This window comes from Xiphophorus maculatus, chromosome 14, assembly GCF_002775205.1.
Source record: "Xiphophorus maculatus strain JP 163 A chromosome 14, X_maculatus-5.0-male, whole genome shotgun sequence".
Taxonomy (NCBI): domain Eukaryota; kingdom Metazoa; phylum Chordata; class Actinopteri; order Cyprinodontiformes; family Poeciliidae; genus Xiphophorus; species Xiphophorus maculatus.
In genome coordinates, this window is record NC_036456.1 from 10,408,690 (window position 1) to 10,536,505 (window position 127,816).

Here is a 127,816-nt window from a genome sequence, read left to right on the forward strand (position 1 = left end):
TTGACTGACCTGAGCTTGATAAGCCTGTTTCCCTCTTTTGTGTATCTGCTCCGTCTTCTCAAACTGTGACAGATGGCCGCTCGCGCTGAGTCAGGTTCTGATTCTGCTGGAGGTTTCTTCCTGTTAAAGAGGAGCTTTTCCTCTCCGCTGTCGCTGCATGCATGCTCTGTATGAAAGACAGGAGTGAAGTCAGGAGGAGTGAATGCTGCAAATCGGTGACCGTGTGCAATCTGCTGGGTTTATATTTCTTTAGATTTGCTACATTAACAAGCTGACATTGAAATGAATTCAACTTTGATGGAGCCCAGAATCAGCTCCAGCCTCAACCAATCCACCCAAACAGCCTCCATGCTAACACCACCCTGGGCAACCACCCACTACCTCCTTCTAATGGACTACAAGAGAAAACTAAGTGACAGATTAATGTTGCCAATGCTGATTTTACTCAATTTCAATCTCAATTTTGCCCTCTGAATAAATGTAGTGGTTGACTTTTTCCTCTGCATCTGTAAATCAATGTAATCCCTGCCTTTTAATCTGCTCTGTGGATTTTATACTAAATCCCTAGAGTTGCTTCCGGAGTAAAATTGTGTTGTGGACAACAACCACGATGCTGCCGCTGAAAGCCTCTGTGCTGCCGGAGCGACCTTGACCGAAATAACAAAAAACCCTCCCTGCTCTGAATGCGCTGCAGTCCAGCTGCGCTCCAATAAATTCCCACCGCTTAACAAGGATTTGAGATGAAACATTAAGTTTAAAAAAAAATAAAGAATCTGAAGAATTATTTTTCAAAGGTACACACAAAACATTTGCGGTTGCTTTATTTTATTTAATTGAACCTTAAAAGATTTTTTTTTTTAAACTTGACTGAAGTCAGACAACATGCAAATGGATCTCAGTAATTAGAGTGTGATTGGAAATTTATTTTTTGTGATAACTTACTTCAAACTGAGAACAGACCAGGATCCAGATCCAGGACCTTCAAGGGACACCCTGCCCCACTTTGAGGCCCACGTTACAAGCATGTGTTTTATGTTACAAGCATGTATTTTATGTTACAAGCATGTATTTTATGTTACAAGCATGTATTTTATGTTACAAGCATGTGTTTTTAATTCTGGTGGCTAAGCCAATCAAAACCCAGTTGCTGAGATAATACAAAGCTGGCATGAGACAAAAAAAAGAAAGAAAAGAAAACATTTTAATTCAGAAATGCAATTTTAAGGCCATGCTGTTTGGTAAATAATGAATTACGCTAAAGAAGCTTGCTCTTTACAGAGTGCTGTATCTAAGCATATAGATGGAAAATTGAGTGGAAGGAAACAGTGTGGTGCTGAAAAAGGTATAATTGCAGATTTGAGCGAATCCAACCTGGACCTCAGAAAAACCTCTGCCTAATTCCGGCAGTTCATATTATTGTATTAAAGTATTTTTATATATATATCATTTTGTATAGTAACAATTTATTCATTTGAGAAACTCTACACCAAAATCGTCAAACCATATAGAGAAACACCTGAAATTTGTTTTGAGCAACTGTAATATTTTAAGATTTCACTTTCTAAATGTCAAATTCCTGAAATAAAATACATTTATGATTACACCGTGTTGAAATGGGTCTGCATTGACCTAGCACTGATCAGACTAATTGATATAATTATTCGATTTCAGGTAAACTTTGACCAGAGAACTACAGCAACAATTCACGACAGGGTGCAAACTTCCTGACACATTGCATCTTGTGCGAATAAAGCAGGGATGGAGTGAGTGAGCTGTCAGCGAACCACGCAGCACGGAAAGTGAGTCGTGACGTCTGTGTAGAATAAAATGGGGGGCTAAATTTAGAAGCAGCGTCCTGAATAATAACTGAGGCTCTGTGAGGCAAAACATGGGACAGAAGGTGAACTGAGACAGAGCGTAACTGCGCGGTGAGGAGCTGCTGCCTAGAAAATTGCTTTTATTTATTTTTGTGCGTGAACGTGTGTGTGTGTGTGTGTGTGTGTGTGTGTGTGTGCGTGTGTGTGTGTGTGTGCGTGTGTGCGTGCAGATCGGGTGAACAGCTGGTAGCTGGGGGAGGAAAAGAAAACTACAAAAAGGGAGGGTCCTGGAGAAGCTGAAAAAGAACAAAATAGACAGGAGGAGGCAGACATGGGGCGGCGCTATAATGTTTTTATATGAAGGGGAAGTATGGATGTGAGTCCAAACACAGGTCCTCCTGTCTAAACTCTGGAGGGCAGAAGAAGAAGAAAACCAGGCTGCTGCTGCTCAGGGGGTTTTAACCAGCTGCTGGTTTTCCTGCTGCACAGAAGAGACGATGGTTGTGCCTGTTCTCACATCTGGGACGAGGACGCTGCGAGAGCTTTAGAAAAAGATATATTCATTATCTTGAGAACAACTTTGAATCGCAGCCGAATCACAAATACGTTCAATAGTAATCGGCATGCTTCTCCTGCCGTTCTGCCGGTGCGTAATTACTCCAGCCAGGAAAATAAAAACATATTTCTAGGCTGTTTTGTGAAAACTTGCGGCTTATTTCCTACAATCCTTTAAAAAAAAAAAAAATACACATTTTATTTAGTTTTCAACTCCTCCTCAAAAGCTGCTGACATCGCAAAAAAAAAAAAAAAAAAAAAAAAAAAAACCGGCAATCCTTCCTCTTCAGATAAAGTGCGGCACGTTTCAGTGAACATTGTCCTGTGCGCAGGGGGGGACGTGCGCACAAGGCGATTCACGCGCAGTGGGGCAAGCATCAGGTGCCGGGCGGAGGGCAGAAACAAGACAACTTGGACAATAAATTAAAATAATAATAATTATATATATATATATATATAAGTGAATTAAAATGACGGACGGACCAAGACAACGGAGCAGCACGGCGGGCTCTGCCAAGGATGCGGCCGCTGAGAAGGAGTCTGGGGGAGTTGCGCTCAAGAAGGAGATCGGACTCGTGAGCGCATGTGGGATTATAGTTGGTGAGTGACTCCCTCTCTTTACTGCATCCTTGGTTTGTATACTGTGTTCACTGTTGAGTCGCGCTAATAAAAATGTAAAGCCTGTGGTCTAGGAGGGTGTCCATGCTGTTAGATTTACCTGAAACCTTCTCTTTTTAATCACTAAAACTTTTGTTATCTGCCTTTATTGAGAGTGCACTCACTCGCTCGCTCGCTCACTCGCTCACTCACTCACTCGCTCACTCACTCACTCACTCACTCACTCACCTCTGCTGCTCAGGATTTATCAACCCAAGGAAGTTTTTAGAGGCACATGACTGGGGGGCTTAAAAGTCTGTTTGCACAACTTGAGGCTGAATTTTTTGCCCATTTTTCTTTGCCAAACGTCAAACTGTATGGATCATATTTGTGTGGACATCAGCTTTAAGTTAGATCCCCCCCTTACCCCCCCCAGCATGGTACTGCCACCTCCCAGTTCAATCATTGAGATGGTACATTCAGGGTGATGTGCTTTGTTTGTTTTCCACCACTCATGTCCTCCTGTATGTAGATCGTCTTCTTCTGAATCTTTAATCTTTAGTCCTCTGTGTGTGGACGCAGAGGACTTCCTGTTGGCTTCTCTCAGCAGTTCAGCCCAGCTTCCAACTTTTCCACATTCGTAGACTTAAAGCTTTCCCCATCAACAGTCTCCCTTTGTGTGTCTGGAGTTGTGTGTGCGTGAGAAGCAGAAACACACACAACTTTCAGTTACTGTCCATCTCTCAATTTTCAGATGATTTCATCATCTGAAAATGGAGGATGCAGTCAAATGGAAAGCTCAGTTTGGGGATGTTCACAGCCTTGGACTTCCGTCTCGTTTCTAGAGCAAATATCTTAGCACACTTGAAATGAGACAAAACCAACTTACAAGTAACATTTCAGCAACATGTAGCACCTTGTTCCAAGTCAGTAATTTCTTCATATTTATAAAAAAGTACTAGTTCCACTTGCAGACGATTTTACTTATAGCTAGTACATAAAACAATCCCCTATTTCTTGCTTAAAAGTTACTTAGTTATTTTTGTCTTATTTCAAGTGTACTAAGATATTTGAACTAGAAACCAAAAATACTTGGTAAAAAAAAGTTTGTGTTTTTACAGTGTATAATAACTTAACCCTGTTAAATTTCTCCACCACACTCTCCATGATTTGTTTGCTGGCTTCGTTGAGGCCGCTTGTTCACTAAGATTCTCGAACAAACCTTTGAGACGTTCACAGCACAGCTGGATCGACGCTAAGGTTAAATTTCATGGATATGGACTCTACGTAATAATTAAACAGGACAAAATGTGGAAACATTCGACGTGTTTGGACATTCTTTGCAAGGCGCTGTAGGTCACAGAGAATCAGCTCAGTCTGGTCAATGGGTGTCAAATTGATCCGCATTGTTTCATTCAGCATTTTGATCTTTTTCCTGCAACCTTTTGCTACCAAAGTGCAATCAAAACGAGTTACCGGATGTCTCAGCACGCATTTTATAGTAAAATTCAAGAAATAAAGCAATCTCTGATACTTTATTGGCACCGTTAGCTTCGTCATTAAGCCTAACTTAGCACAGAGACGGTCTAATGACAGCGAGAGGGTGACGGGACTGAACTGAGGTCAGTCAGGCCGAAACAATCCAGAGGACAAACATGTAAAGATAACCCCATCAGTCTGATCAATACCGACTAGTGGGCCTAAACATGCTGCAGGATGTCCAGACGGAGCGAGGCTGATCGTCACTGGACGGGAGGGGAGGTGGGGGTGACTCATTTGTGTGTTTCCAAGGTAACGAGAGGAAAGCGAGAGAGAGAGGGGGGGGAGAGTCAAGGCGACGGCGAGAGTGCGAACGGCACAGTGTCCTCCCAGGAGGTTTGCTGACAGAGGAAGAGCGAGAGAAGTGGAGAACAGATAGAAAGATGTGGAAAGCAACAGTCGAGAGGTTTAAATCCAGTTGCTGCTTATTGAGTGAATCGTTAATGCATGGAGCAGCCTGCAAGACAAACCTAAAATCATCAGACGTCTTCTTTTCCTTTTGGTTTGACCAAATATACTGATTGTCAAACACAAATCCTCATCTCAGGATAATTTATCCCAAAATCCACCAGGCTTGTTTGCAAAGTTAGAAGAAAAATGTGATGTTCGAAGCATAGATGATACTTTCTTAAAAGTAATATTTCATGTAGTTGTGTTCTTACCACCACTCCTAAAAATGTTTTGTTTTTTTTAATCTCACTTTTTGGTTTCCTTTTCTTTTTATTCGGTTGTTTTTAATTAATTCAATCGCAACAATTTCACACGATCAAAATGTTCCTTCACAAGTTCACCTTTCAGACGGTGATCAACTCACCAATTAAATGGTTTAAAATGCCACATGGAGTAAGAACTTTAGATACACATCCAATTAAGGATCAGATATATGGATCTGACTAGAAAAATCACATTTTAGACAGGCATTAAAAATCAGACCTGGGTCATATTTAGACAAAAAACAGTCCGACTTTTTGCCACTTTTTCCTACAGTGAACCAGAAAAGGCGTAGATAAATATAGCAAGTCATGCAAGAAACTCTAAACACGTTTGGCAACGAAACTGGAGTGAGGCAAAACATAGATTAGTAGGTATAGCATAGTGGAGGACCTGTGATGCTGTGGGTCTCTTCTCTAACAACTTCACTGAAATGTCCCATTGATTCCACCAGTAACGCGAGAACGGATCATCTCTGGGTAAAAGCCAAATAAACTAAGAATATGTGTGCAACTCAGCAGAGAAATGGTTCAACAGACACAAAACGCCCTTCTCCCTTGGCTGTTGCAGTAATCAGAACTAAGACCTACAGAAAATAGGAAATTATTCAAAAAGGTTGTGCAGAGAGGAAGATATCATAAAATGTTTAGAGGATTATTTTATGCTGCTTTGACTTGGCTGATGAAATAACATTTAGGCACACAGCTGTTAACTTGAAGGTGTATTTCTGTGGCCCACAGAAATAGCTACGGTGGGCCGGATTTGGCCTGCGGGCCTCGAGTTTGGCACACGTGTCCTAAGCAGTCTCTTATTCAGATTTTATTATTACTATTATTATTTTTAGGTGTGAGAGATTATGCAACTACAATAAAAAAGGAATTTCTTTCAGGCTTCTTACGCGTCCAACCTGGAGGGACAATCAATGCGTCTGGCACAGCAGACACAGGAGAGTTTATGAGAGCAAATAGCTTACAAATCAGAGTCATTCAAAATGTGAACACAGTTCTTAACAAGAGATAACAGTGCATTATTGAAGCATCAGCTCCACCCGTTGCTAGTATCAGTGCTGCATCACTTTGTTTATCTCTCCCTGTTCATCTGAATGGTAATTCCAGCGCCGAGGATTTTACAGAGTCGCCACAGAAGGACAAATGACTTTGTCCTTCACCAAAGTAATTCATTCGCGCTCGCTCCGGTCAGGTCGCCACGTGCCAGAGAGATGCGAGCTCAGGTGACGTGGATAATGCCTGGAAAGGTGTTAAGTGCACAAGGACTTCAAACACTTTTTTATGGTCCGTTGTGTGCGTTTATCTAACGGGTAATCCAGCAACGCGCGGCGTCGTGACACGTAGATTGCAAGTGAACTTTTGGCCACTTCTGAGGACTCCGCCCTGATAATGCTGTTTTATTAACTTCTGTGGTTTACTGTGCCCCGCTGAACTACCAGCACATCTTTAGCGCTCATTACAAACACAAGATTTAAAAGCAGTTTAGTGGGATGAGGAAAAAACAACATTCTGTCGTCCAGTTTTAGCTCATCGCTGTTCATAAGCCTGAGGTTTCTGTGTCGTCTTACTGCTGAGGGGAGGCTAGCGAGAATGAATCTGAGTGTGTTTTAAAATTAGCTGATTATCAATCATAAAGCTGCACAAGTACACAGTGTTTGAGTTGGAAATGTTTTTGGCTGGGAGGTCAATGAAACAGGGAGGCCCTGACAAAAAGTTCACACTGAGTTTCATTTCTCTTAGGTGTCATAACGTCACCGAGGAATAAACAGTTTAATTAAACTGCTTAACACATCAACATGCAGATTCTTAATTTTAGCCAATTTTTACAGCAAACCTTTACTAAAATTCCTCATGAAGTTTCATAATCCCTACAAGATTTCTTCATAGCGATATAATAATTGCAATTTGTTTGTGTTTCTTCTCCTGACCTACAAGCCTTTATAGTTCATTTGTTTTAAATAAGGATAAAAAAAACCGCATAGCGCTATCATAATGTCCCTCTGAGGCTGAAGACTTGTTGCAGCCATAAAGAAAACCAAAGGTCACCAGAAGCAGATATGTGCTCTTCCCCTGTCAAACAGGAGTGCAGTAATAAAAAAATGGCTTTTTCTTTTCTTTGTGAAAAGAGGAACTCTCATATTTCTGAAAGCAAGTAATCTGACACCTCAGACGTTTTTCTTTGCTGATCTACTGCTTCTTAAAACTGACTTGAACTGTGTTCAGTTAAAGTCGAGACTCAGCCAGCTGGTTGGGAGCTGCTTTAACCCCCAGCCCCCAAAAAAAGACAAAAAAAAAGCACCTACAAATAGGTAGGTGCATTGAAATGAGAGAAGTTGAAATGAGAACAGGAAACGCCACGATTCCCTAACAGTCAGCAGTTTGGCTCACGTCTGTGCAGAGCCGCACATGACCGTTGGACGCACAGCATGCTTGACTCGATCACCTCTACCACACATCTTGCAGACTCAGTCCATTCAGGACAGGAGGGCTGGTAAACTTAACCAAAGTTTGTCTTTGGAAGAAGCAAATCAGAGACGGCAGAAGCCGCAAAATCGTGGGCTGAGTTAGCACTTTTTTTCCCTCAAAGGTCAAAGGTCATGCACTGTAGATCTGTCCTCTTATAAATATGTCAAGGTAATCAAGGGAACAGAGAGCTTCTTGTTCTTTTTACCTGCGAGTGAAGTTGCGTAATCAGGCAGGTGACCTCAGTGCTATCACCATCTTCAAACTTTACCGGTGGTAAAGCCTTACCTGTAAAGTTTCCAATAAAATCTTTAAATCGCTCATTTTATGTGTCTGGATACTTTGAATCAAGAGGATATAATTTTGCAGGGTTTAAAATAAACACTTGTTTTTCTCTGACACTAATAGGTTAAATAGCTTACTACACTTTATGGGCAGGAGTGACAGGAGCTCAACAATGTGACACTATCATCATAACTCTGACTTCTGAACTGCTGCAGCCGGTTCAGCCAATCATCCAGCTCGTTAGATTCAAAGCCGGCGATCTTTGACTTCTGGCTGCCTAACGCAGAGTGAAACCCCAGTAAATCCTGAATGTCCCCCACTGGACGCTGTGGCTGTATGGCAGGCCAATCAGCGCTCCCTCCAACTTTTTTTGCGAAAACGTCACTTTGACGCTCAGCGGTTCTGTCAGGATATTCTGCGTCCACCTTTAATCCCTCTTTGCACTCGTTCACCCCTGCTTTCTGTCGTTCACACATCTCTGCTCAGTCAGCATAACACATCCCCTGGTTTTTTTTGTTTTTTTTAACTCTCTTCCGTTTGAGTCTGCTAATCCACTGCCTGATTTTGAGTTTGCTTTTCTGCTTAGTTTGTCTGTAACCTTTAGTTGATGTCTTGCTAATGTGGCAAATAAGACGATGACGCCGTCCTTTACTAAAAAAAAAAAAAAAAATTGGACAAATGTGAAAGAAAGTGACGGTAAACGAGAAATTTGAGTTTTTTGGGGGGGGTTTAAGTGGCACTAGTTGAAAAAAGTCTATTCTTGTTAAACCTGCACTGAAACCTGGCTCCTCTCCCCCCCCCACCAGGTAACATCATCGGCTCGGGTATCTTCGTCAGTCCGAAGGGAGTGATGGAGAACGCCAGCTCTGTGGGCGTGGCCCTGGTCGTCTGGATCATCACGGGCGTCATCACCGCCATCGGAGCGCTGTGCTACGCCGAGCTGGGCGTCACCATTCCCAAATCAGGGGGCGACTACTCCTACGTGAAGGACATCTTCGGAGGCCTGGCTGGGTAACGGTGCACACCTCAGACACCCATACGTCACCATCCAGCGACATTTCCGTGTTGCAGTAAAAGGTAGAGGCGAAGACAGGTTCAAAGACGTTGGGACCAATATGCTCTCTCCATTTAACGGCGTACAAACTGCGTGCACCTTACATGTGAAAGTCAGGTTCTAAATAAATCAAAACACAAGGCCTGAAATACACACTACTTTTTAGCTGATCAGCTGTTTTATTTCATAGTTCTGTGCTGGTTTTGTACTGGAAGTCTGTTGCCGCACTGTGCTATGCCAGTGTTTTCCACTGGTTTGACCTGAGGTTGTGCCTTTGTGACAGACAGCTGTTAACGTGGCTAAAGATTTAAAGATTTGTACGTCAGCTTCCGTATGAAAATGGTCAGGCGCTGGAGTGAAAACGAGTCGAAAGCAATAACAAAAACCAAGCAAATCTTTTAAGGAACTTCGCGGAAGTCCTGCAGGTTTTAGACGTTTCGTCGCTTCAACATTTACTGGTTTTGGCTCGTAAAGGAGGTAAGGGGGCGCTATTCCCCCCCCCAAAAGAAAAGAAAAATAAAACAGAAAAGAAAAGAAAATGTTATGTCAGCTAAACCTTCAGCAAACTTTTATTTAAGGCATATTCAGGGCTAAATTAAAAGACTTTCACTTCTTTTCACTCGTTTATTGATGGAACTTGACTTAATGTCGTGTTTTGATTGTTGATTCTATGTTGTGTTTCCGTGTTTGATATGATGTAAAGCACTTTGAAATGCCTTGCTGCTGAAATGTGCTATACAAATAAAATTTGATTGATTGATTCTTTTTTAATTAAATCTGGAATCGATTTAACTATATCTTAATCCGCACTATAAAAAAATAAACTTGGCTAAAAAAAATGATCATGAACTGGGTCTTTTAGAGATTTTCTGAAACATAGATTTATGAAACCTCTAGTCTAGATTACTAGGAGGTCGAAGGTCAAAACAGAGCCACCTCTGATAACTGATAAGCATTTGTACATTTTAATAATCTGTGGAGGGGGTAGTTTAGTCAGAGAAACATCTTACCAAATGGGAGTACCAAATATAAATACAGGAAGCAGATGCTGTGTGCGTTTCTGGCCACTATTAAGAAAAATCAATGTGATAAATGAATTTGGAGAAAACATCTCGAAAGTCACGTAGGACCTTATGCTTTACGGAAAAGACGTACTGCTGGTTTTTTTGTTGTTGTTTTTTTGTTTTAGTTTGTTTACTCTACCGCATCCCACAATGCAAAGCAAACCTGGCTGCAGAATGCCGTTCCCCAAACCAAAGATTGTTTTAGACGCTCTGAACACTACAAAGTAAAATTCTGGGACTCTGCCTGAGGATCAGAGTTGGGGAAGGATGTACGATCCGACGTGAGTACACATGACTGAAGGTGATATCCAGGCCTCTTTATGTCCGTCCTGAAAGCCTGTAAAAGCTCAGGAATCGTGCGAAGCAGCACAAAACAACAACACAAAACAGTCCGGCTTGTTGGAGTGGATTTCACACGCCGCCTTCCTGGGACCAGACTGTAGACACGGATCCGAGCATTGTTTTTGCCTCCAACTATCCCAAGAACCCATAGTATCAGGGAGGAATTTGACCAGACATAACAGCCACAGATTATTTTCGTAGAGCGAGAATCAATACACATCAATGAGCTTTTGCCTCCAGAGCCTTTGTAGCGTGTGGTGTCAACAGCTCGGTTTGAAGTGTTTCCCTGTTTGACATAAATAAACCAAGTTCCAGTGGTGATTGTGTTCTGCTGCAGCTTTTGTCCCCATGTGTTCATGTGCAGGTGGGCCGGGTCGAAAGTATGCCTCCATGTTCGTGTGAGAAGGCTGAATAGGTTTACATCCTCCCGGTATCTGCAGCCGGGCCAAGCGTAGTTTTTGCAGTGGACAAATGCTCAGAAACAAAGAGACATTGTTATGTCACTGAGGCTTGTTTAACTTCAGGTGAGGCGTAGAAAGGGTGCATTTATATTCAGCTCCCTTCAATCCGAAGCCTCTAAATGGAAAAGAGAGAGAATCCACGGTAGCTCTGCAGAGTTTCAGCTTTCAGCAGGACAACAAACCTGAATATAAAGCCAGAAACACAGTGGAGGCATCTAGATTGAAGCAAATTCAGCAAAATAAAAAATATAAAACACATCTTTTTGGTTTCTGTTTGGTTAAAAGTGATCCATTATGCATCACTTTTTGTTGCTCTCATCTAAAATCTGTCTGAAATATTTTGAGTTTGTGAAAATGAGTGTGAATATTTCTGCAGTACTAAGAAATGGAGCCTGCATTAAAATACTTTAGCAAGTTAATTTGAATTATCTCAGATAACAGTCAATCTGTGACTTATTTTGGGCAGAAAATAAAACTAGTTTAATCTCATTTTAAATCATCTGAGACACTTTTCACATGACGCTTTTGTCTAAATATCTCAGGATTAGTAAAAAAAAAAAAAAAAATCTTATTTTCTACATTTTACGCTGCTGTCTTTTATTGGATAATAATATCACTCTATGAAATACCTATACCTTTACATTAAAATACATGTGGAAAAATACTTCACTTTTGAAGTACTTCATTTCTGAAAAGGTTTTTAATGACTGGGTTTTGTGTTACACTTATTTGTGTGTGAAAAACATTTATCATCCCCAGTTTCTGGAGGGTTTTTCTTGTTGTTGTTGTTTTTCTCAATATTTTTACTAAAGTCTAAATCAGATGCATGGCTAAGAGTGAATACAAATGTGTCCCAAAAGCTTTTTTCTGTAGCTGTTTGTCTAATTTCTGATATTTATATAATTATTTCCACTTTCTGAATTATTGCGAAGAATAATCCCTGGGTACTTTCCTGTTTACAGGATTAAAAAACATCGTAAAAACAAATAACATGGCTCAATTTATAATGTAATGTTACCGTGCTCTCAGGTAGAGAGCCATCTTTGCTTAATACAGTAAAATGTTTATTTCAGGAGGTATTTAGCTGCTATCAACAAACCCTCTTCATGAGCTTTGATTTATTCAGTGTAAAAACAGACCTGATCATGATCGTGTTTCTGAACAAAGAGCTGAGGCAAAGTTGCAAAACAGAACAAAATGTACATTAAAACAAACAGAACGGTCAATGTAAGTGTCAGCACTCGTGTCTTTTATCAGCGCTGGTTGCTGAGGACGTTCCAGTGGGCTGAAGTCTCATCAGTACAGTCAGGTGTAACGACCCCAGCTTGAGCTTTTAGGGAATTTCATGGAAGTACAACATTCCTGGTTTGTCCTGTTGAACTGTGATAAACGTTCTTCTTCTGTCCTTCACCTCAGCACTTTTAATCAGTCTGAGTGTCGCTGTTTGCTTCCTTTGCTTTGTTCCTCGGTTAGCTTGGCTCTTATTCTTATCTGAATCCATATTCTGCCTCAGAGGCAGCTGGTTTGCTGTTTGTCAGAGGACTAATGAATGTCTTCTTTCTGCTCTGGTTTCTATAAGTCGTTCATTAGTTTGTGGTGAGACTTTTACATGTGATAAAGTTTCTTGGCTCACAGTGAGAAGGAGTAGCGACCTGAGGTGACCTCGGAGCTGAACTGGCCGCTGTTTCACTTCAGCAGCCAGAATAAAAATGGGAGGAAGTCTTGCCTGACTACAATGAAGTTGTTCAGAACAACAAACATCTTAGTGTGTTACAACATGGGATTTCCCCGTTGCGTTTCTTCTCAGAGCTCTCATAACTACATCCGTATACAACGGTTTATTTATTTTATTTAAGGTTCCTTATCTTAATTGTCTTTGTTTTGTTCTATTAGTGAATAGGTGTACACTTACTGGCCTGGAGTCAAAACAAAGCATAAGAACACAATACCTTAAGTAACATCCTTGAGTTGCATGTGTGTCATTATTGATGCATGTCTTTGCTTTACAGGTTCCTCCGGTTGTGGATCGCCGTGCTGGTCATCTATCCCACCAACCAGGCTGTGATCGCCCTCACGTTCTCCAACTACGTCCTCCAGCCTCTGTTCCCCACCTGCTTCCCACCGGAGAACGGCCTGAGGCTGCTGGCTGCCGTCTGTCTCTGTGAGCAACACGTTTGATACACGACGAGTAAAATCTACTGTGACGAGAAAACCATTTGCTGTTTTCATACGGTATACTGGCAGACACCCAGGGCGGCATCAAAAAAGGGGTGGAAGCGGCTGCATAAGGAACATGTAAAACTAAAATCTAAAACTTATCCTGTGGCGACTTTTAGCCAGAAGATACTACTCCCCTTTAGTCATTCTCAAGCAATAAAGCCGCAGGAATGCAATTTTCAAAACCTGGGACTGCTTCTGTTGCAGTAGTGAGGGCGGGGAAGTGGTTGATACAATTTAGGCAGCAACCACCGTCGACAAAGAAAAAAATGGATTAAAAAAACCAAAACAAGATAACACGGTTTTACAGACATAAAGGAATATTTGAAATTCAAAGAGCTTTTAGCATGAAAATGAAGTAGATGGTCAACTAAAGGGTCAGACGTCGGTCGGGTCCGGTGTCAAGTCTTTTCTACTTCCTATTTCTTGAGCCCAGACTTTTTTTTAAATCTCCAGAGAGACGTTTTGCTCTACTTCAGCTAGTAAGCTGGATTTTGTGATTTGGTTCTAATGAGCCCTTAGTTTAGCCATTAGAAAGACCCAATCAGAACAACTTGTTTTGGACTCTGTCATATAGAACAAAGCAACAGATCATGAGGATTAACCATTTTATTTTCCTTTAGTTAAAAGAAAGCATAATTAGTTAAGATCTTTGGTCGAGATCTTGAACGTGAAGCTCCTTTTATCCTGTGAAACGACAACATGTGAGGAACACACAGCATAAGACGTCATGAATCAGATACAAATTGCTCCCGGTCAGTTCGGTTTTATAACCGTGTTGTTTCATTTTGTCCCAGCCTCCTCTCACCTGTAAACAAACCATTTCGGACCCATGCCCTTAACCACTGTGTGAGCGTATGTTTCTCAGTAGTTGCGTCTTTGAGAAACTACAGAGATAAATGTAGTTTGTAGTTCACTACTCTCTGAAGGCTTTGACATACTTCCTGCTTTCCATGTGCCAAATGGGCCTGGGATTTACATGAAGCTGTTAAACATGGCACCATCATTCATGTACTGATCTGGAGAGTACAAAACTATTCAAAGTCACTGGAATACACAAATATGTGCAGTTTGGCCTCGTTAAAAAATAGTATGTCTTTGTATTCATTGCCCATTGTATGTTCTTGAGATGTTATCTAACATCAGAGGAATGCAAACAAGGCTGAACAAATGATGGCGAGAGCAGAGCAAGCGGCTATTACATGAGGAGAAAGGCAGAAATGCGAAGGTGTTTGATTGAAAGTCCTCATCAGTTCACAGACATGAGTCAAATACTGCAGGCGGCCTACAGACACACACACAGAGAGAGAGAGACGGGCGCGAATGCTTCAAAGAGAGCCGATTGTTTTTATTGTTGCCTGATTTGTGACTGCGTATTGAAAATTCATGTTCATGGGGATCTTTCCATCCAAATGTAAATTATTGTTTGGGTTTTTCTTTTGTCTTTTTAATGTATTTGGCGTGGAGTGAAGTCTCGAAAGCAGATTTATGAAACGTCAGGTGAGACTCTGGTTCTTGCGTGTTGCTGTATCATTGACAGAAAAACGAGGCCGAGTGCAACTGGAAAAACTGGAGCTGTCGTTCTCATTTTCACGCAGCTCCGAAGTCTCTGCTTGCTTTCAAGCTGACGATTTCATCATGTGGGAGTTTTTGTTGTTTCCAATTTTTCCTACTGTAACGAATTAAGTGTTTTTTTCCTGGATGCATTAAAACTTTAGAACAGGCAGAAAAGTTAAGTATGCAGAGAAGCTTAATTCATGCCTCGTTTAGCTTTTTGTAGCTGTGGACCACAAGGTGAAATTTACCATTAGTGGCCTGTATGATGGAGCGTTGTCTGAGTGTGCAAACAAATTTACGGTAAAGGTTACAGAAGTGAAAGTGTTTATTAATACTGAGCAAACTTTGTGGTACATGTCTGGATAAAAGTTATTTTTATAACTAAATAGAGAACTATAAACAATTAATGAAAGCCTCAAGTATGAATATTGGCGGATATTATTGCCAAAGTACATCATCAAGAAATGATGTCCATTTGTATTTCAAATTAAAATGTTTCTACTTATTTTATTATTTTTATTCTTTACACTCTTTTTTTGTTGTTTTTGCTTTTTACAGATATGGCAATTGTTTTTCTTGAAGAAAATTTAAACAACAAAAAACTAATATATTCAGAACATGTTCAGTGGATAATTATCTAGTTAAACCACACAGCAGCAGGGTCTAATTTTAATAATGCTATTTATAGGATAAAAGTAATTATTTGGACGCTTGTTGCTGGATAGCTAATCTAATTGTTGTAATAAACGTATTAACATTTTTTTTTTAAAGTTTAAAAAATATTTTTAATCCACTTGTCCAAGTTTGTATAATTTTTATTTTAGGGGATTCTTTTATTTCTAATTTGTTATATAAAATGTTCACAAGAATAAAAGTCTTAAAGCTTGCTTTTGAAAGAAATGCTGATGAGAAAAGTGACTTTCGAAGGCAGGATAGGTTTCTCTCAAACAACGGTGATGGTCTACGATTAATACTTTTATTAAACCATAAAAATTTTCTCGGTCAAGCTTTTTGGTTAATTCTAAAAAAAAAAAAAAAAGTCACACAGAGGGAGGGGTCGTATCCAGTGGGGCTAATTAGAGATAAGAGAAAAACACCCACCTCAGCAGAATCTGCACCGTCTAAACACTTTGCACCGTTTTATACTCACGGCACATTGACCTACATTTAGTTGACTGCCTCGTCCCGTTTTTGAACTCCTTCATTAAAAAATGTGTCAAGTTGTGCAACAAATTACCCTGGAATATCTTGAAAGTCACATCTGTATTTTTTTACAGCTTCTCTCTGGGACAGATCTTGTAAAGCAGTTTTTTTTTTTAACAAGAAACAACAACTAAAAAAAAAAGACAAGTCTTGTTAATGATGTTTTCCCTTCTGTCTGTCTGCTCTTGTTGTTTAGAGCAAAAGTAGGTGAGAGGCTGGATGTTCTCAGTGAACTGTGATGTCACCGATGTTTACAAGATTCACGAGCTGCATCCGTTTACCTCGGCCTGTTTATGCATGTCTGGAGTTGCCCAAATTTAAACATCTGGAATGTTATTTATTTATCCTTCGTGATCCGTTCAGAGACATCCTATCAAATGTCGAGCGACAGTTAAATCAATTCAGAAATGTGTCATCATTTATTCATAGCAAAGGTTCTTAAGTTTCGCATAGCAGGACTTTATGAAATGCCACGTTTTAAACTTGTCAAAACCTTTTTAAAGCAGCACCACAACACTAGGTGGACTGTTGCCATCTGTTATGTGTGGTAGCAAAAAAAAGAGAGAAAGAGAGGAACAGACACGTTTTTATCCATTTATTGTGCATGTTTGAGTTAAAAATGTTTGGAGTTATTGTTCGATCCAGTTTCCAGAGTCAGAGGGTTGGTGCTTATTAAAATTGCCGCCTAAATTACTCCAATTTTTCAAAAGGATTGTTGGCACATTAATAGTCATTCCTTTTTACATTGAGCTCCTGAGGAAAATGTCAACACAAAAACTGTTTTACTCATTAGACAAAGAACACATTAGGAAACAAGTGTTCAAAATGAAGAAAAAGTTTAATGCTTTTGGCTGAAATGCGTTCAGGGAGAAGCTGCGACGTCAGTCAGAGTAAGGTTTGCTTTCAGCAGTCTCATGGCTGAAGTCGCACACCATCTGAATGAGACCAGTATCCGGGCTTTGATTAGGACACAGTCCACTGTGGTCTTAGTGGCACGTTGCTTCATTTTGTATCTCTCCTGTTGTTCACAGTTAACTTGCTCAACATGTTCGTCTTTTTAACTAAACCTACGCTCAGCTCCATGGTTAAACGTTTGTCTTCGCGTTTACGCAGCAGTCGGTAACAGAGAAGGTGGATGCCCGTTATATCCACTGTGGGAGCAACAAATCAACATCTGTGTTTACAAGTTGTGGATTAAAAGGTTTAGCCTGTACTTACTTTAATTAGGCCTGCTTGAGAATTACCAAGTTGTGCTTTTACTTCCCTTGTCTGTCAGCCATAGGCTGGCCTCACTGCCCTCGTTTGCACCCTCCCCCCCTTTTTCTTTAACCACAGCTGTAATTTTATTTGTAGAGGAAAATACCCTCACAGTTAAAGTCCCACGCTTGGAGCCTCACAGAGCGCGCTCTTGTGCGTCTGGATCGCCTATGTCTGCCTATGTGTCTTTGTTCCCTGCAGCGGCAGCTTCAGAGTTATTTAATGTGATGAACTTAATCCAAGCAGGCCGTCTTACTTAATGGCACCCTATTGGTTCAAACCCAATGGCCTGTTTAACTCAGCAGCATACAACAAATCCAGTTTTGTTCTGTGTAGAGAAATGCTGGACAAAAGTCTCAGAAAGGTGGGCAGCAAATGGTTCTTCACTGGATTACTGTGAACTTTTACAAAATAGAGCAACATAATTTTACTTTGTATAATTTAAACTCTAATTTAAAGTCAGTTAAAACATATTTCCAGAGTTCCATCCTGAACATAAGACAACCTCTAATAACAAAGCTCGTCTTCATCTCCCTCCGCATTTATTGACGCCTCTGAAAAAAAATCATTGAAAATAAATGTGACAGACAGTTTTCTCACTTACACATCGCTTTCATTAATTGATGAGAGGGATGGCAGGAGAAAGCCTTTTTCAACCTACCATCACAAACGTTAACAGGTGGAATCTGTAAAACTCTTCTGGGACTTTAACTGGAACTGTGTCCTCTGGTCTGATGAGGCTAAAATTTCCAGTTTCCAGTTGCTACCAGCTCTGAGCTTAGCTAAGTCGGTTCATCTGTGCTGCCTGGATTTCTGGACTTTTGGATTATTTCATCATTACACAACCATTATTCGCTACAACCTGGGTCCTCTTCATCTGCCTCACCACCTCTCTACCACACAAATCATGACAGTTTTCAAATTTCCTGTCAACTTTAAACATTTTTTAACTCAAAAACACGAGGGGCCGCTTAGCAGGTTTTCTGGGGGAAATCTTGGTATGAGTTGAATATGCATCAACGGGCATTTGTGATATACATAGGCCTCCTGTCTGACTGGAAGTTTGAGGTATAATGGTCTACAGGGGATTATACTACTGAAGCTAGGAGAAATTATGCTACAGCAATGAGATAATTATTTTAAGGCTTTATACAAGTCTGTTCAAGTCCCAAGAAATGTAAAGGGTAAATATCATGCATAAGAATGAGGATTTCATCCTAAACACTGCATTTTACTGCTTGTGGTAATTTTTGCTTTCCATTGTTTGTGTCTAGTGCTGCTGACCTGGGTGAACTGCTCCAGTGTGCGGTGGGCCACCAGAGTGCAGGACATCTTTACGGCCGGCAAGCTGCTGGCCCTCGCCTTAATCATCATCATGGGAATCGTTCAGATCTGCAAGGGTGAGCTTACCGCCTCCATCTGTGCTTCCCAGAGGACCTACAGTCACAGTGTGTTTGCATGAAATAACACCTGAAACCAGTCCGCACATGTCCGCGGTCAGAGGGATCATCCTGGGAGACTGCGGGCCGTATAGTGGATCAAACAGGGGTTGACGAGTTGCTCGGGTCCTTTAGGTTAAAACCCATACAGCTAAAGTCAGCACAAGTGTGGGGGTTTGTCCTGCAAACGTGGATCAGGGCCAGTAATTGTAAGGACAGTCTGAAATATCAGAGTGAGCTATTTCAGTGCCCGAAGTGTTGAAAGTTTGTAGAGTACATTGGGCAATTTGTTGTAAGATTGAACAACCTGAATGAGGGACGATATAGAGAAAAGATTCACACCTCTTTAACTTTCCATATTTTCATATGTTACCTGCATAAACGTCTGAATACGTTTTGGGATTCTATCTGTTTTCCTTATAATGAAGTAGAAAGAAAACAATCAATTGTTTTTAATGTTTTCCGGATAGAAATCCAAAAAGTTGGGAGCACATTAATGCCTCTAAATCAGGGCTGGCCGGCTGACGTCCTGCATGTTTTCAGTGGTCAAACACACCTGAATCGTATTAATGGTGGAACCTGGTCACATCTTCAAGAGCTTACTCCGTCTTTGTTCTGGTAGAACAAATTGCCTTTAAAGGTATTCAGCAAAAGCAGAGAATATGTTGATGGGACAATTAAGGAACTATGCACTCTGTATACTGTAGCCTGTGGAAATGAGAAGTCCTGTCTCCAGGTTTCCACAGTCCAAATTGACACAATGACTACGTGGAAGAACTTGTTCTACTCAGATAAAAAAATATTTGCAGTTTTTGCCCTGAATACAAAAAACTGCGAACATCACCCTGCATGCACATTCCCATCAAGAAACACGGTGGTGGCAGCATCATGCTGTTGCTTCATGGGGAGAAGAAAACTAGTCAGAGTCAGTTGTGAAGAAAACTTTACTTCCTGGTTCACATGATTTCCATATTTTGATGCAGGTTGTCGTCTCAAGGTTATACGTTTTGACCTTGCAGCTGGCATCTGCAGTTTCTGTGCCTTCACTCATGCTGAGAGTTTTTCTTTTTTTTCTTACTTATGTTTCAAGAAGGCCATGAACAGCACTGTGAGACGTTGCTGTAAGTTTCCCTGAAATTTCACCTCTGGTGAAACTGGAACCCAGTATGAGATGACGATGGCGAGATGATAAGTAATAAAGCACTTACTCGTTGATACTCTCCATCCTCTCTGACTGAGTTTGTGTCAGTTTGTAAAGAAGACTAAACAAAATTTTTACTTCCAGATGTGCATTGCAGGTAGAAACGGTTACCAAAAGAACAGTGGTTCTACAAAGTATTGACTTTTAGGAGTTTTATTTGTAATCAATGCATCGTGTTGCTTTCATTTCATAATTACGTTGTGGGTTGATCTATCCCATAAAATCCCACTGAGGCACTTTGAGGTTTGTGGCTGCATAAGTGGGCAAAAGGCCAGACATTTGAGACACGATGGGACGGATTTATTTTAATTCAATCAGGATCCCTCTTCATCTGTATTTCAGTACGAGAATATTTTAAGAATTGTCTCGCTTTTGCCTTTGTTTTAAGAGGAATACTTGATGAGGAATTGTTGTACAACACATTTTACACACACGCTGATCTTGTTAGGTGATGGTTTTCAGCTGGAGTTCCTCACAACAAGCCAGAACAGTAATAAAAAACAGCCTGTTTACCCCTCCAGCAAAACAAGTTTATATAACCAGACATAAATGATCTACGTACCCCACTACATGTGGTTCATTGTAATTTAATGCAGATATGGCAGCATATCACTAAATAATGTACCATAACTGCTGTTCTGAGGCCAAGATTGATTTAAGTTTCCTGACCTGCTCCACCTGTAGGAGACTACTACTGGCTGGAGCCGGCCAATGCCTTCGAGCCCTTCCAGGACTACGACGTGGGTTTGATAGCCTTGGCGTTCCTACAAGGCTCGTTCGCCTATGGAGGCTGGAATTTCCTCAACTACGTCACAGAGGAGCTGGTAGATCCCTATGTGTAAGCAGTTTTGCTTGTTATTTTCCAGCTAATCTTCACTATCGTGTTCAGATAGTTTCCTCAACTGGAAAAAGGCGGCTTGAAAAGCAGCTTGTTGCTGTTTTGGGTGATTAGGGTCACATTCCGACAGGGCTTCCCAGTTTAAGCCTTTTCCCCTTTAGTTGAAGCTGCCTGATGTTCATACAGTCTAGTCAGTCTGGTCGCAGATATTGAACAATACTCACCATCTTCTTTCCCTTTGACTCAGCTGTACCTCATGTTTCCTCCAGGAACCTTCCCCGTGCCATCTTCATCTCCATCCCCCTTGTGACCTTCGTTTACGTCTTTGCCAACATCGCCTACGTCACGGCCATGAGTCCCCAGGAGCTGCTCGCCTCAAACGCCGTTGCCGTGGTGAGTCCTGGGTCTCAAGCCAGCTTGTGCTTCTGCACTTGCTCATTTTAGTTGCTGTCGCCCTCTAGTGACGTTTGCTGGTTGCTGCACGTGTCAGATTGGTGGCTGTAAGCCTCTCCTTTCTGTTGCTCCCTCTCAGACGTTTGGTGAGAAGCTGCTGGGAGTCATGGCGTGGATCATGCCCATCTCTGTGGCTCTCTCCACCTTCGGAGGAGTCAACGGTTCCCTCTTCACGTCCTCACGGTCAGTCCACCTGATGTCACGTTACCTGTTTGTTTCCCCTCCAGGGCTCATGTTGTTAAAGTTTTGAGTGGTCCATCATTAAGGTCATCTTCTGCTACTTCTGAGGTGGTTCAAAAACATTGTTGTTTTGTCTGGCTTCTTTGTCTTTTCGTTCAGCTTATTTTAAGCAAACACTGCCAACGTCATGGTTAAGTTCATGAACAGAAATGAAAGAAAGATGCAGCCAGATACCAAAGAATAAGTCTGGAAAGTTCTCTTGATTAAAACCTTTTTAACGCCGACAAATTTAGGAAAAATACAAAGAGCTTAGTTCTGCATGGAGTCCATATTCTTCATGCCTCATATTTCTATTCATGAAGAATTCACACTCAAATGCATTTCTAAACACACTTTGCATAGTTTAATTAGACTTCGCAAAGTACAGTGCTGAGAACAAGACATCATGATCTACTGACGTTCCAGTCCAGACTAGAAAAGTCTTTGACATCTATCAGTCTGGGTTGAAAAGCTGTTTTTAAGCCTCCCAGTTGCAATTCAATTGAGCAAATCCAAGATTTAACAGTAAACAAAATGAAGATTTGGAGTGGCCTAGTCAAAGTGTGGAGTTAAATCCAGCTTAGAAGCTGAAATACGCAGTTCATGCTCAGAAACCCTTTAAAGGGGCAGAATTTCCCCTCAGTAATAAATATAAAGAATTACACTAGGGAGTACTAAATGAAATCATTTGAAATGTAATTTGGTATTGCAAAACTGATAAACTCTTGTTGTTATTTCCAAAACCTCTGAAGTCACATTTTCTTCCTGCAGAGGTCAGAGGTGAGTGTCTGATGTTTACCTCTGCTTTGTGGCAGGTTGTTCTTTGCTGGCGCCAGAGAGGGACACCTCCCGAGCCTTCTGGCCATGATCCACGTGAAACGCTGCACCCCCATCCCTGCTCTGCTCTTCACTGTGAGTACCGCTCTCGCCATCTTCATCACTGGTCCATTTCTGCATTTGTCTTAATAACACAGCCAGTCAAAAAAAAAAAAAAAAAAAAAACTAAACCAAGTACACTCATGTGTCTCCACTCTGTCAGTGCCTGTCCACTCTGCTTATGCTGTGCACCAGCGACATGTACACCCTCATCAACTATGTGGGCTTCATCAACTACCTCTTTTATGGAGTCACTGTCGCCGGGCAGATCGTCCTGCGAATTAAACAGCCCGACATGCACCGGCCGATCAAGGTGTGTTCACTTGTTCTGGGTTATTCTGTACTTCTACAAATCATCTTTTTTTATTCTTTAATAGCACATTAGCATTATAAATGGAATGTAACTTGTATACTATACCAGAGTCACAAATTTCTGGTTGTCTTCATTTAGTTTTAAATGTGCTTCTGTAGTTCCTTGAAAGTGAAAAATATTTTTTAAAAATGGATGATAAAATATTGTGTTCAAGTTCCCACATAGATGAAAAAGCAACAGCGGTCAAAAGGAAAAATACTATAAATAAAAAACAGGTCAGCTATAATTCAGACGACGGACAATTTAGTATGAAGCAGTGCCTTCGTCACATCTGCTCAATAGTCTGACACTTGGTCAGAATCAATAAATCAATCAATCAAATGTATTTGTGTAGCACATTTCAGCAACAACGCAGTTCAAAGTGCTTTATATGATAAAAACACACACACACAAAAATACAAAGTAGTAGAAGAACATACAGTAGAAGAACATACAGTGCAGTAGTAGAAGAACTATATGTTCTTCTACTACTGCACAGTTTTCAAGTGCAGTCGTTACATCTCATAATGTTGATTAATGTTTCATTTAAAATGTTTCAAAAGCAGCTCTAAGCAGGTGGGTTTTTAGTCTAGATTTAAAGGCACTCAGTGTTTCAGCTGTTTTACAATTTTCTGAAGTTTGTTCCAGATTTGTGGCGCATCGAAGCTGAAACTAAGCGAAATCTGTAGCCATAAATTCAGCGCTCAACGATTTCAAATGAGATGGATGTGTCTATAAAAATATATATATATTTATCCTTAGCTTAAAAATGTTTCGAAATTTTTTGACAGACTTCAAATAAAATAAAATATTTTCAAAAATAACTTAATAGAACATACTGTATAAAATCCATTTCTTGGAAAAAATAAATAATAGTTGAACACACCTGTTATATGAGGATGCAATAGTATTTAGTTTTCTATGTGAATTTTAAAAATGTCCACGTTTTCCTCCCTTTAGATCAGCCTGATATGGCCGGTCATTTACCTCGTCTTCTGGGCCTTCCTGCTCATCTTCTCCTTGTACTCGGAGCCCGTCGTGTGCGGCATCGGGCTCGCCATCATGCTCACTGGAGTTCCTGTCTACTTCCTGGGGGTCTACTGGGAGAACAAACCGCAGTGCTTTGATACCTTCGTTGGTAAGTGAGATCTTCACAAAGAAACTTTTAGATGGGACTAAACCCTCCTGTTTCAGATCGGTTTGAACCAACCAAATTATTTTTATTTGCTGAATGGCAGAATGAAAAAGAGTGGAAGCGTCTCGAGAATTTTTATTGCTTTCTTCAAATTCAATTTACAAAATTGCTGTTTCAGAAGCCTGCAGGTGCCACATTATTATTCTGGGTTTTTTTTTTAAATTATGGACAAATTTGAGAATGGTTCCCCAAAGTTGAATGGGGTTTGGTGTGAAATCAACCCGAGAATGACAATAAACAAAAGTAAAGATGCTGGTTGAAGCTGGGGGGGAAAAAAATCTCATTATTCACTTATACCAAGATGAGCTTCAAGGCCACTCATTAAGGAAGAAGCCATTACTTCCAAACAAGCTTCAAAATCCTTATTACAGTTTACTAATCCACTCAGAGACAAAGAGCGTCATTCTTGCAGTCGAGTGCTGTTGTCCGATGAAGCTAAAACATAGGTGTTTGGCCATAATCATAATTGTCACATTTGAAGGAAACGGGGAGAAGTCTCGTTTTAAACTCAGCATATTTCTGATGGTCTGACACCCTGAGGCTCATGTCCTAGCATAAACAAAGAGCTTCTTGCTAGTTTCATCCCTCTGTGAGGCCATTTACATCGACACAGGCATTGCTTTCACCTGCTCGCCTCTTCATCTTCTTCTTGCTCCTCTTCTTCCAGACAAAATGACGTACATGGGCCAGAAGATGTGCGTGGTTGTTTATCCGGCCGAGACCGGTGGCAGCAGCGGAGGCGACGAGGAGGGGGAGGAGATGAAGGAGGCGAAGTCTCCTCTCTCCGTGGAGGACGGAGACGACCACAAAGCACCGGAGTGTTGAATCTGAGTTGTTGTTTTTTTATTATTAGCTGGTCCCTTAAGAAAAAGAAAAGAGAAAGAAAAATGCAGACAGACACGCCAACATGGGTTCGCTCTACAAGTGCAGACACAATCCGATTGATTTCTCCAAGTGTCTTTTTAATCAGTAATGATCTGAACCAAATATCAACACTTCAGCCGGGTGAGGTCCATCAGAAGTGCAATAAAGACGGGTTAGCACCTTCCGGTTCCTCAGTCCTCACATCAACATCGACATTTTTAACCTTTTACATTTTTTTTTTTATTATTATTATTATTATTTCCAGAGACTCTTACTGAACTGTGATGGACGTTTGTCTTTTTGGTTTATCCTTTGTCACTTTTGTAAATTTCGCTTCGCGTCACATTCATCACAACAAAGCTGCATTCTTGATTTTCAACCACACAGAAGATCCAGTTCAGATCATTTCGTGTTGTTTGATTATCGATTTATGGTTTACTTTTAAAGTGACTCAATGATGCCTCTTTTTTTTCATATTTGTTAATATCGCTCTTAAAATTATTCTTATTGTCCAATCATCTTTGATATTTTCTACCATCTAAACTTAATTAAATTTTTTTGGTGTTCTGTTTCTCTAACATTCATCTCACCTAATTTTTATTCCTCCAACTGCAGATTTATCTTGATTGTAAAGTCGATGTGGAATTGGTTGTTGTGGTGGCAAAAAGTGCACAAATTTTATTACCTGCCTTAATCAGAATTACGGTATTGTGCGCTTTAGTGCAATTGTAGTTGTGTTTTGACAGATGTGGAAAGATTATCATAGCTTTTTTTCTCTCTCTTTCATCAAATTTTCTACATAAAAGTGACACTAAGCCAGGGGTGGGCAATCCTGGTCCTCGAGGGCCGGTGTCCTGCAACTCTTAGATGTCTCTCTGGTCCAACATGCTTGAATCCAACAGCTGAATCACCTCCTAAGTGCAGTCAGGTTCTCCAGAGTCCTGCTAATGACCTCATTATTTGACTCAGGTGTGATGAAGTAGAGATACATCTAAAAGTTGCAGGAGACCGGCCCTCAAGGCCTGGAGTTGCCCACCCCTGCGACTAAGCACATAAAGTATTTGTTTTTATGTACCTGCAGAGAGAAGAAAGAAGTCATAATAAGTGCAAATCACTCTGAAAGTGTTTTTTATCGTTTACATCTGTGTTTTAATTCCCTTAAATGCACAAGTGAGAGCTTTACACGTAATTATTGCTTTTCCAGCTCAGTTAGCTACAGGAATCTTTTTGTAGCTAAGACTCCAGCAAAACCCAAAGCATTCTCGCCATCAATGATCTCCCATAGGTTTCTCTGTTTATCCAGTATGCTGTATTTTAAAGGAAACTACACCGCTGCACACACGGAGACTAATTATTCTGTTTGATTTTTGTCTCAGGGCATCTCCACATACACTGCCAAAAGAAGAAAAAAAAAGTTCACCATGTCTGAATTTAATCCAGTTTAATTATGCTCTGAGCCTTTGCTTTTTATTTATTTTTTAAAGATTTTTTGATCCTACGAAGAGATGGAAAGTGCTAAAAGAAAATAAAAAATGAGATGATAGAATCAAAACGTTCGGTTAGTAGTGTATATGATTTGATCTTGTTAAACTGTAAGGGTTGCAGTGTTGCAGTCTTTTTACAACAGAGTGTATTTTCATTGTCCTGTACGGTTATTGTACATTTATAGTATATGAAGTTGTCACAGACTGTATCATGATGTCCCTTAGTAATAAAAACCACTGATTAATGTTTAGACTTGTAGTTGAAGCTCGCTTCTTTATACCTAGCCCACGTTGCTGTGGCAACCTTATTATTTGGTTTAAATATGTCACTTTGCTTCTTCGTTAAGTCATGCCTCTATTTTAACAGCTGCACATCAGCTTATTAATCTAAATTAATCTGTAGAAGGATGGAGACAAAGAGTCATACCTATTTTCAAATCTCATCGTTTAATTTCATTCATAATCACACTTCCTTCACATACTCTGCAAAAACACAAAATATTAACAGGCATTTTTGGTCTAGTTTCGAGTGCAAATACCTTGGTACATTTGAAACAAGACAAAACTAACTTACAAGTAACTTTCCAGCACAATATATGAGCTTTTTAAAAGTAATTTTAGTTTTTGCAGCGTCGTCTAAATACTCAAAAATACAGGGTATTTAGTACATACTCTTTATGTTTTAAGTCTGCTTGTGTTTTGTTAACAGATTTGACTCCACACATTATCTCATGCAGAAATGAGGCCTGAAAACATTCCTTGCTCAAAAAGTCAAATGCTGCAACTTTACTTGTCGAGACAATCTAAATGGTGCGAGCTGTAAACACAAAGATAAAACCTCGTTTCTCCTCACCTCTGAGTAATGTTGATCGTTGCTCCCTGATAAGCTGCAACCTTCATTTCTGTGGAACAACACAAAGTGTCAGCGTGGCGCAATAGCTACCAGCTTTTACAGACAGGCCGTTCTGTTGTTTCGAGTACATCCTATTACATAGCACTGTGACAACAATGTTATTGCTCCGTATGCAAAGTTCTCTAACTTTTGATGTCTCTTGTCATTTGCAGTCTGGCTTCCATGGTGAAAAATGTCTCTCAAATATTCCGTCTTATAATGTAAAATGTACATAACAGTGGTCAATGTTTGACAAGAATAAAAAATATACACAAGTGGCTCCAAGTTTTGACGTCTTTGTGTCCGATCGAGAGCGGTCTGCATGACGTGGCCGATTTCCAAGTTCTAGTTTGAGGCTTCCACATCAGTACAGATCACAAATTAAAGCTGACACGGTGAGCCAACATCAGAGTCTGACCTCACAGATGGATGCACTTCTGGTCAAACATTCCCGTAAACACACTCCTAAATCTAATGGAAAGCCTTTTCAGAACGACAACAGACTCAGCTGGAATTCCTCAAAAATGTGTTTTAGAAAAATATACAGGAATTGATTTTGATAATGCCATTTGTATATATATATATATATATATATATATACTGCTCAAAAAAATAAAGGGAACACTTTAAGTGTTAAATACCTGTTTAAGTGTTCCCTTTATTTTTTTGAGCAGTGTATATATATATATATATATATATATATATATATATATAAATCTAAGGTATAGTAAGCTATGCTTTTTTCAGTCTAGGTTTTGTGTTCTTGTTACTGACAGTAATTTAATTTTCATCTATTTCTGTACCAGTCTTGTTTATTTTCTTTGCCTTTGTTTGCTTTTTTTTTTTTGACACATGTATGGAAAGGTTAAAAAGTACCAAAGTAAACTAAACTGAAGTTGTTATAGCTGTGAAAAGCGAACAAACATCATACTAAACTCTATAGATGCAGAACAAAATGTGACCTAAGATTATTTGTGAAGGCAATTACCCTGTACTTTCAGCAATACAGCATATGTCACATGACAGAAAGTGGCTACCTTTTCAACAGCTTCTTACATCTCAGCTCCATCTGACTGGACCTGGCTGAGTCAGATCAACCGTTGCTTTCTCTGTAAATCCTCTAATGTTTTAACACAGGGCAGTGAAACACGAGGCCTTCACAGAATCTGTTTTATTTCACAAAGTCATACGTTTGAAAGGACACTGAACACAAGCACAGGGTAGTACAGGTGCTGACACAGCGATAAGAAAAGTAAACAAACTACTTCTTCATGAATCGGAGTAAGTTCAAATTATCCATGAACATGTTAAATCAATCTGTCACGCAGGTGGAAAAAAAAAAAAAAAGCCATGAGGTTCATGATAGTCGCGCCGACTCTTGACCATCATGGTAATGTTCTTTACTTGCCCTTTTCTCCATTATAAGAGAAAAATACGTGTTCTGCAGAGTATTTTTGTTCTGAAACAGAACTAGACAAAGCAAGAATAAGATTGTCTGAAGTGGATAAAGACAAAAAAAAAAAGTTGAACCAAACCCAACAATGGCTCCTGTGTAGCCTAGGGTTAGTCGTGTTATTAAAGCTAGTCTTCTCACACTTACTCTGCTACATCAATGCTTCATAAGAGCTCAGTCAAACCCTGTGCGATACTTTGTGACAATCTAACTCTACAAGGATTGACATCCCTTATCCAGCTTTAAATTACAGTCGTCTCATTAATTTCAGGCGTAGCAGACATCTTCTGCTCCATCACAAACATTACTTGCACAGAGTGACAAAAGGACGACTGAATAGTGTTTTTTTTTCTTAATAGCTAATCAGTCAAGTGTTAATCCAAAGCTAAAGAATTTATCATCTGCGCACACGGCTTTGGCAACAAAACACACGAAAGGCTGTGAGGAGCTAGAGATGGAAAGCAGAAACTGGTTCGACTTCAGTGTCACTAGGTGATTGTGCGACCGCTTCCAGTAGCGCTGTGATCTTTGAAGGCGTCGTGTCAGTTTGAGCTTGTTGTTGCACCAGAGGTTAAAACGTGGAGCAGAGCGGGCGGCCTCCTCTGAGGGCGAGCACCAGGTGAAGGACGGAGCCGCCCTGGATCTTGTAGTCTGCGGCCGTTTTCTCGTCGTTCCTGAGCATGAATAAAACAACAAAAAAACATTTTGTATAAGAAATTAAGACAGTAAAAATACTTTTATTAAACCAGTGGTGATAAATTTAAAATATTTCAAATGAATGTGTTCAGATTCTGTGGAGGAATGTCGCCAACTTTGTTTAATGTTTTCATTTTGAGAGTAAAACGCTGCAATATTCTTTCTCCCACAAGGTTTCCCCCAGAAAACCTGCTAAGCCCGGTGGTTGGGGCGGACGGTAGTCATTCATCCAGCGGCCCACCGGGTTTTTGAGTTAAAAAAATGTTTAAAGTTGACAGAGAATTTGAAAATATCACTTGAAAATTATGTGTTATTGGAAGATTAATATCTGAACGCCAACTATAAAGTCTTACAAAAACGCAAACATTAAAAAAACTTAAATAAATAAGCAATGCTAAGCCTGGCGGGGGCACAAGTAAAGCCTGGTGGCCCACCAGGCTTATAATACACTGTCCCAAAATCTACCCTCTCATTCTGATTATCGTGTTTTTATCCAATTCTGTCCTTCACTTAAAGGGGAGATGTCCTCAGAAGGGCTTTGTTTGTAGCAAAGCCGACTTCTTGTAGGTCCCCCAAAAGTTTATTTTAACCTGAAACGTTCATGCTAAATGAAATGTAAGGAAGCATACATTTTCACAAGTACGAAAATGTTATGTTTTACTATAGTTTTTTGCTTTTTAACCTCAATTAAAAATCCAATAGCTACATTACTGTAGAGGTGACTGAGAAGGAGGCATTCACCTGCCATCATGAAAAGAAAATTAATGAATTAAATGAAGGAGGTTTTCAAATCTAAATGTTAATGCTTGAAATAATAACATAAACAGCTGGTGCTGCTAATGTAATGTGTGTCTCATTTCTGGGCGCACAAATATGCTAAATTATTTTGTTATTGACAATGTTTTACATGATTTACGCACACACACACAAAAACAGCTCACTATTAACTAAAAAGATAATTACAACTCATTTTTCCCTTTAAATGACAATGTTGAGTTTGCAAAAATATGGCAGTAATTTACTGAAATTACTGCTCACTGAGAGAAAAACCAATCTTACATCTGTTTTCCACTGTAGATCAACCTCTGTTGCTGGGGAGGGATCCCCTCTTTCTCCTCCACTCTTTCTTTAATTCGCTCCACCTGCATTGGAAGATATTGCAGTCGGACAGATGAGTGCTTGAAAACACATACAATCAGTCGGTTTAGGTCTGTTCAAAGTCCAAATGAAGATGCAAAATGCCATCATATACCTTATCTGTGGGCTCTATGTCAATCTCTATCTCCTTGCCAGTGAGAGTCTGTGATAAAAACGCTTTAGAGTCAGATATAAGCGGATTATGATTCACTACGATAACAATTAGCCAAACATAGAAATCATTGTTTCATGTTTCTTACCTTCACTTTAATCAACATCTTTGTTGGATGATTTTTGGAATAAATATACACAGATGTAATAATTTAGCGAGCAGTCTGCTAACAGGATTTATTGTTTAACCTGCTATGGCTGTAAATAAAAAAATATTTTTCAGCTTCTGTATCGGAGAATAATTGTTCTAGAAATCCAGTGGTTGTTTCCTGTGTGTTTTTTTAATTAAATCCCCCGCCACCGCTTGTGAGAGCAACACTGTTCCGCTTCACTTACTATTCGTTTTATTTGTTTTATAATTAAAAAAAAATCAACACCGCTGCAAAGCGATGTACATATATGTCGCTGGCATTCACGCAAATACCCTACGAAGAAAAGCAAAAATTTGATTTGTTTTCTAACTGCCTTAAGACGCATTTACGACATCAGTGCGGCGGGACGTAAAGCGACTGTCGCGTTTGTAGTTCTTACCCGGATGTAACCTTCGAGAGGACGCCGTCTAAAAACTACAGCGCGGCAGAGCAGCCTGCGTCCGCCGCTGTAAAACCTCCCTGACAGCGGCGAGAGGAAGTGGGGAGGCGGTGCAGACGACTTTTATAACATCCTATCTGACTTTTCTAACGGTAAACGCTTTCTTCTACTAAATGTGTCGCATTTTGTTGTGTAATATCCACCCTGTTCTTATGCAACTGCTGTTTGTCCTAGTAAAGTAGCGGGAGTTGTGAGGGTGTACACTGATGTAACCTTGAATCTTGACAAGAGGTTGCCCTGTCTGCACGCTCTGACATGTGGAATCAGCTAGCATGCTTTAGTTACATGTTACAAAACTCTCTCTCTCTTCCCCCCCCCCAAAAGAAGCCATGCTTATCTGTAATATTTTTGAAGTCCTTAAAACGTAAATCGGCTTTTCCGACCTTCCTGTGAATATGTAAAAGTTGAATGATGCAGAAGATGTGTAGGAAATGAGAGAAAAAGAACACCAAAAAAAACCGCGGCTCCGTCTTGATAACTGATCTCTGTCTCTTTCAGTGTCTCCTGCTTTAATCTTTAGCCTACATCCCGTTTCTCCACCATGCCTCGCATTGAGAATGACATCAAGCTGGACTTCAAGGATGTTCTCCTCCGGCCCAAACGGAGCACGCTCAAGTCCAGGAGTGAGGTGGGTCAAGTCCAAATGTGGTCTCTGTTACACAGACCAAAACAAAGCAACTCGTTGTATGCGTTTTCATCTATTTGTACTCTGACACCCCTCAATGAAAGCCGGCAACTTTAAACGGCTTTCATGTTCCTGCAAAAAGACAAACTTCCCCACAGCATGATGCTGCCACCACCACCACGTTTTTACATATTGTTCAGAGTGATGTTCACTATTATTTTTCCACCACAAATTGATTTTTGTCTATACAAGCTCAATACTAGTCTCATCTGACCAAAATGGCTTCATCTACGGGTTTGGAGTAAACTGCACAGGGGGATTCATTTGACTAATTTTTACCAATCTCCCCTCTCTTCAGATTTGTGGAGAGTGTGGCTAATAGTTTTCATGCCAACAAATTCTCCCACTTCACTCAGTGCATTCCCTTCCCAGTCTGTTAGCTTAACCGAACCACCGTGTCTCAGTGAAATGTCCCGATCTTGAAATATTGTGGATAAGCGCAACTCTTCATCATGCTTTTTGTTCACTAGTTATTTAGGGGCATCTTAAGGAAGCTTCTATCAGCTCTTTGATAGCTTGCCAACAGGGTGGCGGTGCCAGTCCGGTAGATTCTGATCAAAGTTACGGGTTATTTACCTGATTACGCCAAAACTTGATTTCATCATTAAAAATGACATGATTTTTTTAATTAACTGTTTCTTTCCTTCCTTGACATTTTTTTTTTTTTTTTTAGCAGTGACGACTAAAATATTTCCTAATTCTTTCACCAATAATGTGTTCGCATGACATATTGATAAAGTTTTGTTGTGTTCTCCTCTCTAGGTGGACCTGTTGAGGAGCTTCACTTTCAGGAACTCCAAGGGCAGCTACAGAGGGATTCCCATCATCGCCGCCAACATGGACACCGTGGGGACCTTCGAGATGGCCCAGGCTCTGCACGAGGTTGATTAAAACCGTAAAATATTTGAACGCCATGTCGTATTTACCTTCTTCTGTGTTATTTGTTGGTACCAAATCAGGTGGTTGAGAAAGATTAATTGAAAATGTGTAGAAATAATTGCTTGTACTTCCCATTTTGAATAATGAATAATAGAAATAAGCTTCTGGGATGTATTTTTTCCCACTTTAAATAAGTAAATGTGAATTACATTTTTTTTTTCTTAATTGACTTTATTTTCATATTTATCTGTGTCCTCTAGTTCACTCTCTTCACTGCAATCCACAAACATTACTCTATAGATGATTGGTCAGAGTTTGCTGCGAAGCATCCTAAGTGCCTGGAGGTATTCAAGTTCTGCACTAAAACCCAACGTCAAATCCTAAGTGTGCATTTTTTTCTAATGTCTCAAATTGGATGCTCTGGGGTTTTTTTTGTTTTATTTATTTTGTCCCTAGAGTGTTGCCGTCAGCACGGGGACGGGAGAAGGAGACTTTGAGAAGATCTCGGCCATCGTGGAGGCCGTGCCGCAGCTCAAGTACATCTGTGTGGACGTGGCCAACGGCTACTCCGAACACTTCGTTCACTTCGTCAAAGACGTCCGGGAGAAGTTTCCCTCACACACCATAATGGTCAGTAAACGTTCAGGAAGAACGTTGGACTGTAAAAATTTCGTTTTGGCAGAAAATAAAGCTAAAGCCTTTTTTTTTATTTTTGATCAGGCAGGGAACGTAGTGACAGGAGAAATGGTGGAAGAACTGATTCTTGCTGGAGCCGACATCATTAAAGTAGGCATCGGACCAGGTGACCATCCTCCTGATTTTCGGTGTTTCCAGGCAACCTGAGTTAAATATTTCCAGAGTGTTAAGTTCGCTTGTCTCCCAGATCAGGAACTGCTTTAATCTCTGCTCTGACTTTAATACATCATCTAAATTTATGCCGTTTGCAGACGTTTCAGGCTCTCTGTGTGTTCGCCCTCAGGCTCTGTGTGTACCACCCGTAAGAAGACAGGGGTTGGCTACCCGCAGCTCAGCGCTGTGATTGAATGTGCAGATGCAGCCCACGGCCTGGGCGGCCACATTATATCTGTGAGTCTCTTGGAACAAACAGTCACTAAATTAAAACTTCTCTACACAATGATTCAACCCTATTAGGATTTTTTGCCCCCCCCCCCAAAAAACAAAATCATGTTATGTTCTTTAATTAGTTCTTCATATTGCCTAACAAGTGTCTTCACCTCTGTTAAACTGGCTGGGTGTTTTTTTGTGTTGTAAAACTGAGACCATAGAAAGTTATTTTGAAACTTTTGTCTGAAATATTCTGTTCAATTTAACTGGTATACAAACAAATATGTTGCAATAACCTTGTTGCATAAATAGGCACAATCTTAAGCTAATAATTTAATTAAAAACCTTTGAAATCAGCTTCAGCATTTATTCTCATCAATTATTAATAATCTGAAACCATAAAATAAGGTTCAGATGTTGTGGTGAAAGTGTCTCGATCTCTGATCATCTTTTAGTTTAAAGGCACCAAGTCAGGATAGATATGTATCGATCGCAAAACAGTCTGGGACAACTAGTGATGTTTAAAAAAAAATTGTATGTTTCTCCAAAATTGATGAACAGATTAGACTGAAACTAGACAGTTAGTTTGCCAAGAGGAATGCAAGACAGAAGCCTTTTGTTCCAAAGAAAACTTTCGAGAAGCAGCTGAAATCTCCCTAAACCTTGTGGGGAAAATGTGTCGTGGTCTCATGAAAGTCACGCTGAACTTTGTGGCTTCATTTACTAAAAGTTGGCCTTACACAAAACAAAGCTGGGCTGCTTTTCTTCAGTTTCAGCGTGGCCTAGCTAAAGTTCGGAATTAAATCTGGGAACAAATCTGCGGATTCATCTGGAGAACTTAAATGAAGAAAATGTAAAACAGGTTTTCCTCTTCAAGCTAAGTGCATCCTCTATCCAAAAGGTGAAAAATAAATATAAACATGATTATCAGTTTGTATCTCTAAGCATCTTTCTAAGCTCTGTTAGAAATTGATCTCAAGGCATTTTAAGCTATAATAAATCTTAACCACAGTTAAAGTTAGATGATGCATGTTGTTGCCCTTCTGTCCTGCAGGATGGAGGATGTACCTGCCCAGGAGATGTCTCTAAGGCTTTTGGTAAGTTTCACTGTTTTAAAATGAAAGTAGTAAATAGAAATTCAGTAAATTTTGTTTATAGAGCACCTCTATACCTCAGATAGAAAGATACAAAAAGCTATTTAAATGGTGCTGGTTGAAAACAAGTCTAAGATATTATTTATATCTGAAGGAATAAAATTGCTTCAGTAATGACGGCATAATCATGTCTACCATTTGTCTAGCTTTAATTTCTCCTAGGGGAGACCGATAAACATAACTTGATTTTGAGTCGGACCATTATTGTCTTCAACTGCTTTTAAAATGAATCAAGAGTCTCAAGACAAAGGGATCCCCATCGATTTGAAATCAGGAGTTTGACTTCTCCCTGCGGTTCTCTTCAGGCGCCGGAGCCGACTTTGTGATGCTGGGCGGGATGCTGGCTGGTCACTCCGAGAGCGGCGGCGAGACCATCGAGAAAAACGGCAAGAAATACAAGCTGTTTTATGGGATGAGCTCCGACACGGCGATGAAGAAGCACTCAGGAGGCGTAGCTGATTACAGGTGAGATTTTGTTTTAAAAAAAAACAGCAGCTTTATTGTTTTTGAATCTGATCTCTTTTTTTTTTTTTTGCGACGACGGAGTCATGCTTTGTGTTTTTTGCGCCTGCAGAGCGTCGGAGGGGAAGACGGTGGAAGTTCCCTACAAAGGGCCGGTGGATGAGACGATACGAGACGTCCTGGGAGGCGTGCGCTCCACCTGCACCTACGTCGGAGCCGCTAAGCTGAAGGAGCTGAGCCGCAGGACGACCTTCATCCGGGTCACCCAGCAGCTCAACACCGTCTTCGGGAACAGCTAAACGTCCACCTCCGCCTTCTGATTCTGATTCGCTCCCTGACATTCCAGATTCCAGTGTTTTGTGTATGTAGAAACGCAACTGAGCTGATAGAAAGCACTTATAAAATACTGTCCTTCTTTTGCTTGTTTTTAATCCAGGTTTTCATTTTTAGAAAAGCTTTCCACATGCATCGTTCTCTTTAGTCGTTTCAGGAGTCACGCTTCGCTAAAAAACTAGAGCTTTTATTCCTCAGCTTATCATTCCAAAGCAAAAATGCTTCACTGTAGTTTCTTAGATTTATGCAACATTTAGTATTTTCATGAACAATAAGCCTGTCATCTCTTCACTGTGTTCTGCTGCAAGCCTTTGTCCCCAACTTAAGATTTCAAAGCAAATGTCTTAATGCCTATTTTAAAAGATCTTATATTATATGCAAATATTTTAGCAAATTAGAAAAAAAACTATTTTTAGAAGCTCAATCATTCCCGTTTTGTATTGCACTTTAAAAAGGCTTTTTTGTATGTTGATTGTAATATTAGTGGACCAATAATGCAATATATTAAAAAAGTGTTAAATTAGGAGCAGAGGTACCAATTAATACAAATATATTTCCAGTTCATTTACCAACATTTTTATTTATTATAGGCTTCATAATAAGAGATCATTTTTAGGAATTTAGTTTTCAAAGACTTTCGACATCACCTTTACACAGTTCATGTAATTATGATTATTTTTAATCTGTTGTCATCTTTTTCTCTGTTATACATAACCATGGTGTTTTAAATTTGTTGCCAAGTCCTTAAACCCGCCTGGTATTTCGAGTCAATAAACCATTTCACGTTTCAGCATTTCTCTGGCTTTATTATTTACTGACGCAGTTACAGTATATTGTCTTTAATGTACATTGTTTACATTTGTTTACTACCACCAGATGGAAACAAATGTCACATTGAAAGAATAAAGAAATAATTTCTTTTTAAAATGTGGCTGCATACAAAGCCAACAGAAAACCAAATGAATATTGATTTATCAAGCTGAAGATAATAATATGACTACAGTGAAAAGTATAACAAAACTTTCTTGAATTTATCTTTGATTATGTTCCATAATATATTCACCAACAATTATCCATCACAAGTCACATTCATGCTCACTAAATGCTAATAAATATTATGATCATAATTTGGAAGCTTGTTGAATGAGTCTAACCTTCCAAACAGGAGATATTCATGTGCTGTTTTCAAGTCTTGAATCGTTCTCGTTAGTCTGCCACAGTAACACACAGTACTTTTAGCTTGGAGGGTGTTCTGACACTGAGTGGGTGGAGATTGGTATTTTTGTTTGCTGATTGGTTCCATTCATAGATTTTATGTTCACATAAAAACCTACAAAAGCTTTTATGTGAACATATTTGTGCAGTTTCCATGCATAGGTTTCATTTCTTACAAAAGTTTTTATGTGAACTTAAAAACACATAAAAACGTACAAAAGTTCAATTGTAGTCATTTCAGCAGTGACTGACTACAGTGTTGTATTAAAACACTGTGTGGCTGTTTTGTATGGAGAGCCATTTCAGCCAAAATTAAATAAATAAATGAGTAAAAACAATAATGGGTAAAATGAATCTGGGAATAAGTAAATGTATAAATGAATAAATATAAATGGGAATAAAGATGCCAATTACTCATTTATTTATTTATTTTACTCATTTATTTATTTATTTTCCCTATTTATTTATTTAATTTTGGCTGAAATGGCTCTGCATACTGGGAGTCGAGGCAAAATAAACAAAAGAGTGGGAGAAGTCACAAACCAGCCAGCAGCTGGCGATTCGGGCCACTGACCCTGTCTCAGCACTTCTCACCCCTTACAACCAAAGATCGGAAAACCCAGCTTAGCCTACGATTCCCAGACCAAATAATTGAACAGATGGGTGATTTAAGAACAGAAAGTGGCATTCATTAAAACAGGAGCGGGAGCGAGGCTCAGAGTGATGCGAACACGTAGGTGCTCTTCCAAACTCCCTCTCTCGCCTGGTGGGTGGGCCTTGTTCCTTTTGAACCCCTTCCAGCCAATAAACTGCAAGGAGAAAACACAACATTTAATCAGGTAATCATTCACAAAGGTGACACAGGGACACGTCATAGTGACATAGTCCATTTTTATTTACTCCCAAATTATTTTGGGTATGTTCAGTTTTTTCTATGCATTTTTTTAATCTGTTGTCTATCAGATTTCACCCATGTGTAGACAATAGCAATCCATTAAACTGCTAGCAGATGGCATTCTACAGAATCTATTAAAAAATATATTCATAGCTTTTGAACTCTTTAACATAGTTTCATGTCATAAGTAAAAACTTGACAGTATTGGCACTGTATGGGATAGACTAGAGCACTTAGCTCCCCTGAGTCAATACTTTGTAGATAGTCTGTCATGACTACTTCTGGTTGTCCAGTCAATTTTCCACCTTCCACCTAGAATAATATGTATGAAATTATATGTATGTATGTAGATTTCATGCATTCATTTGAATTGTTGCATCTATTGTAGAGATGCATATTTATAGATTTGAGAACTTGGTGGCCTGTGAATGCAGCAAGACGTTCTTATACGAACTTGGATGAATTTGGAACAATTTGTGATTATGTTATTAGAATAAAAGTTTTACATAAAATTAGTTGAGAATCGACTAATTTACACTTAGGGGAAATGTTCTTCTTCAGCCACTCTATTTTACTGATTGCTTGAGCTGCAGGTCTCAAACATTTATAGAAAATAGCCATAGATGTGAACTATAAATGACACCCATTCAAAACCCTGCATGAAAACAACAGACCCCATATTGTAATGACAAAAACTTGATAGAAATGCTACAAAATTAGGTATTTTATATTGGCTGACAGATAAATGTTGCTCTCCCTTAGATGAAGGCGTAGCGCATCCAACGACTGCATAGAAAACGTTTATAATAAATTTCTTTTATGGCTTAATTTACCAAATCACTCTAATTGCACAGTACAATGATCTGACTACTTGTCGTCTTTGACATTTCACCAAGCCAGCAACACCTCAGTGTCTTTAAAATAATCATTTTATTGTAACACTTTTAAAATATACGGTAACACTTTCATAGACATGAAGGAGTCTTTGTCAATGTCTATGACTGTTGTCCTGAAGTGTCATTTGGTAAATAATGACACTTTTAATGCAAAGTTGCTCTAAAAGTTGCATTGAAAGTTTATTAAAAATGCCAACTTTGCATTAAAGTGTCATTATTTTAAAAATAACTAAGAAGGCGTTAAGTAACTATGGAAAGAACCTCATATTTTTGTCTTAGACAACTTATGCCAGGAAGTACCATTTCTCCAAGATGGCGAGATCACTCTGCTTGTAGTCTTTTGTTTGCCTCGTTTGCCCAATATCTAAAATCTTGTCTTAAATCAACTGTGATTGACTTTATAATTGTAGTCTGTTTTACTAAGGCAGCCTATTTCTGCAACTGTAATGAAAAAGAATCTCTATACCATCATTTTAACCATGCTGTACCATTATTATGAGAAGTTGATATTACCATAACTTTTATTTAACTGTAGAAAAAGTTACAAAAAGAAAATGAAACAAACGGAAGAGAAATATAGTTGAGGACTTGATTTCATGAATTTTTTAAACCGTTCTCATCTTTTCGTTTCTGCTACACGTGTAAAAAAAATTCTGTACAAAGTGTCACGTTGTGTAAAAAAAAACTGCCAAATATTTCTTTCACACTGAGTCAATAAAACATTTCACGTATTAGAATTTTTCTCACTTTATTCTTTAAAAAGCAGTTACATTGTTTATAAAGTAAATTGCATACATGCCTTTAAAACCACTAGATGGAGACAAAGATTAATGTGATAGAATGGAGAATACATATTTATTTAATACATATTTATTTAATACATATTTATTTAATGTGGCTGCATGAAAAGCAAATCCCAAACCAAATTAGTGTTGATTTATTAAACTATTGATGATGAATCGACTACAGTGAAAAGTATAATAAAGATTCAAATTTTTCAAAATCATCCAGTAATTGTGCTCATTTATTATAAACAACCATCAATCACAGGACACACAATCTTCATTAGTTGGCAGTAAAAGTCATGATTATCAACCATTAGCAAAGCTCACAAACAATTTCTGTAATGAACTGGCCACTGAATATTTTTCCACAGTTGGAACAACTTGGCTGGCAAGACCTGTTAAATAAAGTTGTTAAAGAGCTGTTGTAGCCACAAGAGCATTTCCATTGCTGCTGGAAGGTGCTCTGGGTATTTTCCTTTCCCAACTTAACAAAAGGAACCAGCTGCCATTTGTTGGGTGTTGCTTCAATTATGACTATTTCCTCTCTCTGGTGCTGCCCAGTTCTGCTGAAAAAGGAGAGCCTGGAGTCTTTGACATCCCAAAACACTTCCACCATTTCAGGTCGGGGTATGTCCATCACTTCATTCTTCTTCTCAGATCTGAGGACTGGAGACGGTATCTTAGGTCGGATCCCCATTTTCTCCTTGACAGAGGTCACTGAACTGACTGACGTACCAGGATGTGCTTGATTCTTAATACAGCTCAGGTGGTTATCTTCACAGCTTAGACCATAGACCGGTCCATACTTCGGGTCATTTGCAGACTTTTTATCACACAAACCAATCATCCAATCACCCTCACTGGGAAGACTGAGGATCCATCTCTGATAGTTGGGAACTGACTGGGTGCTTTGGATTAGAAAAATACCAGAACATTGACCCAGCCAGCTGTTGTAGAAAACTGTCCTTTTGTCTTTGGACAGGGACATGCTGAAATTGGGAGTCTGGGGTTCAAAGATCAGGTCTGAAGAAGCATTAACATCCTGGTGGCTTTCAGGATCAACCAGGGTCAACAATGACTCTAAAAAGTTGGACGCTTGGTTCACCATCTTCTCCCCGTTCTGTCTTATCTCCAGAACCAGTTTGTCCCGATGGAGGCCTGGCTCCAAGCCTTTCCTCAGATCCACAGCCTTGGCTTTCTCCACATCCTGGTTCACCTGAGAGTACATCTGCAGGAATCTGAAGGTGTCCTTCTCATTCTGGGCTGCCTGCATGCTGCTCCTGCTGGTTCTGATGGACACCATTCGAGCAGAAACTGAACTTTGGACACTGGTCAGAGAAATGTCCCGTAGATTAGTCACAGCCTCGATGAGACGCACGCTGCTGCGAGCCAGCTTCTCTCTTTCACTCTTCTCCCACTTCTCCAGACTCATGTTGTCATCCTCAGTTTTCACCTGCAAGTCCTTCTGCTCAGCTTTCAGCTTCTCCAGGAGCTCTTTGTGGGCCGTGGAGAAGGTCTTCATGTTGTGAAGGCGGTGCTGGTCTTCAATGGCGCAGGAAACACACACACATGTTTTATCATCCAGGCAGTAGTATTCCAGGAGTTTCTCATGCTGGGGACATTTGGTGTTTCCATCTATAGCCATGGGTTCAGTCAGAGGATGAGTCTGCAGTAACACAGGTGTGGTGAGGTGGGCCTCCAGGTGCTGGACACACATGGAGATCTCACATTTCATGCAGGTCTTCCGTGCTGCTTTCCTGTCCTCCCCTGTACACATGTCGCACAGAATGCTGGACGAGTCCCTCTGAACGTTGTCAGACATTTTCACAGGAAGATCTGATTCCTAGGAGTTGTTCTTGCGTTTTTCTCCTCTCTTGATTTTCAAGATCCCGAAGCAAGTGTCCTCAAATAGGTTAATGTGTCTAACTCCTCTAAGTTAAGTCATCACCTCTTTTACTTCCTGGTTAATAATCCACCCACACTGATAAGAAAAACTTTATTGCTTAACAGCAGTGCAAAAGAACAACGGTGTCATTGAATGAGAAAATTATTTACAGTTCTTATCGATGTGGAATAGTCAACAAAATACTGTACATTTAACGTACATTTAGTTCAAATTAAAGCACTGTATATGTTTTTTTTATTTTATTTTTTACCAAAACCATTTTCAAAAGAATATAATATTAACATTCTGGAGAGCTATTCTTGCAAAGCTATTATTCATCTTCATATTTTTTCACATGTACAGCTACAAGCCTCATTGTGTCTGACTGGGATTTTATATAACAGTCCAACACAATGTAACCAGAACCTTCTTCCTACAGGTTTCTGTGGCCCGGCTTGTCGCAAACTGCAGATAGGACTTCTTATGGCTTTCTTTCAACAATGACTTTTCTCTTACCACTCTTCCATGAAAGACGTGGTTGTAGAGCAGGGGTGTCAAACTCCAGTCGTCAAGGGCCGGTGTCCTGCAAATTTTAGATGTGCCTCTGCTGCACCACACCTGAATAGAATAATTAGGTCATTAAGGCTCTGGAGAACTGATCTACACAAGGAGGAGGTAATTAAGCCATTTCATTCCAGTGTTTTGTGCCTGTGGCACATCTGAAAACTGCAGGACAGCGGCCCTCGAGGACTGGAGTTTGGCACTCGTTTTGTAGAACTAAAGTATCTAACTTCAGGAGGAAATATTTGTATTTTATTTTTTTAGATATCAGAGTATCTTTTCATTTGCAAAATGTTTGATGTTGTGTCCATCTGAGCTGTTACATAAAATAAAGTAAAAAGTACATCATAAAGTCACAAAATGGGGGGGAAAACATGAGGGGTTTGAATGTTTTTCCTGTAGATTGAAGAGTTTAATCAATTCAAACTTAATTTTTAGAAGACCAACTTCTACAGTGTTAAAGTCAGTACTTACTGTATATTTATAATGAAATTGTGACATTAACTGTTTGCTATTGCAGAGTCCTGACCGTAAGAATTTTACCTCCCTTGATTTTAAAAAATGATTCTTTTAAGCGAAAATCACAATGTGAGCAGCACTAGATCACTTGACTTTGCGTCTGGTGAGAAGACATCCCAGTTGCTGTTGATCGTGTGAATCTCTAAGGTGGTTTAAAAGATTAGCAGGAGCTAAAGGGCATATTTTCTCACTTTGGTTTGACCCGGTTGAAGGAAGTAGAAAATCCAGCCTAAAACAAATAGGTAAGGCCAACTTTTTGTGTTCTCACGGGTGGCTCTATAAAGGTGAGCAGGTAATAATGTGAGACTCAAATCTTAGCTGGAGAGCCGTTACTGGCTAAAGCTAACGAGGCTTCGGCTAGCTAAAATGATATTTGAAATACGCCCGCGCTCAAGCTAACAGGCTAACCAATTAGCTAAAAATATGCGATATTGTAAGTAGTTATGAATAATTAACACGATGTTGGTTCAGTTAACTTTGTTTTTAGGATAAACACAGCGGTCAAGAACAACAAAATTAATTATTGAAGCAAACTACTATTCCATTTCTTCTCTCTTTCTTCGCCATTGTGCTTATAATCCCAACGTATTTTGGTGGGTAGATATTAAACCCTTCTGCTTTTCGTCCTCAGATATACATATCAATATACAGGTTTTCTTGTAGTCTGGGAGTCTCAAATCTGATTTCGAAATTTTTCAGGCTTCCTTGTGTATGGAAATAGCATGTTATTTGTAATCGGCCATTCGTACTTCATCGATCTGTCTGTTCACCCATAAACCTGTCAAACCGTCCACTCATACATACATATATATAATCATACACTCATAAATATATATATTTATCCATTGATCACCTAGCTGTCCATCCATCTGCTTATTAATTTATGTTCCAGCTTCCATAAATAACTCAATCCATCCATTCATCCTTCCATAGTCAAACATACTATAAGTACTAAATAAAATGTCTGGACCACTTGAGTTTCTTAACTTTCAACAACTTAACTTTTCAGAACTCAAAGTCAAAATATGTCTATAAATTTATTCTTTTATTTTGACTTGTAGTACAGAAGAGTGTCAAAGAACACAAAAGTGAGCAAAAGCATTCAAAAAGATACTGAAACATCTCCATTGCTAAAGGTCATTACGCAGACTAGTCTGTGAACTGTGCAAAGGTTGGTCTGTCTCAAATAATTTGATCAATTCGGACAACTAGAGTCAGATTGATTTTGCCACTGATTCAGAAAATAGTCAACTTAAATTACTGTAGTTAACCTGCTGTATGTTTCTAACCTCTCTGTCCGTCTACTTTGCATAGAAGTTGACTACGATGAGGCAACTCGCTGACAGAACGAACATCAAACCCATACAGACCCCCAGTTCTCTGGAAGGCAGCCATTCGGCGTTGGGTATCACAGTGCCTCAGTGGAGCGCCCGCATATGTCTCCCCCTGCTCTCTGAGGATAAAAGGGTGTTGTGGGTTCATGCAAATGAGGTTAACGTGCAGACGGATAAAGTGGCGGAACTCGAAAATGCCTTTAGCAGGTCCCCCTATCTGACACGCAAACAGACTAATGCTTTAGCCCAGCGCTGCTCCCTGCATCCAGACCAGGTGAAGGTTTGGTTTATAGCGCAGAGGCTCCGCTACGGCATTAGCTGGGACTACAAAGACATCAGGGAAATTTGGAACAAGTTGAATTCCAATCGCAAAGATAAGGAAGGAAATGAGGAGTTCCAAGACAGGGTCAAGAACGACCAAGTAAAGAGCAAGAAGATGTCTTTGATGGAACGAAAAGTGAATTGGAATATGGAGCAGGAGAGACCAATGGAAAAAGAAACGGGTAGAAGAGTGATAGAGGACGAAGCCGCCACTCCAGATAAGCGGAGAACAATTGGGGTCGTGTCGAACAGGAGAAGGAAAAGAAAGAAACGAGACGTCAAGTGGATCACCGATCAAGCAGAAACACTAGGGGCGAAAATGGATACATCTGAGAATGAGGAGCAAACATCTAGCACATGGGAAGGAGCATATGTCTCCAAGAAAAAAAGAAGAGTACACACAAAACTGATCTCCAGCCCAGTTAAAAACGACTACGAGAATCTTCTTGCCGAGGCTGAAATCCCATTTGTTGACTTTTCTTCCATCGTTCTAGAGCCTCAAGCCCAAACCTCTATCGCCATTCCCATAACAGAGAGCCAGGCAGACTTGCAGGGCAGAAGGATGACTTCGCTGGAGAGCAGCTTGGAGGAGGACACTGACACACTGGCTTGTCTGGAGGAAGCTCTGTCTTCTGAACCAGCAAAGGAAAACAATGTCGTCTCCGAAGTGGACGAACTAAAGGAGCTCGTTAAGGCTGAAAACAACTTTCTTACTGCGAGCAGTCCGACTGCTGGGACCAGTCAGGAGGAAGTTCTCTTGGCAGAAGGGGCAATGCTGCGTCCCCGGAGCAGACTGAAGACTCAGTCTCAGCTGCTGATGCTAAGGAGGGCCTTCCTGGAGTTCCAGTATCCCGACGCTGAGCAGTACAGCATGCTGACCAGGCTGGTCGGCATACAGCGCCACCATCTGGTGCAGTGGTTCGGTGACCGGCGTTACTCGATGAAAAAATCAAAACCTCGCTGGATGACGGAGGAGCAGTACAAGGAGATACTGGCCAACATCAGGTACCGGCAATACAAAAACATCCTGCTAAAAGGACTGCTGAGAAAAACTGAATGATGGCGCGGCCTGGATTATTGCAGGCTGGGAAGGAAAGTGCAAATAAGCCTCTTCTGACACATGGACAGTTTGTCCTGTTGGGTTTTTATTAAACGACTTGAGAAAAAGATTTTCATCAGGTCCTTTAAATCTTTGTTTTGTTCTTATACTTTCAGTTTTTGTGACCAAGTTTGTTCGCGTTGAAATATTGCAGCTGAGGTGCAACTTTGTTAGTGACCTTGTTTGAACTGTACAAATATTTTGGTTTTTTTTATTATACTTATACTATTATAATTTAAGTAAAAGTCGCTTTGAATAAAAACCCCGAAATAGTGATTGTTTTTTTCCAACTCAAAATTATTTATGCATTCCCTTCTGAACACGGCAGAGCTAAACAAGTGTAGCAGAAATGTACGTATATTTCATTAAAAGACACATAACCTTCATGTTTCTTAATCCCTGATGTAAATCCAACTACATTTTTCCTGTTTTAGGTCAGTTAGGATAACAAAAAGACGTTCATATTATCTAAATGCCAGAATAAGAACAGAGTGAAAAATTATTTAGGGATTTGTTAAGATTTTAATTACATTAAATTAAAGATCTCATTCCAAATGTAAACATGCCCTCTTGGTTTACTGAAATAACATTTTGACTAAAATGAATTAAAGATTTGATCAGTTACTTGCATATAATTGCTACGCATATTTTTGATTCATTTATGTGAATGTTAACATTTTTTATTTGGTAAACTGACTTCAAGCATCACATTTCTAAAAAATATATTTGACAGATTGCTGGAATTGTGGCACTTTTGGCCATATATAACAAACATTTACAAAGAAAATCAACACATAAATAGGAAATTTCAAGAATATTACAAAAAATATATTACACAAAATAATTTCCAAAAAAAATCAAAAATAATACAGCATTTATTTTCTTACTAAGCTACATAGTGCTCCTCTAACTGTTGCTTTTGTTCCCTCCAACCTGTTTTTCATTTTTAGGCTTATGAAATACTGTCATGCCACAAATCACTGTAAATGATGTAATCAACATTCAGGCCTCAAAAGATCCCTGAGATCAAACTCGAAGGTCTTGATAAGTTTTTTTGGGTCGCTGCTTGGTCACACGTCTGATTGTGATAAGACCACGTTTCTTATAGTGACGTGGAAAGCAACACCTTCGAGATATTCTAAAAGAGTGAATACTCACTCATTAAAAATACAAAATTATGCATCCCTTGATATTGTGTGTTGTTTCTGATTGCCTTAAGGAGGAAATCATATTATATTTTTAGTACTGTTACCCAGTTAAATGTCTAATTGTAGGAGTAAAGTCAAAACATTTTCATTTTGGGGCTGGGTTTTAATGCCAGGTGGCTGCGTACTCGGCCCTCTGCGGTTGCCAGAGCTCAGTGCCTTCGATGACGCGGCGGATCATGGATGCAGAGGTGATAAGCAGGTGCCCAGCGGTCTGAAGGAGGGTGGAGGCGAAGCGCAGCACTTCTCTGAAAACACAATCAACGTTTTACACTAATCAGCTTTAAGATTGCTCACTAAGTACATGTAAGAATTGTAAAAGCGTGAGAAATTCTAACCCCAGATGTACCTTTTTGGCGTCAACAAAAATCTAATTTGAATGTCCCTAAATCTAGAAAACAAGCTCAATTTTGAAACTAATAATTCTCAGAAAAGTGTTGTGTATCAAAACAAAACAAAATATCCATGCATTTTTCAAGCATTTAATATGTTAGAAACATAATGATGAGCTTTTTTGTTAAACAGAAAAGGTGAAAAGTCTATTGCTCGTATGGAAAATGTCATAATTACTCTTAATGGTTCAACATCCGGGTTTAATCGGCTAATGTTGTTAAAAATAATACAAATATTATGTCTTGGCTTGGATTGATCTTCGTAACCTCTTGAGAGCTACTGAGTACTATTTTATGATCTAAAAAAAAAAAAGCACTACCAACACCAAGAAAGGTATTTTATGAGTTTGGAAAACTAAATAATTCGACTGTAATTTCTTTAAATAAATTATCCTAACACCCTTTATGGGTTTGGAAAGATTTACAGGTGAGGAGGTGCCAGTTCATAGCATCCGTGACCCACTTACCTGAGGACCTTCTTGGGCCCCAGACACTGAAAGTCGGCGCTCACAGAGTACAGGCCTTGGAACGTGGCCTTCACACTCAGCGAGCCAAACACATCCTTCGGGTTTATCTTGTAAAGGTCAAAGGTGACTCGTGCTATGTCTCTGCCGGTGCGAGGCTTGTCGTGGTTTCTTAGCACAACTGCACCCTGTGGAGACAGAAACGATGGATCAAACCACAAAGTGATGTTGCCGATGGAGGAAATGTTCAAGAGGGGGAAAAAAAATCTAGCATATAAAGAGACACTAGGAGCCTCTAGAATGGCGTCGGACTTACTGCTTGCGGTTTCCATGTCTGTCCTGGTTCTAGGACCATGAGCACGGTGTTGTCCGGTAAGGTCATGAGGAACTCATCAGAGTCCACCTCTGTACCGTCCTCCTCACAAACCAGGTACACAGATGCTGCAGAAATGGCCAGCAACAAAGCCTGGCACACCTAACAGACGGAATTATTACTCTCAGTTAGGAAGAACCTCAGCTTAGGCGTCACCAAAAAATCCTCAAAATATAAACTGTGAATACCAACTGGGATGCGCAATTGTTGCGGGTAAGCCAGTTCAGGGAAACTACATTCAAATCCACTGAAATATTTTAAAAACTGGCTCACAGCTGGCGCTGAGAGCGAGTAGACGTTGTGTGTTCAGCGTGTTACTCTAGTTTAAATGTAGACGTAATATATATTTGCATAAATATATTGTAAGAGCATATGTCCTAACCTTTTCGCAAAACTGTATGTCATAGTTGCAACAAATAATTCATTTTAGATTCATTTAAATCTAAGGCCTTTCTGTAACTCTTAATTTCATCATAATTTATGCTAGGCAACTGATGTTGGTCTCACCCTCTCTTTCAGCTCCTCCAGGGTTCCTGCAGTGACCCCTTTCTTGGTCTCCCTTCTGTTACAACAGATTCTGAAAGGTCGCTGGGGCGGGGACCAGACCCGCTTTGTCATAGACCTGACAAAAAAAATCAGAGAGGAAAGCAAAGAAATGTTAATGTTTTTGTTGTTTTTTTACCCACGGTTCTGACATTTTGACTTTATATAGCAAAAAAGCAAAGATCTTTTTTTAGTCACACGTAATGTCTGACTCTGATTTCCCAGTAAGTCAGACTAATACCTTAATCCTAACCCTTATAGGGCATCAACCAATAAGAAGCAAGTCAAAGCAGAGTTTTAACTTACTTGAAGAATGACGACGTTGTATCCATTCTCCTCACTTTCCTCCTCTCTCGTCTTGCTTGTCGGGTGTTTTGGTGTGACAGAATGTCTCTGTGTGACCCATGAGCTGGACTTTGCCTCAGACCTGTCGATAATGCAAGAGCAGAAGAGAGAAGGGCAAAGTTCATGCTGGCTGTGACTAAGTCAAGCAGATTATAATACCGCTGATAACTGATGTGGGAGGGCAAAGCTAATCAACTCTTACGATTTTTTGTTTCAATGAACATTTCATTGAATAATCTCTTTAACGTGGACAAACAGACTTCGGTTTTAGTTTGTTTTTCATCAAATTCAGCTGCCATGTAGTTTGCATTTGTTAACACGTCATATTTCAAAGTAATCTGATAAAAGCCTGCTTTTGCTTACACCTACATCAACGCCTAGTCGCCTACATATATTCTGTAATGTGACAGATGATATTTTGACTTAGGCAAATCACTTATGCACTGTTTGCTACGTCAAGAAATCAGCACATTATAGAGATTTTACGTGTAAAAGAAAGACTTATGTTGGTGTCCAACAATTTTGCAGTGTGGCCTTTGGGTTACTTGTTCTGCATATTTTAGGTGTTTTCAAAATTTATTCATTCAAAACTATCAAAACATGTACGGCAAGCAAAAGTGAGACTGGCAGTAATCTTTTATTTAATATATTTTAATGTTTTAATTTTTATTATAGCTGTCTGCATTGTGTCTAGCCTACTTATGAAATGTTTATGATTCACGTTGAGTACAGCCTTAGAAACACCTATCAATCAGCCCCAAGGTAGAAAACTGTGAAAAGAAACATCTAAATCTCAACACATTTGTACCTTTATTTCCTGCTAATGTATGCCCAATTATTCATAATGATCTAGTTGAATTGCCTCGTAATACTTTTATTTATTCCTTCTTTTACCTTCCAAACAAAGCAAACATCTACAGGTTAGTGAATAATAATAAAGAATAGACCCATTATGTCTTCTTCTTTTTTTTTATTCTTGAAATGTATTGGCAGTAGCAACAAAAAAAAAAGTTAGGTGAACATACAGCCACCAACCGGTAAACTTGTTACGTCTGTGGGCTGGTGTGAGTTATCAAGCTGGTCTGGCGGCGGTGTTACTACGTCACATCCTAAAAGTTGTTTTAGGTGTGCTCATTTACTAAATATTAGTTCCCACCCGAGCGGAGTTTGAAATTCAGCCCATGTTTCGCATAGAGACCCAGGAAGCACCGCCCGGTCGGCACATTCGATGAGATTATTCAAACTGATACCGACAACTACGTGAAGGCGGGAGGCAGAGAAGCGGAACTTTTAACAGAAACTTGTTCAGTTCGGCTGGTAACTGATTAACAACAAATAGCGCGGTTGTTGTTTCACTATAGGTGCTTTAACTCCAAGTGAGACGGTTAAATTTAGCTCAGTTGTGTTTGCTGACTGATTTCGCTAACCTTCGTTATAAGCTCTGCGTCAGTTTTCCTCAGTAACTTGACACTGCTAAGCTAACTTTTATTAACGTCAGATATATATATATATATATATATATATTTTAGCTAAACGGATTCTCTGGGATGGCTACAAAAAAACCGAAAGAAAATGGTAAGTGGAAAACTGAACATTTAGACTTGCTAAATGTTTATTACTCGCTAACGTTGATGAGCACTGTTGAAGTTTGTCAAAGTTAATGTTTTTGATAGTTTTGATAGACTGACTATCATACACTCTACTGCAACTAATTGTTCTGTAAAAACCTCAGGAGTTTGTTGGAAGGTATCAGTGTCATGGAAACCATGCAGAACAGCAGACATGCCAGAGATAAAGTTATGCGGACGTTTAAAGCAGATGGCATATTAGGTGCTCGAGTTTTACTAGCATACTTCTTCACACCTGAATCAAATCACTGGCTCATTAACAGGTTGACCCATTTCAAGTGTTGGAGAAGAGAGGTATGTGTGTGTGTGCATTTCTTCAGTCTCAAGAAAAACCTGGCTCGACAGAGTCGAATACAAATGAGTGGCACGCTTTTAAGAGGCAGAGGTTGAAAGAGGAGTGGCAAAAGCAAATGTTGTGGCTGAGCAGTCCTTTTTAAAAAGTGCAAGGAGGGTTGAATTTGTTAGGTAGTGTACATTATAAGGCCACTGTGGGTTTACAGTTTTTATGCTGTCAGGCTTTAGACAACCTGCTTTAGTTCGATTATTTGTATTTAACTCTTCTTGCCTCTACAGATCCCAGCATTCCCTTTGCTGCTCTCCAGCTGTTGGCCCCTCCCGTCCGCCTGGTGTCGGCGGCGCTCTGGAAGGTGCTAAAGCAGAGGGATGTGATGCAGTACGGGGTTGTGGAGGAGTTTGTGTCTTCGGCCTGCGATACCGTTCCTGGCCTGCTTACCCTGCGACACCAGGGCAAGCTGGTGCTGGGCCTGAGAGCACGGGTGACTATTTACTGAAGGATAAGTGGTAACTATAATTCTTCAGTTAAACACATTTCTTACTAATCCGTTTTCCTTCTTTCTTTTCAGTTAATATTAGAGTTGTGTCTCAAACAGCCAGACGTTGACGTGATTGCACCACATCTGGAGAGGATCCGTGTTCCTGCTCCTCTTTCGTCCGGATCAGCTGTGGTAAAATGGAGATGGAGTTCAAATCTACACCAAATTTATCTATTTTTTTTCTGCTAAGGGTTCAATTTCACCCAAAATTCGATTTCAATTTCACTTATGATTGAAACAAAGGTTAACTACAACCAAGTGTAATCCAGCTTGGATTGCATATTTGGTTTGAAATGGGCATTATTTATTGAATTGAGTGGATTGAGTTGTGCAGAGTAATAGAAGCAGATAAGTTGAACTGTTTTTGTAAAGGAGGGAAATAAAACGAGGCCAGCCTATTCTACCTATAAAAAAGCAGCTTAAGGGCAGAATGTACTTCAGCTACTCATTCAGAAAAGCACATATTCAGACTTAGTACATTTTAATAAAAAAAATTTATGTTAATGATGAAAGTAAGTCATTTTTAGAAACTGCAAGCATATTTTTGCTCATTTTACACTTCAACACTTGTCTTCAACACTTTTTTTGTTTGCTTGTAGAGAATTCTAATAAAAAAAAAAACAATAGTTTTAAAGTCCACCCTTCTAGTTTTTCAGGTTTTGTAGTTGTTTCTACTTCAATCGGTTGTCTTTTATGTAAAACATGCACTTTGTGTTCCTTTGTCTTCCAGAAGAAGGATGTGAAAATTCAGAAAACGGTGGAAAGTTTCCATGTTTTTGTTCAAACGCTGCTAACAAATGAAGCAGAGAGAGAACACTTCTTTAAAGTGAGTATCCATCCACCAGCGCCCCACTGAGTGTAAACACCTGAAACGGTGAGCAGGTGATTATCGTTGTTTTTCTCTAACAGGAACAGTTTCCCACTGATTATGGCCCAAAGTTTGACCAGGAGCTGGAGAAGCTGTTGTGGGAATTTCTGATTCGACTAGACCAGTTGCTCCCGGTTCCCAACCTAGCCCAGGTAGGCATCGACACACACATGTGACCTCTGGTGTTGCCGTGTGTTGTTGTGGAGTTAAAAATGTCAGTAAGACGATGTGATTACAGACGGTGTCATGGCTGTGTGACGCCCCTCCTGTCCTGGAGGAGTGTGCACAAGCAGCAACTCAGCCACAGCTTCTCAAGATCTTACTTCAACATCAGGCTTGTCTGGGTCACCTGGAGTCAGCAGGTAGGATCGGGAACATTTGGGTTTATTGTTTTTCCCCAACTGGAGTAGAATGGAGGAGAGAGCATTTTATTTTTCCAAACAAATTAACCGAATTGGTTCTTGTACTGTTAAATGCATATCTTCACACTTTTAAAGTCAGTCGTCATTCACTGCCAGACTTGATGCAAAAGAAGAAAAAAGTCTTATGAATTTAGTTTTTAAAAAACTAAGACAATTGAATGTCCCATTCAATAAAAACACAGAACAATGGTAAAATGGTTATTTCGATATTTTGGCTATTTTGTTTTTCCAACTTTCTGCTGGAGAGTTGTTTTTGTAACCAGTGACACGCCTGCGCCATGTAGAAGATTATGCAAAAATAAAGACAAGTTTTACATTGATGTCTCTGTTGAGAAATAATTATTGCTCTACACTGTAAGGTCAGCTTAATATTGTAGAAAGCTTTATAGGTGAATTTTTAAAACTGAACTGATTTCTGTAAATTGACATGAATTTGATGTCTCACTGTGTTCCTACAGCCTGGAAATGTATGAAATTTGTTCTGTGTAAGATTTGAATATTTGTGTAAAGAAGACAATACAAGACACATGTCTTATCACTGGTCTTTTTAACCATCCATCTCTATCCATCTATCTTTCCATCCACAGTAATAGTTTATAATCTGGTTCCAAGAGCTCATGAGATCTTATTATTCAAATGTGGGGAATTCTGACTGGACAAAATACGTAGAAACTCTAAATCCTAACAAGACTTTCTCTGTGTTGTTTCTGTTCGCAGCGTCTCTACCTCCAAACATGGGCGACTCCATCCTGGCTTCTCTCTCTCTGCCTCCATCTGGAAAAGTCCCATCGGATCAGTCGGCCGCTGAGCGGACAAACTGCTCAAGGCCGGGAGCGGCCACGCCGTTGGTCACACCCGTAATCGGACTCATTTCCAACGGCGAAAAAGCCTCGCAAGGTGGTGAGAAATCCAACTCAAAAGACGCAAGAGGTGATCAACGGGATCCAAATGCGAAATTCACCTTGGTCAAACAGAAACCCAAACCTGTTGGCGTGAGTTCCTTAAATGAAAGCAGAGGAAGGAAACGCAAGCAACCAGACACAGCTGAAAGTGACCCTGAGGAGGAAGTCATATCTGGAGAAAAAAGCATCAACAGGAACCAGAGAACCAAAGAAAAATCTCAAACTTTACAAAACAACAGCTACAATAGAGAACTCCTAAATCGACATATAAGTAAGCTGGGCATCAAAAAGCTGCACCTGCCTGAAGATCCGTCCATTTGCTCTGTGTTTGCTTCTTGCCTGAGCAGCAATCCCAGAGTTGTTATCAAAAAACTGTCGGTTTCTTCTGCTAGCGTTAGCTTGTCTGGAGGAGAAGGGAAGTCCTTCTCCAAGGAGCAGCAGCAGCAGAAGTCCTCAACATGGAAACAAACAAGTGTCTGTCAAACGCCTGAAAGTCCTGGCCTGGATGACAAAGAGTAAGGATGACAACAAGCTGCTAGTCGGCCTGCAGGAATAAAACTTTAATATCTGTTAAAATTACGTTTTCTATTCTGGGTTTTTTTCAACGCTGTTGATAATCTGTTATTGATCCATGTTGCTATCATTTGAATGTGATAATCACACTTTAACATAGCGATGCACCAAGTAATCGATTGGGTTCCTACTCTGTCCCAACGTCTGCAAATTTAAAACTTTACTTTTTCAGTTTTCCAAATCTGGATAAGTATGGAGAAAGGAAAACTGAGGATGGAAAACTATGCTAGTTTCCAAACTTCATTCAATACTCTGTAATCTGGAAGCTTACAGAAAAAGAGATCAATAAAATTACAAAAGTTAAAAAGTAAATTCTATAGTAGCTACTAAAATTGCATGTTTTATCTTTGAGGTACAACAAGCAGCACAAAGGTCAAAAGAAAATGTTAGTATTTAGTGTAAAATAATCCATTTAAGTTTGAAAGGTCACCATATATTTTGGAATAATGCTGATTTGAATTAATCCAGATGCCAAAAACACAGAAATAACTCAAATACTCTGTGAAATCTGAAGCCAACTTTGGCATTATGGGAATGTAAGATGAATGGAACATATGAAGCACACGGGTCTATTTTAAATGTTTTCTACTCCAGGGTGCAGAAACATATAAATAATCAACACTAAAACACAAAGGATCAAAACTGATTGATTAGGAACCAAAAACAATCATTAAATTTTTTTATTTATGTATTTTTTTTTAAAAGTCCATTAGTTTCTGAGCTATAAACAATTGTAAAGGAAAATGTTTTAATTCCTTTTAGTTTGGTTGCATTTATTCACACCTCCATCTCAAAAGGTTTTGATTTGACCGTTTCTGCACATTTCTAGTGACGCAAGTAAAGCTCCGTAGCTTTGGGGCCGTTTCTCAGGCAGTCTCAGCTTTATTTTTCTAGACACATTATTAATTATTAGAAACGTTTACAGCAGTTCAGCGGGACAATGTTCATGGTTCTGTTGTCTGAGATGTACAGCTCTGCCGAAAGAACACTTTACATCCAAACATTTGTGAGGAGTTGCTGATGTTTACAGTCCTGGACGTTGTAACGTTTAAGAGTGTAAATTCTAATGAAATTAATATGAAGAAAATAAAAATGTTTTTCTTACTAGTTTCTTTGAGCTCATCTTTCTGTTAAATGACATCAATTAGATGAGTTTAAGTGAGCTATTTTGATCTGAATAAAAAAGAAATAAAACTGGATCAGTTTTATTTATTTATTTTGACCAAACCTTTGTTTGTCTGACAGAAATCAGCCGGTTTTATCCAGTGGGAGCAGCTCTTCCTCCCAGCAGAGGACTCCTGCAGGTGATTTAACTAATTAAATAACTTCATTATATGGGTGAAAAAATAACCAATTCCAGTAAGTTTGGACCATCCATTGCACTATGTTATGTTCAACTCTGTATGTTTGTGTGTAGAAATCGTTTCTCTGTCAGGAGGCGACTACGTAGCAGATTCTGAAGATGAGGCGTCAAAGAACTTCAAAGGGAGGGTACGTATGCACCAAATAATAAAAATTAATGCGGAGAAAGTTCCTACTGTCTGAGAGTAAAGAAGCTGATTCATATATTTCCCAAATCTGGATAAGTACGATAAAATAAAATGAATAGAAAATATTTGTATTTTCAATTCCATATTGAAATATGTGTGAAGATGGTTTAAGTCTGACAAGTTTTTATATAAAGATGCCATAATGTAAAAAATTTTTTTCTTCCACCATCCACCTCAAAATTTTAGTTTATAATTTTAGACATTTTTCTTGTGCCTTTTAGCTCACAGAGACAGATATACTGTACATGTGCGCTGCAACGGCTATACTGGTTTCTCAGGTAGACGTTTCCTTGGTAACTGAAAGGAGGATTTATGAGGGGATAATTTGAGATGTTCAGTCTATTTTCACAATTTTCAGTCTACCAATCCCTGAATTCATCTTTTCACCCGTTTCATTGTTTCCATTTATCCGACAGTCTTTGAATGCACCTGCAACATGTGTTCAACACTTCCATTTATTCTTTCATTCATCCAGCAGTCTGTGCATCTTTCCATCCACTTTCATCTGATTTTATCCATCTGTTAATTTCCCAAATCTCTCTCTGTCCATCAAGCCGAGTTTATTTATCCATTTATCGTTCTGCTCTAGTAATTAATCATCTGTGCTGATTTATCTGTCCATGAAATGGTTCTTTATTTATAACCTGATCACCACTAAGCTTATTGATAACCTGAACCACAAACATAAAGGTTTTCACGAACATCTGGAAACTGCATTGTGAAATGATAAAAATGTGAAGGAACACTTTTTTTTTTACGCCGAGGACTATTTTCAAAATCAAAATCCTTCATGAAAATATTAAATCTTTGAATGTTCCTCTGTGTTTTTTTCTGCTATTTTATCAAATTGTCAATGTGCCAGTTCAAACACATAATTTCAAACTTTGAACAAAGTCCTCACTTCAGCGTGTATCCTGTGCTCTGCCTCCCCCAGCTGTTCATGAAGCGTTACTACAAGACCAAACGCGGCACATACGTTCCCACCCTGAGGGAGTTCTGGAAACCCGGGACGGCCCGACCAGACCTGCTGTCCGCTGGCAGCAAACAGAGGCGATAAGAGGCACATTCACTGTTTTACAGCCTGGAAACTAAAACGTTACATAATGTGTGGTGTTTGACTTTTATATTACCTTCTGCTAAATAAATAGAACCGTCTGAAATGCAGCTGTCACTGCAGTTTAGACAGATACCAGATAATAAAAGCTCATTTAGTGTGTTTATTTGACGTTTTCTGCATGTTAAATGAGATCAGAATGCAAAAAGTAGAAAAATATTGAAAGCATGCCTTAAACTAGAAAGATATGAATTTAAAATTTTAGAAAAACTGCATGTAATTATTAATCTTGATTTAACTTATTCAAATGACATAAGTTACAATTGCAGAATGCAGTGGCTCAAAAAGTGGGTATGCACTGTTTGCAACCCATAGGGGGCGCTGCACTAGAGAGGGCGCCAAAACTGGACATTATTTTTCTAGTAGGAATATTCTGTATTTAACAGTTGTTTGTGAATGTATACAATGATCAATAACAGGAACGTTACTGATTAGGGGCCCTCCGCTCCTTCACCTCCCCTCCCACACAGGCGGAAAAAGAAAAATCATAAATGGGTCTGAAGTCAGAGAGGGTTCAGAGTCGACAGCTCATCCCTCCCGTCACCGTGACGGTCTCTCCTGTGATGTAGGAAGCGTCATCAGAGCACAGAAAGGCGATCGTCCCTCCGATCTCTTCAGGTTCTCCAATCCTAAAGCCGCAGATAAATAAATACAATTATTCCACACATTCAGCAGCTCAAGTACAAGTTAAACTAAACGTCACCTCTTAATGCTGAGCTGCCTTTTCAACTCATCCATACTGTCTTCGTTTTCCCACAACTGGAACAAGAAAAAAAATAAACTCAAATCAAAATCACAATCCCATACGGTAATCAGGAACTCTACAGGCCTGAAGATCCATGAAGTGTTGGCGTCCTTACTACAGAACTGAAGCGGGTTTTGATGATTCCAGGGGCCACGCAGTTCACCCTGATGTTATTGTGAGCCAGCTCAGGAGCCAGCGCCCTGGTTAGACCCAGCAGGGCCGTCTTACTCACACAGTAGGGGCCCAGGCCCTGCAGAGAGACACAGCAGATCCGTTTTACTGGACCCAGAAGACACGGGGGTCTCAAGAGTGACTAGGAAAGCTAGACTGCTTGACTGTAATACATGTCAACCATCTCATTTACATATATATTTTTGTTCAGTCTTAAATTTAATTCATGGTGGCATTAAAAAGGTCTTCAAAAGTCTTAAATTTGACTTTCTGAAACCAGCGCCTGCCCTGTATTAAGTGAAGCTAGATGGAAAAAAATCACCAAGATGCCATCTGAATATTTAACACCAATGTTTATGAATATGTATCACTTCACCAGCATTGGTTGGTATCCACCCACTGAAGACACAAATATTATGTTTCCGCCTCTGAAAGAGAAATTCAGAACCATTGAAAACACAACTAAGAATTTCACTGTTGAAATTCTTCTTTTCCTCCCAGTGCCATCCTCACCCTCTCTTCTCCATATGAGGCACCACCATCTTCGTCAGGAGGAAGGCAGCTTTTATATTTACAGACAGAATCTAAAAAGAAACAAGAATGATACAAATATATGTAATTTTTCTTTTTACCTTTTTGGTAGAAAAAAGTGGGAAACAGAAGTTTTTGTTTATCTTGAAATTTGATATGTTGCAAAAGCATCCATACCACTCAACCTTTTTGACATCGGGCCACATTAGAAACACAAACGTTAAAGGCTTTCACTGGCATTTATGTTAAAGAGAACCTTCCTCCCAACAACCTTAAACATGCAGCCAGGGACTAAAAGGATAAATTCATGTGTTAGAGTGACCCAGTCAAAGTTCAGACCAAATACAAACTGAGAATCTGTGGCAAAACTTTAAAATCGCTGATCACAGAAGTACTCCGTCCAATCTGACTGAATTTGAGCTAATTTGCCTGGAGGAATAGACAAATATTTTATCATGTAATAATCCAAAGCGGCACAAACAGCAGCTGTAGATTCAGCAGAAGTTGATTCCACAATACATGGACTTGGGGTCACTTTGGGGTCAGAAATTTGTTGGTAAAGAATTTGAAAAGCACAAATTACCTTGAATTTCACAAATATGTACTGCTTTGCATTGGTCTAAACTATCATTCCCTATAAAATACAGTATAGTTGGTTAATATAATGGGACAGAATGTGAACAGACCCACTATTTCAGTTAAAAAACGATTCCTGAAGCTTCGTAGTCGTGGCGTTTACCTTGTCCCACACCTCCTCTGTGGAGTCCAAGATGTTTCCAACGAACGGGTTGACCGCTGCGTTGGACACCAGGATGTCAATGCCCCCATATTGTTCCATAGTCTAAGTGCAACACAAAGTGAGGAGTTAAGCTGCAGCGTAGCATACAATGCAAGGAGACACAGGCCTCAAATAATATGAAACACATTTAAAACCTTGGTGCAGTTCACACAAAAAGGAAACTCGAAAAGTCAATCTGCAGCTTTACACGAGTTTGGAAACTATTAAAGATTCATTTTAAAGGGATGAAACGATTATTTTGCAGACAGACTGTCCAACAGCACGACACATTAGACGCAGGCAGGAAACAAAGGACGCTCAAAACAGGAGCTAAGGAATTGGCTGTTTATGAGTCTACCATATGTACAATCATTTATAAAGGCTTGGTTTCCATGGAGGCACCTCACACAGCAGTCAGGTATCCTCCAAGTCAGGCATAGCTGCATGCTTGTGGTTTTCCAGGATGCACCTCAAAACTTATCTCTGCAGTGGAAAAGTTTGCGGGCTGTCGAGATTAAGATTGAAGTACTTAGGAAGATTGTTGGTCTCCAGGAATAATAAGAGCCTCAAATATGACGTGAAGTGAACTTGGGACAGCTGGAGAGCACTTATAACAACAACAAACTTCAGCGCAAACCATCTGAATGTCTTCAGACAGAGAAAATGTTCCCACCCCCAACACCCTCAGACAGACTGAGGCCCCTTGGAAACAACTTCACTAGAGTCGTCCAAATCGGACTCTGAAAGAAAGCTGAAGCTCGGTAAGGAGGAATGGGTTTCAAATCCCTCCTGAGCAGAACCTTCTACAGGTCTGTTGCTCCGCGGCAACAGGAAATGTCTGAGGTTTGCTTGGAAAAATAATGCAGTTATTACCCAAGAGTTCAGCCGGATTTTCCATTGACTGGGGGTAAACGTAAATAAAGAAGCTCCCTTAATACCTACGATTCTGTTTCTTTTAGCTAGTTTTCGCAGAAAGCCTGCATATTTCCACATATTTCACCACTGAAGATGCTAGAGCTCACCAGTTGGACCAGCTTCTCCCGGTCCTCTCCTTTGCCTACATTACATGTGGTTCCAATTACTCGGATGCTCTGGCTCTTCAGCAAAGCCACAGCCTTGTCCACGTTGGCCTGCCGCCGGCTGCTGACGACCACATGGGCCCCTCTCTTTCCCAGAGCCTGAGCTGCAGCCAGGCCGATTCTGAGGCGAAAGAAGAAAAAACGGAGCCTTATCATGAATGAACAAAGCCTTGCAAAACTTTCCAGACCCGTCTGATCTCAACAGCAACCGCAAACGTCAATGTGGTTTGCTGGGATTTTATGTATTATGCCAACAAAAAGTGGCATACAAGTAAAATGTACAAAAACGTACAATACGGATTTGTATTCAATCACACAATGTCAAAAAAAAACAACTATGTAATTTAACCTAAGTGTAAACACCACACTGCACCCGATTCCCTTTGGGAAGCATGGTGGAGGCAGCATCATGCAAGCTGGTTTAAGGCTATACAAGGTGGCAAACATGGTTTCTGCAAGTTTCAGTAACTTAAATTTAGTAAAGACCAAAGCAAATTCTCCAAAAATAACTTCAATAAATTGAAAATATTGTTAAATATGCACTTTGTCCATGAGCTGGTTGTAAATAATGATGTTTTGATGTAATTTTCCCAAAGGACCAACAATAAGCAGAAGAATAAATAAACTAATATACTAATTTAAGATCTAAATAAAGGTCATTTTAGAGGAGCAGGGTTGAGATCGCTCTGGAGACTTTGTAGGAGAATTTAGGCTCATCTATGACATTTTTAAAGCCTAGAATTGAAACGGTTACATGCTCAGCAAAGCATATTCACGTGCTAAAACGTCCTAGTCAAAGTCCAGAGCTAAATTAAATGGAGAATGTGTGGCAAGACTTGAAAACTAACACTTACAGGTTGGTCTATCACAACAAAGCAAAATCCCAATAAAGTGCATTTTAGATTTAATTGTGGAAACATGTCAAAAAAGTATAAGGGGTAGAAAAACATTTGCAAGGCACTGGAAGTCAACATGTATCACTTGAAACATCATCACTGAAACATTTATTTAAATAAAACCATATTGGCAACACATTGGAACTGAGACACTGCGTTTTCTTTTCTCTTTTTGTTTTCGAAACCCGTTCTCTTAGAAAAGCAGACCACAGTCACGTCCTCGGTTTCTGTTGAAGCTGTTCCAGACTAAAGAGCTCTACAAACAGCTCAGTCACTCTCACCCATCTGTGGAGGCTGTCACAATAGCTACTTTCCCGTCCAGACTGCTATGAGACATGCTTCTCTGGGCAGAAACCGGGTTGGTCCTCAGAAACCTGGATAAACCCCGAAACATCACCTGCAACACGGAGCAGGAAGGTTACTTCACGCACAGACTAAGTTCACGGGGGTAAAGGTCAGAGGCTCTGACTGGACTTGTTGTTAGGCGGGATTCAGAGGTATAAAAGGTGGGCGACAAAGACATGCAGTTGCACATTAACGCAAATTGAAACAGTCAAGATTCATAATAGATCAACAATGTAAATAATGAAATTTACATTGCTCGAAATTTTGCTCGAGGTTCAATCACAGCTTTACAGCCGGCGAAGGAGTACTGGCGTTTAAGCGCCGTAAGGAGGATTATCTCACCACGCAGGGAACGCGAACGGTAACGGACGAAGTCGCAAAGGTGGAAAGTTCGATGAAACACAAAACTCGGGCAAACTCTGGAGAAAGGACCTTTGACTCTTGCTACATCTACTGTCTTCCGGATACAGGTACCGCCGTCAAAATAAAAGCCTCAAACAAGCGCCTCGTTTTCATTTGACAACTTTTAAATGTGTGAGCTGTAATAATAGCATCAGTTAGTAGAGTAACTGTTTACTGTCAGGACCGTGACTCACTAATAACGTCACGTGTCTAAGTTTTGACTACTTGGGAAGATTAGTTCTCTGATGAACAGTTTAAATCGACGCCCCTGAACGCACCCACAAAACATCAGCCAATCACAGAAGAGATGCAGCTAACAGTGCGGACAGAAGCCAGATTTCAGTGAGAAAGGATTGGCTATATATATAATTTCACTGCACAGTAGAAAGTGAGCTCGTTCGTCATCTTGTGAGTGGCATGTGAACCTGGAGGATTATAGGATTATTACTATTAAAAGTGGTTTTCAACATAACAAAGGCACTAAAATGTATTATAAACTACTTTGAATATATATATATAGTTTTCATACACAATAATGTGAAATAATTTTTCATTGTAGATGAATTCACTTCTTAATATATGCGAAATAATTTAATGAAATGTAGTTTTAGCCTTTTTAACTAATTCACATTCAGTTTTTCCAGATTTGTTTAGCTCAAAAAGTACCACTTAAGCTATAAATTCAGATTAACTTTAGGTGTTAAGAATGTATTATTCTTATTTTTCTGCTAATTATTAAAATATTTATAAATAATGAATTACTTGGATTTTTAGGATAAAGGGATGACAAAAAGCAAAGTGTCTAACCATAAAGATCTTATTTAAGTGCCTAATTGTGTAGTTTTTCCTCAGTTGTAAATGATCTAGTATCTCAACACTGTCCAAGATATGAAGGTCTTATCTTAATCACATACTAAATGTCAAAACCATGTAAAGACCTGCAGACCTCGTTCCTGGATGAATGATAATGTTAGGGAAATGTTTTGTGAAGTCAACACTTTAAATCACAAGGGAAAACACATATTTTAAAAGTTAAGTGATTTATGTCAAGTGTCTGTTTCTGTCAGCGTTGAAGATTAATGCAGCTAATAGAAATCAAACCTCTGAATGAGTTCTGTTTCACAATCCTCTTAAGACTGTAGATTCCCCTTACACTTGTGCACCTTTTTCTTCCATATTTTTCAAGCATTCAACCTTCCATCAACATGCTTGGAAACGGCAGTCTTTAAACAACCAGTTTCATTCATCATTACATTTTTGTGTCACATATGGAGGGTGTCAGTGACCTTTGCTGGTTAGCTGTTAAGTCAGCAGTCTTTCTCTTGATTGTGCCATTGCATCTCTGCTTTAAACATTATTTTTTTATTCAGCTTGTGTAATATTCTGATTTTCTAAGAAACTACTTTTTTTTTCTTTTGCTTTCTGAAGTTGCAAACCGTTTCAATCAAAATGAACAGAAATGAGAGAAATGTGTAAATCAGCTTTATTTCCCAAATTTGCAAAAGCAAGAAATTCGACCATTTCATGTTAACCAGAAAGACAGCTTGGAGAAAAAAAACTGTTTTGTTTTTTGTAAATATCACTCTGCTGTACCTACCTGAAGAAAGAATCTTAAACAGTATGTGTCCAGAATGTGTGGGGTCTGCAAAGATTTTAGCTACCCATTTCCTAGGACCTTACCTCAACCTTTGCGTTGAGGTAAGGTCAACACTTATATTCCTATGTGCTGACCTTAATGCTTGAAATAGAATAGACAGAATAGAAAAATAGAAACTGCCTGTATTGCTCCTCAGTAAGGAAATTCAGATGAACCAGAGGCAAAGTGACAGATAAATCAAACTTTCATTCAGATTCACAAAAATACATCATTTTGTGCAATAAATCTATAAAGTAGTTTAGTCTTTTGAATTATATTCCTGAAATAAATTTAATTTATGAATACATCGAAATTATTATGATACAGATGTAACTTGAACAAAAACTCAGGTGACTAAACAGTCTGACAGCAGTTTGTTTGAGTCCAAAAAAAAAAAAAAAAATGCCACTCACAATATGGCGGCGACGTTGCCCTACGACTCTGACGCCCATGCGTCGTCTGCTCTCCGACGTTTGTGTGATCGAACCTCAATGGCCAAAGATTTTCACGCCTGGAAAGACGCGATTCCTCACATATCTCCCTGAAAGCCTTACGTCGATGGGAAGTTTATCCACGATAAGACGGAAGCCAGGTATTTGTTTTTATTTTAAACCGACGGCTTTGTGCTCTAGCGCCGATAAGACTGGTAACAGCTGGGATTTCATGCTACGCTCCAGGACTATTGTTTTGAATTGAGCCTCAGCAGCAAGGGGCGATATGGACAACCAGCGTTAGAGAGTGTTATCCCGTCGGTTAGTGTTTACAGCTAGGCCTCGGCACGGTTAACTGCCGTCTTATCAGCTCATAATTACACGAATTAACAATTATTTTTCATGTCACACACACACATTCCAGCTATCAACGTGCTAGATTACCATTTCAACGTGCACCATTTGCTTTTAAATGCAATCTGTTAGGGTGGCATTACCGTAACGTAACGACAATCGCTCGTCACACGTTGTATTGCATATGGATGATGCACGACTTTAGGCGGCTGGACCGGTTTGGCGTTCAGTTGTTGTGTCTCATCAAAGCGTGTACGTCGTCTCCACATGGATTACAGGATCCGCAGGAGGACGGGGGGCTTCGAGGCAGCCACGCCACTGAGATGAGTCCTGTCCAGAGCCAGCTGTGCCTCGGCAGCCAGTCTCTCTGCTGCTGCTGCCCGTCAACACGTCCGACAAAAATCTCTGCAGGTCTGATCTGACCCGCACGGATGGGTTGAGCGATCTGAACACCTAGTTTCACAGTTTCTCAGAGAAATATCGAATGAGTTTGGAGTCATGTCTGTCTCTGTAAGTACACGTCTTATCTTTCTATGTGCATGGATTTATTTAAAAATAAAAAATGCCAATCTCTCTGTGGTGGACAGAGGAGATTATAAATGCCTGACATAAGCTGGACAACATGATGGCCACGTAGCTGTTGTAGATTTTCCACTATATTTTTTTATGAAGGTCCTTATTGCCTCCATTACTGTTTTGAGGGACAGAGGGAGGGGAGCTCCCTCATGGCTCATTGGAGCCTCTCTGTCCCTGATGGGGGTTTGGTTTAGAAAATGAAAGGGGGTCTGACTCTCTGGCTTTGGGTTGGCAATTAAACCCTAAACAGCCAGGGACAGATGTGCCTCTCATCCCCTCCCCCTCCCTCTCATCTTGCTCATTAACATTAAGCTCCCGTGTCCATTTGATCATTGATCCACCTCTGACTGCTTCCCCTCGTTCTCTTTTGGCCGTCATTACTGACCCAGCTGGGGATTTTGAGATTTGGATTTTCTGTGTGTGTGTGGGGGCGTGGGCGTGTGTGTGTGTGTGTGCGTGTGCGTGTGTGTGTGTGTGTGTGTGTGTGTATTTCTGTGCTTTGTGGTCTACTAATTCTCCTCCCTTTTCATTCAGATGTTCTGAACTCTTCACTATTCAGTGTCATTTCTCCCCATTTACTGGCTCTAAACAATCAACAAAGTCCATCTGACTTGGCAGTACCATGTCGATACGACTCTGGGTTACTTCTCCACTTATAGTCAAATAATTATCACTAATTTAAAACAAAGGCAAAGGGATTTGGGGTTGACCTTTTGAACCGTATTTAGACACTTCTGTTGGCTATTAGTGTGGTTTGAGTATGTTGTGTGAATTCGTACTGAGATTCCAACAGACAAATGTTTTTACCCACAACACTCGGCTCCAAGTCAATTTCTTCCTTCATCAATATGACCAAATGTTCCCAAGACAGATGCAAATTAACGGTTCTTTGTTAGCCATGAAATGTCTAACTCTGCAAACAAACAAACAAAAAAACTATGGACATGTAGCAAAGTGAACAGACTCTGGTACTTTAACCGATTGGAAACCAGCCGGGTATCGCTCATTGTTAATCGAGCTGAGAGTCTCACATTTTTGGTCACCAATTTCTTGGTACATTTCTCATACTGATAAATTATCATATAAGTGGTTGAATTGCATATTTTTTTATATTGACATTGAATATATTTCAATCGCCTTAATTAGTCTGGAGATTGTAGTTATTATTCATATAAATTCTGAGAGATTATAACCCCAGATCAAAACAAAAGAAGTTTTGATCTCGAGTCAAATAACCATGTTTCCTTACAGCGGTTATCGAAGGTACATAAACAAATATTAACGGTTATGAAAGGTAATAAATGCACTCTGTACTCTCTTAAAAGTCAGGTGACAAAATATGGTGACATAATCAAGTACTGCTGAGTGTAATTGTTTGTGGCGTAAACATGTGAGACTAGACAAACAGGTGTAACCGTAGACTGCAGACTACAGCTCTCTTTCATATTCTATTCCCACTGTCATTCCTCCTCTTTTTCTAGACGATTTTGGCTAAAGCCCTGTATGACAACACAGCAGAAAGCCCTGAGGAGCTGGCTTTCCGAAAGGGCGACATCTTGATGGTTCTGGATCAAGAGAAGACTGGCGGGCCAGGCTGGTGGCAGTGCTCCCTGCATGGCAAACAGGGCATTGTTCCTGCCAACCGCCTCAGAATTTTGGAGACCGTCCCACCACCAGGCTCTGAGCCTGCCCCCGGACTGAAGGAAGACTCTGTATACCTATGCCCTGGCCTTCCTTTGACTCGGACTGCTGTCGCTGGAAGCACGGACGTTGCTGACGGAGTATACCTGTCGCCGCCTGCCACAGGCGAAGGTCGAGGCGGGGGAGTCGCGACTCGAACTGGAGAGCTGCGCAGAGTGGAGGCCGGCCGTCCGCGCTCACACTCAAGTTCTGGCACTCGCCCCAGACCTGATTGGGATATTGGTGTGACAGGACGGCCACGATCTCCGTCTTTAAGGGGGCGTGGTTCAGAAATGTGTGGAACTCTTTACCAGAAGCCACTAAGTCCCATGCCTTCTACAGCTCCGCATGCCAGGCAGCCTGGAGTTCTCCTGGCTTCAGAATCTGTTTACCTTTCTCCAAGTGGCGTCCCAAGGGCTACCGATGAACCAGAAGACACTACATACCTTGTTCCGAGAGACAAGCCAACAGCAGGACATTCAGACGACTGTTACTTGGTGCCCAAAGGGACGCCACTTGCAAGTGATGATGTTTACCAGTCCCCAACAGGTGGTGGTGTGAGCAGTACTCTCTGCACTAATGGCACCTCTGGGATCAGTGTTACGTCACAGCCCAAAGCAAGTCAGGACACTCCTGGAGTTTACCAAACACCTACCCTTGTAGGGTCAAACCTACATCGGCCACCCGCCACAGTTCTGGCTCACCAACACCCATCTTCGCTAACTCCAACCCAAGCGTCTCCCCGACTATTGCTCAAGGGTCTTCCCCCAAACTCTGCAGCTGCAAGGGGCAAACCTGGTGCGGCAAGATCCCCTTTTTCAATCAGAGCGGGGCAAGCCAGGGCTCCGGGGTCGCCAAACTTTGCCCGCAAACCTCCTCCACCAGCCCCTCCGGTGAGAGGAGTCACCAGGAAAGAAGCACAGCAAGCAACACCTCAGTTGGTCGCCTCCATCCCTAAGCTGACGGCTCAGGCAAGTCCTGCAGGCCCGCTGCAACCAGAGGACAAGCAAATCAGAACTCCCCAGGGGAATGGAGAAAAGACGAGCAACGGCCTGGATAGAAGCGGCGGAGTGCCGAACAAAACTGGAGAAAAGCAGGATTACTCGGATGCTGCAGATGACCAGGTATGGTGTACAAGTCTTTAAACCCTTATGGTCCTCTTCTTACTTTTGTACCTTACATCAAAAAGTTGTTATGATGCATGATCTCATACAGATGTAGAGTCATAGCTTGATGGTATCCTTTGCTGCCATGTTAGGTGTATGACACCCCTCCAAGTGGCAGGTGGCAGCAGCCGATCCAATCTACTCACGTAAAGGATGTCGATGGCATTTATGACACCCCACGCAGCGTCCAATCACAAGCTGACCCTGACACAGAGGTAAAGCAAGTATTTCATTTCTAGTATGTGTCTTAAAAGATATGAAATAGCTTTGAGTTCAATGTTTTTAAAGAATCCGAAAATGCGATAAAATCTTCTGTTAAATCCCGTTAATAATCCTTACCCTTTCCTCCAACTGTAGGATGCCAAAATGGCCATTAATGGGAAGTCAAAGCCAATTTTTCTGTCATCTCATGGTTTTATGTTATTTTAGTGAGATCCCAGAGTAAGTGTTGAGGATAACTGGAAGTTTCTAAAGCTGCATTGAGCACTCAGCCCCTTCCCTACTTGTTGCTACACACTGCAAATGAGTGAACTGAAAGAACGCTGCTACACTATGACAGACAATCTTTGCTGGTTTTTCAAAAATATTTCATTACATGTGATTGTGAGGCATGTAATCAGATAAAATATCATTTAACATTATGCTAAGCAATTGTGAATAACATTATACCATAAAATCCTGGTTTTTACTGAGAATCTGAGACCAGTCTACACCTTAAGGAAACCTTGACCAAGTTTTAAACTGTCCACCAAACTACCCTCAAAAGGCAACGCTTCCTTAATTTTATTTGCCATATATCCAACGATAATCAGAAAGAGACACTTGATACTTTCTGTAATTACATAAAATTCTGAAGTGGAAAGTCAGAGCTCCTCGACTGCTCAGAGTTCAGATTAAATATGGCTGCCACTCACGGAAAACATTGTCAATGTTGCAGGAGTAAGTTATATATTTGCATGTCTGATTTTTTTCTGTTTGATTTAATAACAGTAATAGTACTTTGCTATCTCTATTTGTGAGCAAGTTCATTCTTCAAGAAGTTCCTTCTTGCTCACAAGAAGGAGCATATTTTTCTCTGCATAGACCAGAGAAAAATATGATTGTCCTGCACATCTAACACCTGTTTGCACCACAAAAATGAGGAAATGTCGGTTGTTTTGTGACTTTCCAATTATACGACATCAAGTAATTGGAGATATACTGATTAGGTTATTTATCAGCAAATACAAGTTTTCTTCAGTTTTCTTTTTATGTTTTGGTTAATTGACTAATAAAAAAAAAAATCTGTAATGTTTTTTTTTTTTTTTACTAGAAAAATTGTTTGATTTCAGTCCCGGTCTCTGACTGATCAGTGCATCCCAACAACTATCATTTTGAATCGCTACCAAACCTGAGATCACAACATAAGTGATCAGGTCCTGTTCAGTCCTAAGAAAACTCTAGAAAGTGTTGTATAAAACTGGGCTACTCTCAATTTTTGGGGTTTCCTATAGAAGAAAAAACTTTGCCGCTTTTCTTTTGATTTAGAACAACAGTTTAACTGGCCTGGAAAAGGTTCGTGAAGGAATTGCTTCGATCGGTTGTCTTTTACAGAGGCTAGGAATACAACTGTGCTGTATACGTAATCCTGACAGTTTTGTGTCATTCGTTGCAGTCATTAGTTTAGAAATTACTGTAAGCTGCGGTATTACTCTGGAATTCGTGCCTATACAAGTGCAGTGGGTCGTGAATGCGGGAGATGACTATCACATACCCTGTCACTATTTCTTCCCACATACCACCATTAGTCTGCCTCCCTGCCCCCCTCCAAGGCGGGGCCACACCTGTCTCTGTCGGCTGGGGAAGCCTGTCTATCCAGTCCAAATGTTGTTACTATTTTCTCCCAGTCACACCCATGTGTCAGGGCCATTCTACGGTTGTCCCACCACCAGCACTACCACCACCCTGACCACAGTGGCCTCCCCTTTAATCTTAGCTTAGAATGTGTGCCAGCTGTTGGACTGTTTTTCCCTTTTGTCCCGATTCCTCCCTGGTCCCAAATGTAATTAGACAGTTTCTTCCTCTCATTGGGTGTACAAAAGTGGTCAATAATTAAATAGGTCAGTAATTCCAAATGTTGTATATACTGTATTTGCTGATCTTTGTGTGATTTCCTTTTTTTTTCTCACTTCAATTTTATATATTTCAGACTTTTTGATAATCAAAAGTGCAGTATTTTGCTAAATTAAACGGCATGAACTCCATCTAAAAGTGCAGTTAGGGTGAGTTTTTGTGAAGTAAATTAAAATAACAATATTCTAAAACTTTTCCACTTCTCATGGTTGTGTTTCTGTATAACTCAACTAAAAACGACAAAATCTGTTGGGAGGGGAAAAGGTAAAAAAAAACCCAAAACAAAATAAAAACAATCATTTAATTGCATAAATGTGCATCCACTTAAGCTAATACTTTGTTGAAGCACTTTTTGATTTTGTTTTAGCTCTCAACCTTCCTGAGTTCACACCTGCCGTCAGGTATAGCGCATCTGGTTAATCTGAAATGAAGTTCAGCACCGTCTTGTATTCTTTTATTAAGCCCTTGGTGTGCAAACAGGTTAGGTAAGCTTAAAGGAGCTCATTGTTCAAAAGTATCTGCGCAGCGCAGATAAATAAAGACTCGCTCACGTCAATTGGAAACTGGTTAATTGTTTTTTAACCAGGAGCACCAGAAACATCTTGTAAGTATTGGCTGTGTGTCGCACTTGACAGCAATCACCTCTGCTCTCCATATGTCTGGACTAAGAGCATTACATCCAGGCTTACTTGGCTAAAACCATCCAAAACAATGTGGATTAATGTGTTATGGTCAGATACCAAAACTTAAACCTTTCGTCTCTTATGTTTTGTCTGTGGAGCAACACAAACAAACGTGCAACTTTTCTTCAAATGGATACAATTCAGTTTTGGAAGTTGAAAACTGAGATGATAGCACTTTTTAAGCACTTCAACTACACATCTAATTTACACCAGGATTACCTCACCAGACGAAAAGTGTTAATGACCCGACAAGGATCCAGATCTGAATTTGACAGAAAATCTAAGGAGTCCTGTGGAGAGGCTGCCGCAAGAGATAACCACAGAGTCTGATAGATTTATCGGATGCTTGTAGGGCGTAGTGGGAAAATATTGCCAAGTGAGGATGTGGCCTGCAGATAGACTCCTATTAAAGTTTTAGATTAAGGGTGTGTACACTTGTTGCTGCTTTTTAATGTATTTTTCTCACTAGCAGATTTATTTGTTTATTGGTATTGGTAAGAAGTTTCCAATACATATTGTTTGAGAGAAAACATCATCCTATCACATTCGCGGAGAATTTTCATTTGACTTTTCCTCATTTTTACAGTTACAAAGTTAAAGGAATACGCATTCGGTGAAAATGTGTCGTTTTCGCCACTTGTAGGTCTATGACGTCCCCACAGTCACTCTGATCAAACCCGTGGCAGACATAAAGCCTGATGAAGACGAGGACGAAGTCTACAGTGTCCCCACTCTTCCAGGTGTCCCTCTGGTGCTGGGTGAGTCCACCAGCAGCCTCCCCACTGAGGACATCATGCACGTTGGACAGGTCTGTTTTGTCCCGGAACCTGACAAACGAGCCAGTGGCGGAGATCAGAAACAAGACTCCACTGAGGTTGACTGTGGGATCTACGACATGCCCTCCCTGACCATTGAAGTGCTTCCCCATTCGTGTTCTTCGTCCTCCTCCGCCTCCACTCGCCGCCACTCTGTTTCCAGCAACGGCTCCGGCGACATTCAATGGAAAGCTTCGCTGTCGAACCTTGTCCACTCACTGCTGGGCACCGCCTCGTCCTTGTCCTCGCGGGACCTGGCTACATCTCTGGCTGAGATCCTGTCCACCTGGAAGGCCAGTCACACAGGTGACCCTCCGCCGCCTCTCCAGCAAGCCTGGGTTCGGCTTTCGGACGTGCTTCCGGCGTTATCTGCCATCGGTAACGCTCCTCCAAACGAGGGGCTCTTATCGCTGGTCCAGCGTTCTCTGGAGGAGTCCGCCCTCCTCCTGCAGGCTCAAGGGCGACCTCGTCTGTCTTCCCAGGAATCTCTGTCTCGCAGGCCCCTGCCAGCGCTCCCGGTGCCTGATGGGAAGTCATGCGGCGGTGGAATGGGTTCTCGTAAAGGGAGCTGGATCCAAGAACGGCCCCTGCCTCCGACCCCTCAGCCTATGTTTCCTTTGCCTCCAACTCCTGCCTGCGTCACCCTAACCATGGGCCCCGTTAATGGAGAAGAGGACCCCAGCAACGAGTACGCTGGGATTGGCTTGACCTCAGTCCCAGCCCCGGTACCTTCAGGAGACAGTGTTGGATATGTCAAGCTGCAGGTCAGTCTAACAGTCACTGTTTATGAGCGAAGAAGTATTCATAGTCACCACTGACGGTTCTCTGTTCCCTATATTAGGGTAAACCAGATCTTCCTCCGGATGTCCTCTCTGAGAATGGACAAACTTTCACCGGAGAGCAAAGGGTGAGTAATTTCCGCAGTGTTATTCACCTCCACATGCAGTCCTGTGGAACAAGGAAGTACACTGTGGTTCTGTTGTGGTTTCACTAATTGAAAAAATATTTTGGTCTTCACTAAGTCATGGCAATTAGAGCAATATTGCAAATTAGTTGTTAACTGCGAACTCTCTCTCGAGGTCTCACCACTGCATATTAGTCATGTTTAGATCTAGACTTTATCTCATTCACTAGAAACCCTTAATTATGTTGTTTTTTTAGCCCCTCTGTTGTATATTTGCAGCTATGTTTAGTATCAGTACCCTGTTGCATGACCCATTTTGGACAAACTCCCTTTGCTGGCCTCATGTTTGACTGTAATACTTTAGCATGGAGCAGAGTTCATAAGTGGCTCAATGACCAGAAGTACAAGCTCAAATCATAACCCTTCCACTAGTGTGCTCGACGGTGGGTATGGATTGTTGCGCTCTTATGCTTGTTTAGTTTGGATAGCATGGTGCATTATGCCCAGAGATCTTGTCTTTGGTCATTTCTGTCAGAAACACATTGTTCCAGAAGGAACGTTGGAGTCATTCTGTCATATTCTTAAAAAGGAATAAACTTTCTGCTTTCAGCCAATCTTTTTTTTAATGTCAGACTTCAACGTGCCAACTCCAGCCTGCGGATCCAGAGAGCTTAGCACAGTCAGAGCTTGGGGTGAATTTCCTGGGAAGTGCAGTCCGTGGAAGATTGGTCTCAAGCGTTTCCCCACTTGAGAAAAATTTTTCTCACTGCGGAGGAAAGGACTTTAAATGTTGTAGCTCTTTGGAGATTGATGGCCAGCAACAGGTGCTTTGGTGAAGTCACTGTTGACAACTTTCCACCTTCGCGCTGTGTTGTCAAACTGCCAACGCTTCTGTTTTTATAGAGGCACCTGCAGCAACACCTGGATACAATTTTCCCTTTTTAAAAAAAACAAATTAATGGAAGCAGCAGAGGTGCACTTTTCTTTTCCTTGTGTTTTCTTCTACTCTATTTTTCCCCTGCATTTGGAAAGTGTAGGATTTATTGTGTCTTTGTGCAATTGAGAGTAGATCTTATTCATTTGAAAACCTGAAAGACCAAATCTTTCTTTTTTATTATGTCTTGATATGTAAAACTCTTAAAGCTGGAGTGCACTTTCTGTCTTTTTTCCCATGACGGTACCACGCTCCTGTTGTGTCACTCTGCCTGCTGTCACAGATGATTTATGCACAAACAGCAGCTCCACTCGGATAAGTCACTTATTCACTCTGAGTTGACAGTGCGCTCTGTTTACTAGTAAGCACTGTGACTCATTAATCCAGCTAGCTGTAGCTGTTTGCTTCCCAAGACTCGCTTGGCTTTGCATTGGCCTTCGCAGCCCTGCCGATTGGTGTCGAAAGTACATACACAGACATCAGAAACCGTAATTAGTTACTCTGAGCGTCCAGCGTCAGACTCTGAGGTCTTGTTTTGCTGCACCAAACTGAAGTCACGTCTTCTGTGCAGCACTCTGCATTTTTCCTGCTCCTCGCAGGGTTCCCTTGTCATCGCGGCCCAGACGAAAAACAAGAGTTCGCTTGTGAGTCTCAACAATCTGGCCTCACATAGTGAGGAGGCCGCAGGACAATAAGTGACAGAAAGCACAGTCCTTCCTTCAGCAGCCTCTCTTGTTTTTGATATACTGCGCGGAGTTGTGCGTTTCACTCTGACTTTTCAAACCGTGGAGTTGCGTCTGCGATTCCCTTAGGTTTCGATGGATGAATTTATTAGTACATGGCAGTCACAGGGAGTCCTGTTGCAATGGATTTCAATGTAGGCAAATTATACCTCAGGTTTTTTTTTCTGCACTTTTAGGCAGGTCCCAATAACTGTGTACGGCTTCAATAATAGTACTTGCTGTGCTATAATTTTGAAAAAATAATTGAGACTGTGTCATATAACCTTGTTTAGGCATGAATCATTTTCTAGGCTGCTGTTCCCACACTGGAATCTGAATCTGTGCTGCCTTTTCGTTATTGTTGTGTCCTCTGATGTGGTTGTTTTAGATGTTATAATAATTTCTCTTTTTTCACACCTGGGTTGACTACATGAGCAAGAAAAGGTATGGTGTATTTTGAAGACTAACAATAAGAAGACAATTGTAAAAGCCTTTTTTGTGGCTCAGTCTGGACTTTCATTTGGGTTGTTACTATTTCTTCAGTGCTTTTCCCCCAAATTATATGTTCCAACAATTTATTGAAATCTGGAATGCCCTTGCAAGACATTGTTACGCCCTTAATTTATCCACATTTTGCCAAGTAAAAACCATAAACTTTAATTTATTTGATTAAAATTTGATGTAACAGAACAAAACAGGGTAGTGCATAAGTGTGAAGTGGAAGGAATAAAATACCTGACTGTAAAACTTTCACTCTTGTAAGTGTGGCATTTTGTTTTAATTGCAAGTTTTATGGAGTGTCTCTATTGTTTGTTTGCAGTCTAGAGACGGAAATCTTTGCCTGTACTAATTTGTAAAATAGCTCAACCTCAGAGAGTGCCAGAGACATTGATTTTCAAGTCCTGCCCCTTTTTCTCAATTGTGTTTATGTCTGGTATTTTGCCCATTCCAGCACATAAATGTGCCTTGATTATAAACCTTTTCCTCTGGGGTTGTTGTCCTGCTCGAATGCTCTGGTTAATAATGATGCCCCAATATCTTTAAAAAGCCTGATCCGCCATTTTCCTTTTTGTCTAAAAAATTGCTAAATATAAATCAGCAAAGTATCGACCAATCTCCCAAAATTAACAAAATTGGGCCCAAATTATTGGTACACGCCTACTGATCAGTACTCTCCTTACCCGGCCTGTTGGTTTCAATGGGAGTTTAGGTTCTGGTAGGTTAGCAGTTGTGTCATACTCTCCATTTTCAGAGGCTGGACCGAACTGAGCTCTGTTAGATGCTCGGGATGTTGTTTTAGAACCTAAACCTGCTTTAAACTGATTCACAACCTGCTCCTTGACCCGTCCGGTGTTCTTCATAAAACTTAGACTACATTCACACATACTTGGACTCTATTCACTATAAGGTCACTAGTGAAGGCGATCGGTTGCATGTGTATGAGTAAAAGGGGCTGAACGCTGCCACCACTTTTCAGATTATTTGTGAAACTTTGAAAACCTTATGTACGATGTTTGTTCTACTTCCTAAATATATGAAAACAAGCCTTAAAATGCATTCAAGTTTGCAGAAGTGATGAGAAAAACTTGAAAGAGTATAAATACTCTCTCAAGGCATAGTGAGTTGAAGTCTTCTCCTCCATGTCTCTCGTTTCCACCCTTCACCGTTGCGTTTCCCCGTACAGATGACTCCCTCGCCTCCTCTGCCGGTGGCCCTCTCCCTGGAGGACTCGGAGCTGCTCTCCTTCTACTCCTCTCAGAGCTTCGCCCACCTCTCCTGCCTCGCCGACGCCATCGACGTGCTCGACAGCAGCGTGCACGGCAACCAGCCGCCGCGCATCTTCGTCGCCAGGGGGAAGAGTCTCATTGTGACCGCGCACAAGCTGGTGTTCATCGGGGACACTCTGTCCCGCCTCCTGACCTCCGCCGACCTCCGGGCCAAGGTACGCTCCTGCTCTCCGAGTCTTCCTGTTGTAAACGCTTGAACTGAATCAAAGCAAACGTCGCGTCCTTCCTTCGTTTCAGATCACCACTTCCGGAGGGAGGCTCTGCCAGGTGTTGAAGGCGGTCGTCGTGGCAACCAAGGGCGCAGCACAAAACTACCCGTCGGCGACCGCCACCCAGGAGATGATGGACCGCGTCACCGAGCTCTACCAGCAAGCCGCCGGCTTCTCCACTCTGCTGCAGCGTCTGGCTGAAATATCGTCGTGATATTTCATTTCGCTTGTACAAACGTTACACCGATATTTTAGTGTCAAAATGCCTTATTTGTCTTTACACTATTATATTTCCTTACCTTTGTCTGTGAGGGAAGCCATACCCTGAACTACTTGTTTATCCACACTGCAGCTGTTGCTCAGCTGGGGTTTTTATTGCATTGAGTCTTTCTACAAAAAGAGTGTGTTTTTTTTTTGTTTTTTTTTATTCCTTTTATGTCTCTGTTTGTATACTGACGTTTTTGCTTTGATGGCAGACACTCTTGTTTTCTTTTAAGTGTTAACTTATTGAATATTGAAATCCCTCAGAGGTTGAAGCAGCCCTTGCGGACCTGTTATTTTGGGAGCTTTGCTTTAATGCGCTTGCCACATTTCCTTTTCCTCACACATGATAGCTGTTTTTCTTCCTTCCTCTATTTATTTAGCAAGCCCCTGCTCCGAAAATAGTCCAAAAAGAAGGCCTTTTATTCCGGTTCTGGCCTTCCTTTGTACAATGATACCCGATGGGCCTTGTTTTGTCACCGCTCTGAAAGCATGTTGTCTTTTATATTTCAAAGCAAGCACTAAAAGGAAAGTTTGCCTACGTCTTGACATGTGGAGCAGTAGTAGGTCTGTTTCCATTGGAGAGCAAAGGCAGTGCTCACAATTCCCACACTTACAAGAAGCGTCACTCTGCACATTCTTCGGTTCACCGTTATGCAGGTTATCACAGTATCTGAGAAGTCACTGAATGCCAGAGAATGACTAATGATGGTTGGGTGAGAAATTACCTAATCCTGTTCTTTCCCACAGTGATGTGGGAGTATAAGGAACCTGCTGACCGAGTTCACCTGTTACAACATGTCTCGTTTGGATGTGCACCTTTGCATGGCTTCAGCTTTGTCTTTAATCATCTTTCTTCTAAGATGCCTACCAGTGATTTGTATCCATACCTACTTCAGTAGATTTAAACAGCCAGGCTGAGACCTTATTTCACTTCAGGATGTGTAAACGTTTTACATCTAAAAACTGACTGTTGCAATGGCCAATGTGATGTTGACCTGACTCAATGAACACTGGGGCATAAATCACACTTCGTCATTTGACCTAAAAAAAAAACTAAACAAAAAAGAACAGACAAGTTTTTGAACACTACTATCTGTATGGTTATCATCATTCTGAGTAATGGGTTACTTTATGGAACATCTCATACATACTTGCTACTAATTTATGCAACTAAATGAAGTCGCAAAAGGGCTTAAACTTGGAATATAGTTGTAACTTTTTTTTCCAAGGTTATTTTAAATAGTCACTTATACAACTTGACTTTATTCTGCAATATCTGATACGAATCACCAGGGTTTTCATAGGTTTTGTTTTTCTTAAGGGCTGTGATTTTATTGTCTTGTTCACCCGCGCCACCTTGTGGTATCCCGAAGTATTGCATAAAAACTATCTACTTCCCTAGTTTTATGTTTGAGCATTTTGATCGATAGTTATAACCATATTGTTAACCCTTTTTGTTCTGGACATTCTTGTTTGTATGACTTTGATTTGCTTCATTTTTATATATGCAAATCCTTCATCTGGAATACTTGAGCAGTGGATTGCGATGTTACAATGTCTTTTTTTATTCAATATTTTACATAATACAGGTATGGCAATTTTTTTTTTTTTTACAGGTTTTTCCATTGATAAGAAACCATCTTTTTCGAACACTACATTTGCTGTATGTCTTTTGTATTTCTGTTCAGAATACAGAAAGAGTTTTGAAACAAAACAAACGTGTTTTTCTGAGAAGAATTTATATTTAAATGTGTATTTTACTTTTGATTCAAATTCTGTTAATAAGGGTGTTATTTATTGGTTATTTCCGTAAAGCAGTATAAATCCTAATAAAGTCACCTTTTCTGAATAAACCTTGACAAATCCCACGGCTCGGGACTGCCGAGCCCTGCCACTTTATTCTTGTAGCGTTCAGGACAAGCCGAACGACTCCGGAAGCTGCCGAAGTGTGACGCCGAGCAGCAGCCGTAGCGACGTTCGTCGGAGTTCAGACGAGCGGAGGGAGCAAAATGGCGGACGAAGATATTACGCTTGATGGAAAACCTTTACAGTCGCTCCGAGTTGCTGATTTGAAAGCTGCTCTGGAGCAAAGGAACCTACCGAAAAGCGGGCAGAAAAACACACTCATAAAGAGACTTAAAGGGGTAAGTTTTTGCCCCTGCTTTGGGTGTCTGTGTCGAGTCCGGCTAAGTTCGGTAAGAAGGCGAGCAACGGCATCGGGGGGGTAAACGTTAGAGGCCGTAACAGTGTGTAGAAGCGGGAATGCCTAAACCACCACGCACACGATATTACACGTCAACAACTGTACGTTGTAACGGCCCTAAGTGACAGTAGGACTAAAAAACCTACCGAACAGCTTCGGACTGGGTTTCCAACAGTTCGCCGAGCACCGTGTTGCACATTGTTGAACTGTGCACCTGTCAAGTCGAGGCCTAAGCTGAGAGTAGCCAACAGCCGCACAGAGTGTACAGTACATGACAGCCCCCGTCCGCGCGCATTGCATGTCTGTGTGTGTGTGTGGGGGGCGGGGGGGCTTACGGGAGCGCGCGTTGCGATGTAAACAGTATACATACGTCAACAATTACTACGGTATGCACTTTTTCTTTCCAGGAATGTCTCCTATGCATAACAGGACTATGTTGTTGAACCGGACTTTTAGCCAATTAGCAACAGGAAACGTAGTTTGAATTAATGCTAAAGATTAAGTTCATATGGTCCTATCTGTTGAAAGATGCATCCTCGTCAAAAAGTAGCCAAATTTATGCACTTTTGTCTTATTCATAAAATGTTTATTTTTTTCGAGGCCTTAGTATTTATTTATAAAACACATTTATGGGTGACTTTGCACCAACTTTGTAGTATTTGTACCACCTCAGCACAAACAGCATATGCCATCCAGAAATATATGAAACTCAATACCTAGGAAACACAATATCTTAAAAACTCTTTATTAATATTTTATAAGACGTAAAACATGTGTCTGGTACATTTAAAACTGTCTTTGAAAGGTAAATGTAGCAAAAGAAAAAATAAATGCATAGACATTTGTGGGAATTTGTACAATTCAACACTTTTAAATAAAATGTTGAAACATGAAAAATATTGACTCTTAGCATTATTATTATCATCAATGAAAGAATGACGCAGAACCTTTTTGGCCCCTAACCTGACTGTGTATAGAATAAGCAGTCCAAATCTCTCTCAGTGCACTGTGAATTCAGGTCTTCCTACAGAAAGTTTGTGTATAGCTGGATAAATTTGGATAAATTGCTTTTCCCAGAATAAACTGGTATCTTGGCTAAATAATTGCACGAGTGCTTTTTGTTGAAAATTGTGTAACGAGTGAAATATCCTTAGGAAATGTAACAAAGGCTTATTGCATCCCTGAACAAGAAATTCTATAAGTAAATAACTTTCAAACTCATAAATAAGTTTGAGTATCTTGGTGTTTTGAGGTGTTTGATACAAACTGCTGATTTTTTTTTACAACTTTGCGCACAAATGTATCAAACGCTGCTTTTTCAGAATAAATACGCCCATGTCATACCTAAGTCTTTTCATTTGGGTTTTTCCTACTTTATTTTGCGCAACATACAAAGAAGTTGACATTTTTATTTCATTTCTGTAGTTTGTGGAGATCTTGCATTTTTGATTCGAATTTTAAATAACAATCTGAAATTAAATTTTCTGAAACCTGCATATCTCTGAATATGAATGGGATTAGTTGGAATACGTAAATTTACTGAATAATATGTCATTGGTATATTTGTGGCACAAGCATTTCTAATTGTGCTTGTCTAAGTCTTGATATGCAGTAACAACATTAGACATGTAAATATTGTTTGTGGTGTGAATCTCTATAAACTGTTAAAAAGTGCTGCTCGGTAGGCTTACAATGAACACTCAGAGATGTCCTGAGTCTATGTAATTTTATAGACAACCATTCCTGTGACTTACATGCAGCCAAAACATGTTTGTTTTTCCTGCATACATCATTCAGGGCGGAGTTTAGGCTGTTTGAGTTAGTGTTAACATGATGTTGGAATCTGACAGCAAGATTTAGCTTTTATTTAGTAATAAAAGTGTTACTGCACTTCCTTTAAAAATTCTATATTTTCTTTGAAGTTAACATTTTTAATAGTGAGATTGGGTGTGATCCTTAAAAGCAATAATTATTAAGGGAATGCAATCTAAAATTGTTAGTATTTTGAGGACAAAACACATACAGTACACTGTTGCATTAGGGCAAAATTAAGATTAATAACAAATAATACACATCATCGTTTGCTTCATTTAACCTCTTAAATATCGATGCATTTCCTCCCTGTAGGCTCTGATGCTGGAAAACCTGCAGAGGTCATCGTCTTCTCACAGTGGGCTGCAGCCTAACTCTCAGGTCGGAGATTATTTTCGAGCGGTTTTAGTTTGACAACATTCCATGTCCAGATCTTGCCATTTGACCTGTTGTTCTGTGTTGTAGATAGGAGAAGAGATGTGTCAGAACAGTTTCATTAAACAGTACCTGGCCCAGCAGCAAGAGCTCCTACGTCAGAGACTTGCGAGAGAGGCTAAAAAGGAAGAGGAGGCTGATGGTACAACACTTCTATAGATATTCAAGATAACCAAACAGCCATCCGGTACCAACTGCTAATTACTATAAACCCTGCCTTGTGTCCCGTCCCACAGAAAGCGCAACCGGACCAGAAGAGGATGAAGACCACTCGGAAGACAATGACAGCCCTTCCTTTGTCAGGAAGGTCAGTAACCTGAATAAAGAAATGAGAAAAACAAGGGATGTATATCGTTTAACTTGGATAAATGATACATTTATGGTGCTTTTATAATGTTCTTTTATTCCATCAGCTTAATTCATTAAGTGAAACACATTGCATAGATTAATTAAACAAAATTCAATTCAAATCAAATTCAGAAATACTTTTTAGATCCCAAAGGGAAATTAAATGTTGTAACTCATTTAACTGAGGAGTTATTGTGGCTGGTGATGGCTGTGGGCAAGAAAGATCTCCCGTAGCAGTCTGTATTGCAACAAATTTGATACAGCTTCTAACTAAAAACTGTTTTTTTTCTAATTTATTACATATGACTGTATTTCCCTTGAATATTTTTAAAATTTGTCAGCCTACAAACACTAACTCAAGTCAATCTCACTGAGATTTTATATGAAAGACCAAGACAAAGTAATGTCTTGGTCTGAAGTAAAACGGAAAATAATACAGGGGTTGCGTTTTTTTCATGACATGCTTTGGATTTACTTTACTCTGACACCTCAAGTAATGTGTAGGTCAACTAGTTGCCTTAAAAAGTTAGCTAACTATCAAGCTAATCTCAGTATAAGTTCAGCTGTTCAGTGAAGGCCTTAGATGTTTATTAGAGAACAAACAGCATCATGAAGACCAAAGAACGCAGCAGACAGTTCATGGAGAAAGATGTGTAGATAGTAAAAGTAGAGAGAAGCAATAAAACAACATCCCAAACTTTGACCTCTGTTGATTTTATTATTATAAAATGGAAAGCTGACTTAACAGGACATGACCGGCCACTGAAATGGACAAGCAAGTCAAGGAGAGCATTAACCAGAGAAGCAGCTGAGAGGACATCTACCTTCTGTTGGTCTGGCACATAAATTCTGAATGCAAGAGATGGAAGTTTGTGGATCTAATGCGACAAAATGTGAAAAAGTTCAAGATCCGCAAGATACAGCAGCAGACAAAGTAGTTTGGAGTTGTTTAAAGCAACAAATGTTTCTCTCTGCTTCATATTAAAAATACGGTTTCCTGGTTTTTGATCGGATCAGAACAGATGCGGATATTGATTACATGCAAAAAGTATATTTTTATAAAAACCTTCAAAGATAAAAAGAAAATTTCATCTTCTTTGTCCAATAGCATCCAGGCACCCTGGACCAGCCCTCGGCCCCTGAGGCCGGAGGAGAAAATTTGGTGATTGGTCACCGACCTGCCGCTGCGTCCCACCACCGAGAGTCCACCGAAGCTCCAAGAGCCAGGACGCAGCGGCCCTCCTTCCAGCAGGGACACAAGGAGCCAGCGGCCGCCTCCCCTCCTCGAGCCGTTGCCTCCTTCTCGCTGCGTGTCCTGGGACAACCGGACAGCCAGGGACACCCGGCCACGGCGCCCCCCGGCCAGGAGAAGGCCGCTACCTCCCTAAGCTCTCCCAGAATGGCCCAGCCTGCGCTCAATCTCAGCCGATCCGCCCGTGGTTCGGCTGACAACCACGTCCAGAACGACAGCGACGAAGACGACAACGACGATGACAGCGACGACGACGAGGACTGGGGTCCCAGTTCTGGAGGGGCTCGGAAGAGAAAGGCGGCGGTTCCCTCGAAGCAGCAGGTGGCTGCCAGTATGTCGTCATCAGCTGCGGCGAGATCCAAACGCAAGCTCCAGCCTCCTCAGCACATCCCACCTCCACAGGTCCACGACACTCCCATGCAGCTGCGCCACCCCACACCTCCTCCATCTCCACCCCCGAACCTGTTCCCCCTGCCCGACACTCCAAAGCAAAGCCCCCCCGACGATCAGGAACGAGACGGTGCACGTGACCCAGGAATGGCGTCCTTCCCACCTCCCGCCATGCAGAGGCAGGACTCCGACTCCAGCTCCGGCTCCAGCAGCCCCGAACCTCCGGCGAAGCGTCGCTCCGGCCCGCTGTCGCTGCTCATGCACAGGATGGAGTCAGAGGAAACAACCTCATCCCCCGGGTTCTCCGGAGAAACGGCACACTCGACTGCCACGTGTTCCAGCGAATCCCCCCTTCAATCAGCGGAAACCAAAATGCAACAGGAAACCAGAGAGATGGAGGATGAGAAACAGCTGAAGAAGGAGAAGGAGAGTCTTAAAGCACAAGAACGAGAAAGGGAGAAGAAACGCTTGGAGGAGGAGAGGGAGAAGGAGAGAAAACGGCTGGAAGAGGAGAAGAAGCAGCGGCTGAAAGAGGAACAGGAAAAGGAGAAAAGACACCAGGAAGAGGAAAACGAAAAGAAACGCAGGGAGGAGGAGAAGAGACGAGAGACGAAGCTGAAAGAGGAGGAAGAAGAGAAAAAAGTGAAGAACGACCGGAGAGCAGCAGCTGAGGAAAAAGATTCAGGTTCCTCCTCTGATTCCGACTCCAAATCAGAGTCCTCCTCACGCTCATCATCGTCATCATCCTCGTCTTCCTCCTCCAGGGATGAAATTCAACCTGCCAGTCAGCTGAAGGTTGGTGCTTAATTGGTTTCAGTGTTTTCATTCTCAAGGACTCAGAGAATGAGAACGTACAGAATAATCTCTTAAGGGTCTTGATCCCGATACTAAGGGTTAAATACACTAAGTGAGGGGAAATAAATGTTTTACTCAGAAATAGCCCATTAGAAATGTATTTATTTATAGAGAAAAATACTGACACTTTATAATTCATTTACCTATTCTGCTTACTGTTAATGTATCATATGCCTTTATGTTTAATCTTGAGAGGCTTGGCTGATGCAGCATCTATAGCTCAACAAAAACCGTAAAAAGACCGTTTCCTTCTTGGAAACATTGTATGTTCCTGGACAATTTTGTCTCGAAAATTAGAAAAGATGTAAATGGGATAAATCTCAGTGAAATGCAGCCCTGATAGTAACTATCAAAAAACAAATGATTTTGCAGATGCCACAGCTGGCACTGATATAACTGGAGCCTCTAATGAGATGCTATGTTTTACTAGTTTTTTTTTATCAAAATCACAGTTGCTGTATGTGCACCAATCTGAACATTTTTTTAGTTTAAATCTTATGGAGCAAAATAAACTTTAATTTATTCTTGATGTGCACTGTTTTGTTTGCATTTGCCTTTCATTTGTCCTTCTTTCATTCATCTCACAGAAAGCAGACCAAGAGCAAGAGCCTGAGGTTCATAAAAAGACCGAGTTCAGAAAAGACTCAGAGAAACCTAACCTTTCAAAAAGGTAAGTGATCATTTTAATTAACATATTAAGATTATCTAAATAAAATTATATCTATATTCAGTCAACAGATTTATTTCAAGCCATTCTTTGAAGAGTAAATCAATCGCTTTCAAGTTAAGAGATTTAGATATTTTTTCTACACTAACATGTTGACAATACAAAGTCCATGGGTTGTATAATGGACATACTGTACATCCAGTCTTTGGTGTGTTTCATAACAAACAATGAAAGTAGCAGATATCACAAGGTAAAATGTGGCTGTCTGCAGGTGGGATTTTGGACATTATTGGATTATCACTTTGTTGTTTATTGTGCTGTTAGATATGATGTAACACACGATTTCATAGATATTACTGTAAAATTCTCAAACCTTACGAATATGGTTTATTAATATGCCAGTACCTCTGTGATTAAATAAGTGCAGACATTAATTTAACAGACTAAGCAAAACCTCTGAATGCTATCGAATTTTTGAATCAGGGTTTGTGTATCTGCTGACTTTTTAAGCTTATTTAAAATGCAGGAAATGAGAGAAGTTCCTGATCATTTTTGATACAAGTAATATCCATATATTAGCTGATATCAAAGCAAACAAAAGCTCAAACATGAAGCGTCCTGATAATGTGAAGTGCGCATTGTTTTCAAGATTATGAATGAAGAAGCAGCCTTCTGGGTCATGAGATTATTAGAGATTGAGGTCATACGATTTTTAGACAGTTCTGAACTTGGAAAGTATTTGTACAGGAGGACAGGAGGGGTTAAGACGTCCTGCTTGACAAGCTCCTTTAATTCTGAATTTCTGGATCATTCACATAAAATGGCTCCTAAGCTTACAGGAAGAGCCATCTTATAAGTATGTCTCTACACACAACATAATTGGTTTCTTAAAAACAGCCTTTCACTTTGAAACAAACTGCAGGCATTTAGATCAAAGACACTTTCAAAGATTACAAGAATGTCCTTGGATATAAAGTATCAAGAAATCAAAGGTGGCGTAAAAGCAGCACAGCATGGCACATTAAAAGCATCCGTTTTTATTGAGCTGTTTATTGTGGTTTAAGCTGCTGGGAAATATGAAGTTGAAATCAATTCCCAACAAGTGTTTTTTACATTGCTGCATGGTCTTTATGTTATTGGTTTTGTGAAGACATAGTGCACAGTAGGTTTCATTAGACCAGCAAAAACCTGAGACTGGATCTGGGAGAAGAACGAGGCTTCGGTCGATTTGCACTCATGTGTTTTGTGACTGAGTATCACTGGTCAGATTTAGGTGGCAGAACAAACAAGAAATGAATTAATAAATTAAATAATTGATTTATAAAATAGCAGTTGTAAAAACGAACAAGCCTTTAGCATTAAAATAAAGCTTAACGATAATTTAAAAAAAATCTAAAGACAAAATTGGTGGTTTAAAACAAAGGAGTGTGCAATCTGAACGGGTAGATGTTAAGCTGATGGAGCAGCTTTAATTAGTGATGAAATATATTTAGAGCCTTACTTATCCTTGAATGCCTGGTGGCGTTGAAAATCTCTTGACTTCTATTTATTTTCTTTGAAAGGAACTAAAGGAACTGTTACTTTGTGCTTTTTTTAAAAACTGAATAAAGGACAGGAGAATTAACACAGATAAGAAGATAATCATACTTATAAGAAGGAATATTGTCACTTTTTCTTCCAGTTGTTGTCAGACAGCATGACCAGAAACTGATTCAGACAAATACTTACAAACATAACATATTTCATCAATCCAAAACTATGGGTTTTTTTTTAGTCCATTTCACACCTCCTACTAGCAATAAAAAAAACACATTTGAAAAGATTGTTGAGATTTTTGCTTAAGTCATATATCCAAAAACTAAGCCTGGGAAGATAACTGGTGCATGATAAATCATTTTAATATTTAATTACTTAAAAATAACGATGCTGTATTATGAAACAAACCCATGTCTGGGCTGTTCAGCATCATGATAACACCTCCGTCAAAACGGTGCCCTTGTTTTCTCCTTGGAATAATAATTATAGTCCTACCTAATAGTTTTCAGCCATTACTCGTATGTTAAAGACGTGCGCCACGTTAAAGCGTCATGCTAAGCTTTTATTTTGGAACTCCCAGACCGGAACTCGGTCCCGCATTCTGTAAGGCTTGCTCGTCCTTAGCCAACATGGCCATCGTGCATGCACCGCATCCCTGATACAAACGCAGTGTTCGGCTTTTGAGAAGCAGAAACGCTCGCGTCAGATTCTGCGTTTTATTCCTCCGACTCCGGCCCTCACCTGAGCGAAACAGCCACTAGCGCCGCAGTGTCGATTTTACCCCACGGGAGTTTTTCCTTTCGCGGCCGGTCATAATGCTGTCCGAAGGCAACAAAAACGGGTAAGGGTGAGCCAAAAGGCGACGGAAGGCTTCAGGTTGCAGCTTGTACTTTTCCATCGATAATGTGGAAATCGGAAAGGAGAAACGTCTGTCGTTTTTTTTTTTTTTCTCTCGCCGCATGCTGCTGATGTAGCCGGCAGCTAATGCCTGGCTATGAAATATCATGTCATCCATTCACATTGGCCTGGTTAGCGTGTTGCATGTTCGCCCATGTGAGGAAGACCGGGGGTGGGGGCGTTGGTGAAAGCCTTTTGTTGGGTGAAGGAGCATTGAAGATTTTGTTGGGGGAGGAGGAGGGTGAGGGTCCCCTTTTCTTTTGATCAATGCCTAAAATAACTGAACATTGAAGGAAACTAATGAATAACTAATGGCCTCAGATACCATGTGGAGAGGGGGGAAAAAAACACACTGATTTCTCTCCCTGCTATTCCACATCAACGCATTTCTAGTTCTTCAGGTCCATAATGTTCTTGCACAAAGACCTTTAATGAACATCATATTTATTTCTGGAATTTGTGTGGCTATGGCTGGTAATGATCTTTGCGTTGTCAAGGGAGATCATTAAAGCAGACATCTGCTGGCTGTACAGTGGTCCCTTATGGTGTGAGATAATTCTCCAGCTGGCACCAGCATTCATGATCTCCTGTGGGATTCCACTTTACCTCTCATTTAATAGGTAACAAATGTGTTGGGCCGATCTGTTCATTTTGTATTAGATCTTAATAATTTTGTTAAGCTGCTGTAAGTCGTTAACTAGCAGGGTTGTTGTTTTGTTCTTGAATAGCTTGACCATTTGAAAGTACTTTCACATTTTACAGCTTATGAAACAGCTCTTCAGGTGACAGTTGGACTTCATTCAGCTTCCTCATTCCTGCCTCGTCAGACGGATAGCAGCCTATTTTAAAAGAGCAGCAAGTGAATTGATTATTCACCTCTCTGCTGAGACCTTTTATTGCTTTAAGGCAGTAGAAGCAACACACACACACACACACACACTCCCCCCCTACATGTAACAATTTTACCCTCTTGCACTCTCCTGATCGTAAAGGTTGGAATCTTTAGTTACACCTGCGCAGGTGTGCCTCTGGCCTACGCTTTGAGAATTTGACATTCAATCCAGAGGAAAGTGAGGAGAAATTGTGTTCGGTGTCCCTGAGAGTAAAGAAAAGGGTGTCCTTTTGCTGAAACCTAGCCTGTGACTTAATCTTTAGAGTTGGAGGGTGAACAGGCTCTACTGGAGCTGGAGCTTATTACTACTTTCCAGGCCCTCCCCTGAAAGATACTTTGAAACGGTGCCAGCAGGGATGTTGCATATTACATTCAAAGAACTTAATGTTAATGAATGTCAATGTTAATTGTTAAAGCATGCTATGTAAAACTTAAGTAATTATTGTGTGCATTATTTATAGTATGTTACTTTTAGAAAGCTTTGACCCTACAATGCTGATTTTAATTGATTACACTTAACGGACTGAAATGTTAATTTTTTTTTCTTAACCTTTCTGCAGTGATTGGTTATTAATTATTTATTGGAGATAGATACAAAGTCTCAGTGTGTGAGCGCTGTTGTGAAAACAGGGCTGCACCAGTAAGAAAAAACTGGTGCAGCCAGTAATTACATTACATTACTCTGTAATGTAATTACAGAGTTTGTAAGCTGTTTTTGGTGTGTTGTATTAGCTGTTGGTGCAGTTAGCATTAGCAACAGCAAAGTTCCATCTTTGTATGGTGTGTGTAACCTTAGAGAATCTAAATACTTAGTTTAACTCTTAACATTTCCACAAAGCTCAAAACCTTATCGAAGTCCAGGATGGGGGCTTGACCAGTCGATTCCAGTCAACACAACATTGTATTTGTGTTATTTTCAGTCTTTTAAAGAGATGCATCTGTGTCTTTGTTTTTTTTTTTTTTTAGATCCACGACTAGAAGCACAGCATCAAAAGCTTTGGATCAGACATCAGTTGTTGAAGGGAAATCTGTTACAAGTCTTAATCTCTTCTTGGTAGTGCTAGCGCACTTCATTCAGATCAAATGTCGCATTATTATTTGTGGCAACAAAAAGGATACCCAGCAAGTGGGCTGTAGTTCCAGCTCGTTGTCTTTTTTTATTCAATTACAATGTGATTTCTTCTTTCTGCTGTGCAGACTAATCAGTTCGTAGTTTAGTAAAACATCTTCAGATTTGATCAATATTATTGGTACATTTGTATTGTTGTCTTGTGGTTCATTTAGCCTAATTTTGGAACAGAATAAGAGGGTGAACGTTTCAGCAAACTAAAGACAAATCATTCCCAATTATTCTGTTGCACATGCTTTGCATTTCTGAAACACGTTCTGTTGCATTTCATAGTTTCCGTTATATGCAAACTCCGGCGTACAGATTCAGGGAACTTCTGGCGGTGGAGGAAAAGGAGCAAACAGGTCAGAACGAAGGGTGCTGCAGGATGCGGTTCTCCCACCTACAGGATGCCGCTTCTGTCAAACCATGAAGGCAGAAGCCTCTGATGATGCTACCAGAGTGGGTTGATGGTTAGCTAAAAATAAAATTCTGTTTTTGTTTCATTTTTAGAAAAGCATAAAAACTTTGAAAGTGGCACCATTAGACGAACAGAGCCGTGTGAGGTCGCACTCATTGTAAGCACAATGGCTGTACAGCTGAGTGACCCCCGGATGGATCAGATGAAGGCCACCCACAGACTCATCCCTGAGTTTACGTCTGGAAGTATGAGTTAGTTTGTGACCCTGGGTGTCAGTTAGCTGGTGAGGTATTTATAGCACCAGTGACCCAGATCATCAGCCTCCGGCACCCTTCTTCTGACTCTTCCTGTTTCTCCTCTTGTCTTGACCGGACTCATTTTGTGTCCTGCTGCACAGACCCTCACATGGCTCCTTGTAAAACAGAGGGCAGCGGCCATATTGGTCACCTTTAGTTTAGATTTGTGTTCTTCAATAAGTGATTTAATAGGTAATTCTGCAATTATTAACCTCCAGGTTTACTTTTATAGTAAAGAGTTGTTGAAGTTGGGAAGATATTTATAGAACAGATTTTTTATTTTATTTATTTATTTATTTAGCCAGGGAGCAAATGGCGATCATTAAACAGATTAAATATTGACTCTACAAAATGGAGTGTTAATGACCAAACCATTTAAATGTTTTCCAGTAAAACTGGGATTTACTGACCACCACATAAAAAAAAGAAATTAAAATGGAGTCTTGGTTTTGGCTGAAAGTTGAGGTTGTCTGGATCAAGAATTTTTTGGAACATTTGAACATCAGCTGTGATATGATGCTCCAACAGACTTGGCTAAAAAGCAGCTATAATGTTCTGACACTTGAGTTGCTTTAGTTCATGTATTGCACCTGCAGTTTTTTTTCTTTCTTTTTGTTAAATGCAGAACGGCCTTCTTAACTTCAAAGCTAAACTTAGCAGGTATACTTTCTGTTGTGAAATGACTTAATGACTCATCTCATGGCATATTTCAGTCAGGTTCCAGTTAATTGTGTTCAGATATGACTTTTAGGAAAGAAACAGTCATGATACCTATCATTTCAAAAAGATGACTTCAGGTTTATGTGGAATTAGAGTGGAACTAGACATTGGGATAGACTTTTTCAATGCTCATCATTTTTTCATAGTCTATTTTCACTCATCAATTTTTAAAATGATAATGACATTTAAATGCATTTCACTTTCATTCTGTTTAGCATTCAACAAGCTGATTAGGTAGTCCACACCTTGTCATCATCGAGTTGAACCCATTTAACTTTTTCTCTGCAGTGGTGAAGTTTTGAAATCGGGTAACATTTCAAAACTGTGATATTCTCTGTGAGTAACGTTAAAACCTGTCAGATTTTTACGTCACCATTTAAAAGTAAAAATTAAAAAAAATGTGTCAAGTTAATGCGACCCCTGATTAAGACATCCCTAATAACAAACCCTCTGTAAAAACCTGCTAGCCTCATTTGCAATTTGTAAGTGTGTATTATTCTTAGTATGTTGCTATTGATTGAATACCAAACAACTTTGATTGTAAACTGATTCCTAAAATCCATTACTAAGTACTAAAGGTCTCTGAGAAAAAATTAACATTGTCCTTTTAAGAAAACATGGATCATTGTTCTGGTCTACATCGAACTAAACGTGCAAGGAGCTGCTAACCTCTCTCGGTGTAAGAATTTCAGTGGGATTGTGCTAATAACCAGTGACTTTAACCTCTCTTCTTGCAGGGAGGTGTCTGAACCGAGCACAGCCGCTGTTACGGAAGCAGAACCGGACTCTGAGAGCTCCATGGCCCAGCAGCCAGCTTCTGGGGCTGAGCCAGAGAGCAGCGAGAGCCGCATGGAGGAGGTAAGGTCACTGGGAGGGTGTGGGCGTTTGGGTCTTGGCTCTGTCTCCCACTAACCTGCATCCTCACTCACGTGAAAGCATGCTTCGTTAGCAGCGCTCGGGGAGGGTCACTCAAAACCAACATAGCCCTAAACATAAATTATTTGGGCACATATAGAACTTTTTACTCTTGCTACCTTTCACCGTAAAAGTAGTTGCAACCCTTATCACATTATTGAATTGGATAAAATCTAAAGCAACGGGCTGAGTTGGACTTGGGTTTTGGAGTTACTTGGGAATTAACTCATTCCTTCCATCTGCTTTTAACTCAACTTCCATTTCAAAGCAAGCTTAGTCATGTGGATGGTCTCGCACACGTCTGTTGACTGTCTGGGCCATGCAGCGGTAGGTTAAGTGCTGATGCTGCTTGAATGAGAGAGGAGAGATGTTTCTCGTGTTTTAACTCGGGCTTCCATCTTCTGAAGAGAGTGCATGCTTATTATATCACTCCTACTCACTTGTGAGTTAGTAAAGAGGAGAATGTGTGATTTTAAAAGTTCTCTCTCAGAGATGGCAACTATTGCTTAGCAATTTAATAATGTGGATGATTATTTCTGCGCCTTACTGACCTCCTACTGGCAGCTGTTTAAATGAATGACAGTAATAACATAATTATAGATGTAGTGAAAGTTTTGTTGTTGTATAACTTGTTTTAAATGGGGATGCACCAATCAGATATCAGAATACATAAGTTTTACCTCGATACACTCTGATTTGTAATCGGCGGCTTTTTCATTTTTTGTTGGTTTTTGCAATCAACTAACAGCACGTTCTGTAAAACTCACATGTTCTGTTGTGTTATGAACATATGCTTTTATGAATAAATAAGCATAATCTTGAAATTGGATAATCATCTGTTCACGCATTTTCTTTCTTACCTTTTATAAAATGAAGGATAACGGCAGATCAGACATCCAAGAAACAGATAGGAAAAGCCTGATTGGTGCATCTCTACTTAGCAGTTTCACCTCTGTTCATTCAGTCTAGATTCATTTGCTAACTCATGCATGTCAAACTTGTGCAGAGCTACTTTATCGTCCCGCTTCAATCAGGACGTGCCCTTGCAAATGGATTTAGCTTTTTTACATCAGAAATAAGATTATCCTAGAGCATTTTTCACTGCTAGACCTGAGCCAGTTGAACACAATCAGATGATCGGTTTGTTTTTATGTGGCCGTTTTCAGTGTGTGTCTCATTTTGGCTCTACCTGTCTTAGCTGTGTACGCCCTGTGGCTCTGCATGGTGAAGGCCGTTAACAGTGCGTGCGCATCGAGATGCATGACCAGAGCTTGCTTCTCCTGTTTCTTTCATGCTGTTCTCACTTTGTTTGGATTCCCACTCGTTTCCTCTCTCACTTTTGTACGCTCTTCCTGCTTACTCTCTCTCCTCCTCTCTATCCATTATTTGCCTCTGTGTCCCATCATGATTGCTTTTGTTTTTCTCTCTGTCTTTCTCTCTCTCACTATATATTGATGGTGTGATTGCTGTTTTAAAACCCCATTGATTGCTTTGTTATGAAGGTGCCCATGCCTCTTCCATTGTCCCTATTGGTACCTGCTGAGTACTACTACCACCAGCACCACCAACAGCACCTCTTCCACTCCTCCTACTCCTTCTACAACTCCCGCCCCGCTATGCCAAAGTACGTCGATGGTACCTGAGTTAGGCCCAGAGTCTGCAACCCCGCGGCACTGAGCAAAACCCGCCGGCTTGGCCCTTCAGTGGCGAGCTGAGCCAGCAGGAACCGGAGCTCGCATCAGAGCTGTGCCGAGCAGCAGCAGCCATGGTTACTGCAGTTGTCATAGCAACGTGGCTGCAGGGGTTGGAATCCTGCTGAGCTGACTAAAGCTGGACTGTACTGCACCATGTGGGGTTGATTCCCTAACACCATCTTGAGGAGAATCAAAGACTCAAGGTGTCATCCTGAGGCAGAGGAAAGAAAGTTTCAGCTCCAGCTCGGATTTGACTCTTATGGTCCCACACTGCCCTCTACTTGTGTGGTGGAGAATTGACTTTGGACTGAGAATTGATGCAGTACGTCATGATTTACAGAGGATTATTTCTGGGTAGAAACATTCAAACATCTCCAAGAAGAACTGCTGCTGAAAAATACTTCCAGCCACAAAGGGTTGGATTTTCTATTTATTAAATTTTTTTTTATGGATATTTTCTTGTGGATTTTACAATTGCGAGGCTCCCACTTTGAAAACATGTCGATGCCTGGACACATCACTGCAACAGAAACTGTTATCCGTCTTTCGACTGCGTGGGAAAAAAGTGCAAAAGACTTTTGACTCTGAAAGGACACACCGTGCGTCTCACCCGGCACTTTGATTTCCTGTAGACGCACAGAGAATCGGCTCCGTCAGAGTTCACCTGCAGAACTGAGCAAGTTGTGCCTCTTTAAACCAGATCCACACCACAAGTAAATCCAACATGGAGTTTGTGATGCTCTGCCGCTGAATTGCAACAGTTTTTGTCCAGCTATTGTTACTCCAACAAAGTGTCCTCATCCTCTACATGTGGTCTGCATTCAGCACTGGGACTACGACATGTTTTGTTTTGGGGTTTTTTACTACTTGCCTGGATTGTTGTTTTCTAAAGACTGCGTTATTTCACCTATCAGAGACTGAAAGACAGTAGCCTGCTGTGAAAAATCAACATTTAAGCTTCTGTTTAATCTGGGAGAAACAACTGGAGCGACTCAGTTGACAAATAAAAACATCATCATTTTGCTGCTGCTTCATCTCAAACCTCTTTGGGACAATTTCAAAGACTCTTGACTGTTTCCCCCCCCCTCCCCATCCATCAGAGGTACATCACACCTCAGAGACACTAACTCCACCCCCGCCCTGCCTCCATCACCATCTACCAGGCAGCACTATGAAACCTGAGGTTCCTAAAAGACTGAAACGTGACTGTGAGCAGCAGTAAACCCAGAGAAAGTCTTCCCCCGCCCCGTCCAAGTCCGATCCAGTGATCAGTTCCCGCCTGCTGGTTAATCTGCACACTGAAAGCGAGCCCTGCACTCACTGCTCTGCCTACTCTGATTGGATCCTTGTTTCCTAGACACAGTGCACACTGTGGTGCGGTTGGGCCCATAGTCAAGCCAGTAAGGAATCAGGTCTTAAATGGTACCAGGAAATGACTTGTCAGTATTCCTCTTATTTAAAAATGTCTACAAGTGATAGAGTCACTTTCTTCTTGATCTTAAATTTTTTCTGTAAGATCTGCGTTTTGGTGTAATGCAGTTAGCACTTTGAGAACCGCCAGTTTATTGAAAAGTTGTTCTAAATTTGGGAGTTCTCATTTTTAAACACACCGACTGTGAAGCTAAAGTGGTGCTTTGTTATTAAGAGGGGGGTTTATCTGCATTAATAATGTTTAAAAATATAAATACCTTTTGTTCAACACTTATTTAGTTACACCATCACTGTTAAATTCTGAACATAGAAATGGATTTACAGCAACTTTTACTGCATTTCTTGTAAATTTATATTTAAAAAATTACCAGATACTTTATTTATAACACATTTTGAAATGGAAACGTTTGCAATTTCTTTATTAGCATCAGTCTTCCACATACACATTGCAGCAATAGGTGGATGACTGATCTGTCAGTGTGGATCAGCGAGCCCTTAAAGTGGCACAGTTAAAGTCTGCAGGTCTCAGTTACTCTAACTCACCTTTCCCCACCCCTCCTCCACTTTTCCTTTTCACCTCCTCTGTGTTGTTACCCGTTTGGGTCTGGACTCTGGGTTCTCATCTCGCCCCACACCCCTGGGGTCTCTGTATGCTCTTTCTGTCTCCCTGTCTTTCCAGAGCACCACTCCTAAGGCTTTTGCTGCTCGCAAGATCTCCCTGTCCAGTAAGTATTGCTGTTACACCTTTATCATCTCCCACAGCACTGGTTACAGTGAAAAGAAATGCCAAGTGAGATATTTGTTGTCACTTTTTTTTTTTTGCAGTGGTGTTCTTTGTAGGAAGGCTGATTCTGTGGCTTGTTGTCCACTAGTTTGGGTTGCAACATTTGTGGAAACTTCAAATGTAGCTTAATGAATCGATTTGGATGATGTTCAAAACGAGTTCTTCATGTTTCTATTGTCGAAGCCACAGCTCTGTTCCTGAAAAACATCAGTTTTTGTGCAGAAACGGAGGAAAGAACTGCTTTGGTCAGGACCTAGAGGCGCGCTCTGGGGAACAGCGGCCCATTAAAACATTGTAGTGTCACGTTTAAAACTTCAGGGTTTAGTTTTTGAGTTGGTACCAGCCTTTCTGTTTTAGTCACAGTATTTTCCGGACTATAAGTGGCACTTTATTTCTAAGTCTGACCTCCCTGCGATGTGTAGTTCATAAAGGCTTTTCTGTTTCGTTTTTTCCTCTTTGTGACGCAATATTTGACTGATGCAACCTATTCTCTGGAGAGACATATAGTCCAGAAATACATTAGTTCTGATGAACAGTATCTAAAACAAGTAATTTTCATAATTAGGAAAGATTTCTCCATCTCCCTTGAGATTGTTAACACAGTCCAAAGTTAACACAGTCTGATTGACGTAAAATTGTAAACTTTGGCATTCAGATATTTTTTTATGTGTTAATTCACTCAATTTGAACCAATGAGACATTCAGTCAAAACAAAACACTTACAAGTCCCATACACACTCAAATGAGATCTTTAGTTAGTAGAAAGGTACGGTTTATTTCTTCTACAGGAGAAAATACCCCTGTGGAAATGACCCAAATTGTATTTAAAGCAACTGACAAAAAGGAGCCAATGAAAATCTTTGAAGTATGCCACTTAAAAAAAAAAACATTGTAGCAAAGCTGTATTCTTTGGAAAGCTACAAGGAAATGGTAAATGGCCTATGAGTTTTCTGAAACGGCATGGTGTCTGCTTTACAAGTTTTAAAAAAATCTTTTTTCTTTTTTACAAATTTGATCCAAATCAACCAGAGAAAGTATAAAAAGCTGCTGCTTTACACCTAAAGTAACATGCTGAATGCCTGTTTACAGGATATTATTTATAAATTGTAGCGTAGGAGAATTTAACGGTCCGAACTGTGCTGCTCGCTCTCCTGAGAATCAGCAGAGGCAAAGGGGAGGATGGAGAAAACTGACTCTGAAAGGAGTTTGCTGATGTACGTTCCTTAGTTTTTCAACGAGGCCTTTAACAAATGGCAACTATTTGTTACTTTCAGACAAATTTCTGAATGAAGCAATGTCAGAAAATGCCCAAAAGACAGTGATGTTGTGCATATTATGGTTTTTTTTTTATAAAAGTTGTTTTTCCAGCTTTAATTGAACTTCTTCATCCAGCTGTGGATTTTAAACTGGCATTCACAAACTCTTCAGATAGTCCAATGCTGAGATTAATTTCAATACTGGCTAATACATTTCAACTTTTGATACATTCTATTTGGATACTTTGCATTTATGTGGCATCGCACATTTTTCTATATGGGTCCACATTGGAAGTACAGCCAGTATTTCTACAATAAATATAAAGTTTTAAGTAACTGGTATACAGTTAATAAAATAACTTTTCCTAATTATTCATACTCATTTTTCACAAGTTGCTGCTAATCTTACCTGAACTATTTGGGTCAAAAGGAATCCCTTTGTCCTTTCAGGCTGTGGGCCTGCAGTAACGTGTCTGTTGGTTTCCATCCCCTGTAGAGTGAGCCACAGATGTTTCACGGCGATAAAGTGCATCTTTCTATCACCTGCAGGCAGCAAGGTGTCTCCGGCCAGCACAGATGGAGGAGCGGGAGAGTCCGAAACAGGAAGTGCAGCAGGGAGGAAGAGGCGGTGGGGCTCCAGCACAGCAGTCACGGTTAAGAAGCCATCGATCAGCATTACCACAGACTCCCTGAAGGTACGGACAGCTCACAGGGAGACAAGCTCACAGCAGAGTGGAAAATTAGCTAAAATATGTGAAACTCTGTTTAGTGAGTAGAGCATTTGAAACACAGTAAGCTGTCACACGTGCTGGAAATGAGTTTTTCTTTTGTGTTAAAATTTTTCTGGCTTCATGTTTAACCAGCTTTAACTTTGGGTTCATGAAAAAAAATCCATACACAGAATATCTGTATGCAAACTTGTTAGCTTATTTGCTTTTTACTTTATTTTAGTTATTAGATTGTATAGAAACAAATTTGAAATTATTGTAGAAAATATTGAACTTTTTTCAATATCTCTTCTCTTTTCCCTCCACCCTCCCCTGTCGTCTGGTTCTCTCCTCCAGTCTTTGATTCCAGACATCAAGGTGAACCAGGAAGCAGTGATGGACCTTCACCCCGAGGAGCTGCAGATGTCCGGAGACGAGGAGAACTCCGACGCCGGTCGGAGCGACCCAGACAAAGGTCTCAAGATTCGACGCACCGTCACGCAGGTCAGGCGGGGGAGGGCATCTTGATGCTGCCGTTTTTTTGTTTTATTGTTGTTGTTTTTTTTCCTCAAAAGGTCTTTCTGTCTCGATTCCAGTCTGATGACTCCTTTACTCCCTCTCAGGTTGTTCCCAGTGAAAGCCAGGAAAACGGCCAGGCTAACGTAGAAGAAGAAATGGAGAAATCAGAGGACGAAAAAAAACACAAGACTTCTAAAGACACAAAGAAGAGCAGTCTCTCTGATGAAACGTCCGAACCACAGATGTCTGTCAAACTAGAAGGAGAGCCAAAGAAAGGTGAAGTTGGACCACTTTTAGTTTTTTACCCGTTGGAACAATTAAATATTTTTACATTTCATAGTTTTTTTAAAATTCTGATTTGATTTAAAATGTACTTTTATTCTTCTTCTAGTTTAGGTTTTTGTTTCAGTAGCAATATGGTTCTTTCAGATTAATTATTCATCTACTTCCATCTTTTTAACATTTATTTGTTTATTTGTACATCCATCCATCTGTTTGTTCATCTTTCCATCTATGCACTCTGGTTTTTGTGGGTTTTAGATTTGAAGAATAATCTGCCACAAATTCCTTTTTAAACTGTTTGTATTTACAAAACATGGTTGAAAAAAATGACTGGGAGCTGTGGAAATTTGATTCTGGAAAACTCTGGGATTTTCACATGGGAAGAAATGAAGGATCTCTGCTGCAGTTTTCCATAACCACCATGAGAGATGCTCTGACCACGTCGAAGAATTAAATGCCTCCATCTTGAGAAAAGATTCAGTGAATAGACCGTTCCTGTGCAGCTCTAATCCACCTCCGTCTGCCTACCTGACGGTTTTACTTCTCCATCTCTCCTCCAGTGTCTCCCAGCGACAGTCTGGTGCGACGCTCCATCAGTCAGCAGAAGTCTGGCGTTTCCGTCACCATCGACGACCCCGTGCGCGCCACCAGGCAGCCGTCGCCGCCTCGGGGGAAAGTTTCTAACATCATCCATGTTGTAAACCTGGTGAGTCACTTGCTCTGGAGATAAACTACAGAAAGATTTCCTTATAACGCAGAAAAGAAGCTACAGTAAAAATTTGTTGCCTTTTTTTTTTTCTCCCCCAAATACTTTTAAATTTGCTCAGCTTGCTTCAGAGAAACCCTCCCCCACATTTTTCATGAATGAGGTGAATGAGGCTGCTGCCAGTGTTGGCACCGCATCATCGGCTAGAGCCGTAATTACAGTCAGGAACAATTACCCAGGTGTTCCAGCTGCAGTCAGGTGGAATCTCCAGCAGGGCATGTCTAACCAGACGATGACAAGACGAGACATTACACATTTAGTCATTACATTTTTTCAGCCTTGTGTCATAGCGGCACGACTTAAGGGCACACAACGGTAAAACTCTGTAGATTAGGCTGGCTAATTTCAGTGCAGATAGACTCGCTGCTCTGTTTATTATTATTTACCCTCGAGATACTAAATGGGAATTAAAGAGTATATCTTTATTTTGTTCTTGGCACTAATGGTGACTTTTCACCAGAGGGTGGCACTAAAACGGAATACATATCCTGCTGAGCAACAGGAACACATGAGAGAACAAGGGGAGAAATAAAGCAGAGGTGCTGAGATGATAAAACTCCAGTTGACAGTTTTGTATGTTAATTCTTGCAAAGATGTGTAGATTTCAGTTTGTATGCTTCTTTTCAAAGACAAAAGATGATAATAACCACCATGAGAGATGCTCATGGTAACCATGGTTCATTTTTGTAACCAAAAATGAAATGAAGCATCTGCAGTAGGTTGTATACATCACAAATTACATGATTTCAGTTCTTTGACTCTGTTGTGTTGGAGCAGGGATCATTTACCTGTCTGAGATTTGACGTCCACCATTTTGTTTTTGAATTGGCCAGCACACCTATCGGCTCATTAGAAATAAACAACTACTTTCTCCTGTACACGTTCCACCGTTTTGTGAGAGAACGACTCTCGTTCTGACCCGGCTTTTCATCGTAGGTCCGACCGTTCACTCTGCTCCAACTCAAAGAGCTGCTGAACCGAACGGGGAGCGTGGTGGAGGAAGGCTTCTGGATCGACAAGATCAAGTCTCACTGCTACGTCACGGTAAGGACAAGCTGCTCAGCGCTGGGCACTGGGAGTAGATTCACTACACCGAAAGTGAATCAAACCTGATTGCCTAAACTAGACTGTTATAAAATTATGATAATTTTATGGTTTTATTAGTTCAACTTAAAAAGTTGACATGTGCTGAAGCAGCAGATGTAGGTTTTTGACTGACACTTGCTGCGTCTCTTATCCATTTTTTTGTTTTTTAAAGAAAATTAATTCACAGACATGGGCTGATGTAAGATTTTCACTCTATGAGAACTTTGAGTAAAAATGCAAAAGATGCCACAAAATAAAAGTAAACTGAAACAGAAAGTTGTTGATGTCGGGTGAAATAATGGGACATGTTCAGAAAAGATGTTCATTTTTATTTACCATTTAATAAATAGCAGCTAGATTTCCATTAAGCACCTTTTAGACTAATTTAGCCTAAAAAGGTGGGCAGCTCAGCAAATAGAGGTTGTGATGTTTGTGCCTTTAGGCTGACTGGAGACCAGACGGGTCATGGTTATCTGGACTTTGATGGTTTTGTTTTTAAACTGTGTTAAAGATGATGGATCGGGCTTCCTTCAAAGTATGTCAGGACATCAACAGGTGGGGGAGGGGCAGCACTGTTACTCTTTGATAATTATGTTGTTTTGAATCGTTCATAAGTCTGTATGCCGTAACAGCATTGACCGACCCGTTACTACTAATAAGGCTAATGTCTCAATTGAAGCTTTTACTTTACTTTCCTACATTTACCTCTAATGTAACCAGCATTTTCACACGGGTGTCTCTTTCATCTTTTGATGTTGATTTATGTTTTTTGAGATGTGGTTAGACTTTCAAAGTAGCCAGGACAGCAGCCAATGATTACTCTCATCAGTTATTCTGACGGATTAATCAGATTAAAAAATTGGCACATTCTACAAATTTTTCATTTAGTCTCCTAAAGTTTTTTAATCGATTTCTAAATTAGTTGACGATCGTTTAGATAATTGATTAATCACGATCAATTTGATGAATTGCTTCAGCGCTCATCGCTTTTGTCCTGTTGTGTTCTGGCAGTACACGACGACAGAGGAAGCAGTCGCCACCAGGACGGCTCTTCATGGAGTCAAATGGCCGCCTAGCAACCCCAAGGTGCTGGGTGTGGACTTCTGTGAGCAAGATGAGGTGATGAACCAGTACCAGTTTACCTCTGGTTTCTGTTGGACCCTGGGTCTCTCTTGTCTAGATGTTTTGTTTGGAACTGTTTTTGTTCTTCAGGTTGTTCATGTCCATTTCGTATCGCCCCAACAGCTGGATTATCACAAAGGCATCCGGAAGCCGGAGAAAGACCAGGATCACGCTGCCCCGGCTGCCCCTCCTCAGCCCCGACTGCCCCCTCTGATGCCTGTGCGAGACAGGGACAAAGACCAGGACAGGGACAGAGACCGCGAGCGGGACAGGGAGCGGGACAGGGACAGAGGTGTGCGGGACCTGCTGGCAGAGCGACAGAGGGAGATGGAGCGGCGGGAGCGGGCGCGAGGAGAGCGGGAATGGGACCGGGACAAGGTGCGGGAATTTGCGAGACCCGGAGAGGAGGGCCGGCGATCGCGATCCAGAGAGAGGGAGCGCAGGAGGAGGGAGCGAGCCAAGAGTAAAGAAAAGAAGACCGACAAGAAGGGTAAGGAACTTCAGGGGATCAAATAAAGTGAAAAAACAGACGGGTGTGACAGCTCATTTGCTAATGTTTTACAAAGATGCAAAGCTTCGCAAAAGTATTCCTCCTCATTTATTATTGTTAGCCAAGAGGAAACACAGGGTGTCCAAGCAGCCTTAAAACGTCTTAAATTCATTCTTGTAAAATCGAGGCCTTAAAATGTCTTCCGTTGATTAGGGAAAAAGACTTGGCCTTAAATATGTTAATCACAGGTCTTAAATTTTGTTGTGGCAGCAGTATTTAATCTCATATTCTATGTAGCTTTATTTTATATAGTTGAGGCTACCATTAACCATCTGCTAATATACCCTTCCTAGCTAGCTAGCAAGGATACAGCTATCTCTCTCTCTTATTTACATCCTTAATGGTGAGTGCAAATGTGTCGCCAGGCTGCTGGACGATGATCCATGTCTGTTTTCTCTCTGACAGAAAAAGGAGATGAGCCTCCTGCTAAACTGCTAGATGACTTGTTCCTCAAGACCAAAGCAGCTCCCTGTATATACTGGCTCCCCCTCACTGAGGAGCAGGTTGGTCTCACTTTACTTTAACACGGTTTTTGTCTTCTGTTGTTTCATGCTGTATGGCTGACTGACTCAAACCGATGTGTAAACTCAGGCGAACCAGAGGGTTTCAGACCGCGTGGAACGGCAGAAGGAGCGCGAGCGAAAGCGCAAGGAGCTGGAGGAGGAGGACAAAAAACGTGACGAGGAGAAAAAAGAGAGGCTCAAGGGCCGGGAGAAGGAGGGCGGAGGCGGAGGAGGCGGCTGCGGGGCCGCAGCGAGCAGCGGGGTGCCTGGGAGAGGAGGCGATGCCGAGAAGGAGCGGGGCCGAGACAGAGAGGGGGACAAGAGGAGGGACAGCAACCACCGATCCAGGCGACCCTCGCCGGGGCCCGCCAGCGCCCGGCGTTCCCGTAGCCGCAGCAACCCCCGCGACAGGCGCCGCTGAGGCGCTGGACGCTGCGGGGAACGATAAAGAGAGGGCAGGGGAGGCAGAGGACGCAGCAGACGGGAAGTCCTGTGGTCCTCTGCCTCGCCACACTTTAGAAGGCTCAACATGACACTGGTATCTTCCACACACTCCTGTCGTTGCCCCCTCCTCTTTATCGTTCAATTACAGAAAACCATTTCTGATTTATAGGAAAGTGTCCGTTTGTCTTCGTCCCTCAAAGCGGTTTTCCTTCGACCAGTTCTTTTTTTTCCATTTTGTCGATCCTCCGTCACTGAAGAGATGTATAGCAGAGGGCGGTTGTTTTCATGCTTCCCGCTTCGTTTTGTCCCACTGAGGTTTTGGGGTGACTATTTTAGCTCTGTGGTCGCGCAGTTCCTTCCTCCTCAGAGCCCTGTAATAAAACCAGTCCAGAATAGATCCCCAAACGTGACCCGACATGTTTTCTAGCAGTCGTTTTACTGATCAGCACTAAAAGTCAAATATAACTATCTATGTAAATACCACAAAATTTACGAATGGCCCCTAGTCAAATTGAAGGTTATTTTATTTTTGAATGGTAATTATTTTCTCAGACGGTTGTCAAGTTGGAGCAGGTGAGACAGAAAGAACTGCTCTCAACACTGAAACAAGCGAGACAGGAAAACACGTTACACCGAGCCGACGTGAAGGAAACGGATCTGTAAAGCCGACCCGCCTCACCCCTCATACTTAGGAAAGCAAGAATACAAAGGTTCATCTTCTGATAGAGTAACATTTGCAGTTTTAATATTTTACATTTTTTTAGTTCCAGTTTGGTTTTTGTTTTTTTTCCCCCCTCCAAGTGCTGAATGTACCAAGAATTTAAGAAATGAATAAATTGGTTTACCACACCATCTGATGTTCGTTTTGTTGCATCATTGCGAACGTGTCGGCCATTTTAAATGCTGGACTATTTATTCCTTCCAATAGCATATTCTCACTCTGTTATCTTTGAAGATTTGAGTTACTTTACGCTCCAACATAACTGAGAGTCCTCATCTGTCCTCTTTTTAGTTACTCATGCGAGAAGTTTCTAGAATATCTGATCAACCCAACAATGCTCTCAAGGACTTTTCAGAACAGGCCCACAGCATCACAGATCCTCCCCCATACTTACCAGTTATCTTTTATTTTCCCATTGTCATCCAGCTTGGGATTTTTGTACAAACCCAGCTAGTTTTTGTTGAAAGACATAATCTTTGGTGTCCTCTGATCAAAGCAGTTTACTAAACTCCACTAATTTGTTTGTGGTGGAAGATCAGAAAAAGGTTTTTCCCTGGCAAGCCTCCAAGGCAACTTTTAATGGTTGGATTAAGAGGATTTTTTTCTCCCTTCTTTCTTCATCCTCCTGGCACGATAAATACAGGCTCTCAAATCTAGCAGCTGAGAAATATCAAATTCCTAGAAACCTAATTTATTGTCTTTTTTTTTTTTTACACCTCTCTGAAAGGGGCCACATTTACATGTGTAGGGTTGCTGCAGGTCAGAGGGATATTCCCTGTAAATCTGTTAACATTTGCTTTTATTGAAATTGTGACCAATATCTGCAAGTACACAATCTGAGCACAAATGGAAAAATACTTAACACACAGAAATGACAACATGGTTTCTCTTCAGCTTGCACAGATTCATGTAACGTACAGTAAAGTCAAAATTTAAGTGCAAAAGTTTGCTAGTCATAATGTATATACACAACATAATTCAGTAAAATCCCTTTTGTTCTTCTACAGCAAACAGTAGCAACACTGGGGTTAAAGAGCAGTAGTTTGTTCCCTTTGTTTTTTTTTTAACTATAGTACAGTAATGGTACAAAAAGTACAGCAGGCAGCACATGTGACGGACCAATCAGAGGACATGAAATGTGACTAAATGAAACGTCTCGACGTCAGCAGTTTCGTTTTAAAAAGATGCACAAGAAAGACTGAGAACGCGTCGATCGATTCTTTAAGAAAAGGAAATCCACAGCTGCCCGACGTGATCAGTGTGTCTTGTGTGGGGGAACGCTGTGTGTGCCACACACTCTGCTCATGTGACAGGAGTGGCAGAGGAGATGAGAGTCCAGAGGGAAGCACTGCGAGCCGGGCTTATCGGAGAGCTGCTTGCCACACTCCTGGGAGAGGGGAAGAAAAAAGAAAAAATGCTCAGATAAGGACAGGAATGTACACAGAGGGGAAGGCAGCTCAGCCGTTTGACGATTACATAACAAAATTCCTGGAAAGGAGACCGTCAGGAGGAAACCTTTGTTGGAGGATATAACTCACCTCGCAGTGGTAGCACTCAAAGTGGTAGTCCTTGTTCATAGACACGACCCTGAGGATCTCCTCGCTGCCCTGGGAAACAAAACAAAGAGCTCCAATAATGTCTGGAACGTCTGCATTCACTTCAGGGAAATCCTTCATGCATTTCATGTAGCCTGAATACTGATAACCTGCATGAACTTAGGAAATTTTGAGCTTTATGTTCTGAAGATTCAATTGATTCTGTTATGTTAGTCTTTCAAAAATGTAAAAACAAAAAAAAAAAATTAGCGTTGAATCATCAGTAGAGAAAGAAATGTAATGAAAAATGCATTGTTCTCCTGTTAAAAAAAAAAAACAAAACTTTCCAACAGGAATGGGATGGGTGTCGTTTGTGAGCATAAAGTTTTTCAGGTAAAATGGTGTTCCATCCATTTGAGAAGAAGGATGATTTAGACATGTTTTTGTTTGGATCCCTTTTGATGCAACAATTGGTAATTCACCACTAGGGCGACTTGTAGGCTCGACACAGAGAGCTTTTAAGTGCGTGGGCACTGTGCCGGTATATTGGGTGACTAAGCTGCTACCTTGTAACTCACAATTTCATGCCAAATATTCCCCTTATGATTCATATTCCAGGTGGAGAGTTTACTACAGCTGCTTTCTTAAATGCCCAAGTCTTCACTAAGCAAGCACAAGCACATCTGCTTTGTGCTTGGTTCATTTATTTCATGCTTTTTCGCCCCCCGTCCTCCACATATTTCTCAACTTGACACATAAAAATGACCATAACTACTGTGGGCTACAATCCTAAACACAACGGAGAAAACAAAAGCTGCAAAAATGATGCCCTTTACAACGATATCCAGGTCAAAGCAGATAAAGGATTACTCATTAAAACAGATAAGAGGCTACTCACTTCAGTCGGTAAGATGGGTTGCAAACAGGCAGCGCACTTTGGAGCAAAAGTCCTGCAGATGTGACCGGAGAAAGTTTATTTGCTGTGGAAACGTCTGCCAAACATTAAACTCAACATATACATCTCTCCTGTGAAAAAACTATAAAAATATACAGTATGGAAATGCAATAAACTCAACGGTCAACATATAGCACAACTCAAAGGTTTCGCTCTCTCAATTTTTCCAAATCCGAAAGGAGAAAGTAGCTCAGTAATCCGTGGATCCTCACTTGTTGTAGTCTGCCACGCAGTAGATGTTGCTGTGCTGGTCCACAGTGAAGGGGACCCCGTCCAGAGCCTTGGAGCACACCACGCAGCGGAAACAGCCGGGATGGTAGGAGTTCCCGACAGCCTGCAGGATCTTGACACAAACATTAAGTAACATTTAGATTTTACATTTATAGTCTACGCTATAAATGTACCCCGCCTCTCGCCCGAAGCGTTAGCTGGAGATAGGCACCAGTACCCCTCCCCACCCCATTAGGGACGAGGGTGTAAGAACATGGATGGATGGATGTAGTCTACGCAAAGCTGTAGAACAGAGCGATCTTTTATTATCCCTCAGTGGGAAAACTGCAGAAGAAGAATATTTGTCCAGTTATCTCTTCTTTTTTTTTGACCTCTTCGTATTGCGTTTAGATCCGTTTCGCTGATAATTCTCTTATCAGCCTTTATTAGAATACCAGCACAGCCTAGAAGCACAAGAACAAAACACGCCAACGGCTCCCTACTGCGCAAGACGACAATGTACAAATTCTTGCAGGGTTATTGAGCTGCAACTCTGGAAAAGGTCACGTTGGGCTGATGCATCCAAGGAGGGTCAGCTTTAAAACAGACAGACATTTATCTTTCAAACTCTTGAATTCCTGAAGATTTTTAATGCTAAACATCTAGCTAGCAAGATATCTAGTTGGATAAAAAAAATAGGATGGCAAAAAGGATCTATGGAAAGAATAAAAGAAGGAAGTATAGATAAAGTCAGCGCATAAGAGACAAAGAATGTAAAGAAATTCTTTTTTTTTATTTTCCAGACTGTAAGCCAAAATGTCCAGACTGAGGAAAGTTGCTCTCTAGATAAACTTCTCCAGCTCTCCTCACACTTTGCCCCTCAAACTCCTCATGTGAAGTTCGGTTCCCGTGGCTCACAAGTCGCGCTTCTATTAATAAGCACGACTTGGTTCATATAAGGTTAAAAAAAAAAAAAAAAGTCTGCAGATAATCACTGACAAGCCTTAAGTCTTTATTTACCGAAAAGCCAAGGCAAACATTCCAGGCCAAATCTTATCGTGGGAAGCCAAAGAAGTGGCAACAGAGAGACGTCAGCGCATTTCTCCGTCCCCAGGAGAATGGCTTCAAAGGGAATTGTGGGAAACGAGGGGATGTGTAAAGTCATCGTAGGGAAAAAAAAAGAAAAAAGAAAAAAAGTTACCCAACGCAAGATTGGTGGAGCTTGGGTGGGATTTTCTTTAAATCTGACATAATCGTCCCTGGGTGTGAGCGTGGAAATGTCTCACCTGCTCCAGAATGAGGTGACCACACACGCTACACTTCTCAGCAGCCGCCTGGAATCCCGAAAACTGTAATTAAAAAAAGCAACAAGAGATTAGAGTTCATCCCGACTCCAAAGGTGTCAAAACACATCTCGACCTCAGCTCTCACCATGTAATCCTCTTTACAGTACACAGAGCCGTTGACATTGTAGAAGTCCTTGTTTCTCAGGGTGCGACCTGCAGAGGGGTCACATTTTTTCATTTAGAAAAAAAGAGAGGGAGGAGGGGGATCTATTAACGAAGGGCGTGGCGCCGACTCTGCAGGAGACGAGACTCACCGCAGGAGACGCAGGTGAAGCAGCGAGTGTGATAGAGGTGATCCAGAGCCTGGCAGGCGTTATCAGCCCCGTACACACCTTTCCCACACTTCACACAGGTACCTACGGTGGGTTCAGGGGAGAAAACACACACACACACACACAGTGGTCACAAACAGGCGTTTAGTGGCAGCTCCTGTTTACGACAGCATTCCAGGAGGATGTGTCCTGAAATCCAGCTCCACACACACACACACACACACTGTCAACACTTGTAAATCCTCTCGTTCGCACCACCTAGGGGATTTTCACGCAGCTGAAGCCCGGCTCCCCATGCCAGGCTGTTTGCTCATCCACTCGTGTGTCTGTTATTAAAGGGGAAACTCCGCCGGATCCCGCTCTCAGAATAGAGCGCTCTTTCTTCCAGGAGTTTGGAGCTTAAGACCGACCCTTTGAGTTTTATTCATACCCTCACATTTAGAGCAATTTGGGATGTTTATAATGACAGGGCTTCTTCAATTCGCTCCAGGAGCCAGAAAGTGACTAGAACTTGTTCATTTTTCATGAATCCAGATCAAATTTTCTCTCCCCCCCCCAAGTGTAGCGGAGGCTTGCTCATCTCGCCAATCGGACCTTCAGCTGCGGCCGATGCCCCGTTAGACGACGGGGAAAATTATGCGAGAACCAGATTCACCGTCTACAGGGAGGCCGGCGTTACGTTAACCTGTACAGTGATGTTACCAAGCAACAAACGAAGCCCCTTTTCTAAAGTTTGACCCTTGAACTGGGCTCAAATGAGAAAGGTTTTATACCCACATGAGACGAGGATTGTTCTCTCAGTCTACACTGCAAAAACCCAAAATCTTACCAAGTATTTTTGGTCTAGTCTCTTGCTCAAATATCTTAGCGCACTTGAAATAAGACAAAACTAACTTAAAAGTAACTTTTCAGCAAGATGTAGGAGCTCAAGTCAATAAATTCTTAATACTGATGGAAAAAGTACCAGCTTTAAGTAGAATAATCTGCGTGTGGAACTAGTACATTTAAACAAAACATGAATATTAAGTCAAAATTAACTATAGACTTAGAACGAGCTTCTACATCTTGCTGAAAAGTCACTTTCAAGTTAGTTAGTCTTATTTCAAGTGTACTAAGATATTTGAACCAGAAACCAAAAATACTTCAGATTTTGTTTTTACAGTGTACAATGACGAGACGGCAGTGGCACTATGATGCTGGGGGCTTGTTTCACTGCCGCTGGTGAAGAGGAATAAAAACCATCTGTGAATTCTTGAACCTACTCTAGATTATGGGCTGAAATGTGGACAAAACTGGAGTCTAAAAGTACTGGTACCCAACACGCCAGAACCGTTTCTGTAACTGATTAAACTGAAAGCCTTCGGCAATTATCCACGCAGCAAAAACTCTAAATAAATAAATATCGACTTTTCTCGGTCAAGATGACCCAAAAGTCGGTTTCCTCCTGTCGGAAGAGGCGCCGCGTCTTACGGCAGCGTGTAAAACGTGAAGCAGAGGCCGCCGGTGGTCCGACAGTCACTCCTTCCTGTGATCTATTTACGGGCGGCACTGAGCGCTTTTCCCTCCTGCTTCTCATGTGGTTGAGGGAGTGCCACACAAATCAGGAATTCCTCCTCACTGCTGCTGCTTTGGGCTTCACACCGCCTCTTTGATGTCTTAGAGGAAACTCGAGGCTGTGCCAAAGCCAAAAAAAAAAAAAAAAAAAACCCCAAAAGGTGGTAGCTGAAACTTTAAATATGCCCCAAATGGCTACACGCAACAGTGAGACGAAAAAGAAGCGCATGAGGTGCAGCGGTTGGGAAAGGTATTTATACTCCATTTTGTCACGTTTAATGTTTTTTAAAAAGTAGAGAATAACTGTATATAGGGATGAAAAATTATACCTTATTTTAAAAAAAAGCTAAGAAGTGGGGAGGTAAATTATGTTTTTAAGTCTTTTTTATTTTAATTCAACACAGCAAACGTTTGAAAGCAGAAACTCTGGTCCGATTACCAGCAAAAAAAAAAAAAAAAAAATCACATTTTTGGCCCAAATGTAAGATTTCATATGAGGGGGAAGTCTGGCATTCTGAACACGGTAGTGGCAGCATCATGCTCTGGGGATAATCTGATGAAAACCAGCCAGAGTTTGCAAAAGACTCGAGACCCTAAACTTACAGCCAGAAAGCTACATTAGAGCATTCAAGCGTTAGAGCGGCCTAGTCAAAGTCCGAAGAAGAGCAGTCCAAAAAAAAAATTTCTAGCTGGTAGAGACTTTTAGCTGCAATCACAACAAAATGTGCTTCTGTAGAGTTTGAGCTCAAGTGGGGCAGAGTAAAAATGCACACCACACTTTTCAGATGTTATTGACAAAAATAAATAAATCTTTTTGCGCGGCGCTACTTTTTGTTGATCGATCGCAGAATCGAAAATTAAAACGTGGTTGTGACGTGGCGGACTGAAAATGCTCAGGGGGGGGGAGTGAATCAAACTGGACGCTTAAATTAGTTCTGCCTTTTTTCTATTTCCACTTTCTGTTTCAGCTGAAGAGGGGAGTTTTCCCGCAGGTGTGTGTGTGTGTGTGTGTGTGTGTGAGAGAGCGTCTGTCTTCAGTGGCCCGGCGCAGCACAGTGTTGGATGTCCCCTCTGGGCACACATACCTGAGCAGAAAAACAGGCTGCAGCACCCCGCCCCTGCACACGCCAAGGCTGCGTTAAACACACACACACAAACTCTAACTGCATTGCTGTGGCCTAAAGTCACTCGAGGTGGGCGAAACACACCCTGCCACAGGAAAAAAAAAACCACACAGACAGAGGAAGGCTGAGTCTTAATCTTGTGTGACTCAGTAATGGCCAGAGCTGTCTTTATATGGAAGCATGTAATTTGTGTTACAGAGGAATGTTTTGTCACATAAAAGCTGTGAGGATTCGGCGCAGTGGAAACGCAGACGCCGCGGTGAATTTGCTACACCTGCCTCATCTTTAAAGTCACACAAAAGCTTGAAAAATCACTCATGTGCTACTTTGACTTTGTTTTTGTGTTTCATTTCCTCCCCCTATTTTTTTTTTTACATATTTGACTTCATCTCCATTTGTCTGGAGTCGTTTTCTGAAGCCCGATCGCTTCTTTTCTTTCCTTGCGCTCGATGCGCTCTGACCCTGCAAGTCTCTGCAGGTTTCTGCGGCACCATCCAGCGAGCCAATATGCTGATTCAGCTATTAATCTGTCCATCTCTCCATGCAACCCCTTCATTTAGAGGGAAACCTGTGATCCGACACCAGACGGCAGTAATAACACGGCAAAGGCAGACGCTGGATGACCCAACACACGATTCTGGGAACAGTGGCTAAAACTGGGGCTGTGGTTTGACTAGAGTTGCACCGATCTGAGATTTCCTGGCCAATGCAGACCGCCAATTTTTTCTTTCAGGCCTGAGATCCCAACTTTCACTTTTTTTCTGAAGGAAGATTTTTTTTTCTGGTGTTTTGAATGCACCAGGAAAAAAAACACAAACAAAAAAAAGATACCGATACCGATGTTAGTGCCGATATATCGTGCATCTCCAGTTAACAACACTGAAATATCGTCATGTCTCATCCTACTAAGTACCTCAAAACTTGAGCTGAAAAATATGCTCACCAAAGAACTCCTGCCGGTTCTCCGCCGTCTCTCTTCCAGCTGCACCGGAGTCTTCCTGAGGTCGGACCGGCCCGGTGGCTGATGCCGTCCCCAGTGAGGGTAGAGGCTGATCCTTCAGCCTCAGGCCTTCCAGCAGCCCTCCTCCTTCTCGGGCAGCATCCCTCAGGAGAAGCCGGGTCAGCTCCTCCTGGTAGCGGGTTCCGGGCAGGTCCGAGTACCGGGCCGCCTCTTTCCCTCTCGCCCCCTGCTTGTCCTCCCACCAATCGTGGCCTCCCTGGTAGCAGGCCGCCGCCGGGCTTCCCACCGCAGGTGGGTAGGAGTGGCGGCTGTCGTATGGCCCAGGGCGGCCCCCTCCCTCCAGGTACTGAGTCCAGGCCTCTGCGGCGGTGACCCCGGCTCTGCCTGGAGCCCCGTACCCCGCCGCAAAACCTCCAGCCTGCATGGGCTGCTGCTGGACGGAAACAGAGTAGCGGGTGTCGTAGCCCAAGCTGATGCCGCTGGTTCTGTTGCTGCTGCAGCGGCTCCCTATGGGGCTGCCCCCGCCCCCGCCGCTGGCCGTGCTGGAGGCGAAGCTGGACCTGGGGCTGACCAGCACCGACTCCTGCAGGCTGAACGACGAACACGGGCTCAGGGTGGGACCGGGCGGGTAAAACAAACCCATGTTCCCCCCTCCAGGTATATCAGAGGGGCGATGGGGCGGATGGGACAGGGAAGCGGGTCTGGGGTTGTCCAACACTTCACCCCCGGTGCTGAGGCGCTTGTACAGCAGGGCCTCTTGCAGGGAGAAGCGCTTGTGCCTCTCGGGTTCAGAGTTGTAGCCCTGCTCGGCCGACCCCCCTCTGGGAGCGGACCCATATCCTTGAGCAGCAGGGTACAGCAGCGGGACGGAGTGGGGCGGCGGCTGGGACAGGAGCTGCTGCCGCCTGACCAGCTGCTGGAGCTCCAGCGAGTAGCGCCGCTGGTTGAGAGAGGCCTTGGAGCCCAGCGCCCCCACGGGGTCAGCATCAGGGCTCAGGCCCAGGTGGGCCTCCACTCTGTCCGTCAGGTAGCAGGAGGCTCGCTGCTGGGAGGAGGGCCGCCTCAGTTGTGCCAAGGTGGAGGGATGCAGCGGCTGCTCCCCATCGGCGCCCAGCGTGGAGGAAGACGGTGTCGCCGGGACTCCCGCGTCGCTGGTGGTGGAGAACTGGGCGGGCCTGGAGGGCGAGGCGGCCGCGGAGCTGGGAGCAGACGCTCCAGAGATGTTGGTGTTGCTGTTGTTGTTGGCGGAGTCGTGTTTCTTCTTGGAGCTATTGAACTTCACGCTGCCCGCGTCGGTGAGCTTCAGCTTCCCCAGCAGCTTGCTTATAGGCCGGTCCATGATGGGAGCCTCCAGAGTTACAGTGTCTTCCTTTATGCTACAGAGCAATAACTCAGATACAGTGTGAGGGAGATGTACAGCAGAACAAAAGATGCCCTAATAGGGCTACACTTGAAATGATTTGAATCAAACTCTAAAAAGATGGGTTTAAAAAAAAAAAAAAAAAAGAAATATTCTTGAAATCACAAGGACAACTTCAATACACGAAATAAATATAAAGCTGATAAATAAAAAAAAATTAATAATTTCTTAAGACATTTCAAGAGTTTAACATGATTTAAGTCCACGTGTGGAAAACCCACAGACACAGGTAGGCTCCGTGGACATGAAACACAAAGAATTCAAGCCAGTCCAGCCAGGAAATAAGACAAACATGGACACTTCGTTGTGACCTATGGAGGGCTTCCTTTGTCGACCCTCCACATCTGTAAGACTTCCGACTCTCTGAAATCCACTCCAGCAAAGTCTTCCCAGTGTCCACCTTCTTTCTCTTCTCTTTGAAAACACAAAGCGGGGAGGTTCAGCAGGATGCGGACCGTCGCCTCTTCATGTGGGTCCAGTGTAGACGAGAAAATAAACCCGTTTGTGCTCAGATAGTCGACTCGGCCGACGTCTGCCGTTCATCTCATGTGCTCACAGTAACATTACATTGGCTTTAAAGAGAGGGGAACAGAAAAGATACACACGGGACGCTGGCTGGACTCCGTCCGTACGTCCGTCCATCCGCTCGGCTCGGCTCCGATTCGGCTGGTTTAATCATTCCCGATTCAAAGGGAGAGAAGAAGAAGAAGAAAAGGGATCCAGTTCGGGACTCGGTGTTGGTAGCAGAGAAGTTTGGGCAGAGAAACAGGAACGATTTGAACCGGCGCTCCGTTACTCCCAGCCTCGCAGCAGACCGGTGCTGAGCTAAAACGAGTCGGTCCAGATAAATAAAATCCCTCCCCGTGAGCACCGCGTAGTCCAACAACTTTGTCTCTTTCTTTCCCCTCAAATAATAACTTACCTCCCCCTCCTTTTTGCACTTAGTTTTTGCTAGCCGCAACACAGAGAGGTATTTCCGGTTACAGCTTTTCAAAGTAAACACCCTTTGAACGGCATTTAGCTTGAAACACTTGAAAGCGCGGGGAAACGAGTTAAACTCCATTTAACTTTGCATGTAAAATAGTGTCAAATCATTATTACGCCAAAAATACAGACAATATCTCAGGTCCTATGTTTTTGTTTCAACTTTCCCCCAGCGTGATTGATTTTATTGTGAAGCAATGATCTCAAAATGCCGTTATGTTGTTTCGTGCAAATTGACGCGCATTGTTCTTTTATCAGCGGCGGCTCGTTCTCCCCCCCAGCACGCCGGAACACCTTTTTACGGAGCCCAACAAGTGCCGGGATGAAATAAAAACACAGAGAAGAAAGAAATATGGCAAGTCACTTCAAATTGTGAACAGGAAGTAAAAAAAAAAAAAAAAACTCGCTCCAATGGCTCTCATTGTTTTAATAATATTCCCCATGTCAGTAAATATTTAAGTGTTTTACCACAATGATGAGCTGAGATTTGTTTTCAATTTTAAAGCAGGTCATTTAAGAGTTATAGAGGATTTTTGTTTTACACATGGTGTTGTGATATCTTCTATTTTATCATTGCCATACCACCATAGCTATTACACATCTATGTGTTGAGTTTACAGAAGTAATGGGCCGCCCCGAGATAATTTGTTTCTCTTTCTTTGCACAGTGACACTTATTAGGCTCCGCATACTCAAAACTTTACATCTGTGCTTCTTCAATCACTCCCAAAACTTTCTAGAGAATGTGAATAGGTGAAGCTGATTGAGTTATTAATTGTTTAGCATATAAAACAAGGTACTTTCTCTAGTCTGTGCCATTTTAAATGAGCTTCAATGGCCCATGTCTCTCCCCTGATAGAGGTCTAGAGAAGGTGGAAGTAATGAGACACTGCGCCTCTCATTACTTCCAAACTAATCTTTAAAGTCAATATGATGAGTTGTTCATTTGTTGAAATTATATATAAACTGTCTCTTACTTATACTTGGTGTAGCTGAGCTACAAACTTGTGGCTGGAATAGAGAGAAAAGGGAAAATCTGTGCTAAAAATAAAGGAATCACCGTTAGCTAAAAGTGGAAAGAAAAAAGAAACCATTGTATTTTTCAAACTGTCCTTTAATTTGATAGAAAATTCTCTTTTTTTTAACTGATTCATCTTTGTAAATAACTTGAGAAGAGGTATCCTAGTAGGTTTACTGGTTGTATGTTCATCTTTGTTTATCTTGGCTTTGCATTTGGAAAACAAGCAGCCATCCGAGAGCTCATTGCTTCACGGCTAATGCTATGATTGTGATTCATCTCAGGATATGTGGCCTATTGACTCATTTCAAAGTACAAAATAACTGCCAAGCCAGACCACCATAAAAAAACATTGGGGCTTTGTTTACCTCATGGAACTATTTTCTGCTGTCTTGGTTATGGGTTCAGCGATTAACTGTAATATAAGAAACTTATGTTTTAAACAATTAGATCCCTTGCTTTGACATTCGTTGGTTTTCTCTAAACAACTCTACTTGAAGGAAAAAGCTTTTCCATCCACTGATGCAGACATTTTCTTAAATTTAACATTTATTGATTGTTAACAGGGCTGCACAGTGGTGCAGTTGGTAGCACTGTTGCCTGTTGCCTTGGAGCAATAAGGTCCTGGGTTCGATTCCCGGCCTGGGATCAGCCCTCCCAACCCCTCTAAGGGACAAGGGTGTACAGAAAATGGATGGATGGGTGGATGGATGGATGTTAATGTTAAAAGGAACCTTAAGGTACTTTTTGATAAAGGTCTCCAAACAGAATGAAGGTCACATATAGCCTTCTGGGAACCTCTAAGCAGCAACAGTTCCCAGAAGGTCAAATTTGGAGGAAATGTACAAACTATCTTCTTTTAGGGAACATCTAAGGAAGTTTTTCCTCAAGGTTATCTAAAGGTTCCTTTTGGGAAGTTGCAAAGCATTGAGATGGTTGCCTTGTCAATGCTAAACCTAAATTTCAAGGAGACTTTGAGAAAAAGTTATTTGAAGGTCCTTACATTTTGAAAGTTGCAAACAACCTTCTGAAGACATTCAATCGCCATTGTACTAAGCTAACGTCCAAAGAAGTTTCAGAAAATATTCCCGACATGTTCCTCTAAGGTTGCAATATTAGAGTTGTAGTAAACATTGAAGGGATCTTTGGAAAAATTATCTGTCAGTATTGAAAATAAGCTTTGGAGAACTCCAAGGGAATATCCTATGAAGGTTTTCTAAAAGTTAGAAAAAGTTCTATATTTTAGATATCATACAGGAAATATTCTCTAATTGTTAACCCTCCATTGGAAGTTCCCTGAGAGTTATACACTTTGCAATCTTTATGTTTTTTTTTTAAATAAAGATTGGGGCTGGTGGATTGAACTGTTTGTGGATGTTCCCTGAATGTTCCGGTAAAGTTTCTTGTTGAGAAGTTACTTATTTACATTTCACTTAATTTCTTAAATTGTTGTTAAACATGGCACACTGTCACTTTACACTACATTGTTGTGAGTATTTCCAATTCTTCATCTAATAAACAAAATACACAATATATTTATTCTAAGTTGTTTATTATACAAGTCATGTGGGTTTTTACTTCAAGTTTAGAGCAACCATGGTAGACATTTCAATTGAAATAGTCTTAAACCTGTAATAAATGTAAAAAACAAAAAAACAAACTAAATAAAAAACACAGGTTCAAAATGTAACTCTTCCTGTTTAGCTTATTAATTTAAAAAGACACGCGATTTGAATGTGATTCCCCAGAGACATGGCGTTGTTTAGGCAACGGGACTACTTTATAAGACCAGGCTGTGGAATGCGCGCAGGGACACAGCGGGGCGTGATGGGGCTGGTGGATTTTTGCGGCGTGTCTGAGTTCTCCAAGGACGATTCAGAGTAAACATCCCGCCACTGTGTGAGGGCCACCCGGCATTAGTCAGGCCCGATTCCGGCCGTTTGGTGGCAGTTAGCGGACACACCATAACTCAGCGAGGGCCGATAAAGTGAAACCGTGTCCGGCCTGGCGTGTTTGAATAGACCCGTTGGCTCCCCGTGTCCCCGGAGCCCCCCTCCAGAACGGGCCTGCGGTTCACCGGGGAGGCAGCGGCAGCCTCTGCCGGCTTAGGCGTTCCTCCCCGGGCTGCGAGTGGGAACTTGTCTGAAAAGCTAACAGAGAAATTCTTCAGGGCTTAGTCCCGGAGCTGCTCATTCAAAAACAGCGCTTTGAAGAGCTTCGGGAGCGACAGACCTCTGTCAGTTATTGTCCCAGCACAATTCACTCAGGAACGTAATATTTGCAGATGAAGTACAGCTTCTTCCACCTGCCAGTAGTTCTCTAATTATCTTCAAAGGGTGGTTATGCACGCACAATTTAACCACACACCCTTTCATAATCAAAGTTACCAGTAGGAATGTTGGGGGTTTTGAACGAGGCATTCATATTGCAGATTGTCAATCAAAAAGAAAACTTGCCATTTTAATAACTTCCACATGCATTTAAACTCCAAACAAAGTACCAAAAGAACCACAGCCTCTTTAAATCAGACTAAACTTTTAATGTTTTAGCTCAGTCAGGACTGCCTAAATTATTTCTATTTGTCTTGAACCTTTCTATGGGACATAGTTTCTGAGGCCACTCCAAAATATTAGGCTTTCAATCCCAAGCCAAATGGGAGTTAATTTTGCAGTATGTTTAGGGTTATTGTCCATTTAAAAAAAAAACATTTCGGACTCAGCTTTCACTTCTCGACTGATGTTTCAATATGTTCACAAGTATAAATGTCAATGACATCCATAAGGTCAGCAAACGTACTGCAATAACATGCAAGGAACAGATATCAGATTTTTCCCCCAGTAATTTCTCCAACTTTTGTCTAAGAAAATGCAGCGTGTGTTTAATGTTAACGGCTGTAGTAAAATAGGTGGATTTGCTTGTTAAACGCAGGTACATTCATAGCTGATTTACTGATAAGAAAATAACCATAGACGTGGCACACACCATGTTCAGAGTTACTGGTTCTACATTGTATTAATGAGACGACTGACATGTTTGAGGCAGATGCCAGATCTGGTTTAACTGTGATTGTCAGATTGTGACCACAGACAGTGTTGAATCATATAGGTCTACATATATGATTCATATATATATGAATCATCTACATAGGTCTACATGTGATAAAAAACACACAGTTGTTGTGTTTTCTGTTATTAAAAAAAACACCCAGGCGTCAGAATAGCAGCGTTTTCTTCGTGTGTCTTTAAGTTCAGTCTTCTCAGAAGAACATTTGATCTACATTTGAAAAAAGTAGGACGTTCATCTAAGGTTGTGGACAAAAGTTTGAATGTTCACTTCATCAACACGAACACGACATCGAGTTTGGCCATTTGGTGATGTATTGGAGCTGTTATTTTCGTCTTTCAGTGGGATGAATATACAACCTATGGCTTGAAGGAATTTGTATTTGAGTATGTTTGAATTTAATTTATTGTTTTTATGTAAATTTCCCTTAGTGAGAAGCAGAGAAACCATGCAGAATTGGCTTTGAAACAGATAAAACAGACTACTATTATTCTTATTCAATATTCTCAATGCACAGTTTGAATTTGTGTGCAGATGCAAACTTTTGCACACAATTCTAGTTTTTAAAAACAATCGTTGAAGTTCCTTGTTGTGTAAAAAAATGGTTCAAATGCTAAATTGTGGGCCAATAATTATTAAAGAAATCCATGCCCAGGATGAGTGTACGTGAACCTCTGTTTCTCAACATAGGTATATGAAAGATGTAATTATATTTACAGGGTACGATTTTGGAATGAGACCAAATATTGTAGATACTAAAAGAATGCAAAGAGTAAAAACAATAAATCAGTAAAGAAAAACAACAAGAATGAGATTATTTTGGGGTAAAATTATGTCATGAAATTGTTTGATTTGACTGAAAATGTGTTCAAACTAAGAACATAAGTCAGGCAGGAACCGAAGACAAATTATGTAAACAGTAACAAAAGGACAATACAGATATTGATACAACCGATTTATTTTTCTCCGTTTTGATGACGTGAAATTGACAAATAGGACAAGAGCGAGTCTTTAGCAACCTCTGCTGGTCGGTACTGAGTAGTACAGGCAACATGGCGGCGCCCATCAGGACTTTGTGCTGTTCAGGTGAGACAGAGGTTGAACTTTAAGTCTCTCGTATCCACTGTCAGCCCAATATTGAAAGAAGAGTTTTGTAACCGTAAACAGTTTTGCTTATCGCTCGTTTCTTTTTCTACTATTATCTACCAACAGTGCTGGTTAACTGCAAATGCTAACGTCGGTGCTAACCGTTTGACAGCAAGCTTCTGCTGATTTGTGTTTTAAAAAAAAAACAGTTTGTAAATGGTTTTAATTTGGTGATTCTGGTTTCTTCTTGTTCTTTTCGAAGCCCTGAAACTTTCAGGAAGACACTTCAGCTCCACATGTGGAGTACAAGCTGGACAAAAATGGAGGCTAGAGTAAGTTGTGCAGCCTCTGCCAAACTTCATTGAAATTTCCCTCATTTTTAAAGAGGACATGTTCAGATCTTCACCAACATTTAACAATGTCTTTCTTTACCCAGTTCACTACATTTACCGACAGGTTTAACAAAATTCGGCCACAAAACTGCTTTGTAATATCGTTTTGAAACTCGTTTAAAACACCACTTGATAGGTACACAAAATATCTAGATTAGGTACGAATTTTTCTGTGCTGGCTTTAGTCTGAAAACCTAATGTTAGTCTGTTGACACCTGTGGATTCAGTCTCATCACCAATTTAGTTTCTTTGCAATAATATTTAAGACATTTTCTGTACCTAGGATTAGTTGTGTTTAGTTATTTGTGTGCTTGTGCTTGCAGACACGGTCTGGCCAGAAGTGGGACAGAATACGGACCCATGACAGATCTGCCTGACTGGTCTTTTGAAGGTACTTTATTATCACTGTTTTGTTGTGCTAAACGGAGCTGAACGCATCACTGTGTGTCAAATGAAAGCTGCTTCCTTTGCTACTGTGCACATCTGCAATTTTGGGCTCTGAACCAAAATTACACTTTTGTGGGATCGAGAAAGAACTGGAACGAAGAACAAGCGGTGATTTATGTATATTGGAAGTCAGCAATTTCAATACACATAAATCATTGTTTAGTGTTTTAAAATGAATTAATATTAATTTTACTGTAAGCTAATGTTGTTATTAAACATTTCAAGTAGCAGTCACTCAGCCACAGCTATGCAAGTAAAGGGAATTATTGGATTTCCAAAGCCTTGGAAAAGTGTTCATGCTTTTGTCCTGTTACAATTGCAAACTTCAATATTCAGCTCTGGAAAAAAATGAAGAGCCCACTGCACTGAACTCCATTGAAAACCTCCTGATTATTCCACCTCATATTGATCTCTGAACTCTTCCTGAGTTAAAACTTTAGTTTTGTTGTTTCTAAATGAATATCAACTTGTTTTCTTTGCATTATTTGAGGTCTGAAAGCACTGCATGTTTTTCGTTGTTTTGACCATTTCTCATTTTCTGCAAATAAATACAAAATCTTTGCTTGTAATATCAGAAACATGCTGTCAATAGTTCATAGAATAAAAGAACAACATTTATTTTACTCAAACATAAACCTATAAAGAGTAAAATCAGAGAAACTGATCCTTTAAAGTGGTCTTTTAATTTTTTTTCCAGAGCTGTATCTTATTGGAGTTTTATGCAGCAGAGCAGAAGTTAGGTCTTATTTAATTTTTTTCCGGATACAATCTGTGAACTGTTTTCGTGTTCACTTCCCTGAGTCAGTACTTTTATAGAACTGCTTTCTGCTGCAGTTATGGCTGCCAGGCTTTTCTCTACCAGCTTGTATGTCTAGAGTCTGACTTTTTAGAGCAATTTCTCCACGCAAAAAAAAAAAAAGCTTTGCCTCAGTCAGGACAGACTGAGAACATCGGTAAACATCAATTTCTCAGCTCAGATATTATCACATATTCTCAATTCCATTTCAACACATAAAGAGTTTTTTACAAACCAATTCATTCTAGTTCTGACCGTATCAGGACATTGTGAGGTGAGCCTAAGTACCAGTCTAAAGTTTTTTTTCCCAATCTCCTAAAGGTTTTGTCTTGATTTAGTTCTATTCGACTTCTAATTAACTCTGACCAGCTTCACTGTCCCTCCTGAAGAAAAGCATCCGTCCTGCATGATGCTTCGCCGTGAACGGATGACGTGCCGTTCTAGTTTCTGCCCCTTTTCCAATATGTTCTTCTTGTATCTCCTTCTTGACTGACGTGTGACAAGCCGGCTTCACTTTGGTCTGTTTCCCATTTGTGCTCAACTTGATCATTCTGCTGACAGACGGACGTCCGGCACCTCCTCTGAAAGGCCAGATTAGGAGAAGACAAGAGAAAGAAACATTAGCTGTGAGCATCACTATTAAAGTTTCTCTTACTTGCTGCTGTTTAATTTGACCTTCGCACTCATCGGTTCTGCGCCGTCTCTCCTCAGAGGCGCATCGTGATGCTGAACTCGGAGGTGGATCATGGAGTAGAAGCCTGGAACAAGAAGCAGGAGGAGGCCAGACGAACGGAGGAGCACAGAAAGTCTCTTTTACTCAAACCCAAAGGAAAGCTGTTGATGAAGAAATCCAAGAGTTAGAAGCCGATTGTTCAATATTCTTTAAATAAATGCTGTCTGTTTTGTAACAAGTGGCCGTGTACATTTTTTGTTTTTGTTGTTTATGGGGAGAAACAGAAACGATTGCAACATTTATTAAATATTTGAAATATACTCCGTATCCACCAGATGGCAGCATTCCTCCTTCCTACACCAGATTAAAACTATTTGGCTCCAGAGGAGTTTTTGTTTTTTGCTGGAAAACGAACTGATGGACATAAAGAGTCTGATTCACTTTCCAGCTCAGTGCATCACATGATATCTTCTGGACGAGATTGTGACTTACAAATTCCTATTTGTTTAAATTTGTGTTTTCTTTGAGGTTTTAACAAAAAAAAAAAAAAAAAAACACAAAACCAAAGCAGCAGAACGGAGCATTTCTTCTGACTGATGTCTGCAAAGACGCTTAACTGCTGCTGGCAGGAAGTTCAATCTGACATTTTCTGGCGTCAATGCGACTCTTTCCGTGAATAAACCCTGAGTGAAGCTGGTAAAATGCATTCTAAGAAACCAACCGTATGAAGGTGGTGTATAATGGGATCGGATCATACTTTGTGCCCTTTAAGAGTTTTCTCTAATCGTAAAATGTTCTGTATTTCTGCATAACGCCTAAATGTCTGCGTTTCACGTAAGTCCCGACAAGATGAAACAAACTAAATGGGCTTTTAAAAGCAGATCGGACCCAGCCATGTTGAGCTAAAGAGAGTGTGATCTTTGCAGCGTGTTTTTATCGTTCCCTCGAGCAAAATGAACTTCCAAGAATCGTAGAAGAGTCCCAAAAACTGTTGGAGGTAATTGGTTCAAAGTTTTTCCTCCGCCAATGTGCAGTCAGAGAGATGGAGCACAAGTGGAGCAAACTTCGGTTGACTCACGTTTTTCCTGGGACTAAATCAAAAAGCTTCAATCCAGGAGCATGTTGTGTAACAGCTTGAGGTCGGAGAGGAACCCTGGTAAACCTCGAAATAAAGCCGTCCCTCACACCAAATAGTGTCATCATTATCAACTATTGGCAACCAGAAATATGCTGCAGAGCTGCAGTCTACAGTCTACAGAAACCAAAACTATAAGGGTTTTGGTTTCAGAATGCCAACCCTTTTCCAGCTCTGAAAGCACGGTGGTGGTTGTATTATGACACGAACTGTTCAAAAGACGGTTCATGAACCAAATCTCAGCAGAGCCAGACCTTTCTGAGTCCATCTGTCGCACACAGGGTTTCTAAAACGGCACGGATCATATTGGCATGTTTTTGCTCCAGTCAGTGAATAGTTTTAGGATAATGTCTCTACTGCAATATCGAAATCTGGGTTCAGTCTGATGGAAATTCCCTGAGGTTGTGGCTCCCAACATTTTCCACCTACTGATTCCCGACAGTGGAGGAAACAAGTGGCTGAGACGATTAGCTGTTTCTTTCTTTTATGTGTCGTTTGGTTTGTTTTGTGCTGGTTTCCAAGCACTTTCCCCCCCTAAATTCTCTTAGCAACTGAATTTCCCCACTGTCATTGTTATTGTTAGATCAATAACGTCTCATCTTTGTCAAAGAACAGTTCGAGACGCCACCATTAATGATCCACAAGCCAAATGGAGGCAAAAATAAATCCTCCAACATTTGCTGCTTTTCTGATCAGGAAATGGGATTTAATCTTTGCAAGCCAATTAATACATGGAAATTATGTGCTGTCAGTTGTTTTCTCCTTTTTTTTTGGTTTCTCTCAATTGTTTCAGACGATAAAGCAGTTTTAGAGTTTGGCAAAACTAACCTGACTAAGTGTTTGTTATTGTGAATAAGAAAATAATTCTGCAAAGAAGAATGGATCAAAGTTCCTTAAGGGTCGGTTAGTTTTCCACAATGAATCAGGTCTTTTCTCATTTTCCTCTAAAACCTGCTTTTAAAGGAAAGCAGGTTTTAATTTGTAATAATATTTGATCTTAAAATTAGTGTGATGACCTAAAGCAGGGGAGTCAAACTCAGTTTTATTTTGGGCCAAATCAAAAATCTGAATCTTCTTAAAGGGCCGGTTGTGCCAGAACGCATTGATGAAACACATTAAACTGTTAAAATAACAATAAATAGATGTTGGTTTCAGCATTCAGTAAGTGTTTGTTGAAATTAAATAATATTGAACATCTTCTCACACTGATCAGTCCATCCAGGATTTTGTGATTGTTCTTGTGTGTTATTTTATTTTATTTTTTTGCAATCAAAATCGCAGATTTTGTGTCGCTGATTTAGGAATATTTGTAAGGAATTTTTATGATATTTGCACTAATGTATGATGTTAAAAGTTACTTTTTATTAATCGTCGTATTGACTACCATCGGACTATAACTTCACATCAAGTAAGGCTGAGGCAGCAATCACTTTAACCCAATGTTTTTGGCCAATTTTGTGTAAAATGCGCAGTAAAAATGAGAAGAAAATGTGGGAATGTGTAGATTTTGAGTGAGTTTTGCAGATTTATTGAAAAACTGGAGGGACGTATTGTTATAATTTGGAGTGTAGAGGGCCACATAAAAAGCTACACCAGAGCCACATTTGGCCCCCGGGCCTTGAGTTTGACACATGTGACCTACAACATGAAGGTGCGAAACAGAAGAGATCAGTGGGAGGTAGAACCTCTGCACAGCTTTGAATTTTTAAAGTTCAGCAGAGAACTTGGGGAGACGTAAAATCAGACGATTTCCTCAATAAATCAATGACCGAGTCGAGAATTTGTAATCCATTTCTCAGGGTTTCCTTTGACCCTCGTTCAGGGTTCCTGTAAAACTCCTGTAAAAGAGGATGGTTCCTCGTCATGTTATTGGCCTCCAGCAGGGTATAAGCAGCACAGTCAAGTTTGTTGGATGTTTTCCTGCAGTCAGCATTAAATCGGTGTGACTTCAACTCATAAACCGACTGTTTACAATCTAAACTAGCCCTCTCCCCCCCTCTGTCCAAAGACTCTGCTCACCCTGGCTTTCAGGTTCCTTCTCCGTTCCTCGCGGTTTTCTCCCTCTTTGCCCTGACTTTTTGTTGCAGACTTCAGCAAAGCCTCACTGTAATTAGGGCCGCTGCAGCCGCTGAGTTGCAGATTCTTTCCTGTGGATATGGGAGTGTTCTTCCCGCCTCCCCTCTCCCCTTGTTTCAGTTTTTTCTTTCTTTTTGCTTATAGAGTTGACCTAAAAGAGCTTGAGTGTCGCTTTGCAGAAATGGAGACAATGATCCAACATGGGGGGAGAAAATATGTCGCCTTCAAAGCCAGACGTGCAACTCCTCTTTCTCTTTTTTTCCACTCAACTCCTCACATGAGAAGGAAAATCTTCTCATGTGAGGCGACCCCCTCCCCACCCCCCGCTTCCCACCCCTCTTTCTTTTTCCTCCGCTCCTCGTGTTGTTTTGGTTTTTTGGGGAAATGAGAAGCAGATGTTGCTTATTGTGCAGAAGTCAGCGCTGAAGGGAGGCGTAAGGGCAGGGGGAGTTAGGTGAGGCCGTTCTTTCCCAGGATGAAGTGTGTGGGGGGGGGGGTTGAAGGACGACGGTGCAGATGTGGTTGCATCTGCGGATCCAGGCGCAGGGCGGCTTTCCTGGCAGATCTGAGGCTGTGTTGTGCCGGCGGTGAAACGTTGTGTGGGGGGGAAGAGGGGGCTCTGATTCAGCAGCTTGGTCATAAAGGCCTCTTCCTGACCTGGGTGTTCCTAGAATAACCATGGGGTAGCCTTTGTAGCTCGTCTGATGAACTGCAGAGTCTGGACACTTTGAACTCTACGTGACTTTTGAGAACTGGCTCTGCGGCCTGTAATTATCCCCGTTTGCTGCTTTTTATACAAAAGCGCCGCGTCAAAAATCCTTATTTTGAGCCACACAGAGACGAGAGTTTCTTCTAAATCGTCTAGCAACATCACCAACCCGTCCAGTCTGTAACTGAAAAGACTGCGGCTCCGACAATAAGAGTCAAACTGAAGCTAAGGATGCTAATGAAGCAACAGTGGAAAAGCTTGTGGTGCCAGAATGTAGGTCACCCAGTCAGAGACCCAGGTTGAATTGCAAGCAGCCCATCCCGGCCACTTCCTGCCCGGCGTGGAGGAGGCGCTGTGGTTCCTGCACCGCCCAGCCACGCCGTACGGGCTCCGAGGTAAAATGGCCGACAGTGACAGAAAAGCAGAGGATGGAGAGGGGTGGGGGGGAAATAAGAAAAAAAAAATTTGGATTGCAAGTTTGCTACCAAATGTCTCACTTGTGAGACAAAAAGCAGAGCGGATCAGTTCGGGAGGATGAATACGGTTCCAGATGAAAACAGACGGAGTGAAGAGAAAACGTGAAGCTGGACAGCGTCAGAGGAGTTTTTCTGTAGCTCATCTTTCATTGCTGTGATATAATAAGACATCACCTCGTATTCAACTGCTGCTCTTTAGATGTAAAGGGCTAATTTGGAGCTAATTTGGTAAACATGGAGATCAGCTTTGAGGAAGGAAAGTATCTGATTACATGGAACTTTCGGCATCATGCAGACCTACAATTTAACCCCCATTAAAGCCCATAAAGTACTCATAATGCCATCTATGGAACATCTTCACTGTCTGACCTCTTTCTGTCATTGTTTAGGTCGACTGTCAGATGCTCTGGGACGTTGATGTAATCGACTACACACACCCCCATCACAGGTGGGCCTGTAGATCACAGCCAAGCTGAACCAAATCCTCCCTAATGGTTTCTCTTCATTTCCCACTGAGCGTAAAAACTGATTGACACAGAGTCCATCTTCAAAAGTTTGTTGTTTGGGTGGATTTCCTCCACTAACATTCACAGCAGCTGAAACAAACATAGATAACATGATAACATGCTGTAGTTCTCATTCATACATTTCTTATTCACATGTGTTCACTGAAACCAGAGCATAAAAACCCCACTGCGACAAACCTTAGGTCTCATTAATGTTGATTATCCCAACTTATATGGGTTTGGCTCCTGATTTCCATCACATTTCAGTGCTTTATTGTTACTTGACAAATGGCTGATAGACAAATTAGCAACACAAACAGAAACTTTTATTGTTATATACGTATAATTATCCATATGAATGATATTTGTTCATTTCTATTTGATGTAGAGTTGTTTGAATTGTGTTCTGGGAACAATGGGGCGTCTTTCCTGTGTTCGAGAACCACTGTACAGTTAATTTAGAATAGATTTATTAAACATTAACCAATTATAAATGGTTTTTATATTACCAATTGTAACTATACTCTTACAGTATCCTGCAGTGACTTTGAATTGCTCGAGTTTTATACAGTATTACTCAGAAATGTCCCATGGGAGACATTCAGTGAAACGAATGGAAACTCCAGGTGACAGAGAGACAGAAAGAGGGCAGGAAAGAAATAAACCAGATGCTGAGAGAGAGAGAGGGAGAAAGGAAATGTACTAAATGTGGATTAAAGTCTAAACCTTCACAGACACTGAAGAAAATCATGATTTCACTCAGATGTGTTGCACTAACAAAGCAGTCCAGTTAGTTTTGAATCTGCTCGGTTTGGCATGTGGAGCTCAACTCGCCTATTTAATGGTTTCAATGAGAAGAAAGCGGCGTGCACTGAATTTAGCTGCATAAATGGGCAAGATACAGTAAATCTATTGTTGTCACAATCCGTCCTTCACTGCTTTCACACGTAACCTTTTGTAGGTTTCAGCACCAAAGCCCACCGCTTCTTTTCTGAGGAAGTAACAAAGTAGTTTCAGGTGGTCTGACCGTCAACAGGAACACGTCCTTATTTGTGTCTGTCTCATCTGCGTCGGAAAATGGAGGAAGTTGAGTCAGCCTGAGCTCAGCCAATGGGAGGACGGACTCAGTTATATGGACTCAGCTAAAAAGAGCTTTGTGAAGAAAAGCAAAAAAAACCCCACACATTTTGGAGAAAAGGAAAAACTATTACAATACTTTGACTGGAATTTTTATGTCTTCTTCATAATTGGAAGAGGAAGCGGTCATCATGAAGCTGCGTTTGAGCCATTCTCAGGAATAAACCAGAAGTGATCAAAAGTTGGTCAGATTCATGGAAAACACCAAAAAAATGAAAGTATTTGTATTTATTGGACCACAAATTCCTGTGAATTTTTATATTACACACACACACACCCATAGTTGTTAAATGAAACAAAAATAATAAATGGGTTTAAATTTCTTCTTTCCAATTAAAAAAGACGTGTTTGAAACCCTGTAAAGACAACCCATGTTGCCTCCAAAAGTTATATATCTATTAACGTCCACATTAGAAAAACAGGATTTTTCAGAATGAATTAATACAGATGAGGCTTTAAGTGTGGGATCAGGACGGTCATCAGAGAGCAAGAAACACCCAAGATTTATTTCTGGACACACCAAACAATATGCCAGTGAAATTAAATGTGACGCCGAGCCACAACCACATACTTTCCTCTTCTGTTTGTGACTCTTTACTTGGAGTTTGTGGTTGTTTACTGCGTAGCCGCCAGCACATCAGGAGTTAAAGCGGAAAGGAATGAAGGGATGGAGAAAACAGAGAGCAAAACCAGACAAGACATAGTTGCGGATGGAAGGAGTGGTTTGAGGCCGAGGCTTATAAAGGGAATCGTTTCGCAGAGGATGAGGAAATATCGGAGGGAGGGAAAGCGATCCGCAAAAAGCCTTTGCTTCGCCTGTCATCATCTGATTCTGCAATATCTTTTCACAATCGGTTTCGCTTGATGTTTTTTAACCATAAATTTTAAGCCACCACACACACACACACACACACACACACACACACACACACACACACGCACACCCCCACACGCACACACACACCCCCACACACACACACACACACACACACACACACACACACACACACACACACACACACACACACACACACACACACACACACACACACACACACACACTGTCTATACAAACACAAGCTGCAGCAGGCCCAGCTGAGGGGGAAAGATGTTTCTAAAATACCAGATGCTTGGCCGGAGCACATCTTTCTGGATGCTGTTAGCGTTCCATCACTTTTTCCAGCTCGGCTCCTCCGACACATGACTGCTGGCTCGGAGCGGCCTGCGGGGTAGACCGTGTCCAGTCCGCTCTGCTGTGGGTCAGCGTCATGTGAGCGCCGCAGGAAGAACAGCTGGAGTCAAGCTGCTGCTCCTCGTTTTGTTCACGCCACTCGGTCAAGATACTGTGATTGCATCTGAACACAAAGTATATTTTTCTTTTCTGTGTCTTGATTTTGAGATGTAACGCACCAGCACAGGCTGTGAGAGGAGCTCTGAAGAATTACTTTTATGCATGTGCTCAGTGTTTTTACTGAAGTTAGATGTGATGTGACTACAGGCAGCCGCTACTGAACCGTTCACCTTTTGACCTTTGCAATTTTTCCCCAGATTGATCTCTACCTGGAGGATGTGAACTGCTTTTTTCCCTCCTTGACTTCTAAGTTTAAGTATTGTAAATAATGTTAAACCTGCATCAGAAGTCATTTAAAATTGAATCAACCAGCCAACATAGTTACATCAGCAGAGGCATTTTATTGTTTTTAAATAAATGAGTTAATTAATGGAAAAGTAAAGGGACAGATTAAAAACAGTCAAGATGATTTAAGTGATTGGATCTAATGTCTCTCTTTTTATTTTCTATAAACATATTTCTATTTAA

The 127,816-nt window shown here is 41.0% G+C and overlaps 11 protein-coding genes across 13 annotated transcripts; 7 read left to right on the forward strand and 4 right to left on the reverse strand.

Annotated features, from left to right (window-relative positions):
* Window positions 1-2,092: 2,092 nt before the first annotated feature.
* LOC102238406 (large neutral amino acids transporter small subunit 2-like) lies at window positions 2,093-25,459 on the forward strand. The gene is made up of 11 exons (XM_005807255.2): window positions 2,093-2,972; window positions 8,782-8,986; window positions 12,906-13,057; window positions 18,405-18,530; window positions 20,455-20,608; window positions 20,878-21,001; window positions 21,141-21,244; window positions 22,096-22,192; window positions 22,320-22,469; window positions 23,469-23,646; window positions 24,371-25,459. Exons 1-11 carry the CDS (start codon window positions 2,843-2,845, stop codon window positions 24,526-24,528), a joined length of 1,578 nt encoding a protein of 525 aa, XP_005807312.1. The 5' UTR covers window positions 2,093-2,842; the 3' UTR covers window positions 24,529-25,459.
* A 2,639-nt stretch (window positions 25,460-28,098) lies between these two features.
* Window positions 28,099-30,694, reverse strand: LOC102229617 (NEDD8). Its single transcript, XM_005807222.3, has 4 exons — window positions 30,490-30,694; window positions 30,345-30,392; window positions 30,152-30,234; window positions 28,099-29,070 (listed from the first exon to the last, which is right to left on the reverse strand). Exons 1-4 carry the CDS (start codon window positions 30,505-30,507, stop codon window positions 28,968-28,970), a joined length of 252 nt encoding a protein of 83 aa, XP_005807279.1. The 5' UTR covers window positions 30,508-30,694; the 3' UTR covers window positions 28,099-28,967.
* Window positions 30,695-30,974: 280 nt separating this feature from the next.
* LOC102229356 (GMP reductase 2-like) lies at window positions 30,975-36,362 on the forward strand. Its single transcript, XM_005807221.3, has 10 exons — window positions 30,975-31,083; window positions 31,490-31,619; window positions 32,439-32,558; window positions 32,816-32,899; window positions 33,012-33,185; window positions 33,276-33,357; window positions 33,535-33,641; window positions 34,675-34,717; window positions 35,080-35,239; window positions 35,349-36,362. Exons 2-10 carry the CDS (start codon window positions 31,533-31,535, stop codon window positions 35,533-35,535), a joined length of 1,044 nt encoding a protein of 347 aa, XP_005807278.1. The 5' UTR covers window positions 30,975-31,083; window positions 31,490-31,532; the 3' UTR covers window positions 35,536-36,362.
* Window positions 36,363-41,988: 5,626 nt separating this feature from the next.
* On the forward strand, window positions 41,989-46,069 carry LOC102237885 (homeobox and leucine zipper protein Homez-like). Its single transcript, XM_023345612.1, has one exon. The coding sequence runs from the start codon at window positions 43,652-43,654 to the stop codon at window positions 45,038-45,040; it is 1,389 nt and encodes a 462-aa protein (XP_023201380.1). The 5' UTR covers window positions 41,989-43,651; the 3' UTR covers window positions 45,041-46,069.
* On the reverse strand, window positions 45,744-48,474 carry cideb (cell death-inducing DFFA-like effector b). The gene is made up of 5 exons (XM_023345613.1): window positions 48,363-48,474; window positions 48,021-48,135; window positions 47,457-47,615; window positions 47,144-47,328; window positions 45,744-46,532 (listed from the first exon to the last, which is right to left on the reverse strand). The coding sequence occupies exons 1-5, from the start codon at window positions 48,386-48,388 to the stop codon at window positions 46,391-46,393; spliced, it is 627 nt and encodes a 208-aa protein (XP_023201381.1). The 5' UTR covers window positions 48,389-48,474; the 3' UTR covers window positions 45,744-46,390.
* Window positions 48,475-49,536: 1,062 nt separating this feature from the next.
* Window positions 49,537-56,393, forward strand: LOC102237630. Of its 2 annotated transcripts, XM_023345600.1 has the most exons (11): window positions 49,537-49,976; window positions 50,603-50,805; window positions 50,893-50,994; window positions 51,593-51,688; window positions 51,772-51,882; window positions 51,969-52,092; window positions 52,870-53,325; window positions 53,447-53,569; window positions 54,873-54,931; window positions 55,045-55,118; window positions 56,112-56,200. In XM_023345600.1, exons 1-10 carry the CDS (start codon window positions 49,949-49,951, stop codon window positions 55,075-55,077), a joined length of 1,335 nt encoding a protein of 444 aa, XP_023201368.1. In that variant the 5' UTR covers window positions 49,537-49,948; the 3' UTR covers window positions 55,078-55,118; window positions 56,112-56,200. The 2 variants fall into 2 exon arrangements, with proteins under 2 accessions (XP_023201368.1, XP_023201367.1); XM_023345599.1 differs by having other exon boundaries at window positions 49,539-49,976; window positions 52,870-53,569; window positions 56,112-56,393.
* On the reverse strand, window positions 56,381-61,440 carry LOC102228836 (dehydrogenase/reductase SDR family member 4-like). 2 transcript variants are annotated; one of them, XM_005807219.3, is made up of 9 exons: window positions 61,179-61,440; window positions 60,773-60,888; window positions 59,539-59,716; window positions 58,478-58,579; window positions 57,721-57,791; window positions 57,584-57,635; window positions 57,152-57,286; window positions 56,995-57,050; window positions 56,381-56,920 (listed from the first exon to the last, which is right to left on the reverse strand). In XM_005807219.3, exons 2-9 carry the CDS (start codon window positions 60,883-60,885, stop codon window positions 56,806-56,808), a joined length of 822 nt encoding a protein of 273 aa, XP_005807276.1. In that variant the 5' UTR covers window positions 60,886-60,888; window positions 61,179-61,440; the 3' UTR covers window positions 56,381-56,805. The 2 variants fall into 2 exon arrangements, with proteins under 2 accessions (XP_005807276.1, XP_023201369.1); XM_023345601.1 differs by having other exon boundaries at window positions 61,088-61,180.
* A 1,840-nt stretch (window positions 61,441-63,280) lies between these two features.
* On the forward strand, window positions 63,281-77,357 carry LOC102237373 (embryonal Fyn-associated substrate-like). The gene is made up of 8 exons (XM_005807251.3): window positions 63,281-63,466; window positions 63,938-64,169; window positions 65,717-67,039; window positions 67,174-67,296; window positions 70,520-71,455; window positions 71,533-71,598; window positions 74,936-75,193; window positions 75,276-77,357. The coding sequence occupies exons 2-8, from the start codon at window positions 64,158-64,160 to the stop codon at window positions 75,459-75,461; spliced, it is 2,904 nt and encodes a 967-aa protein (XP_005807308.1). The 5' UTR covers window positions 63,281-63,466; window positions 63,938-64,157; the 3' UTR covers window positions 75,462-77,357.
* Window positions 77,358-77,459: 102 nt separating this feature from the next.
* On the forward strand, window positions 77,460-102,254 carry LOC102237119 (apoptotic chromatin condensation inducer in the nucleus-like). Its single transcript, XM_014471832.2, has 17 exons — window positions 77,460-77,655; window positions 79,842-79,907; window positions 79,992-80,103; window positions 80,198-80,268; window positions 81,418-82,746; window positions 83,394-83,476; window positions 90,081-90,201; window positions 94,063-94,108; window positions 95,973-96,118; window positions 96,488-96,634; window positions 96,754-96,925; window positions 97,492-97,637; window positions 98,634-98,741; window positions 99,795-99,902; window positions 100,029-100,395; window positions 100,861-100,958; window positions 101,047-102,254. Exons 1-17 carry the CDS (start codon window positions 77,521-77,523, stop codon window positions 101,377-101,379), a joined length of 3,588 nt encoding a protein of 1,195 aa, XP_014327318.1. The 5' UTR covers window positions 77,460-77,520; the 3' UTR covers window positions 101,380-102,254.
* A 647-nt stretch (window positions 102,255-102,901) lies between these two features.
* On the reverse strand, window positions 102,902-112,428 carry LOC102228567 (LIM domain-containing protein ajuba). Its single transcript, XM_005807218.3, has 8 exons — window positions 110,063-112,428; window positions 106,424-106,525; window positions 106,255-106,322; window positions 106,110-106,172; window positions 104,826-104,956; window positions 104,557-104,608; window positions 103,662-103,730; window positions 102,902-103,510 (listed from the first exon to the last, which is right to left on the reverse strand). Exons 1-8 carry the CDS (start codon window positions 111,417-111,419, stop codon window positions 103,379-103,381), a joined length of 1,974 nt encoding a protein of 657 aa, XP_005807275.1. The 5' UTR covers window positions 111,420-112,428; the 3' UTR covers window positions 102,902-103,378.
* Window positions 112,429-117,544: 5,116 nt separating this feature from the next.
* mrpl52 (mitochondrial ribosomal protein L52) lies at window positions 117,545-120,198 on the forward strand. Its single transcript, XM_005807216.3, has 5 exons — window positions 117,545-117,650; window positions 117,913-117,982; window positions 118,366-118,433; window positions 119,847-119,911; window positions 119,997-120,198. The coding sequence occupies exons 1-5, from the start codon at window positions 117,617-117,619 to the stop codon at window positions 120,144-120,146; spliced, it is 387 nt and encodes a 128-aa protein (XP_005807273.1). The 5' UTR covers window positions 117,545-117,616; the 3' UTR covers window positions 120,147-120,198.
* The last annotated feature ends 7,618 nt before the right edge of the window (window positions 120,199-127,816 follow it).

Bases quoted from the DNA above. Each gene is read 5' to 3' on its own strand.
- LOC102238406 (XM_005807255.2), top strand. From the start codon at position 2,843: ATGACGGACGGACCAAGACAACGGAGCAGCACGGCGGGCTCTGCCAAG. The intron at 2,973-8,781 runs GTGAGTGACTCC...CCCCCCCACCAG, and splicing joins CGCATGTGGGATTATAGTTG to GTAACATCATCGGCTCGGGT. The intron at 21,245-22,095 runs GTCAGTCCACCT...GCTTTGTGGCAG, and splicing joins TCCCTCTTCACGTCCTCACG to GTTGTTCTTTGCTGGCGCCA.
- LOC102229617 (XM_005807222.3), bottom strand. The intron at 30,235-30,344 runs GTATATGATGGC...CTTCCAATGCAG, and splicing joins ACATAGAGCCCACAGATAAG to GTGGAGCGAATTAAAGAAAG. The intron at 29,071-30,151 runs GTAAGATTGGTT...ATTCATGCTCAG, and splicing joins ATCTACAGTGGAAAACAGAT to GAACGACGAGAAAACGGCCG.
- LOC102229356 (XM_005807221.3), top strand. From the start codon at position 31,533: ATGCCTCGCATTGAGAATGACATCAAGCTGGACTTCAAGGATGTTCTC. The intron at 31,620-32,438 runs GTGGGTCAAGTC...TCTCCTCTCTAG, and splicing joins CGCTCAAGTCCAGGAGTGAG to GTGGACCTGTTGAGGAGCTT. The intron at 33,642-34,674 runs GTGAGTCTCTTG...TCTGTCCTGCAG, and splicing joins TGGGCGGCCACATTATATCT to GATGGAGGATGTACCTGCCC.
- LOC102237885 (XM_023345612.1), top strand. From the start codon at position 43,652: ATGAGGCAACTCGCTGACAGAACGAACATCAAACCCATACAGACCCCC.
- cideb (XM_023345613.1), bottom strand. From the start codon at position 48,388: ATGGATACAACGTCGTCATTCTTCAA. The intron at 48,136-48,362 runs GTAAGTTAAAAC...TTTTTTTGTCAG, and splicing joins ACAACGTCGTCATTCTTCAA to GTCTATGACAAAGCGGGTCT. The intron at 47,329-47,456 runs GTAAGTCCGACG...CTGTCTCCACAG, and splicing joins AGACATGGAAACCGCAAGCA to GGTGCAGTTGTGCTAAGAAA.
- LOC102237630 (XM_023345599.1), top strand. From the start codon at position 49,949: ATGGCTACAAAAAAACCGAAAGAAAATG. The intron at 51,883-51,968 runs GTAGGCATCGAC...ATGTGATTACAG, and splicing joins CGGTTCCCAACCTAGCCCAG to ACGGTGTCATGGCTGTGTGA. The intron at 52,093-52,869 runs GTAGGATCGGGA...TTCTGTTCGCAG, and splicing joins GGGTCACCTGGAGTCAGCAG to CGTCTCTACCTCCAAACATG.
- LOC102228836 (XM_005807219.3), bottom strand. From the start codon at position 60,885: ATGTTTCGGGGTTTATCCAGGTTTCTGAGGACCAACCCGGTTTCTGCC. The intron at 59,717-60,772 runs GTGAGAGTGACT...CTTTCGCCTCAG, and splicing joins GTGACAGCCTCCACAGATGG to AATCGGCCTGGCTGCAGCTC. The intron at 57,792-58,477 runs GTAAACGCCACG...GTTTCTTTTTAG, and splicing joins CAGAGGAGGTGTGGGACAAG to ATTCTGTCTGTAAATATAAA.
- LOC102237373 (XM_005807251.3), top strand. The intron at 67,297-70,519 runs GTAAAGCAAGTA...CGCCACTTGTAG, and splicing joins AAGCTGACCCTGACACAGAG to GTCTATGACGTCCCCACAGT. The intron at 75,194-75,275 runs GTACGCTCCTGC...CCTTCGTTTCAG, and splicing joins CCGCCGACCTCCGGGCCAAG to ATCACCACTTCCGGAGGGAG.
- LOC102237119 (XM_014471832.2), top strand. From the start codon at position 77,521: ATGGCGGACGAAGATATTACGCTTGATGGAAAACCTTTACAGTCGCTC. The intron at 80,269-81,417 runs GTCAGTAACCTG...TTTGTCCAATAG, and splicing joins GCCCTTCCTTTGTCAGGAAG to CATCCAGGCACCCTGGACCA. The intron at 94,109-95,972 runs GTAAGTATTGCT...TATCACCTGCAG, and splicing joins TCGCAAGATCTCCCTGTCCA to GCAGCAAGGTGTCTCCGGCC.
- LOC102228567 (XM_005807218.3), bottom strand. From the start codon at position 111,419: ATGGACCGGCCTATAAGCAAGCTGCTGGGGAAGCTGAAGCTCACCGAC. The intron at 104,957-106,109 runs GTGAGACATTTC...GTTTGTGTCAAG, and splicing joins GTCACCTCATTCTGGAGCAG to ATCCTGCAGGCTGTCGGGAA. The intron at 103,731-104,556 runs GTGAGTAGCCTC...TTTGTTTCCCAG, and splicing joins AACCCATCTTACCGACTGAA to GGCAGCGAGGAGATCCTCAG.
- mrpl52 (XM_005807216.3), top strand. From the start codon at position 117,617: ATGGCGGCGCCCATCAGGACTTTGTGCTGTTCAG. The intron at 117,651-117,912 runs GTGAGACAGAGG...TTCTTTTCGAAG, and splicing joins CAGGACTTTGTGCTGTTCAG to CCCTGAAACTTTCAGGAAGA. The intron at 118,434-119,846 runs GTACTTTATTAT...TTCTGCTGACAG, and splicing joins GCCTGACTGGTCTTTTGAAG to ACGGACGTCCGGCACCTCCT.